The sequence below is a fragment of the Anoplophora glabripennis genome, unplaced genomic scaffold, assembly GCF_000390285.2.
Source record: "Anoplophora glabripennis isolate ALB-LARVAE unplaced genomic scaffold, Agla_2.0 scaffold665, whole genome shotgun sequence".
Taxonomy (NCBI): Eukaryota; Metazoa; Arthropoda; class Insecta; order Coleoptera; family Cerambycidae; genus Anoplophora; species Anoplophora glabripennis.
In genome coordinates, this window is record NW_019416757.1 from 141,543 (window position 1) to 266,620 (window position 125,078).

The 125,078-nt window shown below is 32.3% G+C and overlaps 7 protein-coding genes across 18 annotated transcripts; 5 read left to right on the plus strand and 2 right to left on the minus strand.

Annotated features, from left to right (window-relative positions):
- The first annotated feature begins 64,333 nt into the window (after positions 1-64,333).
- Positions 64,334-65,749, plus strand: LOC108913967 (gastrula zinc finger protein XlCGF46.1-like). Of its 2 annotated transcripts, none has more exons than XM_018719635.1 (2): positions 64,334-64,551; positions 64,613-65,749. In XM_018719635.1, exons 1-2 carry the CDS (start codon positions 64,411-64,413, stop codon positions 65,744-65,746), a joined length of 1,275 nt encoding a protein of 424 aa, XP_018575151.1. In that variant the 5' UTR covers positions 64,334-64,410; the 3' UTR covers positions 65,747-65,749. The 2 variants fall into 2 exon arrangements, with proteins under 2 accessions (XP_018575151.1, XP_023311185.1); XM_023455417.1 differs by having other exon boundaries at positions 64,334-64,522.
- Positions 65,750-65,985: 236 nt separating this feature from the next.
- On the plus strand, positions 65,986-67,069 carry LOC108913974 (ras-related protein Rab-18-B). Its single transcript, XM_018719649.2, has 3 exons — positions 65,986-66,587; positions 66,645-66,770; positions 66,821-67,069. The coding sequence occupies exons 1-3, from the start codon at positions 66,210-66,212 to the stop codon at positions 66,929-66,931; spliced, it is 615 nt and encodes a 204-aa protein (XP_018575165.1). The 5' UTR covers positions 65,986-66,209; the 3' UTR covers positions 66,932-67,069.
- Positions 67,070-67,534: 465 nt separating this feature from the next.
- LOC108913975 (RNA-binding protein 48) lies at positions 67,535-69,088 on the minus strand. Of its 2 annotated transcripts, none has more exons than XM_018719651.2 (3): positions 69,070-69,088; positions 68,148-68,284; positions 67,535-68,056 (listed from the first exon to the last, which is right to left on the minus strand). In XM_018719651.2, the coding sequence occupies exons 2-3, from the start codon at positions 68,247-68,249 to the stop codon at positions 67,700-67,702; spliced, it is 459 nt and encodes a 152-aa protein (XP_018575167.1). In that variant the 5' UTR covers positions 68,250-68,284; positions 69,070-69,088; the 3' UTR covers positions 67,535-67,699. The 2 variants fall into 2 exon arrangements, with proteins under 2 accessions (XP_018575167.1, XP_018575166.1); XM_018719650.1 differs by lacking the exon at positions 69,070-69,088 and adding an exon at positions 68,361-68,817 and having other exon boundaries at positions 67,536-68,056.
- A 478-nt stretch (positions 69,089-69,566) lies between these two features.
- LOC108913962 (glyoxylate/hydroxypyruvate reductase A) lies at positions 69,567-74,400 on the plus strand. 2 transcript variants are annotated; one of them, XM_018719628.1, is made up of 5 exons: positions 69,567-69,746; positions 69,798-70,166; positions 70,222-70,434; positions 70,485-70,642; positions 74,119-74,400. In XM_018719628.1, exons 1-5 carry the CDS (start codon positions 69,644-69,646, stop codon positions 74,176-74,178), a joined length of 903 nt encoding a protein of 300 aa, XP_018575144.1. In that variant the 5' UTR covers positions 69,567-69,643; the 3' UTR covers positions 74,179-74,400. The 2 variants fall into 2 exon arrangements, with proteins under 2 accessions (XP_018575144.1, XP_018575143.1); XM_018719627.1 differs by lacking the exon at positions 74,119-74,400 and adding an exon at positions 70,689-70,930.
- LOC108913963 (ATP synthase subunit delta, mitochondrial) lies at positions 72,630-73,738 on the plus strand. Its single transcript, XM_018719629.2, has 5 exons — positions 72,630-72,739; positions 72,916-73,031; positions 73,195-73,392; positions 73,447-73,551; positions 73,610-73,738. Exons 2-5 carry the CDS (start codon positions 72,921-72,923, stop codon positions 73,670-73,672), a joined length of 477 nt encoding a protein of 158 aa, XP_018575145.1. The 5' UTR covers positions 72,630-72,739; positions 72,916-72,920; the 3' UTR covers positions 73,673-73,738.
- Positions 74,401-76,042: 1,642 nt separating the features above from the next.
- LOC108913965 (probable phosphatase phospho2) lies at positions 76,043-77,689 on the plus strand. 2 transcript variants are annotated; one of them, XM_018719632.1, is made up of 2 exons: positions 76,043-76,369; positions 76,753-77,689. In XM_018719632.1, exons 1-2 carry the CDS (start codon positions 76,268-76,270, stop codon positions 77,518-77,520), a joined length of 870 nt encoding a protein of 289 aa, XP_018575148.1. In that variant the 5' UTR covers positions 76,043-76,267; the 3' UTR covers positions 77,521-77,689. The 2 variants fall into 2 exon arrangements, with proteins under 2 accessions (XP_018575148.1, XP_018575149.1); XM_018719633.1 differs by lacking the exon at positions 76,043-76,369 and adding an exon at positions 76,558-76,606.
- A 5,121-nt stretch (positions 77,690-82,810) lies between these two features.
- LOC108913977 (coiled-coil domain-containing protein AGAP005037) lies at positions 82,811-110,597 on the minus strand. Of its 8 annotated transcripts, XM_018719660.2 has the most exons (13): positions 110,470-110,597; positions 106,033-106,158; positions 102,289-102,397; positions 102,074-102,208; positions 101,839-101,954; positions 97,714-97,770; positions 96,920-97,009; positions 95,271-95,333; positions 94,329-94,604; positions 93,888-94,104; positions 93,659-93,814; positions 91,699-91,810; positions 82,811-85,179 (listed from the first exon to the last, which is right to left on the minus strand). In XM_018719660.2, exons 1-13 carry the CDS (start codon positions 110,570-110,572, stop codon positions 83,995-83,997), a joined length of 2,745 nt encoding a protein of 914 aa, XP_018575176.1. In that variant the 5' UTR covers positions 110,573-110,597; the 3' UTR covers positions 82,811-83,994. The 8 variants fall into 8 exon arrangements, with proteins under 8 accessions (XP_018575176.1, XP_018575170.1, XP_018575171.1 ...); XM_018719654.2 differs by lacking the exon at positions 106,033-106,158 and having other exon boundaries at positions 102,074-102,196; XM_018719655.2 differs by lacking the exons at positions 97,714-97,770; positions 106,033-106,158 and adding an exon at positions 99,348-99,395 and having other exon boundaries at positions 102,074-102,196.
- Between the last annotated feature and the right edge of the window lie 14,481 nt (positions 110,598-125,078).

Below are 125,078 nucleotides of genomic sequence, written 5' to 3' on the forward strand. Positions count from 1 at the left end.
AATATGAATAACATATATTGCTATTTTCATGGGCTCAGTAGTTCAATTTTTTCACATGTTTAACAATTTTAATCCTATTTCATACAATCACGGTACAATATTGACACTCAAGTAAAACTACCTTCTTAATAACAACACAAGCTATAATCAAGAAAGTGGTTTTAGGCACAGAATTCTTTGATGAAATATTAGTATTGTGAGTATTACTGCGAAAGACTGTATTGGTCTAAGTCTTGATGAAATAAAAATGTAAGACCATTAAAATTTAATTAATGGATTTTGGTTTCTTCGCAGCATAGAAACAGGTAATTCAATTTCGCTTAATTCTACCAAATTCTGTACTATTCATTAATGATTACCACGTGTATATAGTTCGAACATTGAAGATTAAGGTTAGAAATCTCTCGTTAGAGCTCCTTCACCATATCAGTAGTACCAAGAGAAAAAAGATTAACTTTTTATTTCTTGATTTCTTTCTCATAGGGTCCCGTATAAAGTCAACTTTATGTTTTATTCGTTCACTTAAATAACTGGGATCATTAAACCCGTTACTGAATATATTGCTAGAAATTATATGTTCATCATCATTCTTATTATTAACTATACCATTAAGATAATTATATAAATATTTGTAGCAAATTTCACATACAATCGTATTTTAATTAAATGTTCTTTTCATATCAAATTATAATTTTCCATTGTTTGAATGATGCTGCTATAAATCAATTATAGTTAACATTGATTTAAAGAAGCAGTTTTTTCCTATGAACAGTATATTTGTTTATTGTACACTCAATTTTGGCGATGTTATGAAAAACATCATCCAAATCACAAGAGTATATTATTAGTTCACTACACAAAAATTCGTAAATTTTTTTCAATATTTTGAAAAAAACACATTCAAATCACATTGCTTATGTAGATAATATTTTTCAGAGCGACAATTTCAAATAAAATATTAATTTCTTTAGGATCAAATAGAGGAAGGACTGACGAACAAAATCCACTTTTAATCTTGTGGATACGATGAATCGTCATCGAAATGACAGCTCAAAGTTGAAGTGAGTTTACGACAAAAAAACGTACTGTACAATAACAATCAAAAGTGATTTTATAACTATGAAAATTTGTTTAAATCGGAAATGCATTTTAACTATTCTGATGCAAAAAAGATAAATAGACGATTTTTTTTTAATCGATAGAGGAAAGTAAGATCTATTCGAATTTTATAATGTCGATTTAACATCTTTCAATTTAAATTCATATGCAAAATAAAGAATATTTTAATTTTCAAATTTAAAAAAAAAATACAAAGAAGCCTCTATTTTTCAAAAACTACCTTGAGATAAATTCTTAAATACGATTGTTCATTTCAAGATTAGCATTTATTTTGAATATAATATTTCTCGAATACAAAAAATGATCATTTTTAATCATAATTTTCATAAATTTTTATCATTGTTCAAAAGCTGTATTATTTTACGTTTGAAGATAAAGAGTTAGAGTTTGACGAGGCTTCTACAGAAATTTCTACAGACATAACTTCTCAGTTGAAGAAACGTAAATTAGAATAAAACATTTATTTATTAGAATAAAAATTTATTTTGTAATAAAACGTATTTTAATTAATGTCAATAAAAAAATTACGTTATATTTTAAAATAAAGGTTATCAATAAAACAGTCTTAACTTCCAATTTATTTTAAATAACAGTTTGTAACCACCCCCCTTCCCTCGGCCAGCCCCTAGCTACGACATTGCATATTATACACTCTCTGATATAAAATATCTAACGAAAGAATTTCATTGTCAAACTTTACTATAAAAGCAAATATTAATAATCTATAGAACACACATACCTGAATATTGAAATTATTAAATAAGGTTCAAGCTTTCAAATTGCCATTTTACGTAGACGATTTACTCATTAATAATTTCAGGAAGTTCCTCATTAATTTGTTCATAAAGGATTTGGTTTTACACTTTTCTAAGCTTCTTTGAAACAAAAGTAATTACTACTTAGCAACCAAGTTATAGGACTTAAATAAAAACACGTAGAAAATTAATAAATGCATGAAGTTATTTGACAGACAGATTTGGTGGATACACGTGTCTAACTTCATGAAGCGACTTAATAAATTCATGAAGAAATTCGCAATGCAAATCAGCCAAACGAAATTCCATATGTATATGTCCCATTATTCTTGCTTCTAATAGCTCTTACGCCGAGAAGAACGCTGAATTGTAAAAATAACATCTAACTGAAGTAAAAAAGCAAGTGCGTGCATAGAACAGCATCTGTGAAAAAAAATTACAGGGTGATTCACGCGAAGCAAGATGCAAGACTCTGACAATAATCGTCGTGCTGTATGTCAAGGTTCCGCAAATCTGTTTTTACGTGCATATTTATTTACCTCGCACACGTACATTTTTAACGAGCTGATTAGTTTAATTAGGTTTGCGTCAATAAAACTAGTTTTTCCGCTGGTCTTAGCTGGTGCGAGCTGCGAGAGATCCTTATCAATAAAAAATCGCAACGGCTTGATTCGTTCTGTAGAAAATGAATCATGCTTGGAAATAACCCTTTGTCTATTTAATATTCTGCAATAATCCAAGCAAATTATACTTGGAGAAAAAAAATTGTTAACTGGACTTTTATAAGTATATAAAATAAGTGCCTGAGCAGGGGCGGATATTTTGTGCTGTATTGACTTTTATACTGTTATGACTTCCTCCAATAGATATTTTGAAAGCGTTCAGAGCCGTACTCAGGAAAAATTTTAAACTATAGCTAAAAACCTTATTAAGAGATTACAATAGTAATATCGTCTAATTCAGAATTAAAAATGACTAGATTTTGTCATAAAAATAACAGCGACATATTTAAAAAAATTAATCGAAACGTCGGATTGCAAAAATATTGACGCCATTGGATAGAGCGAAAAAAGTGGCAATGTAAATATGCAATTTATTTTAAAATTCTTTCAAATAAAGGTAGAAAAAAAAATAAAACGATTTTGCAAAATTTCGGGTTTTCGGGTTTTGCGTCAACAGTAGACTTTGCAGTTAATACTTTGTATTGCTGAAATCTCAAATCATCTAGAGATAATTTATCATTTGTGCATTTGTAATTCGACTTAGATGTTTATAGCAATACTGTACAAAAATAAAGTTTTGGGTCAAACAATGACAGTTTTTTTTTCTGTAGAATTAAATGGTGTAATCAGTTTTTGAACGTTTTTTAATTAAAACAAATTATCAGCAATTACTGAAAAATTCATTGTTCAAGTCATTTTTTAATTTTTTTCATCTTTGAGCATGTTTTTGAACTGTGATTATAGATTTCTTTATTTCTCCAAAAAGTATATGTCAAAACGAAAAAAATTATTACCGGCAGAACTCTGTACGATGATTTTTCTAAGTAGAATTTTTCTTTGAAAAAAAAGTGTTTCAAACCGAAAAAAATTAATCTCGAAAACTTCTTGATATTTTTATCTAAAAAAATTTGTGATTATTTAAGACAGAAAGGTATACTTTCACCAAGTTTCCTTAAATTTATTTTTGCGAAATGAGAAATAAAAAACGAAAAATAAGAAAAAAAACGTTTTTCACAATTTTCTCGGAAATTTTAAGGTTATTTTAAAAAGTGACTTCTACAAAAGTTGTAGATTTTTGCATGATCTACAACTTTTGTAATGGATACTTTTTTGTTTGACGTCAACTTTGGCCAAAATCCAAATGAGACAATTTTTTACAACTTTTCAACCCCCCAAATCATCCCTCCGCCGCCCCTGCTCACGCATTTATTTATTTTTTTCGTTTATTATAAGCCCCTTTACCATTTCCAATTATAAAAGTCCAAGTGACAATTTTCTTTTTTTTCCTCTAAATGATCGGTCTAAAAGTACTTATAGCGTTAATAATAATTTTTGATCGAGAACAGAAACAAGGTGTTATGATTAGGCAGTTTTATTTGTAACTTAACGGCATAATCTCGAAAAGGTATGTTTTAGAGCCAGTATAAAATATAACCTGTTTAATATCCAAAAAATGAAGTGAAAAACTCTTTATTTATGCTTCCAAATCAATTTCGTCGGCTTCAAAGTAATCCCCAGCCGATACAATGCACTTATGCCAACGTTTTTCCAACAATCGAAACAGTCTAAAAAGTCCTTTCCCGGTATCGCCTTCAATGCTTTCGTCGATTCGGTTTTTATTTCCTCGATAGAGTCGAAACGGTGTCCATGGTGTGGTCTTTTGAGTTTAGGAAATAGCCAGAAGTCACTCGGTGCTAAATCAGGAGAATATGGTGGTCGCGAAACGATGAGTTGAATTTTTGGCGAAATGATCTCGAATTATCAATGTTGTGAGCCGATGTATTATGATGATGCAAAAAGAGTTGTCTGTCCATAATTCCAGCATTTTGCGGCGAACGACGCATAACACTCAGATAATATTCCTTGTTAATAGTTTAACCGGTTGGAAGATATTTATAGTGCATTACGCCACGATAATCAAAGAAAACTGTCAACATAAGTGACTTTGGCGTGTTTTTTTCGGTCTTGGTTCACCTTTCGCACGATATTCACTCGATTGATCGGCCGTTTCCGGGTCGTAAGCGTAGATCTAAGACTCGTCTCCAGTAATGATGCGTTTTATGACGTCTTGCTGGTCAGAAATAATTGTTTCACAGATGTCAAAGCGACGGTGTTTTTCCAAGTTGAGCGTTTTTGGAACCAAACAAGATTTGACACGTCTAAGGCACAACAAAATGGCATTTATTGAACCTTTTGAAATGCCAGCAATATCAACAAAGTCTCTTTATTGTTAATCGACCGTTTTCGAGCATATAAGATCTTTGATTTGATTAACATGTTGTTATTGTTGTTCATCAGTTGACATTGCTGGTCGCCCGGAACGTTGTTTGTCCTTAACGCTATCTCTGCCTTCTTTGAAGTTTTTGTATCACTTGTAAACATTTTTTTGCGACATAGCCTATAACTAAAGGCCTTTCGTAACATCCTCAACGTTTCCGCGGCAGAATAATCATTCCACAAACAGAATTTAATGCAAATTCTTTGTCCACTTTTGTATGTGCATAGATATCAAGGACAGTACTACAAACCTACAAAAAATAATTGCGTAATAAATACCTGCGAATTTTAAATAAGTAATTCACTTTATTTTTTGGACACAGTAGTAAGTACATATATCAAAGTAGGCTTTAAATTCAACGAGAAACTTAAAACTGCAATAATAAAAAATATTCAAGATGTTCCTTTTGAAAAAAGATACATCTTGTACAATTACAAAAAAATTTGAAGTATTAGACGTATTACAAATTTTTAAACAATTTACTTCTATACTAGTCTAGTAGGTGTTTTCAGAAACTGAATTAGGAAACAAATGAAAGTCTAGATGCAATATCTCACTCCCTACTCATTTAGTTAATAAATTTGGTACAACTAAACTTGTATAAAACAACTAATGTATTTTTATCGATTACAAGCGTAGTCGTTAAATCACCGACAACATTTTACATTTCTCCTATTAAAGATTTCGTTCGTTAAAGCTGATAGGAAAAATCTATCGCTAATAAGGCACCGGTTTCTAATCAGACAAATTAGGTAAGTACCAATTAATTTAGTTTTAATTTGGGCGCCATTAAATCACTGCTACTGTAAAGACCTGTCGCCGTTCGTATGTCTGCATGTCCTTTCTTGTGATGTAACGTTAGGTAGTAAAAATACAGGTCTTCATCAGGACTGGGTAACGTTTGGACGGGCTTTGAGGTCAAAGTTTATGTTGTCACAAAGCATGAGAATTCACCACAAGAATGTGTGTGCTTTAACTAGGTTTTGTCCTTGTAAAACTGGCTCTTCAGTCGAGGAGGCAAAATTTACATGTTCCACAAGTCTGTACTCTTCCTTAGTATATTACATTTGTTTCAAAGCGTGATTTGGGCGTCAGAGGACTTTAACTGTACTGCTGAATAGTCCATTTTAGTTTAGAAAGCGTATTTCAGTTTCAAAGTGTTTAAAAAATGTGTTTCAAAGTTCGTTAAAATATTTTATAAAAAAAAATGGAGGTAAATTAGGTTTTAAAATAAATTATACTAAACAATTGATAATTGTTGGACACCACTAATTATACTTAACAACTGCCTGAAATGCATTTAAGGTTTTCTGTAAAACAAAATGTGTCTGAAATTAACAATTTTTGAAATATAATTGTTTATAATTAGTTTTCCCAAATATTTTTATTTATTAAAAGTAAGTACTTTTGATTTTCTTTTATTTGGCAAAAAAAAACAGATATTAGAAAAATAAGTTTTTTAATAACTGGCTAGAATACTTCTGAGGATTACTGAAATACAAACGATATTTAAAAATTAATGAACTCTTTCTGAAATATAATTGAAGATTTTCGAAACCAAATTGACGGAATTTGAATTTTGATTAATATTTTCTGAAATTTGTATTTATATAATATATCTGGAGAAACTAAATACACTATTCATTTACTTCTGAATTTCTGTTGTTTGACAAAAAACAGATATTAAAAAAATTATTTCTTCTCTCTGAAATAAATTTGACGCTAACTGATGTACGAATGGTGTTTGAAAATTGATTCCAATTTTCTGAAATATAATTTCCGGAAATTAAATCGACAAAATTTGCGATATGATTAATATTTTCTGAAACAGAACTGATTAGTCTCAAATATAAGCCTGTAATGCCTACTGAAATTAAATTGTTATTTTTTGAATTACATATGAAATAATTATAGTATTCCAATTGGTAGGTATTGCCAAAAATTCTCCATTGCAATTCAACTAATTCTTAATTATTAGATATTTATTATTAAAATAAATTTACTAAATTGTAACATAAATATACTAGTTCATTTACTTTTGATTTTCTAACTCTTAGTTAACAAAAAGGAGATATTAAAAAAATGAGTTCCTTTAATACCCAAAAAAAAATAAGCAGATTATTTCTTCTATTTTAAAAAATTACAATGTGGCACCTCTTTCTAAATTTGAATGTTCATTATACATATTTTTAAAATCAATTTAGTTTACTAAACTGTAAAGTAAATATAAGCTCATTTACTTTTGATTTTCTAACTTAGTTAACAAAAAGGTAATATTAAAAAAAATTACGATGTGGCACCTCTTTCTAAATTTGAATATTCATTATTTTAACTACAAATATATATACATATCTAAAAACAAAGAAATACGTTATAAGTACTGAAAATTTTCCTTATAACGTTACATGCAAAATCAGTTGAAATTTTATGAGTTAGAAAAATGTTTTAGCTACATTGAAATGTAGTGATTATGTTATTTTTATCAAAATAAAATTTTGTGTGTTAAATTCTGTGAGCAAAATGTTAGTTAATAACTGAGATCTGCATTTACTTTTTCATTTAATGGGTTATTTCTAACACACTGAAAAGAAAATTTAAATAAACTATCTTTTGGGCCAACCGAAAGTGGTGATTTTATAAACCTAGTTTTGCCTAAATATAAATTGCTCCTCACACTATTGCACGTGGCAATAAATTAATGTTTCGAAAACTTTTATATGAAATCGTGGAAAATTATTATTTTTTTCTATGTAAGACCATGGTAGTCAAAACTAACTATATAAGATCGGTACCTTCACAAATTGTTGACACAAGGGGTTATTCATTTAAAATTTCGTCTCGTTTTCATGACGTGGAGCAATATCCAAATAATTACGGAAATAATAAAAACGCCACACAGATTGGAAGCAATACTATTTACATTTTTTATATACGAGTAGTGTTTAGCTGAAATATATAAAGTTTAATTTTTTTTTGGCTAATGTATATATGATTTAGAGACAACGCAGGTAATCATTTTTTTCTTAAAAAAATATGTACATCCGGATACGAAATAAGGAGTACAATGAGACGATAAACATTGACTTTCTTTTTACATTTACATAACTACTATTTTTCAGTAAATCAGAAATAATTGTAGATACTTAGTGTGGAGACTTTTAGAAAAATGCACCTTTCTCATAAATAAATATTATGAAAAGTTACACAACTCCAAAATAATTAATTTTACTTGTAATATATTGAAATTTTTATACAGTTATAACCATCATACTTACATTTACATGTACAAAATTTATCTGAAAACTTTGGTACCTGTTTGATGAATTTTGTGGCCTGGATTTTAAATTTGGTGCAATTATTACATGATTTCGTTTCGTTACAGCAACTGACGTAAATTCTGCATCAAATATGAAGCAAGGTGTGCTGAAAGGTGCAAAGGAAGAAGGAATGCGCCTGTTTGAAAACGTTTCCTTTCCTAATTCCTCTAATTAGTCCTCTCACGACTCAACCTCACGTACTTTTGCCCGACGTAGCCACTTACCGAGGGAATTTCGTTGCACAACAAAACGATGGGAGTTAAAATTTACCAACAATGGGCCTGAGGAACAGCTGGGAGACGCAAGGATCTCGTATAGGCCTTTTACGAGTATCTCCATAACGCCGATTACATACACGTCGTAAAAACTTACGTCGGAGCAACGGACGGCGGCATTCGTGAAGGCTCCTCGGGTGCCGTTAGGATCGTGAGCATCTCGAGGATAAAAGGATATCCACCTGACGCCCCGTCAGATAAAAACGGATTCCAAACAACTAGATCTTCGTTCTTCCAACTCGCACGCTCACTCACCACAAATTCCTAGAACGTACGGCATTCTGACGTCAACGGCAAATGCAAATCTACCATTACGTTACCGCACGACGACCAGCGGTTGCACGGGTAGAGCTCCGCCTGGGGGCCGCTGGGCTGGTGCCAGAGGCTCTGGGGATGGCACTGAAAGTCCACGGGGACCCAAAAACCCCGTGAATTCTTCTAGTGCCATTCGCAGGCCAATGTCAGGAAGGCGGGCGGAACGTGTGCTCGGTACCGCGGCTCGACTCACACTGTGTAGTACCGCCGGTGCCGGAGCGACAGGTAGGCAGCCCCTGCCCCTCGCCTAGGAGGACATTGCACCTGCAGATCCTCCGGCCGGTACCATGACACTGCTCTGATGGGTTATTAGTCATCGCGGGTCGCGACAACCCGCTCGGAACAGTACCAGAACACATCCTTGTGGAAGCCGGGGTTGGCAGCCGATTATCGTCCCGATCCGGGTCCTCAAATGATGGCCCAGTTAGGCGCACGCCGTCCGTCCCGGTCCCGTTACTTGCCCTCTAACACCGCACTTTTACTTTTGTTAAATAACTTTGCCTCAGCCAGCGGCTTTCGCTCCGAGAAGAGCGACGTAAACAAACTGGGGTAAGTTTAGCCCCGGGACACGCGGCTCGGCTAGAGTCGAATCTAATCAAATGAGCGCAACTTGTGCTTTTCATTCGAAATTGTAGCGAATTTAAGAACGCTATCCGAGTGTAATGTACCTACAGGGTGTCCCTGAAAAGGATGGACAACGCTTGACCACAGGTTCCTTCTAAATATAGAACAGATAACCTAGTTTTTTTCAAACAATTTGAAAACTATTTTTCTTAGAAACTTCGAATTTGGTACACATATTTTTTTATATTAGGGCACCGTAAATAAAAAATTTGGCGATAATACATATACAGGATGTTCTCTTTCTAGTGCCTGTGCGCCACTGGCTATCCCGTAACTTTTTTGTATGTACGCCAATGACGTCAGAATTTATATTTTTAAAAATAAGCAGTATTTTAGAAGATTTTTTGTCACTTACAAAATTTTGATATCGTTTATGGATTTCGAGTAAAATTGGCATTTTTTACACATTACATAATATAAAATTAGTTTAAGATAAATAACGAGCGTTCAAATAAAAACGTGGTCTAGTTGGTTCTGAAAATTTGGACGTAGGGAGTAGCGTATAGCAAATGAACTTAAACGTCATCTGTCAAAGCGCTATATCGCCGCTATCAATTTGAATATTTTCGTTTTAAAAAACGTTTAAAATGGTGTTTTCTCAAGAACAAAAAGTGTTTATCATAGAGTCCTACTTTAGAAATGGACGCAAGATTGATGGAATATGGAAGTATTCTATTGAGGAATGTTTCATAGAATTTCAAAATCAATTTCCCGGCGTTGTTGAGTACAAAATTTTTCAAAGTGCAGTTCAGCGTTGTGTTAATGTTTTTCGTGAAACGGGCAGTGTAACAAGAAAAGAAGGAAGCGGCCGACCTAAAAAGCGGACTGAAGAATTAAAAGAAAATGTCCAACAAATAATGGAAAATGCGCCAAGAACTTCTGTACGTGTTTTATCACAAATGGTGGGAGTATCAGTCGGTACCTGCCACACAGTGTTAAAAAAAGATTTGCGTTTGTTCTCCTATCGTTTAACTTGTCAGCAAGAACTTCATGAAGTTGATTTTCCGCGACGGGCTGTATTTTGTGAATGGTTTTTAAACAACTACGGTGAACTTCATAATATCACCTTTTTTTCTGATGAAGCCTGGTTTCATTTAAGTGGTTACGTAAACTCACAGAATATGAGAATGTGGTCTTCTGAAAAACCAGATAACTTTTTTGTCGAGGGCCCTCTACACGCTCAAAAAATTGGAGTTTGGTGTGCTCTCAATCGAAGGAGGATTTATGGACCTATTTTTTTTAATGGTACTCTTACTGCGCAAAGGTATAGAGAAGAAATTATCGCTCCTTTTGTTAACCAGCTGGAAGAAAACGAAATTACAAACTTTTACTTTCAACAAGATGGCGCAAGGGCACATACGGCAGGCGAGACGATGAATATGTTGAGGGAAGTTTTCCAAAATCGACTAATAAGTCTCAATGCTGAACATGAATTTCCACCGAGGTCATGTGATATTACGCCGTGTGATTTCTTTTTGTGGCCTTACCTTAAAAACACTATTTTTGAACTGCCTATTCCTGATTTAAACCATCTGCAGGCTCGACTTATAGACAAGATTCGTGAAATTAACAATACCCCGAGCATCTTAGAAAATGTCTTTAATTCTTTGAGGAACAGGTGTGAAAAGTGCTTGGAACAAGGAGGGGGACACTTTCAGCAGCTGCTTTAATTTATTGTTATAACAAGGAGGGGGACATTTTCGAGGAATTCCAAATCACAACTTTTAACTGTAATATTAAATTGTGGATAATGTACGGTCGGAACTATTCAGCTGGAAGAACAAATTTTGGAAAGGGTCGAAGAAATTCCTCAAGTAAATAAAAGGCGTTGTCTTTCAAAAAGTTCCTTAATAGAGTATTAAAAGACCAGTTATTACAGGTTACTATAGTAACAGGTGGATAGGTATAGGAAATAATGCCCCTTTAAAATGGCCACCTCGATCCCCGGACCTAAACCCATCTAATTATTTCCTTTGGGAAGCGTCGCAGACCACAGTTTATAACTTTTCAGTAAATACAGAAAACGAATAATGGGAAAGAATACATACAACTTGAAATTAGTGTTATGAGAGGTAATGCACAGTTATTGGATAAAATTCATTTTCATTTTCGAAGAACTAATGCTTGCGTTTAAGAACAAGGAAGTAACTTTGAACATTTACTGTAACATTATTTTAATGTGATTACAAATATCAATTTAGGTTCATTTAAAATATTAATGTTGACTTTCTTACATTATTAGTTGATAGGTAATGTTGATTTAAAATATTAGTGTTGATTTTTATTTTATTGATGGATAATACTAATACCTACTAAAAATGTGTACTTAGTTATTTTTTTTTAATGTGACGTTTTTTTATTATTATTCCCTGTTTTGAGGCTGCAGTTGTAAATTATTTTTTACAAATCGGAATTTTTGCCTATATTTAATGTATAAAAGATGCCAGTTTTACTCGAAATCCATAAACGATATGAAAATTTTGTAAGAGCAAAAAAAATCTTCTAAATTAATGTTTATTTTTAAAAATATATAATCTGTCGTCTATGGCGCACACACAAAAAAGTTACGGGATAGCCAGTGGCGTACAGGCACTAGAAAGAGAACATCCTGTATATGTATTGTCACCAAATTCTATATTTACCTTGCCCATACATAAAAAAATAAGTGTGTCAAATTTGAAGTTTCTAAGAAAAATAGTTTTCAAATTATTTGAAAAAAATAAGTTATCTATTCTATATTTAGAAGGCTATATCTCAGTAGGCGTGCACTTTTGTATATAGGTAAGTTAGGCTAAATAATCTTATTTTCATCCAAGGAACTTGTAGTCAAGCGCTGTCCATCCTTTTCAGGGACACCCTGTATAAAAAATTACATATAAGGTATTATTTTTTGAATTCTCATCCCCTTGACCACCCCATACATTTTTATTTGTCCGCTTATGGCCATCTAATTTACATTTTAATGTTACAAAATTCATTTTTTAAAGTGTTTCTTGCGACATTCTAAGTGACTGTGAATGTAATTTATTTAAAAATTATACCTCAGCCATCACAGTCATCACATAAATTATTTTAATTTTCCGCATAATTTTGAAAAAATTACTAAAACTACAAATTTACGGCAACTATCAAATACTTCCTCGACAAGAGATTTTATACACATAGAACACATTTAAATTAAAAGAGAAATAGGACCGTACAGCAACAAAATTGACAGTCGACCACGTGTTGAATTCAAGGAATTAGGTTAAGTGAATTTTTCTTAAATTTTTTGACAAATGATAACTTGATGAAAGTTGACAAATTTATATAAGGATCCCAAATTTAAAACAAAATAATTATTATACGAAAAAATATAAATTCTGCTTTTTGTTAATGATCCATTGGACATTTTGTTTAGTTTTATAATAACTTAGTAAATAGACTTTAAGAGAAAAATTTAAGCTTTGAACGTTTTAATTCAAATTATTGCTGCACTATCAGAAATACGACCTAGATAAGATAAAGATCTCAAAATAAAATTATTTATTTGAGAACTATAAACTAAATTTCTATTTTAATTCTACAAAATTTCATTCATCGTTTTTGTATAAACCATTATCAAAGAATAAGGTAAAATGGGGTAACATTGACATAGGTGAAACATTGGCATATTTTCAAATTTGCCGCCTACTTGCAGTTCTATGGAAATTTAAAATAATTTATGGTGTCTAAAATTTTGTTTATAGTCATAACAGATAGTTAAAACATTTTGAAAGCACTCAGTATACTTTATATTAGGTTGTTTATCTGTACTATACGAGTACCTGTTGCTTTACGTCTACAAAAACTTTGTTTATTTTGGATTGTTTTAAGGAATTCTCTCTGTTATCGATCAAGGTAAGTTATTTTTGTAATACTGGTTTTTGTATCTTAGTTTGTTTCAATTGTTATGTCTGTAATTTGCACATAATCATTTTTTCCAATCTGAGGTTAAGATTGGCTGGTTTCAATGTTACCCTCTCGAAAAGTGTCTTTGTTTAATAATAATAAAAAGTGTTGGATGTAAATGGTAGCGAAATACTCGTCAGCTTTTTGAGAAAGAAGGAAAAATGTTTTGTATATCCAGATGTGCCTGATCATAGTCTAATTTCTCAAGCTAATGTTACTATGGTTCTTCCCGAACCTAATATTAGAAGAGGACTACATAACTTTAACATAAAATCTATTCTTTTAAATTATAAAACGATTCCTAAGATTAACTAAGTTGTAATGTTACTAGCAATCCAAAATTATATATAAAACTGCTATTTACTATTTTATTTTTGTAGTTATCTATGTCAATGTTGCACTATATATCAAAGAAGTGTCAATGTTGCATAACCTATCACAAACATTGGCATACACGGTGCTTTCTAGGGGACTTTTCATTAGAGTCAATGTTTCCCTGGAGGTGGGTAACATAAACACTTTACACTTAAAAAAAAATAAAAATAATAATTTTGTAAGCAATAATTATTTTCATTATTCGCTATTCTGAAGCAAACGATTCAAATTATCGTGGTTTACACCACTGCAAAGAGAATTGAAATTGTCACTCTCTATTTTCGAAATAATGAAATGGCCCGGGTAGCTGCAAGAATTTGTGGAGATTCTTGAAAATGATCAGATCCCAGAGAATGATGAATTTTTTCAACAGGATGGCGCTCCGCCACATTCTGCAGCTGCAGTACGTGACTTTGAATAAATATTGCATAAGGGGTTTCATTGAATGACACTCAAGATCGCCTGATTTAACACCATTGGACTTTTTCTTATGGGGTCATTTAAAAAGTGTTATTTGTAAAGCGAAACCTATCTTTTTAGAAGATCTGACCCCTGAAATGCTACAAAATGTTCGGGAAAATGTTGAATAAAGAATTTATTACTGTATGGAGGTAAATGGGTCGCAATTTGAACACTTAATTAATTTACTAATTAACTTTTTTATTTTATTTAATTCACCGACACGTCCAACGGGTTTTTTTTACATTAATTTTAAGGCGGAACAAAAAAATTTCAGCAATTTAAAATGATCTGCCACTTAACCCCCCGTGCCATGTAAGATTCTTGAAGGGGTTGCCACCCCGTTTAGGGGGATGATCATGAATTTATGATCAAAAGATGTCCCCCTTGAAAGCAGATTCGAGGTTTTCTGGAAAAACCTGTTGCATTGAAAATATTTCAGGTGGAATGATTTCATTGGGCCACCCTGTATATTTCTTATTTATTAAGACTGATTAGATTAATTTCCTAATTTTGTTCAAGTGTAGAAGAAATGATTTTGTTTACCTCAGTATGCTATCAAATATCAAAAAAACTATAAGTTGTTGAATTTATTATTAGCTATGTACTAGACTTTGCAAGTTATTTGTAAGTATTTATATTATTTTCTGGTAGATATTTAAATTTGGCAGTGTTTGTAAAAAAATTAGACATTACCAATAGAAACAGTTGGCAAACCTCAACGTAATTCATCTTCTTTATACTTTGTGTTTCTATATCTCAAAAATATCATAATATTTTAATATTATTCTGTAGAATTCCAATTAATAATAAACACACTAATATTTTTTTATATATCTATAGTATACAGGGTATTATACAAGCTCCATGACAAACTTTGACATATAGTAGCTGAATTAATTTCAAACAGTTTTTCTTATATGAATAGAGGGCCGATTCGTTTTTGTTTAGAAGCTACAGGCTTTTTAAAAAATATAATTCCATATTTCAATCAAAGTAGCCTGATAAAAAAAATGATGGCTACTATAACAATAATTATTATTTGTATCATTTTATTTATTCATTTCAACTGAAGAGTATGCAGATATTGCCTTTTTTATGGGTATTCCGATGGGAATGAAAGACAAGCAGTCCGAGAATACGGAACCCAAAATAGACCCAAATAGACATCAACCTGCCCACACAGTCTTTAGTGCATCATTTCGTAGACTTCGAGAAGAAGGTAACCCCGCTCCAAAAAAGGCCTTTCCGTCGTACTGAAGTGAATGTACAAATGAAGAAGATATAATAGATGTCATTCACAATTCCTCAATAGTGTTCGGTGCATAGCACGTAATTATTTTAATTTATCACCGAATTTTGTATGGCGTGTATTGAACAGAGAAATGTTACATTGGTTTCATCGCCAAAATGTACAAGTTTTACGTGCTGGAGATGCTCGACAAGGATTAGAATTTGGGCTTTTCAAAATCAGCATGTAATTAGATCGAGATGATTTCAGCATAATTTACTGCCTTTACATTTTTTAAATGATCGTTTAATAGCAGATCTGAAGGTATACAACTTTCTTGGAAACAACCTTTTTGATTTCATTGATGACGTGGGGCTTGCCCAGATCTAAATTCTTTGGACTTTTATTTATGGGGACATATGAAGCAGCTGGTCTACCATGATGAACTCGCTACCCGTCAGCAGTTACTTGGAAGAATTCAGTATTTTTTTGAGCCGGCGAAGCAAGAAGAGCGCCAGAAGAAAGGGCCCTAGCCGGCGGGGCCCAGCCAGGACAAAAGGAGGTCCCACAAAGCGCCTACACCGGCCGCATTTGCGGTCGGGGTAGACGACGGATGGGGCCCACCTACGAAGGCTGTCCAGGCCTACACGAGATGAGGCAGGATAAAGAGGGATAATCCCCCTCGATTCCAAATCATTGAGGCCAATTTCTAGCCATGGGATAATGGCGCGAATTCAGTATTGCAGCTAACCAGGTAAGGAATGATCCAAAGCTCATCCATTGAGTGACGGAATCTTTAGTTCACCGATGTAAGGCTTGCATTCGAGCAGAGGGTAAACATTTTGAATAATTTTTATAGTATTAAGATTTGTTTATTAATCAGGCTACTTTGAAATATAAAATTATATTTTTTTAAATGCCTGTAATTCCTAAACAAAACCGAATCGGGCGTCTGTTCATATAAGAAAAAATGTCTGAAATTAACCCAGCTGTCAAAGTTTGTCGTAGAGCTTGTAGAACACCCTGTGTAAGCAAATACTGTATATCAAGAACCAGGACAAGTCAAAGCCTATTTCCTTAAGACCCTTAAATTACAATATAATGGAATTAACAGATAACCGATTACGACCGTTTGTAACTAATAACATCATTAAAAGATTTAAACATTTATATGGAGTTAGCAGCAGGATAGGATTATGTCTAAACTGCGATTCCGTTAGTGGTCTTAAAGAATGATTGTAAAATACCACGGCAGGCCGCAGGAGATCGAAACCTTGGCTATTGTAACACGTGCTGCTATATTGCAAAGAGTGTCCGTTTGATTGTTAGAGACTCACGGATTTCGAATGATTTGTATCAAAGTGACGTGATTTTGTAACTGTGCTAAATTCCAGGGTACAATAAAATTCAATTTGCGAGGTGGTTTTAACAGTATTACACGAAAACAATATAAATAGCTGGATTTTTTTAAAATTTAAATGAGATTTTTTGTAATGGGTAGCGTATTAGAAATTTTTTGGGAAAAAATGTGTCTACTTTAAATTTTTGCCTATTATAATCGCTTCCTAATTGGTACAAGTTAATGCAGAGTTATTTAGTGTTCGTTGTAAACACTTAAGCTGTTTAGATTCAAAGAAAATAAAGAAAATCTTATTTTAAAGAAAATATTTGAGTAAGGTCAAGTTAGTACAACTGCAAATTGCTATGAACAATTTTGAATATATTTTTTTAATACCACCCAGGGTGACAACGTACAATCGGTACTACATCAAGTGCACTCAAATCTGGTGATTTTATGGACCAATATATTTAACTGAAACTGGAAAGTTCCAAAAAGAGAGAGAGAAAAGCTTAAACAAAACCCTTAGCTATATAATAAAATAGGAATTGACATTGTAAGTAGGGGTATTTTTCCCATTTCTATTAATGCAATTACTTCGGTGATATGTAAAGAATAACATTGCAAACATGTACTACTATCCAAATTTCATTAAAAGAAAAAAGAGCCAATTGAAAAAATAATAACAAATTGTTTTGTCAACTTCGGGACCCTTTGAATAGAGGCAAGTTAGTTGAATCTCCTTATTTTTAATTTAAGATTCAGTGATATCGTTTTTGCTACTCGTAAGACACCCTGTAGATAATTTAGCAACCATTCTGAAGATAAAACAAAAATATTGTCGATTTCTAACACTCGTGACTGAAAATTGCGAATAAAAATTAACTTTATTGTGACTTATAAGTATATGTGAATAACGACTACGTGAGGCGATGACAGTAAACATCAAGGTACCTACCATAAAAAAAACGTCAAACAATTCCGCCCATGGGGACCCTTATACTTGTTTGTTTCTACGATTTTGCCCGTCAAGTAAAATTGTTCTGAACAAAATTGTTACAAAACTCATGTGTATGGGCAAAAAGCGACAGTTAATCATGTCGTCCTGAATCCCACTTCTGATCTTCCCAAAACTCAAGACTCGATTATCCCAGAAAGGTGTATCAATTACTTACTAAACAATTGGCCTCAAGCAAGTGACAGTGCGAAGAAAAATCATCAGTGAAAGTATTTTCAGATTTATATATTCACATTTTACACTTCTTTTATGCATACAGGGTGGTCCAGGTTTTAATAGACAAACTTCAGGTACTAAAGAACTAAACAGCAAAAATTAACATTACTTTGCTCTATGAACATAGGCGTAGAAAGCCACCATTTATGAGATACAGGGCGTTGAAATTAACAAAAGTAAAACATTTTTTTTTAAATATCTAGAAAACAGTTTCATCAAATTTATCCAAATTTGGTAAAGTTAAACGAAAACAAATAAATTAAATTAATTGTTCGAAATGTTCACCTTCAACCTCAATGAATTTTTGGCATCTTTTGGTTATAGAATTCACAGCAGTTCTGATTAAGACTGGATTTTGCTTCAAATTAGTGCAGGCCCCATTTAGCCTTTGCACTAGCTGGTCTCTATTTGCTATAGGAACGGCATAAACGCCATTTTTTAGTTTACCCCAAATAAAATTATCTAAAATATTTAGATCAGTGGATCTAGGTGGGCAATGTATGGGACCATTCCGACCAATCCGTCTGATTTGGTAGTGGTTTCTCAGCCATTCACGAACTACCTGGCCAAAATGTGCTGAGGCCCCGTCCATTTGAAACCAGCTCCCCATTCATTGGTCCAATGGTATGTCCTCCATTAACTGGAAGAGGCTATTTTGCTTTCAATAAGGAAATGATATCCTTGTTTCTCCGTCACTGGTTTCTGAATTTAGACTGAGTGCATACAGAACTAGGAGAAATATTTGAAAAAAAAAATGTATACCAAATTTGAATAAATTTGATGAAACGGTTTTCCAGTTATTTAAAAAAATTGTTTTATTTTTGTTAATTTCAACGCCCTGTATCTCACGAACGGCGGCTTTCTGCGCCTATCTTCAAGAGCAAAGTGATGTTAATTTTTGTTGTCCTTTCCCGAAGTTTATCTATTAGAATCTGGACCACCCTGTATAATGAGAAGTGCTAAATTCTCGGATTGAACCGCATCTGAGAAGACTCGAGACTCTCAGATGCGGTTAAACCGGGGAAACCTGGTATTTCTCACACAAGCAGTTGAGGATACTATTCCGATAATGGAATGTTTTCATCTGTACGAGTATATAAGGAAAACAACAGAAAATATATATAATGAAAACATTCTTTATGCCATTTATGCAATTACTTGTTATCTTCTACACATACAACTGTACTATACATGATAAAACTATACCTAAATTCTAAAATTGCAGAGAATCATACGACAAAACTATAAACACAAGTTTTACACAAAACTACAACAAAACAGTGAAGCAAATGACTCACCGAGCTAATGACGCTTATTTTTAGACTCTTGAGCAATGACTTGGGTTACCACAGATATTACAGTAACAGAAATTGTTGGTAATATCTCATACTGTATTACCCACAATTTGCAACTAGCGCTCTCGCTAGCGGTCCGACGAACTATCTTGGTTCGTTTAAATTTTAAAGGCTATTACGCATCCTATAACGGTGACGTCAGCAATATGACGGCTGTTGAAGCTCCCACAGACCATGATACAAGAATAAAACTTTATATTACAAGGTCTAACAATTGCACACAAGTTCATTCTGTTTTTAGGTAAGTTCATGTGATTATTGTGAATTACTATTGCAATAAATTTAGGTTTTATACATTAAATAATGTGTACCAAGAATTTATTTACTAACCTACCGAAATATAGTAGAAACATATGTAACAGCTGAAAAATAACAAATGCAAATTGAGCATCATATTTTAATATTTTTTGTGGTTTAAAACGAATTAAACACTCGTAAAACGTATGAACTGTACTTTATATTATTGGATTCGGCTATTTGCTTTTCCCTTTTGATATTTACGCTTGATCTGGTCAAAGAAAACCAGTACCTACCTAGTTAACTAGTTTTGTTTGTGAGCTTTCGTGGCTGTGGCTCAACCATATTTTCGTTTGAGTGAACTGTTATAAAATAACCCCAAAATAATATTAGTATTTATAAAATAAGCTGATATTACAATAATTGTAAAATTATGTTAATATTGAGGTCATCAGGGGCCACTAAACTGGTGCTCTTAGATTTGATCTTGTAAATTTCAAGGTTGTTCGAAAGTCAGCTTTAAATTTTCAAATAAAAACCCCCATCTTGACCACGGATTCTGTAAGAGCGAAACAATTTACATCTTGGTACGGTTTGACCCATGGCTCAAAGGAGTGTCCAGAGGTCACTTGAAGGTCGAACATATGTATGCTTTCAGGGTGGTATCTCGTCAGGATCGCGAGATATCAGGAAACAGAGCTCTACAAAAGTTGTTTAGGTCAACAGGGGTCACCACTTTCTGACCTTGAATTTGACGTTTTTCAAATGTCTTTCCAGAACTATTCCCAAAATGATTTCACCAAGTTTTGCAAGCATTTGACATTGAGTTTATAAAGCAAGTTTACGATGAAGGTCCTCGACATGACCTATGTTGGTCTAAAAGATCAAAATCCTTTATGACCTCTACAAGGTTCATATCAATTGATCTTCGAAGTACAATCTTCATAAATATTTTTACTTAAGAGAACTTTTGACAGAATCTACTGAAAGAAAATACTACAATTTTTCATAAAACTCAAGGATTTGTTTACGTTTTATCCGCATTATTTAAGTACAAACTAATCCCAGAAGGCTGGGCTTTTGACAGTCTCTCCTTACCTTGACCTTGATTGCAATCTAACTTTCAACCCCCAGCAGTCCCGATTCCATTGGCTTCTATCCATCTACATTTCCTACGGAGCGGCTTCGGGACAATTACACAACTCCGGCTACCGAACCGCTTTTTTCGCTGTAACTCGACCGAAAACGGTTTCCGTTCTAATAATAACATTCTTGAGAATACCAGTTGGGAATCGATTAAGAGCCATAAAAATAAAAATCAGTTAGGCGGTTTTTGTTGTATTTGAATTAAACAGTGTGGTTACAATACAGAACGGATATCAGGCCGGGTTTAATGAACACTTCTAGCGCTCCACGCGAATGAAATGTTCTCACTGAAACCTGAATCACATTGGACAAATCCGAATCTCCTAGATGATTTATAGAATATATAATTGTGGGTTGTGACCCCTCTCAGGGCTTTTAGAAGAGACAGCTGGGGACCACTAAAGGTTTTACAGAATATATTAATATACAGGGTGGCATAAAAGTATGGGAACCCCAAAAAATCTCGCGAAATATACATTTTCCAGAAGAACCAAATATAGGGAAAGTTATAATTTTTTCCTGACTATTCAATGGTGACCATGCCATGACCACTGACCACTGACCACGTGGTCATTATGGAGTTAAGACGATTTTTTAAAATTTGACCCCGGCAATGGAAAGAGCGGAAAATTTTACGTTCAGACATGACCTTGACCATTTCAAAAATTTCAAAATGGCGGCGAAATCAAGATGGCGGACGAAATTTTTGAAAGTTAACCGATTGTCACCAAATTTTGTATACGGAGGTTTTCAAGGTCGCTGATCACGAATCCGAGATTTGCAAAATTCAAGATGGCGGACGAATTTTTTAAAATTCAGTCTATTTGCATCAAAGATGGTATATGAACGTTTTTGGGGGTGCTGTTCACGTATATCAAATTTGGTCCCCATTGATTAAATTAAAAAAAAACCATTTACCATCTTGGATTCGCCATCTTGAATTTTGAATTATTATTATGTCCAAAAAAGTCTTTGCTTATTGTTTGTTAGTAATCTGTGTAGTTTTAATATTAATTATTTATTTTTTGAAATATTTTGTGCAGGACGTTCTTCTTAATTTGATCTTGTATTTCAAAAACAATTAATATGTTTGCATACAGTGTGAACATTTAGAATGGAATCCGTAAATAAACGTCCTTAAAAATAATTTACGCAAAAACGCTTGGACAAGTCAATTTTTAAATTCATTTGTGCTTCTCTTGACACCATTGTTTCGATTATGACGTCATTAGGTAATCTCTGTGACGTCATCGTGACATTTTTTTAAATGGGACATCCAATTTCATTCAAATCTAAGTAGAAAAAATGTTCCTGAAACTAGCAATAGCCAACACCATGATCGTAAAATTGATAGTTTTCGAGATAAAAGGCTACAAAGTTATTACAAAGGAAAAATTAAAAAACAAGCAAAAAAACTGGCCAAAAAATATATTTTTATTACGACAAAATGACACAATAAATATAACAGACTCTAATTAATTTAGGTACTCGAACTGTAATCTTTCTGCTATTCATTTATCATCTCGAATTCTCGTATTTAACTCATCAATATCCTGTGGTTTATTATTGTACACTTCCCACTTAAGATAATCCCACAAAAGGAAATCAAAGGATGTAAGATCAGGGGACCGAGCTGGCCATTCGAAAAAACCTCTTTGGCCTATTCAACGATTAAGAAATATTTCATTTAAGTATCGTCCAGTGAGGATTATTAGGGGTTCAGTAGCGACAGGTCTGTCTGTTAACAATGCCATTTAAACAAAATGTAGATTCATCGGAAAAAACAATAATGTTAATGAACCGTGGATTTCTAGCAAAATTCTATTCTGAGGTCAGGCTGATCAACATAATTCTTGAATTAGCTGAATCTTATAGAGATGCCAATTATTTATTTATTTTTTTTCATGTATTTTACTACAGAACTAACCACATGATTAGATGCCATTTGTCTCGTAGAAACATGTGGATTTTCTTGCGCATCAAGCCAACATACATGTCCAAAATGGATACACTTATTTACAATCTTATTCACTGTTGATTTTCTAACGCGTGATTCATTCGGATATCTAGCTCTAAAAATGTTGCATACTGCATGAAGTGATCATTTCGCCACAATCTCTCAGAATCAAGATCTCAATTTTTTGTGTTCCGTTAACTTTCGTACCGTTTTTAATATCACCAAAAAATGTTAAAACTACTTTAGAATAATTTACGGAACTGTCAATATGCATGGCTACCTAAAAAAAAATAAAAATGCCATCGGTAACGAACAACCTCAGGATGTACATATGGGGATGTTTCAGCTTGATGTATTCCATCTCTCACCAAACTGTATAAAGTTACTAGCAGAATACCCCATATAAATTATTTGACGTATGTTATCTGTTTATAATCGACCTCCCTGTTTCTGGATCCACGAGCCGCCTCTGCTCTTGAGCGAAGCGAATAAGTTTGGGCGAATTATTGACTACTTCTATTGGAGTTATTAATACCACAATATGAAACTTGTGGGAATAATTTACTCGGATCAAATGTTAAGTAATAGATTTCACCTCACTCGGCTGCCGTTTTTTTTTATATAAATCGGTGGAATTTGGTCGAAGCCGCGCAACAATAGTGTTTTCTAGGAAACGCATCAGTACGGGTTAGTCATCAGAAATTATCTCACAAAATTAGCCGCGCGAATGCAGAGTCTGCGAAAATATGTAGCTATTTAATATCATCCGAAGATGACGGATAAAAAGCAGACAATTTAAGAATGTCCGGGCAACGTCCTTTTTGGGCTAAAATACCTGTTGGTTTCATAGTCCAAGACGAAGAGCCACGTAATAGACGGAAACAAAAAATTAGTTCTGTTGTTTTGAACGTTTATAGGTGGTAATATCAACCATTTCGGTTTGTTTAATAGTCTACTTATAGGAAAGAATTTGAATGATACGTACGGAGCTTATTTTTTGGTTTGGGGAGTCAGTGAAGTGTGCACTAGATCGAATAGGCCTCACGTAATGGTTAAAAACATACCTTTGAATTATTTGGTAGCGTTTTATAAAATAATTAAGGTTTTAATCTACAGGGTGACTCGAAACATATGTTACGGCTTTTCAAAATAATGATTAAGTATCGGAATAACGTACTTTAACTCATACATTAAAAAAATATACGTACATATTAAAAAAAAGAGTTTTTCTTTTCGTCTCTTGGTTTCATTATGCGGCCTGCATAGTTATACAGGGTGTTAGTAGTTTGACTGCCTTAATTTTAACAGACGATAGAATACATTAAAATAAACAAATAAACCTTATATGACATGGGTCCTAAACTCAACCATTTCCGAGAAAAACATTGACACGAGGTACTAAGCTGTCCACCAATACACAATTCAGTGGGTATCTGGAATTCGACCGTATCGGAGTGTTTTTGCGTACCACTATTTCCTTTTTTTGAGGTGTTTTCCAGTGAATGCGCGAATATTGGATTCGAAGGTATCGTACGTGCATAGAAAATGGTGGTGGACATTTTGAGCATATGTTGTAGTTTGTTTTATATTTGTTCATTTAAAAATTACTGAATTTTGCTTTTTGGTGAGTACCTAAATTAGTTTTAATACAATATGATTAATTGGATGACGTGAATCTTTGGGTACTTTAATCACTTAGTTTTCAAATTCATAATTTGATTAAAAGTTAAGTTCCTGTTTTAAGAGATTCATAATTACTAAAATTTAAGCACAACACTATCTTCGTACTACAAAATCCATACTTTTTATTTTATTTATTTAAAAACTGGAAAACAATTGTCTTGAAATTTATTAAATGTTTCACAATAATAGTTAAACGGCGGTGACAGAATTTTTGGTAGTAGAGCGTTGTTTTCCAAATGCCCTGCCAAATTTTGGTTGATGTACATTTCTGAATTACGAAGATTCATGAGGTACATTAGCCAGCCACGAAATATATTTACAAGTCTTGAGATTAGGATTTTGAACTTCTCAGTACGATTTTCTTATGTATTTTTTAATTTTGACCATTCCATATTTGTTAAAATTCGCTAAACCATTTTCTTTAGTGAGAAAAAGTGCAAAAATTTAACATGGGTCCTAAATGTTTTGATTTGTAGATCTATAAGTTTTGTTTTTTATTCAAGCATACATGAGTTTAGTTTTTATAAACTGTAAAAAGATTTTATTTATATTAAAATTAATAAATCTAAGTGTCAAATTTTTATTATTCCTAATATTATAGAAATAAAAAAAATTAACGTTTCAACAGATGGTCAAATTGATTACGATTTTGGGGAATGCATAAATTGATTATATGTATTTTCTTAGATTTCTTCTGCAGATTACTTAGCTTTTGTAATTATTTCAGTAGGCGATATTATTTTATAATTTCACTCTGTGAATAGCTACAGTCAATTGTTTTGGTTCGTTATCCAAATTATTACTAAGACTTTCCTACTTTTAGAATTTAGCTATAAGAGCAAATACTGTTATTATCTTTATTTAGATGTTTCTTTTCTGTCATGGATATATTTTTTGTAAAGCAATTTGTAATAAAAAATTTAAAAAAACAATAGATCATAAAACAGGCATACAAACAAAACGAAAAGTGATTTTTCCTGGTCTGTAAATCAACCTTTGTTCTTATATTTTGACTCGCTGAAGTACCTGAAAGTCGCTGAAATTATACGTTATACGAACACAATAACCGTATGGTATCGAACTGAAAGGCCATATACCACCCTATTTCAGTGTATTTTAACCGGCCCAATACGAATCTGAAGTCAATTTTCGCGTGTAAATCGCTATTATTGAAATGTTACTGACCCTTTTTTTGGTCTACTGGATCAGGATTCAATGCCGTTTTTTACACTCAGACCACGCAAAAACGATCGTTTTCCTGTAATGAAAAATCATATGGGACATCGGTGTGTTGGAAGATGTTATTCTTCAACATTTTTAGACCCATTGTGTCCAAACTCAAAGTTTATTAGGTTAGAATTTGTAATTTGCAATTCAAACCTTTTTGTTTATTTGCATTCTCTTGGTACCCTTTTATTCGCAAAAAATCTTCAAATCCATTAAACATCCCATTGAGTCGAAGTTGGAACCAGATACTAGACCTTTACTCTTGAGATTACCTAAGAAGTTTTCAACAACTCTTTGAAAGCTAAGCTAAGCTACTTTTTCTTTGTTAGACATTGTTGGGATAAAGGTGGTGTCAATCATAATTACCATACATCAAAGACACCTCCCTATGACATTTGCTTTCTCAAGTAGAAAATCCGTCGAAATTTTCTACTTTTGGCATGGAAGAACAATCAGGTTTCAGTAACACATTTCTGCTATGGTTATAGGGCAGTAGAGATAGTCCAAAATTGTCAGAATGAACATCGTTTGAATTAGGTGAAAATAGCATTACTGCAAAACCACTAGTTGACCCTAAAAAGATTTTTATGACGATTTTTTGAGGTTAGGGAACAACAATGACGTAATCGGAGAAAACTGATTTGGGATTCGTGTTCAATAGGTCAAAATACATGCAGAAATGATGGTCAGTCTCCAGGACAAACCACAGCCTTTATTTTGTAAACCTTTGTATTTCCTAGGATGAAATCTTATTTTTTAATATTCTATTACCTCTACTACTTATGGTACGTTTTTATAAAGCATTGTTTAGACTATGCAACTTCAACTGACATCTTTTTGGTTTCACCCATTATATGAAATGAAGAGCATTAAACAAATTGTTTTTTATAATCTCTCAATACCACAATACTCTCAATCTTCGATGTGTCTAATAATTAGTCATTAAAAACATGATATTCAACATCCAGATAGCTTTCATATCACCTGTGTCTGTAATAACATAGTTCACACAAGATCTTCCTCCCAGTCATCAATCGGTCCAATAACGATAATAATTGCAATCAATTTACCACAAATTAATTAATTAACAGCGAACATCAGACTCGAAAACTCTCCATTATGGCTAATTAACGAGTTGGGTAACTGTTATCTTCATTTTATGGTGTACGGCCATCTAGCATCCGCTCATCACCTGCCATGCAGAACAGAAGCCCATTCTAGAGGTATTCTTGTTCGCTATTATTCAAACCGTGAAAAATCTAAACTAGTATTTTCAGTCAAACGTGAATTTACGACATAAAACATCTCTTTGTGGCCTGTCTCACACGCACGCCCAGGTGAACGATGTAATTGAATGTTAATAAAGATGATTTCAGAGCATATCATATTGTTCGAGAAAACATTGATGCAATTTTTGTTGTGTCACCAACAATTTTAAATTATGATAAATTCATTTGTTATTATAACGAGCGTTCAAATAAAAGCGTGGTCGAAGTTGGCTCTGACACATTGGACGTAGGAAGTAGCTTATAGCGACCAACTTAACCTCATTTCCTCATTTCTCAACGAGCTGTATAGCAGCTGTCAGTTTCAATAACGTTAATGACTATATAACTTTATTTTAAAGAATAATCGTGAATAACAAACAATTAAAGGAGCTGCGGAAAGTGTCCCCCTCCTTGTTAAACAATAAATTAAAGCAGCTGCTGAAAGTGTCCCCCTCCTTGTTATAACAATAAATTAAAGCAGCTGCTGAAAGTGTCCCCCTCCTTGTTCCAAGCACTTTTCACACCTGTTCCTCCAAGAATTAAAGACATTTTCTAAGATGCTCGGGGTATTGTTAATTTCACGAATCTTGTCTATAAGTCGAGCCTGCAGATGGTTTAAATCAGGAATAGGCAGTTCAAAAATAGTGTTTTTAAGGTAAGGCCACAAAAAGAAATCACACGGCGTAATATCACATGACCTCGGTGGAAATTCATGTTCAGCATTGAGACTTATTAGTCGATTTTGGAAAACTTCCCTCAACATATTCATCGTCTCGCCTGCCGTATGTGCCCTTGCGCCATCTTGTTGAAAGTAAAAGTTTGTAATTTCGTTTTCTTCCAGCTGGTTAACAAAAGAGCGATAATTTCTTCTCTATACCTTTGCGCAGTAAGAGTACCATTAAAAAAAATAGGTCCATAAATCCTCCTTCGATTGAGAGCACACCAAACTCCAATTTTTTGAGCGTGTAGAGGGCCCTCGACAAAAAAGTTATCTGGTTTTTCAGAATACCACATTCTCATATTCTGTGAGTTTACGTAACCACTTAAATGAAACCAGGCTTCATCAGAAAAAAAGGTGATATTATGAAGTTCACCGTAGTTGTTTAAAAACCATTCACAAAATACAGCCTGTCGCGGAAAATCAATTTCATGAAGCTCTTGCTAACAAGTTAAACGATAGGAGAACAAACGCAAATCTTTTTTTAACACTGTGTTGGCAGGTACCGACTGATACTCCCACCATTTGTGATAAAACACGTACAGAAGTTCTTGGCGCATTTTCCATTATTTGTTGGACATTTCCTTTTAATTCTTCAGTCCGCTTTTTAGGTCGGCCGCTTCCTTCTTTTCTTGTTACACTGTCCGTTTCACGAAAAACATTAACACAACGCTGAACTGCACTTTGAAAAATGTTGTACTCAACAACGCCGGGAAATTGATTTTGAAATTCTATGAAACATTCCTCAATAGAATACTTCCATATTCCATCAATCTTGCGTCCATTTCTAAAGTAGGACTCTATAGGTCTGTTCCAACATGAGTCAGGAATTGGTTCCGAACTGTTTGAAATGTGCATCCAACTAATTCTTGCGACTTATTCAGTGAAGACACATTTAGAACTTAGCTGGCCAAACATTTCAAACGGTTGGGAACCAATCCCTGACTCTTGTTGGAACAGACCTTATGATAAACACTTTGTTCTTGAGAAAACACCATTTTAAACGCTTTTTAAAACGAAAATATTCAAATTGATAGCGGCGATATAGCGCTTTGACAGATGACGTTTAAGTTCATTTGCTACACGCTACGCCCTACGTCCAAATTTTCAGAACCAACTTGACCACGTTTTTATTTGAACGCTCGTTAGTTTGATAAAATCATTCTACGGGGGTGATTATGTTTATTGTACCAATATTTGAACATCGATGATCACTATTTTATTGTTGAAATGTGCAGGGGAAAGCAGTAGAAAAGGTGTCTCATCTCGTGAGTCAATTTTTTTCATCGGCAACATTGTTTTTTTTTAAGAATTTGGGTCGTAAATCAGTTTTTCCAATATATTTGAAAAACTATTGATTTTAGAGAAGTGTTCAACAGACGAAATATGCGCAATAAAAAGACCTACAAAACGCTGCCGGCTAAATTAAAATCGGATAAATTGTTTAAAAGTTATTGCAAGAAAACAAAAAAAAAAACGTGGAAAAAGCATTTTTAATTATCTATAACTTGGTTATTTGTTGGAATTTTTTACCTAAATATGCCTAAAAGTTGTAAGTTTTACTGTTTGACTTTCTTTTTCAAACAGTCACAGCGCCTCTTTAAGAATAGTTGCGATATGGAAACATCAATTAAAAACAACAAATTGTTAACATTTGTAAATACATAATCGTATAACTGAGCAGATATTGTATTGAGCGCCCGAAAAGTTAAAGATAAAAGAAAATTTAAATTAAAAAGTTCATTTACATGAAAACTATTAGAAGTAACCCGACATTGTTGGAAAGGTAATTCTATCTGCTTTTCATATTAGCTAATAAAAAAATTTAAAGATTTTTAGTAATTTTTGAATTTGCAAACCTCGATCACAAAAGAATAATGACAACACCTCTGTGGTTTCTAAGGAATTACAAGACTATCAATGATTGTTTATGTCACAGATTCGTTAAAACTATGGTTTCTGGTCGAGACTTCTCGAAGCGAGAATTCCCGGGAAATCTGGCCTTACTCGAGACGAGAAAAAAGTGTCGAGAAATCGAGAAATCGAGAAATTAAAAAATCACGCGCGTCTTAAGTTCTTGACTGGAGTTCGTTTCGTTCATGCGTTCAATTCGTTTCTCGACAAATAACTAAGCAAATAAAGTGGTTTCTCTACCAGCTCATGATTTATTTATTTTAAGTTTTTAAGGCTTTAGTTTACTTTGATGATTCTTTTTTTTAATGTATGTACCTAGTTATAAGTCTGTGTAAAAGTTTTATTATAAGCAGATACCTAATGTTAAAGTGATAAATTAATAGGAAGAATGCTTCTGTATCTTTAAATTAAAGCTTGTTTTTTTTAAGATTTCTTCGGTTAAATTCCTTATTTACTATTTATTTAATTAAAAGACTGCATGATTAATGATTATTAATAATTATTATTGGAAGAAAACTACGATTCAAAAACATTGAAATAAACATAAGTATTTTGAAAGTATTTAATAAAAAAACAATAAGTTCAGTAATTAATTAATAAAAATACTGAATAAATAATAAATGTTAATGGTATAATAGCATGTTTATATTTCGCGTTGCAATACCAAAATTATGACTTTTTAAGTTTTAGAAATTTCTCGAGAATTCGAGAATTCCCGGGAATTCCTAGTCGAGAATTCTCGAGACCCGAGTAAAAAATAGTCCGAGAAATCAGAAACCCTAGTTAAAACTACATCATACTGAGTGTTTACAAATGGCTGCATCGGAGTCTGTTTTCGGATTTATGGGCCTCTACTAGGAAAACGGCCCATCGAAACGCCTATAAACCCTATATTATCTTGCTGCATTTTGATAGGATTATCCAAATATGCAAACATATACAGGGTGCTCTATTTAACAAAATTCAAGTTTGTGTCAACACTCTGTATACAATTAGTATAAAAGAATGAAAATGATTTTAAAATGTGCTCCTTACATATTCAGCTCAGGCTTAGGAGCTATCCTCCGCCCACACACTAATGGCCACTTAAAACGAGGAAGTAGCTGGCGACTTCCGGTTTAACCCGGAAGTGTTATTTATATTTAAAGAGAGCATCTCAAAGCTCAAATTTTCAAAATTCATTTTGAAGTAGTCTGTGAAATATTCTAATAGACAATTTTTAAATATAGCACGAAAACGAAGCAAAATTTCGGTATAGTTCATAGGAAAAATTTTATAGATAATTGAATTTCCCATCGAAAGGGCTTATTTAAAAAATTTAAAAGAAAAATTTTATGCAAAAAATCGTTAATAAATCATGTTAAATAAGCAAAAAATTATTTTTTTTTATTTTTTTACTTTTTTGACTCTAATTTATGTTAAAAACGACGAAAATCTACAAAAGTTTGACCGATTATAACTCAATATTAGTCAAAAAACTTTTGAAAACGCATCATTCTGAAGAAAATCTCATCTAGTTTTTTTTGTACAGCTATTTTCTTTGCCTACTTCTACTAAAAAAAAAATTAGTGTCAAAAAAGTAAAAAAAAATTAAAATATCTTATTTTTAACTTTTTTAAAATTGTTAACGATTTTTTGCATAAAATTTTTCTTTTAAATTTTTTATAATTCGATGGGAAATTCAATTCTCTACAAATTTTTCCTATGAACTATTCCGAAATTTTGCTTCGTGTTCGTTCTATATTTAAAAAAACTACAAAATAGCATTTTCACCCCTATCTTCAATTTCAACCCTCTAATTTAATAGCACCCCGCAGTTTTTTCAATTTCAATGACCCTTCGAACAAGTCATGTGATGAAAATCTTTGAACGAATCCTTCCTTTTGTTGCAAGAAATGAGAATTAAAACGTATAAGGGTAAACGCGACAAAAAATTGACTAAGTTTGGTCAATTCTCATCCAAAAATACTGCAGAACCTCTTTTTTTGAAGGAATACCTATACCTATCTTCACTCAAAAAAACCTAGAGGCAAAAAAGTAAATAAAATAAAAAAATCGAATTTTTTGCTTTTTCTCAAATTGTTTAATTTAATTGTTAACGATTTTTTGCATAATTTTTTTTTATTTTTTAAATAACCATTTCGATGGGAAATTCAATTCTCTATAATTTTTCCTATGAACTATAGTGAAATTTTACTTCGTTTTCGAGCTACAATTAAAAAACTGAAAGGGGTGCATTTTCACCACTATCACCAATTTCCACCCTGTAATTTAATAGCACTCCGCGCTTTTTTCATCTAAAATTACCCTTTGAACGATCCATGCAATAAAATGGCTTGAACGTCATAGTTCCTATTGGATATAATCAATAGCCTGTTTGTATTTGAAACAAAATAATTAATTCTTTAATCGAATATAAACATTAACTCACGCATACACACGACGTAAACGTTCATAACTGGTCTTACAACTCTAGTTTGTCATCCTTACTTCCAGAGGATCTCCTTAAAAGGATCCACGATTTATAATAGAATCAGATAAAGAAATTAAATGCTAAATTTTCACCTTCAAAGTGCAAGGTGAGACACTAATTCGTAACCAAACTTAGCGTTGAACTAGGGACCAGAAAAAAATTAAGTCTACGCCTTTCCAGGCAAGTTGGTCAATGTAGTCTACAATCTATATTGTTCGGATATCCGCCCACGTAGATTTTTTCTGCATCCTAGATTAATGACGAGATATCGTATTCGTAGTATAAAGACGTTGTGTTCGATTCGATGATATAATAAGTACCGTTTTGCACATGTAGAATCATTAATCAGGTTGAAGATATCGAATAATATTGTTAGAAATTAAAGGAATTCCTTAGAGAATGGGATGAATTTGCAACAAGATGGACATAATCCAATTTTATTAATGGAGGTACAAAAAATAAGATACCAGTTATCGAAGTAGATTCTGTATCAGTTTGAACAGCGTTGTTGACAATCTGGTGGGCGTTACACGTTGCAGGATTAAATAATAGAGGATGTAAATGATAAATTCAATATGAAAAATGCATATTTTAAATTTTCTACCGCTTTCTCTTGAAAAACATTTAGATTTTTTGAGGCTTAACTGTGAATTAGATTAATATTCTTTGAGGCAAACTCATTCACATTTATAAAAAATTCAAAGACATACAGAGAAGCTATCTCAAAAAATAACAGTCTCAAGTTATTTATTTGTGGCAAAGTTTAAGTTGTTTCCCTTATTGGTCGTATTGTTTAAGTTTTTCCCTGTTTATTGATTTTTTCTCACATGTGAAATAAAAAAATAAAGGGTCAATTGAAAATTTGGATTATCATTAGCCCATTATCTACAATCTTGAGAGGAAACCATACCATTAGTTGTGAATGTTGATTCTCAGTAAATAAAATATTATGATGGAAGAATCTGTTTTCAATCGATTTGTTGCTCATTGTTAAAAGTCCAAACGACGACCATCATCTCCATCAAGCAATTTATGATTAAACATAGTTTCAATGGATAGATTTTGTTGTATACTAAGATTCTTTGAGTATGAGATCTGCTAATATATATGTATCCTGATCTTTTCCTGAGTGCCATCTTTGGATTTGGTCTTGTACAGAGTCCATAACTACAACAGTAGCAGCATCGTTATCATTGTATACTTTTTTTACCTTTTTAATATTATTTACTAATCACCAGTATCACCAGAATCGAACTTTATAATTAGCTTGCGATCTGCTCTACGAGTTACTGTTACATTTGGATACTTTTCATTAAAAATTTGTATTTCAAGTTATTAAGATGTTATCTGACGAGTAGAAAACAGTTTGTTGGTACAAGATCTACGGACTTATATGCTGATATGGGTGTGCCCCAGGGTAGCGTTCTTGGACCCTTATTGTTTTTGTTATATATTAATAATATAAATAGTTGTATATCTACTTGTTTCTGCGCTTTTGCTGACGACATTACAATTGCGTCAACTGGTAAATCTGTCGAAATTAGAGAGTTAAATTTCAACTTAGAGTATTTGTGTCGATATTTTACAGATTCTAAGTTCGTCTTAAATTGTGAAAAGACTTACTGTATACAGTTTCATACTATTCCAGCCAACTATATATGTAGTACCCTTTTAAAATTAGATAAAAGATCAATGCAGCATGTATCAAATTTTAAGCTTTTGGGTATTAATATAGACTTTTCATTAAATTGGAAAGTGCACTTGCTGCATTGCTATAAATCGATTGTCTAAAATATGTATTATAAATGTAGTCAAAACTTTTTATTTTTCAAAATTTCAGTCTCGGTTTAGATATGGAGTAATTTTTTGGGCAGGTGATAATACTTCTGTGAACCGTATATTTATGCTACAAAAGGGCTATTCCTTCAATGTATCATATTAACTATCGTGAATCTTGTAGACAAATATTTAGGGAAAAACGTATCTTAACATTGTCTTGTAGTTACATTTTGGAATTGCTGTGTTTTATAAAAAAATATTTCAAGTTTTAGGAATCAAAATGCCGATCACGCTTATTTTACTCGATATGGTCTTGATTTGCAATATGATGCCCATCGTTTGGAATTGTATAGAGCTTATCCATATTATATTAGTGTTGTTGTTTATAATACATTAGAAACGTAGTATAAAATCACTAACAAGTTTTAGTAGGTACATATATGTGTGCTGTAAGGAATTTTCTTTTAGACAATAGCTTCTATTCCATTGGAATTTTAGTGTGTTGTTTTGTACATATCTTTATTTTGCTGTGTAGCGCATTTGAAGAAACAATATGTATTGGTAATTAAATGAGAAATAGTTACGTCATTAATAGAAAAATTATAATATTACTGTCATTAATCATTATTTGCAGTTCCTATATTTAAATTTTCTACTTAACAAAGCATTTCGATCGTCGAATTAAATACTTTTCTTGTTTTTGATTTCATGGATCCCAGATGTCTACCACAAAATTTTATTTTGCATTATTTGGGGGAACCCTGGGACGGTATTTTTTCAGAAAAATGCACAAAAAAAATCGTAAGGTCGCCGGCTTGTTAACAGGAAGTGCCAGACACACTGTATAAAATAATTTGCAATATAAAAGATGCAATGTATAAAAATTGAGTCTACAAATAGAACAGGAGCAAAATACTACTAGGATTTATTTGTGAAGTATTATTTTGGCGTTGTTCGTTGCGGTATATCGACTATTGTCATTAAGAATGACTTTCTGAATGAAATTTACATCCTTTTGTCTTAGGTATCTAATAGAATGGTACAAGATTTAAGGCTTTCAACTGTTTCAGTAAAACAATGAAGAATCGAACAAACACGCGATTTTCGTTTGTCTTCGTCCAGGTGCCACTAAATTTTGAAACCTAACGGGAAACACGGCGTCAGTTTCGTAAGTTCCCTGAACCTTTTTTGCGACACTCACGACACAGCAGGTTAGGCGTTAACGCAGGTGAAATTCATAAAAGTGTAAGGAAGTTTTCGAGCAAAAAGGCGAACCATGAAATCGCAGTTATGGGTGGCTGCTTCGCTGTGGTGAAGTGATTGCCTTTGTCATAGGAACGCGTTTAGAAAGTTGTTTGTACATTGTTTTATCCCCCGGATAGATTAATTATTGTCACTGTTAATTTTTTCAGTTTAATCATGTTAAGCCGGGAGAAATTTTTGTGTCACTCTCAACATTGTAGTATCAACATGGTCTTACAAAATATTTTATAAAAAAAAAAACTAGAAGGAAAGGGATACTGAATTGGGTTTTTTAATATTCTTGCTACTGATTGGGTGTTGCGGAACCAACAGCTATTGTTTTAACGGCGAATTTACGATGATGGGACTTTTTATATATTGTTTGCTTTGCACAAACCGTTAGTAAGGTGAAAATGTTCTAAAGATAATTGCCATGGAACGGGCAACACAAAATTATCATTAAGCACATTCAATTAAAATACATAACAGTAATTATTAATGTATTTATTTGTGATATTTTTTAATACTTATTTTGTCACAACGAAAAGAAATTAAATATAAAAGTGTGAAAAGTATTTTTTATGGCATGAACGTCTTGGTTAATAACAAGCTAAAAGAGCTAAAAAGGGGCAAGAGTAAAATATGGTTGCCTTACAATATCGTTTTATCGTCAAATTTTTAATGAATATTTACAGAACTATGTCGATATTTTTTTTGAAAAGGCACTTTGATTGCTAATATGTATTATTCGAAAATCGTTGCAAATTTTCCGTTATAATTAGAGATCGGAAATGTTAAGGCGGCTGAAATGTGGTACAGGGCAGTGGCGGCTCGTGACATTGTGAATAGTTGAGGCCCCTGGCTTTTTTACTAGGTGGACATAAAAAAATAATTTTCAAGGTCAATCGGCTAAATGCATCTGGAAATTTTTGGTTGCATTTACAACTTTATAGAAAAACTGATCACAAGCAGGATTTTCATTCAGATTTTATGAAAAATAATACGCAACTATTTGGAAATTTCTACGTCATTTTTTATTATGAAGATCTTCGCCAATAGCCCTACTATAACCGTAAATTAAAAAATTATATTATTAATAATAATAACATCAGGCTTTAAAAATTGTATTTACAATAAAATTAAGTAACAGAAAAAAAAACAAAGTGAGATATTTACCTTAATAGTAGAATAATAGGTATTAAAATATACGGTGTGGGAGCCAAATTTTACAGTAAGGCTCGGCTTCAGTTGCTTCATAGGATGAACCGCCACAAATACAGCGTTCTCTCTTTTATGTAATTATTTTTCCCATATCCGTTCTTCTATGATACATTGGTAGGTACCATTTATACATGACGCGCGCGCAGGTTTATAGAAAAAAGTATTTCGTAACAATCCGTTACTACTTATTGATAGCCAGCCAATTTCTATGTGTTTTTGTGTCTCCTTGTGTGAACTATACATTTCAGAAGATAAGAAGGTATATTTCATTGAAATCGTTTCTCTTAGCCGTCCTTGACTTGATTTTGCTACCTCGTATACGATGGTACATTCAGACCAGGGTTTTTAGACTGCAACGAATTATTATTTTCAAATATTCAGAATGCTATAAATACGATTTATTATTTTTTCCTACATTCTTCAAAATTAACTCGTTTGATTGCAAACTGTTTTCATCATCCTTATCTGCATGATTTCATATTTCAATGATATCGCTAACATTAAATGATATTACTGACTTGTCTATGTCCAAGAGTATGATTATTATAAAGAAATGTTTCTATTTCGAAATTTGATTTTATTACAATAGCATAACTGATAATTGGACTTAAAAAATGTAATTTAATTTGAGAATCATGAGCGGTATTAAACCAGTCGTGCTTTAATTTAATGGTTTTTTAACTTTTTCTACCAAATCATTACAATTTTTTAAAGTTATCGGTGGTTCAGGAATATTATATTTGTCCCTGCTTTCTTGAATTATTTATAATATTTGCTGTTAATTCTTTTTATCTTTTCATATCCACTTAGGCGATGATTGTGTTGAAAAATATTTTGATTACGAGAGAAGGTCCTTTATTTCTACAGGGTGTTTCTCAAATAGAGGTCAAAAATCCAGGGGCATATTCTGTGGCCAATAATAAGGGTTTTTTTGTTATATAAATGTGTGGTGTTTTAGGACAGCCATTGTCCAGTCACAGCGTCTCAAAAATTAAAAAAAAAATCAGTTTATAATTTTTAATTTCTAAACCGCTTGAAATAATTGAACCAAATTCGGTGTGCATATTCAGTATGATTGTAGGTATGAAATAAAAATTACCAACTTTAGAAACTTACCAGTGGCGGAGGTGTGGATATCATCGATCATTATTTGCCAAAAAAAAATATATCACCCTGTATAATATTACAAATAAAATAGGTCATTATATGCGCCATTGAATCATCTTCACTGTTTGTTTCTTTGCATTTTTTTGTATTCCAAACCGATTAACAACAAAATTGATTTATTGATACAAAAAAACCCTTATTTTACCTAGGGCACAGAATACGCCCTTGAATTTTTGGTCTGTACTTAAGAAACACCCTGTATATTTCTAAAATCTTCTTGAGGAATACCAGATAATATGTGCATTTGTAAAGTATAAATTATAAACTTTAGAATCTTTTGTTGACGTAAAATGTATTGCATATCATTTGGAAAATTAAACATGTGAGTCTTCGGTCTATTTTTCATTATAACTAACACATAATAGGGTAAAGATGCCTATTATGAGACACCTTTTTTAAAAAAATCATGTTTTTTTCAATTTGAACATTTTTTTGGAAAATTAACGTTTTTCTGTAGGGAATTTAATCAAGATCCTTCAAAAAAAAAACGCGACAACGCCTCAAATTTGTATTTTAGTTTTTAAGTTAGATTTTATCAGAAAAGTAATATTAGCCTAATCGAAAAAGGGGTTCCCAATTTGAGACGATATGGGTTCTCAATTTGAGTTTATATTAAATTAGGGAATAAAGCTGAAAATGACCTATTGTTTGCTCAAACATATTTTTATTGAATAAACAGAACATAAAACATGTTTAGGTATGGCTTTCTCAAAAACAAAAAACATTTTTTTCTTTAAACAAAGTAACATTTTCTCTTACAACAACGAATAGGTAATTCTGTGAACAAAATTAAAAAATAGTTTAGGTTTTCAACCTTAACAATAAACTTTTTTGATTTTATTTCTCCACATTCTATATGTGCCCATTTGAAACGGACCTGGCCTGGCATTTCTCCCACTTTTCACCTCGCGTATCTTCGGAATACAAACCGGCGCAATATAGACACTCTGCATCGTCTTCCTCGTTTTCTGAAGAAAAATCCGTGGTGTGCGAAACAGTGTCACCATCTTCACTGGACGTTGATGATTCAGTAAAAACTTACCTTTTCACAGGCCTTTTCCTAGTTCCTTTTCCTTTTGCAACACTTTTCCTTGGCTTTCTTTGTTTTTCCTTTTTTTTGCCTCCTTTTCTTTTTTTCTCTTCAAAGCTTCTTCTATTTGCAGTTTGTACGGAGAAGATTGCGAGTGTAGTATTGAAGGTCTAACGAAAAACCTTTGTTTCGCTCATCTATACTAGTTACCCAGTGGTGAAAATGCTTTACCTTCATATGCGACGCCTTGTCCCGTAATATTAGGTATGTACCTCATATTAGGAGCTCTCAGGTGTCTTAAGGAATTTTATTGTTTTAGGTTAGTAGGTAAAAGCATGAACAAAATTGACTCAACGGCTTGATAAATAGATACTACGTCATATTAGCTTTATGTTAGTGATAAACAACACTGTCTTGTTAATAATTTTATATTTTCTACATACCTTTACGACAAGCACTGCAAGTATTTTGGCGACCGGCACACAGAAACTTGCCGCACAACCAACATACGATAGAAAGTGAACTGCCGGTAATATAGAACAGTGGCGAGAAAGCCCGGTGTCTCATATTTGGAACTGTCTCATAATAGGCATCTTTACCCTACTCGTATATGATAATCCACTATATTAAAGTCATTGATGTAGTACCACTATTTATCAAAAAGTCAGTCGAAAAAACAAGTAAAAACCGATGAACCACAAAACATATAATACAAAATATGCAAATTAATAATGAGACAAAGGTACTACTGCCAGAAGTCTATTGAATGGTATCTTCCATAATAATTTCAGTCAGCTGGTGTTTATTTTATTAATATTAAGACAAACAGCGTCTGACATCGAGTTGGGAATTAACCTCCCTCGTAAAATCATTTATTTATATATGCACTGTTACCTGCTGTTGGAAAGGGTAATTAACCATATTAGCTCTATTCAGCTACGCTAAAAAAAACGGCATGCTGGCCATAGTAGCCGCTACTGTGTATTTATACCGATGTATCTTTATATTCGTACGTTTTACCTGCCAAAGGACAAAGCGGTAGCCCATAAATTCCTGTGGTGTAGACATTTACGACCGCCTTCAGTTGGATGAATATTACTTTTTTCGCTTTTATTCGAGAACGAGGAAGTTACAGGAGGGATAGCGTTATCTAGTTGTGTAAATAACGGAGACATTTAATATACAGAGTATTCGGAAATTCCGTCGCGGTATGGGTAAGAAGCTTGATTTAATCAGGAGTTAGAAAAAGACGAAAGTTTCGTAGTTTCTTCTGAGGCTGAAAGAGATATGTCTCCTGAAACGTCAAGAAGCCCAGATATTATTCAATCCTCAAACATATTTCTCGTCTTTCTCTGTCACTTTCAGATAACATTTTACCCTTTATCTTGTTTACTTTTCTATTTAGGAAAAAATGATAAAAAAACAAAGTTTTAGGAAGTTTCTTACGATTTCAATTAAATAATTTTAAAACAACAGTGATATATACATATTATATATTTTCTTTGATAGGTTGCACAATATTTTGGTTTTCCACTATTAAAATTACTAAAGCAAATCTTATTAAGAAAAAATAGCTTGTTAGAAAAGGTGTCATTTTTGTAATACTCCATTACCTACCTCATTGATAGTCTTTGTTTACTTTATCTTTCAGCTAAACGCCCATAGGAAAAATACAAGGAGCACAGAGCATCATCTTCGTAAGCTTGTTTCAAAAGTTGAAACGTTTCCGTGAAAGTTTTCACGCAAAATTTGACGTTGCATCGTTGTTCCACAAAATCGCACATTTCAAAATATAGAGACTAACACAATAACAACAATACACACAACATTACATTACATACAATATATACAACATACATACATAATACATACAATAACATTCCAAGAATATGACAGACAAGGTTATGTGTTATGTGCAACGCAATGCTGCCTTGGCGCAACAGTTCGGGTATTTTCTGAACAGACTTCGTATCGCTGTAATTAGAGAAAGGAGAGAATTCCAAAAAACTTGTTCTATAAAAGATAACAGTTTGGTTTATTTCTTACAAATGCAAGCGGTTGTTTTGTATATATTTTCCTTTGCAATCGCAGAAAATTTCCTGGAACGTTGATTTTTACCTTTTCATAGTTAGAAAGGTAAAAAAAAGTATCGGATGTGGTATTCAGACCCATGTATTTCCATGTATTTTTTCCGCTGAATCCGAATCAGACTTCAGATTTGGCCCAACGGGTCTGAGTTTTCGGGAAAATTAAAAAAAACAGGTCAAAATTCACAAAAAATCGTAATTTACGATAGACGTAAGTTATAAAAAATCAAATTATTCTACCAACTCACTAGACGTATGATTTTTCTCTCGTTTAATTCCAATTTATCATCATAGAGTCAGACAAGCTGAACCAATTTCATTCAAAAACAGAAAATAGATTAAAAACGCCATTTTCATGGCATAATTCGTGTTGCAGAGTTCTGGATCCATCTTTTTATCCACCCACCCATTTATGAATTCATATATCTTTCTATCCAGTCGTTCATGCATGAATACGCATATTTATTCATCCACCTGTACCACCTATAAAACCCACCCATCCATCCATCTATCCATCTACTTTTTGTACTGCCTAGAAGATTGAGAATGCAATAAAACTTGTAGAATACTCTACTTTATAAACAAAAGAAAACGATATCTATAAATCATTCTTATTTTTGTTGCTATAACGTGTTCTCTTTTCTTCAAAGGATCTATGCAAAGGCTTACGCTTTCGTTTGGTCCTTCTATTTTTCGTTTCTCTTTTTAACAACCAACAAAAATCGGCCATCATGTTTTCATCCCATCTTCCTTGATATCGCTGTTCTATAACCTTCATATCCTGGTTTTCATGTCCATAAAATAAAAAAACTTGGATTTAGGTCAATATTTCAAGCTAACATCCTCTTTAAAAAGCAAAATGTGGGATACCATTCGAAAAAGGTCAAAATTTTTGACAAAAGTCAAGTTTCCATAATTATGGAAGAAGCACCTGATTACCTTCTAACAAAAGTCACCACCATTTTTGGGTTAGCCGGTGCTTGCAGGCGCGATGAGTTTTGCAAGATTTTGATGGTTGACCACATAGAGGATAAAAGAAATACAATACTTCAAGAATCTTTGGAGTATCCAATTAAACAAATAAATGACATCATTTACAACCCTATCATAAGTATAGAAATTTGCGAAAACCATACACTCCGCACAGGCGTTTTTTGCCTTCGGAAATAGCTGCATATCTACAATTGAGAAATCCACAGCAGTACACAGGACATAGATTGGCCGTTTCTGGAGCAGGAGTCACTAGTGTCAAGGACTCAGAGGCTGGAAATCGACGATTGCCGCCGAGAGCTACATTGATGATTCGACAAATCAAAGAAAAGATATGTCGAATAAAATGTTGGCAACGAACAACTGCTCTTCTGCATTAAGTCAACCTTCATCAAGCTATATGAACAGCTGTTCTTCTGAGTCAAGTCAACCTTCATCAAACCATATCAACAACTACTGCATTTCTGTGTTAAAAAGCAACCTTCGTCAAGCCACATAAACAACTGCATTTTTGAGTTAAGTCAATCTTCATCAACCCATTTGAACAAGTGTCCTGAGTTAAATCAATCAAATCAAGCCATAATATTAATTGCCCTTCCGCGCTAACTCAGTGTTCATCAAGCCGTACCATAAGCATTAAATGAACTGACCGGATCCTCAATTAATTTGCAAAATGTCAACAATTTAGAAACAACATTTTTCCTACGAGCTTCATGTCAGATAACAATAAAAATAAAAAAATGATAATTTATTCAATAATTTTTAATTAAACTTGAAAGGAAGAACTGCAACAAAAACTAACATAACAATAAAAATAATAGAAAATTAAATTTTTTGTTCATATTGATAATAAAAGAACAATTTAATTAAAAATTTAATTTTCTATTATTTTTTATTGTTATGTTAGTTTTTGTTGCAGTTCTTCCTTTCAAGTTTAATTAAAAATTATTGAATAAATTATCATTTTTTATTTTTATTGTCATCTGACATGAAGCTCGTAGGAAAATTTTGTTTCTAACACGTGCGCAAAGTGCCTTTTCCGCACGCAAAAACTTAACCGAATTCCGCTATAACTATAACAATGTTAATAAAAATTATGAAGCATTGCTTTAATAGAAATCTTGAAATTGAACAAGTCACCTTAAACAAGGTATTTAATTCCGTGGAATTTTTAAACATTCTAATTACCGAGACTAAAACTTACTACGATGTAGTTGTTCGAGAGGATGTGAGTGGCTATCAAATTGGAACGATCTAAGTCGTAAGAGTGTAGAAATTATAAATATATTAAGGACGTGAAAGATTCCATTGTTATACGAAATAGTTTCTTTCTTTAAAGAAAGAAGTTACAGAGGAATAAAAAGTATCTTCCATTGTTGCCTTTTAATATGAATAAAACTGGAAAAAAAATGTTTAAATCGAAACAGTTGTTAAAACTCTTCGACAACAGATTTAAACCAGTAAAGAATGTACAGGTATGTGTTTGGAAAACAAAAGTTTTAAACACAAGCATTTGCCTGTTGTTCACAAACACGAGCAAACTCAAATGCAATTCTAAATTTTGTATTTTGTATGATATTTGATATTTTCAATTAATGTTTAGAAATGAGTGATTGCGGTTCTAAAAAAATTTCGGAACCTAGCATCTCTATTTATATTCAACTCTCTCAAAAGATATTTAAGGATATTTTGTTTCTCCCTAAATTCAGAAACATGTAGCTTGCAAAAATTCGTATACCTACTGCAGTTCTAATTTTTGTTTAGGCTTGTACTTTCAATTCCTCAACACTAGACTTTCAAAATCGTAGTAGGCAAGTGTCAAATTATATGTCAAACTGAAACAGTTGGAGTATCAATTATTTTTTGAATATTTCAGTTTGATATTCATTTTGACATGTGTTTCTTTGCCAGTGTTACCAAAGTTGAACAAATTAAATTTAAAATATTTTTTGCTTTTGCTCCATTTTTAATTCCGCTAAATTAAAAATTAAAATGTATTCTTTGCCGATAGTAGTTTTATTTATTGTAAACACTTATAATGAAATTAGAACAACCTGTAAGATTGTCATGTTTGTTTTGAAACACTTGCTTCGTCTATGTAGGTTGAAGTGTTTCTATTGGTATGTGGTTTATGAACTATTAAATCTTCCAAAGTAGTTGAATTATTTAAAGGCTATTTATAGGATTTTAAAAGGAACTGTGAAGATATTTTATAAAATGAATCGTTCAAATGGTCATTTTAGATGAAAAAACTGCGGAGTGCTATTAAATTAGAGGGTGGAAATTGGAGATAGGGGTGAAAATGCACCCCTTTCAGTTTTTTAATTGCAACTCGAAAACGAAGCAAAATTTCGCTACAGTTTGTAGGAAAAATTATTTAGAGAATTGAATTTCCCATCGAAACGGCTTATTTAAAAAATTGAAAAGGAAAATTTTAAGCAAAAAATCGTTAATAAACAATTTGAAAAAAAAGCAAAATATTAGATTTTTTTACTTTTTTGACTAATTTATGTTAAAAACGACGAAAATCTAAAAATATTCAAGTTTGACCAGTTATAACTCTGTCAGTATTAGTCCAAAAACTTTTGAAAACGCATCATTTTGAAGGGAATCTCATCTAGTTTTTGCCTACTCCTACTAAAAAAACAAAAATTCTAAATAGTAAAAAAAAACTTATTTTTTACTTTTTTAAAATTGTTTATTAACGATTTTTTGCATAAAATTTTTATTTTCAATTTTTTAAATAAGCCATTTCGATGGGAAATTCAATTATCTACAAAATTTTTCCATATGAACTATACCGAAATTTTGCTTCGTTTTCGTGCTATATTTAAAAAACTACAAAAGTGCATTTTCACCCCTATCTTCAATTTCAACCTTCTAATTTAATAGCACCCCGCGGTGGCTGGCTTAGTAGACTCGGCTGCGCCTCGTCTATTAAATACCTGTCGCGGCATTAAATCTTGTACTTTACTGCCTAGTTAAAAACAAATAACTGTTTTGTGATTTTTTCAACTGTGAAAAATTTAGTCACATCGACTGCAAGTTGCCCGTTCCAAAAATAAAACAGAAAATAATTAAAATATTTCTAACTTTATTGTAATTCACTTCTTTTTACCGCAGAATAAAACAATTTATGCTTTCTAGTGAGCAGCGGCTCCAGGATTTCAAGCCATCAGAGACTATCGTTTTTACAGTCTATCACAAAAGGAGCAATATAATATCCATTATTTATATAATCGCGATCGTAGAGTTATAAACCCGTCGCGGCCTTACACAAAACCAGAAAAAACAATCCAATATTCTCGATGAATTGATGGGAATCGTAGGAAACCGTGTGAATGGAATGAATCGACAAATCGGAGCTTCTCCGAACTTCAGCGTCAGCTTTATCCGCGTCAAAAAACTTCGCCGCATATTTACTCCTAGATCCTCGGATGGTGGTATACATTATACACGTATAACATCCATAAAATCGAACGCCGATGATCCGTAGTTTGGGACAGGTGCACCCATGGGCGATACTACAGAGAGGATCAGGGTTAAACGGGGATTAAATTCTATTCTCGCTGAAATCGAGCGAAAAAGTCGCGATTTATACGAATTGTTCCGAATTTACCGTGAGTGTATCTACATGTCAACAGGATTAAGTTTGCGACTGAGAAATGGGACTAAACATGCAACGTAAGGGGTCTCACTCCGATGTTCAGTTCACCCGCAAACTTATTCCTGTTGATCGGTACGATTTATTTGGGGTGAACTGTGACAGATGGTAGCTGGGTTAAATTCAAACATTTTTCCCTATATGAACATAAATCCAATTCGTTTTTGTTTAGAAGCTTTTAAAAAAAATATAATTTCATATTTCAATCAAAGTGCCTGGTTGCCATAATAGTTATTTATTGTATAAATGTTTTAAGTAGAATTTTATCCACTCAAGAATTATAATTCTTAAGTGGATAAATGACAATTAAAACACGAATGCAATACAACGTTTTATCCATAATCATGTCACAATCATATTTATGAGGTCAGAATTATTGGAAATATTGGAATTTAATAAAATTCGCACAACTTGATATTTCTTTTCAATGAAACATGGTAGGTTTCAAAATCTATATACAACAAGGAACTGAAGGAATTTCAAGATTGAAAAATCAAAGAAGGGGTGAAAGGCGTAAATGAATATGTCTTATTTTTTCAATTTAATTGAGAAATTAGCTCCATCCACATTGTGGACTAAATATTCCATGTTGAAGTCAACTTTGAGAGTTTACAAGAACATTGAAATTTCTAAATTCGGAAGACTAGTGGTATTTCTATGTCTAAGCACAAACATTTTCAACTAAAAAATCCAAGGTCTTAGAAAGACAACAAATTGAACAACTTTTGCGTGAAGCCCTAGACGAAAATCATCTTATGAATAAGGCAGGTTCTTCTGAATAATTTAACTGAGTTATATTTATAAAATTTGTTGTTTTTAGGTGGCGTTGATATTAGGAGTTTTTGGCGCTTGCCGTTGCGAGGAATTGACCCATCTAAGCATAGAGAATATATGTAGAGGACAAAGGGCAGTGTATCCACATCATGATTTCAAATACTAGAACGAACAAACCAAGTAGCTTCGCTGTGTTAAATGAAGTAAATTGTGTTAATCCAATTGAATTAATTAGAAAATATTCTAAGCTAAGGCCTCAAAATGTGCAGCATAAAAGGTTCTTTTGCAATTTTTAAAAGAGAAAATGCACACGTCAATGTGTTGTATTAATAAGCTATCAAAAATCCCTAATAATGTTGCGCGAGTTTTGGGCTTGACAGATTCTAATTTATATACAGGGCATGGCTTGCGTAGCCCATCTACAACTCTCTTGGCTAATGCTGGAGGGGATATTACAGCACTCAAACGCCACGGTGGGTGGAAGTCATCTACCGTGGCAGAAGGTTATATAGAAGAGTCAATTTCCAGCAAAATTGATATTGCTAAAAATATACAAGGGGTACAGACACCTGAAGCAAGCACAAGCAAAAGAGCAACCTGTTCTATAAATTTACCACAATCTCAAAATGATTCCAATAATCTTTTGACATCAAAATACGGCTTTACCGTAAATGTTAATGTTAATATTAATAAGTAGGTAGATTGTAAGTTTGCAGCATTTTGGGTTATTTGCTGACTTATTACTGTTTCAAATTGGTTTTCTAATAAAAACTAGAAAAGTAAACCAAACATTTGTCTTTTAATGATTTCTATGTCACTAGTGGGTTATACCTAAGTCATAACTTACCAGTGACTTATGACTTATAACTCACTAGTGACTTATAGGCCAAATTATTCCTTTAAAACCAAAGAAATTATAGTATCATTATGTACAGGGTGTTTCTAAAATAGGGTTCCAAACTTCTGCTGAGTTTATAACTCATTAAAATAACCCAAAAAGTTCCTATTAACATGTGCTCTAAAACGCACCCTTAGGAAGTTATATGTCCTTAAAAGGGCTCAAACAAAACTGTTTTTTTTTCTGTTATTGACAAAACGGTCGCAATTAAATAGAAAAAAATTGATGGATCTTACATAACTTTTTACGTTAAATAACATGGGCTACTCCGTTTTTCGACATGCAAATCATATGCGTCCCATTTAGGTTGATGAAGGGGGTTTTCGGCCCGTAATTTTTTTATTTCAATTTTTTTTTACAATTTTCTCTACAGATTTATAAAATCTTAACAATTTTAGGTAAAATATATTATCTTTGTCCAAATCGATATTTCCAATGGTTTTCGAGTAAATTGAGTTTGAAAATTACTCTGCTCTTTAAGTTATTAGGCCAAAAATTACAAAAATCTGTTTACCATGGCAAATAAAAGACTGACGTTGCCACAACGCTTAACAATTTAAGTTATTGATAAACTGTCAATTGAGCTTTGCAGTGTTTAATTAGTAAAAGTGGTGAGTGGAAAATTTAAGTATACAACATTATTGCAACTCATAAAATGGAGTCATATTCAAACACGGAAATGGCAGATATGCACTTTATGTACGGCCGTGCGGCTGGAAATGCATCAGAAGCGAGCGTATGTATGCGGCAGCATATCCGAACAGAAGACTTCCTTCTCGACAGGTATTTCAGAGGATCCATCAACGTTTAAGAGAAAATGTATTGAGAGCTGTGCAGGACAATCCAAGGGTTAGTGTAAGAAGTGTCGCACGTATGCATAACATAAGTTTTCCGTAGTTTGGCGAATTCTTTGCGAACAACTACTTCATCCTTTTCATATCCAGCGTGTTCAAGCTTTAAATCCGAATGCCAATGGTTTTTGCGAAAATCGAGGCGGATTCCGAATTTTGCATCTCTTATTTTGTTTACGGATGAGGCAAGCTTCAGTAAAGATGGTTATGTCAATTTTCATAACGCTCATGAATGGGCTGATTGGGCAGGTATTTTAGGCGATCGGCCAATCGGACCGTTTGTGTTGCCTAATCGATTGAATGGTGAGGATTATTACAATTTTTTAGTTAACGACTTGCCAGGACTTTTGGAAGATGTCCCTTTAATTGAACGCCAAAGCATATGGTTTATGCAGGACGGGGTGCCACCTCATTACCTACATAATGTAAGACAACACTTAAATGAGTTGTATGGAGAAAAATGGATAGGCCGAGGAGGTCCTGTTCCTTGGCCTCCACGTTCCCCTGACCTTAACCCCTGGACTATTTTTTGTGGGGTCAACTTAAGGCAAAGGTTTATAAAATTCCAATTGAGACTATGGGAGGAAATTGAAACCACGTGCATGGAAATAACGCAAACACCTACAATTTTCCAAAGAGTTCGCAAATCATTGAAGCGTCGAGCTAGATTATGCATCGAAAAGGTCACTTCGAGCAGTTCTTGTAATTTAACTTATTATTAGTAAATTTAATTCCATTATTTTCTATTTCATATTTAGCTATTGTCTGCAGTAGTAATTAGTTCTTTAATTAGTAAGTGTAACTCTAAATTTAAATACTCTTAGTTTATGTCCTAAATTATTTATTAAATGATCGGATCCTTCATAACTGTAATTTATTTAAAAAAAAAAACCGTTTTGTTTGAGCCCTTTTAAGGGCATATAACTTCCTAAGGGTGCGTTTTAGGGCACATGTTAATAGGAACTTTTTGGCTTATTTTAATGAGTTATAAACGCAGCAGAAGTTTGGAACCCTATTTTAGAAATACCCTGTATATGTGTTGGATAAAAATTTAATGATATCGAATAAGTTTTTAGGTACTACATGTACAGGTATGTTGACAAATTTTAACCTGACGTATGGAACTAACAGACTTAGGTCTTATTCTGTATAAAAATTCCCCATGCATTAATTCTCAACCTCATAATTTTTTGGCGCGTTGCGTAGGTGTAAATGATTAGCTTTCAAATGTTACGAATTTGATATTATTTAAAAAACAATTAAAATGTTTTCTTTTAGAAAAAAGTTTCTACAATTTCGATTTAAAATTTAAAAAGTATAACCTTATTTACCTTTACTTTCTAATGTGTCTGAGTAATAACCTAATAAATGCAAATGTAATTTGTCAAAGGGAAAATTAATTTGTTTTATTTTACTTTATTTTAAGAAAGTTTTAGCCTTATTACAATAACTAGTTACCGAAGAATATTATATTTACCACTCTATTTTCTTATCTTGCGGTCTTTCAACCTAGAGCAAGCTCTTTAGTTACTTTTATTAATAATGGTTCTTCTCTCACCGGACAAAATGGCATTTTCATTAATAATTTCCATGCAACAAACTTTGTGGCCGAACAATGCGGAGTTCACGAAGAATTCCCATTGGTAACAGCTATTTAATTGCTGGCGGAGAGGAAGTATTCTTTTCCCAGGAGAATAATGCCCTTTCATCTCCACATAATACAGCGTAATGTCATAATAAAGAACCTGTTTTAAATTAAAGTCGCCGTGTTTGTGACTTTTTGGTGTTCATAGTACTCCGTCACATGAGTAATCACGTATACGCCGGAATATTTGCATGTGCAAATATTTTTGGTGCTTGAACTGAGAACATAACAATGTTTTCTAAGATTTGATGACCCGGGAACTGGGAACATTGAAAAAAAAGACTGATTTTTCTTGGTTTGACGTCGGCAAAGGTGTTTAAAACTCCTGTTTCTAGTCAATTAAATTTTAATCGAAACTTAAGTTAAACGGGAAGTCTATTTCTCAATAATTAAAAGCCACTGTTTATTGCAGTCATTAGATGTAGTTTTATAGCTCATTGCAAATACACTTCTTCGACAAATTTGTGGTTTTCGTTTAACTTGAATCCACCTGATGAATATTTTAGCTGATATTTAGGTTTTAAGGATGGTTTTTGGCTATTAAAAATCAACTAGAGGATGATGGACTATTTCGAATGGCAGATTCTATTTCTGGGAATCTGATAGGTTGACAAGGACCTTATCATTATTGTGTTTATTTGTGTTTGTGTTATTTTTTTATGTTTAAATACATATTCCCATTATTTGTAGGTACCTATTTATATTATATTCCGGTAGATATTTAAATTTGGCGGTTTTCGTCAGAAAAGTTAGTCATCACCAATAGAAATAGTTAGCAACCTTCAGCGAAATTCTTCTTTTATACACACTTTGTATTTCTATGTCTCAAAAATGTCATCATATTTTAATATTATTCTGAAGAATTTCAATGAACAACAAACAAAAAACTATTTTTTTTTATATACCTATAGTATATAGGGTATTCTACAAGGTCCATGACAAATTTTGACAGATGGTAGCTGAGTTAATTTCAAACATTTTTTCTTATATAAACATAGGTCCGATTTGTTTCTGTTTAGAAATTACAAGCTTTTAAAAAAATATAATTTCACGTTTCAGTCACTGATAAATAAAAATGAAGTATCTCTAAAAAATTGTGTGCCTTTTTTAAATCTTAATTTAAACCCACGGTATGCGATAAACTTTTTAAAATTTTCTTAATTAACAATTCTGTCAATGGGAAACCACGCTATCAATCGTTGCAAAATTTTTAGGGTAGAATTGACATATGTTTTACTATTTGTTCACAAAGTTTCATCAATATTTATAAATATTTAATTATTTTAAAAATTGCTCCAAATATACATATGATTTTCTACTATTTTTTGTCCATTGTTAATGTAAAATTCAACTTATTTCATTCGCAGTTGTTGTTACTTTATGGAAAATCGTCAAATAAACAAAAACTAAACAATGACTTTTATTTAGGGTTACTTTCAATGTCATGTCGAAAAACGGGTAATTTTTCGTTCTTTTTGTATGTAGCTGTATTTAGCAATGTTTTTTTTTTTGAATAGGCAAACTCGGATTCATATTCTACATAATATTTGGGATTTTCTGTACAACAAAATAGATTACTTCAAACACAAACGTCAAAGCCTACTTTTACTACTTTACCGCCTGGTCTATACAGGGTGCTAATGATAAGTTTTGCCAAACTTTAATGGCGTATTCTACCGATGAAAATAATTAACCTTTGCCCTATAAAAATTTTTGATAAAACGCTTCCGTACGGAGATACAGGGTGTTAAAAGTTTCAATTATTTATATAATTTTTCCTTTAACTTCACTGACAAAAAATATTTAGTGATAAATTTTTTTAGTAGGAACTATTTTTTCATGGTTAACTTATTCCAAAATACACTACAGTGGCGTAGTTATTGGGGGAGTAGAACACCTTTTTTGAAAAAAAATCGTACGCCATTGGTTTTTTAAATAATTTTAAATGCTTTTAAAATGTAAAATCAATTTGTGGCAATAAAGTATTCGTAAAATATTCTGGTCTTTAGATAATTGGGAAATCAAATCAATGTGTAACAATAAATTCAATACCTAATATTTTTGAGAGATTTCAAAACAGGTATAAAATACCTTTACCAATAAATGTCGTACTGTATCCAGCAAATACATGTTCAATTAGTTTTGGTAACCAACCACATTGCCTATCGAATGGCATTTACAGTACTCCTACGCGTATTTATAAAAACTCACAAAAAAAGTACCTAAGGTTACAATAACATGCCTATCAAAAATAATCTCTAGCTGGTTGCATGTCAGACGAAGAGATGCCCAGCACGGCTAACTGTAATTTAATTTGGAAAACCGTTAGGCGTTTTCGCCGGATCCGGCAAATGATTTTTACGCGGGAGAGGATGAAAAAAACGATCTCACACGTAAAAATATCTAATAATAAATAGTGTTATTGTGGTCCCTCGAAAAACCAGAAGCCGTTTTGCGTCACCGCCACTTTCTGCCGAGGAATCAGTCACCTGTGACACCGCTCAGTTTTAGATTTCCAATCAGCATTTTGTCGTGTCGGATGACAAAAAATTGATTAACATCCAGCAGCGACCTAGATGTTTGCCTTTGGCTTCGACTTACCCACCGAGGTTGTTTTGTTTCGTCAGTGATAATGGGTCTAGTTCCTCCTTTTTCCTTGATCGAGCACATTTGAAAACCCGGAAACTCCTTAAACTAAGTTTTTCGCGGTTGAATTCAAGCATAATGTGTTTATTTTAGTTTCAGTTACGCTTGAGAGAAAACGTGCAGAATAAGATTGTATACAGGCAGAACTGGATATTACTAGAATATAGTGTATTAATGAGTAGTATTCCAGTATTCAAGTACAGAATACTTTTATTTAATATTATACAGTATTTGTATTTATCACAAAGCCTCAGATTTTAATGGCGAAGTGTAAAGTTAATAAAAAAACTTGTTTTTCAAATATGTAAGTATCTCAAAACCTGCTTGGCCGATTTCGATAAAACGTGGCATGTTTTTAGTAATAAGTAATGGGCTTAATTTGATATAATTATATTTAATTTAGTTATTCCAGAGGCGGCGCGGGGGCATCCTAACTAGATATTTTATAGAAAAATGTTAGCACGCCATTGCTTTTTTGTAATTTTGTTATTATTGTTAGACTAATTATTTAAAAATACATATTCTTTTACCTCTTGCATGGTTTGTCTATACAGGGTGTTAAAAAAAGAGTGTAAAATATTTAAGGAGGTAATAGTATGAACCAAAATAAGCAGAAAAGTCTCAATAAACATGGGTCCGCAAAGTAACGGTTGCGGAGATATGGACAACTATTCGTTTTTCAAACATTTTATTTTATTAGGAATAAACCGACAAAGAAAGCTTTTAACAAACAAAAAACAAAGTTACAGACGTTTTCCGTTAATTTCCACGAAAAAACAGTAAGGTACTTTTTTTCATCTTCAAAAGACCTACAAAACTAGCCCTTGTCAAAAAATAATGATTAGATCAAAAGATACAGAAGAAGTTTATTTATGACTTTTGAATTAAACATTTATAAACTGCGTTATTATTATCAGAACGTTTTGGCATCGCATCCTCTCATTCTTTATCACTGTCTAATAACTCACACGAAATCTGGATTCGGTAAGTTGAATAGTTTACAGGTTATGGCTTTATAAACAAATTATAACTAATTATTAGTCTGGTCGATCCCGAGCATCTTCCACAATCGCACTAATTTTTTTCATGGTAGATTTCATACATTGAAATCTATCATTTTTTCTAAATTTCAAATTTGAACCTGGAAATTTTTTTAATTTTTTAGCCTTAGTTGCAAAATGAAATATACGACGCACGCGTGTGATTACATATTCGGAAAGCTTATGAAAACAGCTTTAAGTTAAAAAAAAATTATTGTTAAAAGTCAGAGAGTCTCGCTTGATTTTTCGGCAAGCCGTGGCGCGGCGGAAGGGTGGGGGAAGCAAACTACAGCGAGTCCGAAGAAAATGACGATAATATTCATACTCCTGTATATATTATTATATATATATCCTGTAATATTCATAATATATTTCACGACAAAAATATAATTAAAATACTCAAGAACCAAGCCGTTGTGGACCTATGTTCATATGAACCTTTTATCTTAATAGTCAGAAATTCACCCTTTAAAGTTTGTACAAGTACTTCATAAACACCCTGTATATCTGCAATACCCAGTCTAGTAAATTTTGTCATAATCAGTTACGTTTAACGGTACGATATGTAAAAAGTTGAAGTCAATACTCTTGGTAGAGATTAATACAAGTAAACTGCTATGTATGTAGCATATATTTTTCTCCTTATTCTAAGGGAATTCTAAATATAGAGCAATAACAATACTTTTTGTCATGAGAAAAAAATATAGCGTTATTTAATATTATTTCCAAATAAAACCCAACATTATTTCCGACGCGAGAAAAAAAAAACAGGAAAAAGTGAAAACCGAATTCAATTTCCTCTGAAAGTTGATATGGTGCAGTCTTTAAAAAGTTTTATGAAAATAGAAAGAACGTGCGGAAGATTTCACCACAAAGAATGATCCTCCTTACGATTCAGTTTTATCACTAATAAAAGATAAAACTGTTTACAAACTACACTGACAGAAATATGATTTAACCATAAGTTGATATTGATTAACCTTAACAAAATATCTGCTTTAAATAAGCTCCAGAAAGGCTCCAATGCTTTCATAAAAAAATATATTTTGCAGCTTCTTAGTTGTCAGGTTGTCACTACGCCATTATTTTAAAAACCACGATTAGACCTACTTAACTACCAACAATCATTTAAGTAAAGGTATTGATGGATACATGTTTTTAAAAAAGTAAACATTAGTTAATTGTTTAATCGTATTTCAAGATTACATATTGGTTTTATGCATAAAGTAACATTTTATGCATGCTGCGGCGACTTGCCGAACTTTAAGCCAGAAACAATTAGATGACGATAAAATCGCGAGGAAAAATGATAAAGAGTTTGTTGACGAGCATACAAATGAACGGAATCAGATGTTATTGCACATATTTATCTGGTGACTGGACTTTAGGCACATGCGCTCATATTGCCTGCATTTTTGGGTTTTAGACTACGAGCGGCTTCGAAATAATATCAAGTACACCGATGAATCCCATTATGTGCTAAGTCCGATCTATAGCAACCTCGTGATCTGATTATCTTAATATCGTTTTTAACCCTTTCAGTCAGATATCTCGATATATCGGCGATAGTTTATTGGGCATTCAGCAAAAATGTAGTATTTTTTTACTATACTATGCAGGTAGTGAAGTCTAAAGTATTGTAACTTCAGCGAGCTGCAACTTTGAACCATGAATTTTTAGGGCTTGACGCCCATTGACACTTAATCTACCACCCAAAAGCTACAAAAACCACCTTGTTTTTTGACCGAAAACCAATTTATATAAGGATTCCGGCGGAGTCTTTTAGATTAATTTTCCTCATAAAAGCCCGTGAGGGAAATCCCTACAGAAAAGTTTAAAAATTTTTTTCCATTTTGAATAATTTTTATAGGGCCTAGGCGTTTTTCGGACTACTAACTACAAAAAGCCCCAATGCGCGCCGGTTAGTCGGCTGGCACCTTGTTCCACCTGTAAGAGGCAGAAGCTCCGCGTTGTTTTGATGGTTATAAGACGCTCCACCGACAGTGCGTGCACTAGATACAATCTGAACCCAAGCCATTGCTCCTCACCATCCACCGGAGCGTATCTCCTCCGACAAGCTCATTACACGCGAAAATTGCACCCAGCTCATTTCCTAGGGTTTACCTGGGCCGAATAAGAATCCCCGGCCGCTCCGCGCCGTGCGCTACTTGCGATTCCAATCCGAGCGTTTCTTTTTAATTGTGTCTCATGGACGCTAAACACGGTACATCACGTGCACGTAAGTGTACCCCGGTTCCGCGGCTTGCCCGCCGATGAATAAGTATAACCCCATCACTCTAATTTAGAGAGTATTAGTTTATGGAAGGAAAGGCCTGCATTATTCATGGATCTCGGGCGGACGTGGTGGATATCAGCGGCGGGCCTACGTGGCAGGCGCGGAGGCAACCGTGGGATCCACCCGTCGTACGCCTAAAATGGTGATGTGTAAAATTCTTTCCAGTATCTTGAGGGAAATCAGAGAGTTTTACATGTAACCCTTTTGGCCCATTGTAATACACGCATATTTATTTATTATCTACTTATTATTAATATTATAGAAACATTTGGACTGTATTGCAATTGGTTGCTTTGGTAACACATACATGTGTGTCTAAAGCACAAACAGAAAACTGTAGATGGGTATCTCACTCAGCGCTAACAACAATTCATAGCACCGCTCCAAGCGGTTGCGCCGAGAACTATTTCTTAAAAACGGGAACTTGAATGGGCAGTACCCAGACATTTTATTGGAACCTAACGGCATTCTCAGCCTAGATAAATGATACTATAGATAGGAAACTTGAACTGATTTCGTGGTCTTCAACAGCGCTAACTGTTGACACTTTCTCCTACTTCTATTGCTTTCCTTTTCTAGGAATTATCGGTAATACAGTGAGTTAAATTACCTGTAGCCGGTAAAAGATGCAAGCGCCATCTAGTTGTACGCTCTACAACTATATATCTACCTACTCAATATTTGTTTTAGGTATTCTGACGCCGCTAAATTTAAAATTACATAACAAATCTCACCCTACACAGATCACTCAGAAATTGATTTTGTAAAATAATTTTCACGTAGATAATTTTTTTCGTCACCATGAGAAAATAAGTACTTTTGATAAAAAGCATTAAAATCACTCAAGCATTAACGACACTTTTAAATGCTCTAATAATAGTCTTCTTACTTAAAATAAGAAATAATTTTGATAGTGTAACTTTTTAAAATGTTTGTTGAAAAAATTTCAAATTTCAGTACATATTTTGAAAAAAAAGAGTGGAAATGATTATAGAGTTTCAGTGCTTTCTATATTGTATTAGCTTTCACGGTGAATAAAAAAATATTACAAGTAAATAATTTTACTAACCAATCTTTGATTAATTCTTGTAATAGAGATTTATTATGCAACTTTAAATCTTTCGTTGTGTTGATATCCATAAAAAAAACTACTTACCTCTGATCACATTTTTCATTAAAAAAAAAAACAAAAAAGCAAAACATTTTATTACTACTAAAAAAATGTGATTATATGATGATCAGACATTATTATGTTATATAAATAAATGTGAATGAAATACACACTAAAAACACGAATAAAACACACACCAACACTCACCAAACCTAACCAACAATAAACATGGACAACATGAATGACATGAAATGATTCATAATTGGAATTGTCAAAATGTATTCTACAAAATCTTTGTGGCGACATCTATAGACTCTTTCCCCAACTTGTATATCCATCTCAAGTCACGTGGTTCCCAGTTTCCCCATATTTTCAAGTATAAGTTCTCTAATATTTTGAGGAAATTTCGTACATGTGGGTTTTTCGGGATGAGGATTATAAATTTGCCCACCGTTTTTTCGCATTTTGTAGAGGGCACCACATACTAGCCTTTATTTTGATTTGAATGGTTCCAACTTTTTTGTGCTACACTTTATGCGACTTTTGACTGAATATTTTTGTTCTCCTAACCTTTTGACATAAAAAAGGTATACTTTATTTGTGTCGATAAATCTAACCGTTTTCGAGAAAAACGCTAAAATAACATTGCTTGCATGTGATGAATACGAAATCATTTTAATTTATTTACTACATTAAACATAGCATGCTTTGGAAACAAGCGCTAAGTTGCCTTGGAAACAAGTTTGTGGAGAATTAGTTTTGACAGATAGTAATTTTTGTGAAAATTTGTTGTTACGCTGATGGTGATTAATGATAAATAATAAAAAAATAACGTCCTTAACAAATAAAGAATGGTTTACTAACAGAATCATAAGGTTAAAATACATAAGTTACTAGAACAATACAAATACAAATTAAACATTCAAATCGAAGGTTCAAAGTGACGTCCTTCTTCTTTAATGCATAAATTAATTCTTCTTAAAAAATTCCGACGAACTCTATGGAATATTCCTTCCTTTTGCTTAATTACCTCACATTTAGCAACAATTCTTTCTCTCAGTTCATCGACGCTATTCACAGGTGTCCTGTATACAAGCGTCTTCAGATAGCCCCAAAAAAGAAATCGATTGGGTTTAAGTCAGGGGATCTAGCGGCCCACTGTACAAAACCACCGCATCCTATCCACCTTTCAGGAAAAGTTTCATTTAAGAATTCTCTGGCCGCTAAACTAAAATGCGGTGGCGCGCCATCTTGAAGCAGCCACATTGCATTTCTTAATCCGAGTGAAAACTTATTTTGATAACCACGCTCTATTGATAAATTAGGATTATCATTAGACTAAAAATGCTCATTGTGGAAGTTTATTAAGCCATTATGACCAAATCCAGCTTCGTCCGTGAAAAGGATATTACGAACAAAATTTTGGTCACCATTATGAAGTATTCTAATTATTGTATTGCAGAAATTCACACGAGCAGCAGGATCTACGGCAGATAAGGCTTGCACCTTTTGGTAGTGGTACGGATGAAGGTTTTGTTCGCGTATTGTTTCATGTACGGAGCTCTTTGGAATGCCCTCCTGAATAGCAATTTTTCTTATACTTACATTGGGATTATTCTCTATCGAATTCAAAATACGAGCTTCTGCTTCTGCTGTTCTAGTATTCCGTTGTCGACCTACATCAAAAATTCTAGTTTTGAACGATCCAAATTCTCCCAGTCTTCGATGAATAGTACTGAACATTCGCGATTGGGGTAGGTTTCTATTTGGAAATGCTTCGCGATACAAACGTCGTGCTGCAAGAGCATTGCCAGCAGCTAAACCGTAATAATAATGCATGTCCCGCAACTCCACGTTAGAGTAATTGTTGTTCATTTTTATTATTATTTTTATAATAACAATTACTACAAAAGAACTTGTACAAAATTACAATCTGTCAAAACTAATTCTTCACAAACTTGTTTCCAAGGCAACTAAGCGCTTGTTTCCAAAGCATGCTATGTTTAATGTAGACAATAAATTAAAATGATTTCGTATTCATCACATGCAAGCAATGTTATTTTAGCGTTTTTCTCGAAAACGGTTAGATTTAACGAAACAAATGTATACCTTTTTTATGTCAAACGGTGGGCAAATTTATAATCCTCATCCCGAAAAACCCTCATATACGAAATTTCGTCAAAATATTACGAGTGTGACAAAAGGTATTGGAAAAAAAAACTGCAAATAAAATTTAACTTTAACACCCTGTAACACCGTTAATAATCAATTTTGGAAAAAATGTTAAAGAAAGAGGTAGGATTTATTTTCGGTCTAGAATTATCCCCTGAATTTTTTGCTCATCATTTCCAGACATCCTGTATAATAACAATAAATGACAGTAATTTTTATTCTCAACCCCCGGCCAGGGGTGAAAAAAGATAAAATGAAGGTGTTTTTCAAGATAACTCAAAAGGGGTAAGAGCTAGAAAAAAATGTCTTATAAAAGTTGTAGATCATAAAATTGTACATAAAAATTGCCTATTGACTTTTTATTGTACTATTAAATTTAACAGAGTTAGGGAGACTAGAAGTGAAGGGATCATTTCAGAAATTTAAAAAATCATAACAAGCAGAAAAATGAATGAATTTTATATATATTTCTTTCAATCTACTCTAAAAAGTGTATAAGGACTATCTTTTCAGAGAAATAGATTTATTTCTTTATATTTAATAAAAAAGTTGTTACAATTTTACAAAGCGAACATGATTTTTTATTTTTGTCTTAAAATAAAATTTCGAAAGCAACTTTTTATTATTTTAATTAGTCAATCGATTGGCAGAAAAAAACGTTTTAGTGTTAAATCATAAAAATTAACGATTAAAAAGTTGACACACCAAGACAAAGCAAAAATTTGTTTAGAGGGCCCGATGTTGTTAATATAGCGATTGCGAAAATAAAAATAAAATAGAATGTCTTCTCTGACAATTATTAAAATTTATATAGACCAGGGCATTCTTGGATGTAAGAGGGGGCAAGCTAATTTTTGCTGGAATACCTTAGTACAAACGTAATAAAAGTGTAGATCCCTAGATCCGGGCGAGGTCCGGAACATTTTCAATAATGCAAAAATGTTTAAAACATTTTAAAAATACCTATTTTATCTGAGTTTTTTAACTTATATATTGGAACCTATGCATTTTGGAAGAATATTGAAAAGGAAAAAAGTTTTACAATTGAATTTTGCACAATATACTGCAAGTTAAAAATGTTTAAATTTATTACCGATGTTGCAAAATAGCAATAATTGATGAAAAAAGGCAAAATAATTTTTTTTTTGGTTAATTATTTTAATTGCTCCGAGGGCATTCTAATTTTGGTAAAAAAAATTATAATTTTAAAAAAACTAAATTGCAAATTGATAAATGTAATCTAATTGTTAAAAAAAAGAGTGTTAACTTTAAAAATTTACTGTGACCGTCCTAATCAACCGATTTCAATTTTTCAAAAACCATTTGAAAGGTTGAGTGGTAATTTCTATGTGAAAAAAATTTGATGTATCTAGATGCTTTATTTGAGGCTGTGCAACAATTTGAAAATTCGAAAATTTTTTCAAAAAATTATTTTGCGAAAACTATCGAACCGATTTTAATGAAATTTGGTGTGTTATTTTATTATACTCTAAAGTTTTTTTTCCAAAATTAGAATACCCTCGGAGCAATTAAAATATTTTTTAAAAATTATCCAAAAAACCGATTATTTTGCCTATTTTTCATCAATTATTGTTATTTTGCAACATCGGTAATAAATTTAAATATTTTTAACTTGCAGTATATTGTGCAAAATTCAATTCTAAAACTTTTTTCCATTTCAATATTCTTCCAAAATGCATAGGTTCCAAGATATAAGTAAAAAACTCAGATAAAATAGGTATTTTTTAAATTTTTTTAAACATTTTTGCAATTTTGATAATGTTCCGGACTTCACCCAAATCTAGGGATCTATTCTTTTATTATGCGAGTTGTACTGAAGGTAATCCAGAAAAAAATTGCTTGCCTCCTCTCACATCCACCTCAAAACAGATCCGCCCTCGTCTAATAATATTTTTAATATTTTTCAAGAAATCTGATCTGAAAATTTTCCATGCCAGAACCACTGCATTACATTTTTTTTCGAAACCATTATCTTCATCTAAGATTTCCATTTGAACTTTTCTGTTTTTTAAATCAAGAAAGAATAATTAGTTGAAAATAAAGCTGGCGAGTAGTATTTTATTATTGAAATATTTCTGAGAGGACTGCTCATTTTTTTAAATCATTTTTTTACAATAGTGTCCTATCTAATTGTTATCTAATGCATATTTCAATTGAATTAAATTTATTTTACACAATCTATACTCTACATTGTAAGTATTCTTTACCAAATAAAAGTATACCTATTACTTCAAAATAATCGCTATTTTCTGTTTATCGAGTAACAGCAACTGAAATTTGGCTCCGAACTGTCACTGGAAGAAACGAAATAAACGAAAAAAATTGATCACTTCTCTTAATACCAATATACAGGGTGTACCAATAAAGTTGCCTCTCCATAAAATAAATGAAAAACAAGGCTAACAATTTTTCCTAGAACGACTCCTTCAAAGAATTGATACAAAACACAATGTTTGACCATTTACTGAAAAATCATTAAAGACAATGATTTTTAAGTTTTAGTTCCCGTTATAAATAAACATACTTCATACAGAGCCTTCATAAATGTTTACAAGCCACGTAACCTCAGAGCTTAGGCAACCCAACATTGCACGATTGGTACTAGTAACGAAAATTCCCTAGATCTTAGAGCGTACCAATTATTAATGACTTGTTTACAATGTATAAATCTATAATAAATTAAGAAAGTTAAAAATAAGCATTTTAAATAATAATAATATAAAACAGGGACTGCTTTTTATTAATCAATTAAAAAATAGGGCATAAAATATCCTGGACCGCAAAGAAAATTAAATGTTTATTCAACCTACTAATACGTAAATCAGATAATGTGGTGGGATTTTAAGGAAGTGATTTGTCAAGCGGATTGTAGGTACATAGCTATGTAACAAGTAACATTAGGTTGAGTGAAGTAGCGCACCATATCCGTAACAACACCGAATGGAATTCAATTATCCACATCACCCCTTTCTTATAAAAATGTGAGGGTGATCCGCTTGGCAAGTCAAGGATGGCAAATAAAGTCCAATGCACCTGCTTATTGTATGGAGTATAAAGAAAATTAACAACATGTATGACGTGAGACATGTATAGGTATTATGAGGAGGATCAGACTTAATTGTTACTATTACTTTTTGAATTGCCATGGCCTTAAATATAAATCAATTAACTTCTAATCAAGGATTTCTTGTAGTAAACTGAAAGGCAATTTCTAACAACTTTTTTTATCCACTTCATCCAGGATGCCGCCATAATTCGTTATAATTCTATTGGTTAGTTCTTGTCGAATAATATGAGCGTATTTTATGTCGGGGAATTTTTAAAAAAATTATGTTTTTCATATGCTTGTAAAATAACAAATCAAATATTATGTATGGTTTACATGTTTCACTTTAATAATATACATAACAAAATATTATTTTTTTGTATGTCAACCACAAAATAAAATAACTTCTAATTAGTAATGGTCACAAAGAACAATCGTTCAACGTTTATCAGAAAAAATTTATACTGCCTTTGGCGCCAACAATATATATGTGATAGTGTTCTTCTTTCTTTTAGTAGACAGACTGTACTGAAAGTTGGAATGTGGAAATAACATTAATTAGAAGCACCTATAGTTTTATACTTTATTGTGATTAGAGGAGAGCTATCAACAGAGTGTGTAGAACATTTTCAATTATCTTACGACTTTTCCATTAAGTTTACTTGGGCGTATGTGTTGACGATAGTTAAGCGTAAAACTGACTGACGTATATTATGGAAATGCAACTTTTTGTCGGTTTATTAATTAATTAATTAATTAACAAAGCTGTTGCAACCCAAATATCTTTACAACACAAATTTATTATGCAAAATATGTTCTTCAAAAGTCAAAGTTGACATTTTGGTTTATATTACGTTAATATTTAGATTCTGCATCGTAAACTCTGACATTTTAAGCACTATACATGCCGTATGTAAATATGGAAATTACAGGTTTCAACTTAAATTGTCTGTTTATATACAATATATAGCCATTATAACTACTGGTGTTGTAAATATAGTGAAAATTTGATATTTGGACTGGTCTCAGGTGACGTCATGCGCAAAGAGGACGAAATTGTGTCGGCTAACGACCATGTGATAGTCGCAAACTACTGCAGAATTGCAGAAACAAATCCGAAGTTAATACCACATAAAATATGTGTTAATACGTTATCATTTTTTTTTATGTTGGATATATACTTGCATTGACAGAAATGCAGAAATAAAGAATTGAATATACCCATGTGGGTCTCTTTCTAAAGCATCTACTAGAAAGAGATATATATGCCTCGATACCGTGTGGCATTTTATCATCCCGAATCGAGTCAGTGTTCAAAATCGTACGATAATTATCGTACATATGCGATAATTTCATGGTATGTGTACCATAGTACATTATTATTGTACGCAGATTGTACGATAATTTCTAATATGATGCAAATTTTGAGAATTCATTTTATTCCTACTCTGTCAGCCAATAACAGGCGCTATCTATTGGCTCATTCCTTCCTTAGGTAACGTAACGACAAAATCCTATGTTCCATGGAGACTTCTCTTTGTTCCTTAATTACCAGATCTTTTGTTCACGATTTCAGAATCATAATAACCCCCCCCCCACATACCCCCCATACCCTCCTTACTCCTCCCCTCCCGCGCTACCCTAAGGGCCACCTTAGCAAAGCGCATCCCAGGCTGCATAGCCGCACTACCCTACCCAAACATACCATACATAAACATGACATCACCCCCGGGGTTTACACAGACGAGGCGGCGAAGCAAGAAGAGCGCCAGAAGAAAGGGCCCTAGCCGGCGGGGCCCAGCCAGGACAAAAGGAGGTCCCACAAAGCGCCTACACCGGCCGCATTTGCGGTCGGGGTAGACGACGGATGGGGCCCACNAGAAGAAAGGGCCCTAGCCGGCGGGGCCCAGCCAGGACAAAAGGAGGTCCCACAAAGCGCCTACACCGGCCGCATTTGCGGTCGGGGTAGACGACGGCTGGGGCCCACCTACGAAGGCTGTCCAGGCCTACACGAGATGAGGCAGGGTAAAGAGGAATAATCCCCCTCGATCCCAAATCATTGAGGCCAATTTCTAGCCATGGAATAATGGCGCGCGCGAGAATCATAACGCGTTACGATCCGAAATCTAACAACCCCGATTGGTTTCCATCGGATCATGGATAAAAGAAAAGAGCTTATATGTAAACTAGTTTTACATGGATATTATATTTTTTGTTCCCGAGAATATATTGACATAAAATTATATTGAAAAAGTTTATGCTTTTATTTGTCACTAATAACCTACTATCGTTCCATATTTATTTTTTCCTCATAAATTCGAAATGCACTATGGGTCTTGGGTTGGGACCAGTGCAATTTTTTTGAACTAATTTAAAATGTTGCCGCCGCTATTAATTTCAAAGTGTAATTGGTTCAGAGTATGTGCCATACGTAAAACATAAGGTAAAAAGGTTATTTTAATTTCAAACGATAGTTGACAAGTGGTTGCAAAAATATCATTACTTTTAATATGATTTTTTTTTATTCATTATAGACATTATTTTGATAATTAGGTACGATAATTCTGGTCCAATTAGGATAATTCTACGCTGCGGGTACAATAGCTACCTCACTTCAGGTTGTGAACACTGCCCTTCGTTTTGAATTTAAACCTGAACTGAACGTACTCCAATCTCCAAAAAGATGTTTTCGGAATGTGAAAACTAACCCAACTTCCTAAATTTATATTCATATTTATTTTTTTATTGCTTTTAAAAAATTTGAATACTAGTTACTAGTATGAGCTTCGAAAATACTTCTGTAGAAAACATATGTAGAGTGTGTTTGGAAAAATCTGATAAATTATATCCTCTACTAGGAAGAATACCAAATGTTGATGAAGATATTTCAAGTATGATTAATTACTGCACCCTAGTTGAGGTGATACATTTTATTTGTATCAAGTTAGATGTCTGTATATATAGGATATTTAATTTTTTAGGTTATATTAGAAAACGATTTACCAACAGCAGTTTGTATACCGTGTTTTAGGACTATAAGAATAGCTTATAATTTCATTCGACAGTTCAAGGAATCAAACAGAAGATTGCTCGAAAATAGGCACAAACATGTTAAAAACGAAGATAGCAAGAAAAATGATTCTCTATGTGAAATAGAATATAATGAAGAAGTACAAGATTATAACAGTGATAATATTGAAGAAATAATTATTGAATATAAGGATTTTGATAATGATGTAAATGATAGAACTAATGTAAGGATAATTGAGGAAGATGTCGAAGAAGGTGAAGAAATACAAATTTTTAATGAAGATTTGTCTGTTGAAGAAGGAAGTTGTATTAAATATAGCGGTGATTTTGAAAATAATGCCTTAGAATCTAATGTAAGCGAAGGGGAGTCTGCAGACATTCTAGTAAATGAAGAATTGCAAAACAAATTATCAGAAGACTTAGTAGAATCAAGTTTTTGTTTGCAGAAAAAGGACACACAAAATTTTGTATGTCCTATTTGCGGGCAGTCGTTCTTAAAGTTCGAAGTGGGTTTTGTAAAACATTTATTAACTCATGAAGACATTAAATTAAAGTGTAATAAATGTTCCTTAGGATCCATATTAACTGTAGATCTCTATGTCCAACATTTTAGAAAAGCACATCGATTTCAGTGTGATATTTGCAGCAAAAGCTATGGCCGGCGAAGTGGGCTATACTATCATATGAAAACTCATAATGATAGAAAAATTTTCAAATGTTCTTATAAAAATTGTACGAAATCATTTTTAACCGCATGGTGCCTGAGGAAGCACCTTCATACTCATTCCGAATCTCCAAAATATATTTGTAGCAAGTGTGGCAGCGAGTTTAAAACTTACGGTACATATAAATATCATCAGAAAACCCATGACGGGAAGCGAAACTACCTTTGCACTGAATGCGGTCAAACGTTTTTGCAGTCGATTCACCTCAAATATCATATGTGGAAGCACACCGGCATTAAAATGTTCCAATGTGAAAAGTGTTGTAAAAGTTACACTTCTCAAACACAATTGAAGAAACATAAAAAGAAAAAGATTTGTGAGATTGTGCCCGTAATAATGAAAAAAAATAGTAAATGTTGATAAATATAGTTTTGAAAATATGTATATTATCTTTTATTTGTTGTTAAAAGCCTCATTTTGAATTAATAAAAGCAGAAAATATGTGCTAGAAGAAAATTGGTGACACTGCTGCAGCTTTTCAGAAATATTTCAAAATCAAAGTGAACTTATTGTCGAATCACTAAATCAGATGGAGAACACGATCCACCTAAGAATTGTGAGGCACGTGAACCCATTGTTTTAAGTTACTAGAACCAGAAGAAGAAGAAGAAAATTTTTGAGTGACGACGTTTTATTGTTGACAAATTGGTTATTACGTCAATTTTTAGATTTGTGCGTATAAAGTTTAAAAACATTAACATTTCATTGTGTTATTTCACGAAAATTGGGATCCATTTAGCTATACTAAAAATTTTTGTAAAGGCATTTAATGTAGAAACATCGGCTGAATAAGTATTCTCGTTAACACACAAAACATTCAATAATGGATGAAGATATTTTAACTACCTTAAAAATCCTTATAATAGGAGAGAGTGGTGTGGGAAAATCGAGCTTACTATTAAGGTTTACGGAAGACAATTTTGATCCAGAACAAACTTTAACGATAGGCGTAGATTTTAAAACGAAAAGGTTAACGGTGGATGGAAATACCGTAAAATTAGCTATATGGGATACGGCTGGCCAAGAAAGGTTTCGCACATTGACCCCTTCCTATTATCGAGATGCCCAAGGTGCTATATTAGTATTCGATGTTAGTAATTACGCCTCCTTTGCTAAGTTGGAAACATGGATAAACGAACTAGAAACATATTCTACAAAAAGTAATATAGTAAAAATGATAGTTGGGAATAAAATAGATATTGTAAGTATTCTAGACTTCAATATAATTTTATGTAAACGTAATTGATCTTTGCTCCAGGAAAAACGTGAGGTACCTAGGGAAGAAGCTAAAAACTTTGCAAGGAGACATCAAACCCTGTATATCGAAGCTAGTGCTAAAACAAGAGACGGTGTTGCATCTGCTTTTGAGGAATTAGTGCATAAGGTAGATATTTTTGAAGTTAGAATATCATGTTTATGAACTTTTTTTTTCAGATAATTCAAACTCCTGGGTTGTGGGAATCTTATGCAGGTGATAGTATTCATATTGGTGAAAAGGAACATCCATCTCATTCGGGTTGTACATCGTATTGCAGTCTAATCTAGAGCTTTCATAAAAACTATTTAAATAATAATATAGCTAAAATTTAAACCACATGCTTCTGCATGAACTTGAAATCGGTAAATGGTAAATACCTCGGAGTATGATCTGTGTAATATATTTAAATGTCACCATATTGGAAAGTAAGTAGATGGAAATTAAGCAATTCTTCTATGGTTGTATTTTCCGTTAATATATTAACATCCGTACAAGGTGGTCACTAGCTGAATGTGTATTTTATTATTTCAATGCTTCTTTTTAACAACTCGTTATTGTTATAGTATTTTTGATAAATACATTTTTTCATAAATTTGAACCTATTATCAACTAATCTTTTAATTTTTATAAATATGGGACATTGTAGCAATTATTTTCATTTCAGAAACACTGGCTGATCGTTTTTAAACTTTGTATTTCATTAATCTCATTTTGTAAATGACAAAACTTGATTTTATAGATACAATGTACAAAATTATATATTGCGTTAATGTTATGTACTAACTGTAATCACATTATAGCTGTTTTATAATTTATTTACTTAATATATAGGGAATATATTAAATTTGTATGCAAATATATTTTATTTGAAATAAGGTCTATAAATGAAAAATAAAAGTACTAAAAGGTGTTATTTTCGTTTATTTATAAATCCTTTTCAATAGTACACTTACATTTTTCATGCCCTTCATGATTTCGGAATATTTGGACCACAAAAATTAATTTGTTCAAGATCGCTTGTATTTCAAACTTCCAAATCTAAATAGTTATAACATTTAAGTGTTGCCTGGATGTGCTCTTTTCGGTAGCCTGTTTAATACGTCACGTTTTCTTTGTAACAATTTTGCCTTTGTTTCCTGTACAGATTCACATTCGGGAGCGTAACATATGTGCAAAACACCTCCGTAAAAAGATTTCGTGTCTAGTAATCTCTTGGCGATGCGGGCAGATTGTATCCTACGATACTGAACATGATAACACTCTGTGAACATTTCCGTTGGGACATTAGGAACGACATGAATGTTTACTAGTTCTCCATATTTTGTGCACAATCTCTTCAGCTCATTTCGCAGGTTTATTGAAGGTACTCCGTAGATGAAAAGATGTTGGGATTCTGAACTAATCGTGTACACCTAGAAAATAAGTTAACTGTTGGTATTAGGTTGTTTGAAATGTTTTAACTACGAAAAACAGAGATGTTACACAGGAGTACAGTAAATTTACCTTTACTGCTGTTAAATTTCTGCCTTGTCTGTATGCTGGTCTTGTTTGGCAAAGTTCTAGCTGCTTATGATGGTTTTTCAACTTTTCTGTTTTACTCATCATTAGGTTTATTATTTCTAATCAACAAAATGATCCCCCTACGAGGAAAGTGTACAATAAATATAACGGTATTACAGTGATAAAACCCATTGCTTAAAAGTTTTAACTACTTACACTTTGTATTCCACTCAAAAATAAATAAAACTAAAATTGATTTCAATATTTTCAATCAGCTGATAACTGTCATAATATTCTAACTCTTCACAATAAGTGCGTTTTGTTGGATCAATCCCGGATTTATTGGATTCTTTAGAATGACATTTATCAATAAAACGATTCGAATCAAATCTGATATTAGACAGATGCCGAATCTCAACAACGGACCAATCAGGGAGACTAGAGTAGTCTCCATGGGACCAATGCTACACCAGCTACCTAAGTAACCTCCACAGTAACCTCACAAATTTGATCTCCCCACCACTTAATTCCATATATATCTTAATTCTAATAATTCCATCTCAAACCACAGAAGCAAAAGTTATAACCGGATTCAGATTATCCTTGCAATAAAACGCCCATTCTGCATAATTCAATTCCGGAATCAATCCAACAAAACGCACCTATAGGTGTGCTTTGAGGTATAAAAAATGTTACCGTGAAAGATTGATAAAAATGTATAAGATATACAATTCTATTCTGGAGTTTCAAAAAAAACATAAAAAAATGTGGGTGAGATATTTTCTTGGCTGATAATTAATTATAGAGACGAAATAGATAAAAAACAAACTAATCAAACACGTTTTCAGAATATAAACAAATACAAATGGCCGATAAATGTCACACGAGCACAAAAGTAAACACCGGAATACGGAAAAAGTTTAACCTAGTTAACTTTTATCCGGAACGCATGCGGATCTGTCACTTTTTCAAAATGGCTGCTGTGCGTCCAATATTTTTTCGATATTGTGATCACGTGATTCCGCATCTCCGCAGTTCCGCACCACATACTTCTATAGGATAGAAGTATGTGTTCCGCACTAAATTATTGTACATGAGGACCGGCCATTACCCTGCCTAGATACAAATATATCTAGAATAGAAGTAAGTCTAGTATAGTCTAGACTTAAGTGATCTGATCTTGAATCTCTTGTCTAGACTAGAAGAATGTCTCGTCTTTTTTCGTAAATCCCTATGATCACAGATTTTGAATATCACTAATTATTATTATTATGTATTATCATTGTATAATTATTTACTTATACGGTATTATGTAACATATCCACATATCTCTAATCTTTGTCTTATCAATAGGTATATCAATGGTACATACATCGAATATATAATATATATATATATATTTACAAATACAATAAAAAAAAACTTAATTTTTTTCAAGTTTTTAATAGGATACTAATGAAAATTTGTATTTGTTAGTAAATAAATAAGGCTTTAAAGTAATGTCCAGTGCTGTGGTATCCGTGTTTAGTAAAACAACTAATATCTATAAGGAACTACAAAGAGTTCTTCCTAATATTACATTTCATTGTGTGCAAGAAATAGGTTTATAAGTTTATATAAATTTACTTATAGATACTGAGGCATATTTTTTAGAAAATGATGAACAGTTTCGAAAATCTCACATTATCGTAGGAGATTATGATCTAATTGGGCCTCACATATATAATTTGCCACATGTGAAATTGGTACAAGGTACTTGGGCAGGTATCGATGCACTTATTCCGCATATCAGAAGCAACACGCCTCCCACATTTCCTATTGTTAGGTTCACGGGAAACCATTTTGGACGTCTCATTGGAGAATATGTAGTTGCATGTATTGTTAATGTTGAGAGAGGTATATTTGAAATGAAGGAAAATCAAAACAAGCAGCAATGGGTCAGAAAAGGGAAAATAACCGAGTATAGGTCTATATTTGATTTAACAATTGGAATATTAGGTGTAGGAAATATTGGTGATAAAAGTAATAGGTAAGTAAAATGTAATCGATATTACCTCATTAAAGTGAATACTTTTAGTTGGGAGGCTTTTAAACTACATGGGTGCAACAGTTTTTGGGTATGGAAGACGAGACTCGATTGATCTAGTGGAAAATAATCATATCAGCCAGTATTTTAATGGTAACGATTTAACTCGATTTTTACATAATTGTGACTATGTTGTCAATGTATTGCCAAGCACTGATCAAACTAAGGGATTGTTGCATGGAACTGTTTTGGAGAATTGTAAAGGTACTTATTATATATTTTTCCAAGAACAACTAAGGATTATGTTATTTTAGAAAGAGGCACAGTATTTGTAAATGTTGGGAGAGGAAGTGTAATCTCCGAGGAGAGTCTTGTCAGGGCTCTTCAAGAGAAGTGGATATCTGGAGCAATTCTGGATGTGTTTGACAATGAACCATTGAGGGAAGAAAGTTTATTATGGAAAATGGAAAATGTAAGTATAACATGTATAATGAATCGGTGTCTATATATTTTTTAAGGTATTCATATCTCCCCATGTGTCCGGAATGAGTCGAGCAAAAGATATAGCAGAACAATTTAAAGAAAATTTGGAATTTTATGAGAAAAACTTGCCTATACCTGGTACTGTAGACTTTTCTAAGGGATATTAAGCATGTGTATGGAGATCTCGAGCTATTGACTATGATGTTACTATGAATTTTTAAATATATTAAGCGCATTGTAAATAGACGTTATTTTTTGACATTCCAGTTATTGAAAAATTCACAGTAATTGTTTAAAATAATTTGAATCTGAAATCCAGAACATGAAATTAACAAAATCATTATAATTTAACACTATTTTAAATTTTAAGAAAACGTTCAACATAACCACAATTGAATTTTAATTTTTAATTTCTTTCACTAAAGTTTAAGTAGAAGAAGAAAAATATCAAAGCTTAGAGAGAAGAGAGATCGGAAACGCTCCGTCTACTTATAACGTGGCGCCATCTTTGCACATGTTTCTGCCGATAAAAATGAGGTTTTATAATTTTTTTTCTGTTATTTCCATATTTGTAAATCTTTATTTATCCATAAATATGCGAATACTGTAAGTACTTTGGTTTTCATGTATGTATGCGGGCATAAAAGCTACCCTCTTTATTTGTCAGTCCGCTTCAGACTGTCTAGTCTCCCTGCTTCAGTGCATGGAGACTTCACATTTCAGTTCGTGGAGACTACACATACACAAGGAGCCCGAACTCCATGTAAACAAATATTTTACCAAATTAAGAGGGCGTTAGTGTCCCATATGCACCGTTTAGAGAGGGGAGATCAAAATAGCGGCAGTTTTTATTTACTACTATAAAAACAAATTGCAATAATCATTGACTTGACTTCTACTTTTTAGGTTAGTATCTATACCTTCCTGATATATATACTCGACTCATTATAAAATAAAATTGGTTATTTGCTTACTTCACTCGTATTTATTAAGCTACATTCACTTCGGTACACATGGAACACTAGCGACACCCCAACTTCTGCCATTTCTTGGACAAATTGTAGGCTTTTTTTCGCGAGTGAATATTGGTGAATACATCTGACTTGTAGTTACTGTTTCTATCTCTTTTTAATCTTATTTGTAACCTTGTCTAACCTGAACAGATCGCGAAAATGTAAATATTCACTATTCAGTGGTGCGCCTGTCATATGTACTTTGACGACTTTGACATATGGCTTCAAGGCTCCCCATATATGTTTTTAAATTTTTTATATAAAAAAATTAAACTAGAAAGAGGTTAGGTCGGTTTTTTATGTAATTCATACGAAAAAGACCTGAATTACAAATGATTCCACCAATATTATCTTTGGCCTAGGTCACAAAAAAAAGAGGATAATCCTGAAGCAAAGTGGATCGCAAATATGTCCCATATAAAAAATTAATCTTACGACCATTACTTAAGTAAAATATTTGCTGTTTCAACGTCTACGTTTACTAAAACATCTGTATCAGAATCCGTCATTTTGCTGAACGATTTTTATCCTCATTCAAATAAAATGTCAAAAAGAAAAAGGTTAAGTTACCGGCTGACAATACTAGTTGAATAATACTAACAGAATATTCAGCTGAAGGGTGAAGACATGGAGACTAGATAAGGAGCACGAACTCATACGGGAAAATTGACAAAATTTGTCCAAGAAATGGCAGAAGTTGGGGTGGCGCTAGTGTTCCATANTATCCTCTCGGCCGTCTTATCTCGAGATGTTGTAGCTCGTTAGAGCGTTGGAACAATCGAAACATCTGCGCACTCGCTCGAGTAGTGCAGGTATTAGTAACGCTGTGGCCACTGTCATTCGTATCCGAATAATCGAATGATTCTATATGACCACTCGAGATATCTCGAGAGATTTTCATAATCGATATAATCGATAATTTTCATTCGAGTAGTCCCATCACTAATTTTCTTATATCAGTGATGTAATATCACCATTTATTAGGGTTCAGTGTCAGTGGTATTCGATTGTGTTGCTGGTGGGGTGGGCGAGTTTGTACTGGTATTCCCTTTTTTTAATACAAAAAATCAAATGTAAGTACTGTAATACAATTTAATAGCATTTTCCCTCATAAACTTATAGAGCATGTAATGATTTTAAACATTTTTTTTTTCAGTTTTTCGTATGTTATGTAATAAGTGAGGTTATACAAATTTTTCCTATATCTGGCTATTGAAAAACTAATAAAGATCTTTTTGACAATTTTTAGTTAAAATGGCTGCAATTCGTTCCATGTCTCGTTTACTCACTCGCAGAACTATTAATACTGCCATTAAACGAGGGTATGCAGATGAAATGAGCTTCACATTTGCTGCTGGCAATCAGGTACATTAAGTGAACTCTTTAATTTCAGTAGACAGGTTGGTTGTTAAGTATCTTCATTTTAAAGTCGAGCGATATTTAGTATTATGCAATATTATTGTAGGACGACTGTATTTTAATATGTTAAATAGAATTTATATGTAACATAAAATAATTTATGATTTAGGTGTATTACGATAACAAGTCTGTGAGGCAAGTAGATGTTCCTTCTTTCTCTGGCAGTTTTGGTATTCTGCCAGCTCATGTACCTACGTTAGCTGTCCTTAAACCTGGAGTTGTATCAGTATTCGAAAATGACGGCAAAGTTAACCAAATTTTTGTATCAAGTGGAACTGTAACCATCAATGATGATTCGTCAGTGCAGGTATTACAGATATTTGTTAATTTTTACTGTTATTAAGTGTATTTTTTGTCTCAGATACTGGCGGAAGAGGCTCATCCTGTAGAAAATCTAGACGTATCAGCAGCAAGGGATATCCTCAGCAAAGCTCAAAGCCAGTTGTCATCTGCTAGTACTGATGAGGTATAGACAATTTTACGGTTTACTGTACATGTATAATTTAAATATTAATATTTTTTAGGCGAGAGCCGAGGCGCAAATTGCCGTTGAAGTGGGTGAAGCTTTAGTTAAAGCTGCCGAGTAAACAAGTAAATATATTGTATAGCTGTTAACATTTTTTTTTGTGGTATAAATATAATATTCAAACACTTCTGTTATTTTATTTGTGTAGAATTTTTTTCAATAAAAATCGTTAATTTTGTTTGTTGATATATTGTCATTTTAAATTTTTGAATAAATGAATGTCTTGTAACAATACTTAATCTAAAAAAATTTTCAAACAGAGCCTTAATAAATGTTTCCAAGCCACGTGATCGCCGAGCTTAGGCAACCAACAATGCACGATTGGTACTGCCAACTGAAAATCCCTAAATGTTAATGTCGTCAATATTAATGATTCATTCACAATAAACAATGACAAACTGTTACGTCCACGCTCGAGATAATGCGATTGCTTCGACATTCTACTCTTATTGTGTTTTTAAGGTCGTCAATATCATTTAAAGGCGAAGAGTAAACTTTTTATTTTAGGTATGGCCAAAGGTAAAAATCTATAGCAGTGATATCCGGAGATCTAGAAGGCCCTTCTAGGTTTACAAACTCTTCTTTTCTTTTGAAAACTTCCAGCTGCCGCCAAATTCCTTGCTAACTTTCCGAAAATTTTAGCTGATGGAAGTTGTCTCTGGGGAAACCGATGTTGGTATAAATACCTGGCAGCTTTAGTGTTCTTTCGGCACTCCATAAATTAAAATCATATCTAGATTTTCTTAGTTATAGTAAGCATTCATGTTATAATTAGTTATAGATAGAATAGGTAGGTACAAAATGTCAATTATTTTGACAAACCGTTATTTAGAAATGTCATAATTCAGTTGTTTCTGCAGCTGGCTATCATTTTTCAGAATAAAGCTACTGAAAGTAAGGTTCATCTTTTTTGCTGTTTTTCTAGCAATATTTCTAATGAAACTATGGATTTACTTATATATCTGAACGCGGGAAAAAATATCTTCCAGAATTGATAAAATAATATATAGTACTTACACCATTTGAACAAAAACAGTTGACTATTGCAATTTCGACATATTACCATGGATACTATCTAATAATACCATTGATAGAGTTTGGCCCGTTGAGCGGCGATTTAAAAATATATAGGGTTTGTTACAGCTACTTGTTAAAATAAAAGAGATATGAGGCCATTAATAACAAAATGAATCACCCGGTATATATTAAAGTGTTATTATACAATAAATGTTTATAGAAATTACGTATAAAATGGTATCATTGAAAAATTAATAAAAAAGTAATAAACACTGTTTAACTTTTCATGGACTATCGCTGTATATCTCGAGTATTTTAAATTGGAATATATCTTTTCATATTTTTGTATGAAATGGTTACTTGCAAAGCGATTATTTTAATATGATCAAATTTGATTTTAGTCATGCTTGTCCAATCCTATAATGAAAAAAAGTGGATTTTTTAAATTAATTAGTGATTTTTTTTTTCTAAAAGTTATAGTAATGCATTCTAATTCATCACTAAAAACCTTGCTACCAAAATTGAATAAAATGTTTTGTGTATACAAACTTAATTTTTTTATTTTAGTGTAACTGTTAATCAAAGTACATACCATTAAAATTAACTTATTAATATCTTTTACTGTTTGTATCATATTAAGCTGGCAAGTTCTTATTTTTTTTTTTGTGTAAACCATTAAAAAATAGTGTAAGAGCTTAAGAAAAAAGTTTATAAGGAAAATTACTAAACAAGAAAGAACAAAAGTAATAAAAAGGTTGAAAATGCATAGGTAAGGAAGTTGGTTAATTGAAATAGCAAGAATTACTTAACCTTATATTATCACTGTCTTCGCTATTTTGCCACGTATTTTTTGTTGTGAATATTTTCAATAAATGTAAAAATGTAATTTTTTATTAGCAATTACATAAAAAAATACTTGAAAATTGAATAACTTAAAAAGAAAATCCCACCTATCTTAATAGTTTTGAAGTTTACGATAATCAGAATACTTACATTGCATATAATTATTTTGAGCTGAAAATGTGAAAAACAATAAAAAATAAAAACATAGGTAGTCCCATGTAAAGTGAAACACAGTATACAAGATATAACAAATTTTTAACAGTAGTATTTGAATGTGTTGCAAGAATATGTACATACTTATTTGGTACTCAAATTGGTATTCTTGGTATTGGTATTGGTACACTTGGTATTCAAATTACTATTAAATTGAATGTAGCTAATACTTTTCTCCTAACAAAAATATTTAAAAGTTTGTAGAAAAAATGTAATTATATACCTTTAAAAAATCATTAATTTGTTTTGCCAACTCTGGAAAATGAAGTATTCGTATGTAGTAAAGTAATCAATGAAATTATTGTACAACCCTCGTACACTTTTGTTTACGTTTTGAGCGCTAGTTGGTGGAGAAAAGTGAAACTACCGTGCAAAAGGTACATAAACATGGTTTTTAAAACAAGTTTCTATTGTTCTTTCAATAAAAAGTAGGTATTAATGTATATAGTTAATGTACCTAATTAACAGTTAATCAGCTTAAAACAGCAATTTCGAGATTAGCTAATTGGTCGCCACATAACCTCGAAATGTTTTCTGCATTCAAACGTTAAAGGTCAATGAAACATCAAACAAAATTTTTCGTATGGTGTTGAAAGATTTATTTGATAAATGCTTAAATAGCCGCATTTTAAATTTAGGTGTATCGTTACTTAAACAATTAGTGAACAGCATCGGACGTGACAAGGTAAGTGAGTCTGTGTTATATGTATATTATTCTCAATTTTTATTTCTATTTTTTTTTTAAATGAACCACTGGCAGTTATCCACTATTATTATACGAAGCGCGCTTTTTGTATTTAATGATCACATTTGGAAAAGGTCCACTGTGTAGATATATTAATAAATAATATAAATAGTTCTAGTTTTGTAAGACCCGGGACAATTTCTGTTTTAGTTGTGACTTGAGTAATTACTAGTAGAAGTAAGTTTTGGTACTTTTAATATAGAAAATACTTTTGAAAAAAAGTGATCAAATAAATTTTTTTTCGAGATTACTGCCAAATATTTATTTCAGTTTTTGTAGAATTAAATATGTACCTACGTCGTATAAAATATTTTGTGTTTTAGATGACACGAAACTTGGCAGTATTTGATTTTGATCATACAATTGTAAACGATAATTCTGACACTGCTGTTATGAAATTAGTGGATAATAAAATTCCGAAAGAAATCAAAATGTTGCACAGGTCCGATGGCTGGACGGCTTATATGCAGGGTGTCTTCAAAACCTTACATGAAAATAACGTACAGGAGGATGCTATAAATAATCTAATAAGAAATTTACCTGCAGTGCAGGGAATGCCAGAGTTGATCAAAGAGATAAATGAAAACTTAAATTTTGACGTAATTATTATTAGCGACTCAAATCATCACTTTATCGATTTATGGTTGGAGGAAAATAATTTAAAGAGCAACATATTGAAAGTGTTTTCAAATCCGGCAAAATTTGAGGATGGATTGTTAAAAATCAGGATGTACCATTTGCAGGACCACTGCAAACTTAGCACAAAAAATTTGTGTAAGGGTCAAATAATGGAAGATTTTGTAGCTGACCAAAGACTAAATGACTTAATTTATGACATGATTGTTTATATCGGTGACGGAATTAACGATTTTTGCCCTATTTTAAGGCTAAGAGGCAACGATTTGGCCTGTGTAAGGGATAAGTATAAATGTGTGGATTTAGTGAAGAAATCTAAAGATGGCAGGTATGTCGATGATGATGGAATATCTAGGACCGTGAAATCTAACGTGTGTATATGGCAAAATGGGTACGATATCATAGATTTCATAAAGCAGCAAAATGGTCAGTGCAAGAAAGTTCAAGTCCTGTAAACACTTATTTACGTGCAGTTTTTTGTATTTAGCAGTCATGTACACAACGGTAAAGGAGAATTATGTGATAACAGTATTTTATAATGTAAATAAATATTTTAAATGCTTTTATACTTACAAATATTTAATGTGATAATCAAATTAATTGTTCTTAATCCACAACTAAATATGTAACACATATTATACAGTTTTTAAAGTATTGTGATTTACCTTATTACCTTTCTTTTAAAGACTATTGATTAAAGGATTTTTATAGGGAACTACTATGACTTTCAAAATATTTTATATATGAATCGTTCAAATGGTCATTTTAGTTGAAAAAACCGCGGAGTACTATTAAATTAGAGGGTGGAAATTGGAGATGGGGGGAAAATGCACGCCTTTCAGTTTTTTAATTGTAGCTCGAAAACAAAGCAAAATTTCTTTATAGTTCATAGGAAAAATTATTTAGAGAATTAAATTTTCCATCGAAATGGCTTATTTAAAAAATTTAAAAGGAAAATTTTATGCAAAAAATCGTTAATAAACAATTTGAAAAAAAAAAACAAAAGTTCGATTTTTTGATTTTTTTTACTTTTTTGCCTCTAGTTTTTTTTTTATTAAAGATAGGTATAGGCATTGCATCATAAAAAAAAGTAAATAAAATTTCCTTCAAAATAAGAGGCTTTTTAGATGAAAATTGACTAATATATGGCCGCTCAAACTTACAATTAGCCAATTTTCATCGCGTTTACCCTTATACATTTTAATTCTCATTTTTTTGCAAAAAAGGAAAGAAATAAGACGTTCAAGGATTTTCATCACAGGACTTGTTCGAAGGGTCATTAAAAATTAACAAAACCGCGGGGTACTATTAAATTAGAGAGTTGAAACTGAAGATAGGGGTGAAAATGTACTTTTGCAGTTTTTTAAATATAGCACGAAAACGAAGCAAAAGTTCATAGGAAAAATTTTGTAGAGAATTGAATTTCCTATCGAAATGGCTTATTTAAAAAATTTAAAGGAATAATTTTATACAAAAAAACGGTAATAAACAATTAAAAAAAAACAATTTTAAGATTTTTTGATTTTATTTACTTTTTTGACTATAAGTTGTAAAAATCTTTATTCATTTTTAACAAATAAAACTTGAAATAATTTTTTATTACGTAAACAACCAATTTATTGTAAAAATAATAAGAATTATAATCATCATTATGTTAAAAACGACGAAAATCTAAAAAGTATTAAGTTTGACTGGTTATAACTCAGTCAGTATTACTCCAAAAACTTTTGAAAACACATCATTTTGAAGGGAATCTCATCAAGTTTTTTGGTACAGCAATTTTCTTTGCCTTCTAAAAAAATTAGAGTTAACAAAGTAAAAAAAAATTAAAAAATCTTATATTTTGCTTTTTTTTTTGTTTATTAACGATTTTTTGCATAAAATTTTTCTTTTAAATTTTTTAAATACGCCATATCAATGGGAAATTCAATTCTCTACAAAATTTTCCCTATGAACTATACCGAAATTTTGCTTCGTTTTTATGCTATATTTAAAAAACTGCAAAAGTGCATTTTCACCCCTATCTTCAATTTCAACCTTCTAATTTAATAGCACCCCGCGGTGGCTGGCTTAGTAGACTCGGCTGCGCCTCGTCTATTAAATACCAGTCGCGGCATTAAATCTTGTACTTTACTGCCTAGTTAAAACAAATAACTGTTTTGTGATTTTTTCAACTGTTTCAAACCTCTAATTTAATAGTTGCCCGTGGGTTTTTCATTTTTAATGACCCATTGAACAAGTCATGTGATGAAAATCCTTGAACGCCTTATTTCTTTCCTTTTTTGCGAAAAATGAGAATTAAAACGTATAAGGGTAAACACGATGAAATTCGAAAAATTGGCTAATTGTAAGTGTGCGGCCATATATCAGTCAATTTTCATCCAAAAATACTTTACAGCTTCTTATTTTGAAGGACATTTTATCTATTTTTTCTATCTATGAAGCAATGCCTGTACCTACATTTATTCAAAAAAAAACTAGAGGTAAAAAAGTAAAAAAAATAAAAAAATCGAATTTCTTACTTTTTTTTCAAATTTTTTGCATAAAATTTTCCTTTAAAATTTTTTTAAATAAGCCATTTCGATAGGAAATTCAATTCTCTAAATAATATTTTCTATGAACTATAGTGAAATTCTGCTTTGTTTTCGAGCTACAATTAATAAACTGAAAGCACTCCGCGGTTTTTTCATCTAAAATAACCCGTTGAACAATTCATGCAATAAAATTGCTTGAACGTCATAGTTCCTTTTAACCCTGTTTTTTTGGATATAATCAATAGCCTATTAATAGTACCTACTGGGTTAACTTTTGGAAAATTTTGTATATTTTCTAGGAAAAAATACTTAAAATAATGTCCTTGGTTTCAAAAAGGAACTTTTAAAGTGTTCTCCACTTTTTTAGAGTGAGTATTTATTCTAAAAATAATTAACAATATTTTATTAAAGGTTTAGTATTTAGAGAAGGGTGTCTGTGTGTAGAAGTGGCGAATAAAGCTACCACAAAAGATCATACTATTTTTGATGAGATTTTGTCTCATAGCATGAAAACTGCTTGTTCCGAGGTCAAATTCGAATTTTTTATACCCAATTTGCTAAGATTGGTGTTTCCAGAGAGCAATTATTTATTTATTTTATATTCTGTGCAATGAAAGAAAACTGAACGGTCTTATGCAGCTTATCATAACGACTAATTGAATTGAACTGTATATTTGCTGCTTCAATAATCGGTTTAAGACTGCTGCATGTTGTCGAGACCTATTTTGGTCTGCTGGAATCTTCTGCCCAAGTATCTGTAAAATGCCGCTCATATAATTTTCTACCAAACTGTTTCTTAGATCTAAATATGTGTCTAGATGTTTTTATCTAGATTTTGGGCATATCCTACTATACGACCCTTTAACATGAGAAAGTTGGATATAACAGAAACAAAAGTAGTTTATAATCATTTATTATTCAATTACAGTTTTTAATTACATTGGCACCTATTTTAGTAGCCACCATTTCATTCACTGAAACAAAAATATATACATGGATTCGTTTTGAAGTACTTTTCCAAACACATTCATATAAATCTCAAAACAAAAGTAAGGTGTTACATGTAGATATATTCCTTTGTATTATGTCGACAACATAAAAGTATCTAACTATGGTATCATATTCATATATTTTTGAACATTTATAATACTGTTCAGTGCAGCTTCCCTCATCTTTAAAAAATATTAAGTCTTCAGGTCTTTGGCATGTCATTTAATTTTAAATTTTATATAAAGGTTACTTACTGTCTATTTGTGTATGTAACAGTACAAGCGGTAGATGTAATAGGGAACAAATTATAACGTCTGTAAGTACGGAGACTAGTTCTAATCATTGATGCATGTTGCACTACAAATTCATATAAAAATGCAAAACTGATGTGTTATCGATGATTATTTCTCTAAACAGTAAGTTTTCTCTTGTTCAAGTGCTATGTTTTTCTGGAACACTTGGTCGGTTGCTAGTGAAATTCCCAAATTCATAAGAAAAATCTAATGAACTTATTGCTTGCACATTTAAATAAAGTGTGTATTTATTTAGACTTGCTTTATATTATTTAAAAAAATGTGCTAACTTTGGAAGAATTGTAAATTAATATTTCACATTGAAATACTCCTTTTATATAGAAGTACCTATTCTTTTTATTTTGATTTTATAGCAATTGTTTTTCCTTTTTTGATTATTTTATATTTTTTAAATCACTATTTAATATTAAATAATTGATAATTTCACTTATATCTTTTATCAAGGTACTGCAAAAATTCACAAAAATTATCTACTTTGTATTGTAAGATACCAAAAGAAATAAATACGAAAATTACCTCAAACAAAAACTTACCTTAAATTAGTAATTAGTGCTATTATTTATTTTAAATATCATTTTTTAAATATAATCGAACATTTCTTCCAAGAATTTTATAAAAATTGAAGATTGTCAACTATTTTTTTTGTAAATTATTGAACCATTTAAATATTTCTTTAGAAATAGTGTCAAAAAAAAATGGAAGTTACATTATTCAGTTGCATTTAACATATAAACAGCAATAGGAATTTGATATTCTGCCAATGTAACATTTAAAATGTTTGCAAAATCTATGAATGTACACATTCAAACAATCGTTAGTAAAACACCTGAAAACACCATAATAAAGTAATTCTAAAACAGCAACAATTAATTTTACATTTATATTTTTGAGCAATATTTTGAATATAGACTTTATAAGTTGCGGAAACGAAGGTTTAATTATTTCCCAAAAAATAAACGTTGTTTATTTTTACTGGTATCTCCTAAATATTTCCTCCAACTGGTACCTCCTAAATATTTACATACATTAATTAGTTGTTGACTGTAATACGTTTGAAATAGTGTTCTTAAAAGTGCATGTGTTGCAATCGTTTTGAATTTGTATTTATTATTTACATATCGTGATAATAAAAAGTGTGCATAATTCAGAAATATTTTATTAAATCATTGGATTTATCTTAATAATATTTAACAAATCATAAATTAAGTAAAAGCCTAGCTTTTACCCCCGTTACCAAGTCAAACGTATATTTTATTTTTACCCTCAATGTTCGTTTTCTGTTAAAATAGATCAATGCTAGATTAAGTTTGGCACAAGGATTCGTTGCAAGGCATTTTTAAGGTTTAAGGTATAACTTGTTATCTAATCACGAGTACATAGGATTGAAAAATTGATAGGTACACAAGGTGTAATGCTACCCTGAACAAACTTTCTGATTTCTCGTCAAAACAAATCCAAAGAAGAACAAGGTTAAGAAGTGGTCGTGTCGTGTGCCTCTTCTTAGCCTGGCTATTCTTCTGCAATCTGCGGTGGTATTCTGTAACATGGTATGGCAACTACAAGCGATAACCTTCAACTTTTACAATTTTTTTAGTAACTGTCGTTAAATTAATCAGATTTACTTAAAATGTCACAAAAAATTAGAGATGTGCCGTGGACATGTCAGCTGGACATGTCGTGAAAAGTGGACATGTCTCCAGGACACTTCTTTTCAAGATTGAAAAGTTGTATACGCATGCGCGAAATTATTTGTTGCATTAATAATTCCCGCAAAAAATTTTCGAGGTTGGTACATGTAAAATTAAATTTTCTTGTAATTTTATTGGTAATTGTTTAACTGAAACTGATATTTTAAAAATATAACCTCTTATATGCCCACATTTTATTGTTTTTGGCAAAGTTAACGATTAGTAAATAGTAATTAGTTGTTTCTTAATTTAATATTTAATACACATAGTTTACACACAATAGTTTATAAATGAAGTGTGACGCCAAAATCAACAGTTTGGTTATATTTTTCTGAATTGAGTAAAATCATTATAAATGTAAGTTCTGCTTAAAAACATTTATAGGAATTCCGGTTGGATGGAAAAACATTTAAATAAGTGTATTAGCTGCCAGGGGAAAATTGGAAACCAGTTTATAAAAAAGTCTAAAGGTAGGTAATAAATAAAATATATCGACACATTCTTTAGAATAACAGTAATATTTATTTTTACTTTGTGTAATTGTGTACCCTCAAGCAGTTACCTGTGAAAACATGACGTCACTCATAGGTGCCTTATTAGATTCAAGGTTAAAAGTATTTTTCCCGACATGTCTGAACATTTCATCAACATGTCTAACGGACATGTCCGTAACACTTTTCTGAAGTGCCCATCTCTACAAAAAATCAAACAAATATTTTTGTAAAAGTTACGCTTTATCTTCTGATATTATTATATGAATTTATAGCACTGTAAGAAAATTACAGAATAGACTTATAACCCCTCATGCACGTAATATGAATCAGAAAAGACAAGATAAAAAATTGTGACCTTGAGCAAGTCAACCATATTGAACACTACATTCTTTAGTGTTCTGTGGATCTATGAGTGTAGCGGAATTTATGATTATTTTAGGGAAGCTGCCATGATTTAAGGAAGTAGATTGTCGACATATGCAAAAAAATTGTTATCGTATTTATCTAATCAATTATTCAAGATAATTGATCAAAAACTGTGCCTCACGTCCATTCTCTGAAAGATCAGGGATCCTTTAATTTTAGGATCACTTTTTTTGTTTGTTTTGACGAGGAAACTTGCAAGTTTATTGCATGGTCACTGTTATACTCTTTAGAAATGTTTAAAGTTCTATTGAAATTGCATTTGAAGAAAATTGTTAAACTTTTTCTAATTGTATAGATAACAGTACAAGTATGAGATGTGCTGATTTGGTAACAAGGGCAACCGAAACAAAAATCGATAAACAAAGAAGTAGCCTAATCTTATCAACACCTAACATTCAACAAGAAAAAAATAACAATCCAATTGTGATATGAATATCATGTGTGCATATTTTAACATACAGATTGCAGTCATGTCTTAGTTGGTCACAGTATGTCGGTTTCGTAGACTTTGTTAGTTTGAGTATTAGTCGTATTCGAGTTGTTGGAGATTTTGCTTTGGTCGTCAATGTTATTGTGTGTTGCTGGGTTCGATGAGTTGGTGGGGTTGGAGTTGGTGCTGGTGGGTGTACTCTTGCTGACGGCGTTTGCAGAAGTATTTGGTAGGTTTGTTAGGGAGCCGGTGATCTGTGAGGTAGACAATTGTAAGCCCATCTTTTGTAGTAGGTTGGATTCGCTTCCTGTCTTCTTTAGCAGTTGGTCGGGGGCTGGGGGGATAACGGTTAAAGTGTTGTTGCCTCTTTGGAGTTGCTGCAAGCGGGCGTACTGTTCTTGAAGGGCTTTTTGCTTCTTTAAAAGTTCTTGGTGTCTTTGTTCTAGTTCCTCTTTCCGCGTCTTCTTGGATCCGTCCTGCGAGTTGACGCTTTCGCAACTGCTGCTGTTGCTTGCCGATATAGCTTCGGACTCTACTGGTATCTGCAGGTTCGACCCTATATTCCTAGGCAGCGTCTGAGACTTATCTTTAATACTAGATCTATTAGGAACGTTCCTCCGCAAAGTCTGTAAGCCGAGGTTCTGCGTGGCCTGCTCGAACTGGGACATCGGCTTGTCGACCATGTTCTGGACATTCTGGATATGTTGGAGGGCCGTGGCAGGCGACCTTGGTGGCAAACTTGGGGAAGTCGGTGACGCCAACGGGGACTTAGAGCTCGTCCTCGGCGGCGGTGGAGGGGGTACTCTCTTTCCAGTCACTACATGCTGAAGAAGCTCAGTGTTTCTCTCTGGAATAGGAGGTTTGGCGGTTGTTTTATTATCTCTTTGCAGGGGTTGGATAGGGGGGCTATTGTCGGTGTCTGACCCACTGGGATACGAATGCAAACGCCTCAGACTGCCCGTGGCAGTGCTGACGGAGAGGTTTTGCGAGGGAAGAAACGAGGCCGAGTCCATACTGCCCTTTCTTCCGATCTCCGACATTTGGGGAGGGCGGTTGCCCTTGACGGGGATTGCGGGTGGGTCGGAGGTGTCTTGGGGTTGAGCGTTGGAGTGGGGTTTGGAAAATGTTTGCAACTCGTCTAGCAGAGCGTCGAGTGCGTTCTCCGGACGCTGGCCACTGTCGGAGGGGCTGCTGTCTCCCCCGACGAGGAGCGACCCCACACGTGGAGCGGTAGGGGGCTGTGGAATAAATTAAAGCACAAATAAAACATATGAAAAACTTTACCGTACATAATTCTGGCTGTTATTTACTTTGCCACAAATTATTAATGGCTGCACATACTAACTGGACTGATTTATTAAAAAGGTATAATGGGCATGACCCACCTATTTCTTTTTCTCTCTTCGGTAGTATTGGAAAAACAGCCTACATTTTAGTAATTTTTAACTGCCTGAATGGCCTTGAAAAACATTTGTAATGTACAAAAATTGAAGGCATATGACATCATTCGCCCTGATTCGCAAACTTTCATTTTAAATTGGATTTTAAACTCGTGAGAAATTAAGCCTATATTCTATTTGCTTTTTAGGTGGCATTCTATAAATTCAATGATTTTTTATTCGATAATTGAGGGAAAAGGGAGAAAACCTGCCAAACGAATTACCAGTAAAATAAAAGTATGCGGTTTAACGTTTGTTGTCTCTGTATTATTTGTATGCTTTTGGGTAGTAATACACAAAACTATGTGTTTTATATTGGTTAAGTGGCAGCAATTTTGAATTTCACAACTATTCGGGCGTTTTACGAAAAAGACAAATTCAGAATAGGAAATAATAGCGGATTTGATTCTTGGTGGGGCATCTCCATTTCTTTGCAGTGACAGCAGATACATTTTAGCACAGTAAATAATAACCTCTAAGTTTAAGTCTGTGTACCACCAAATATTAATTACTAAATAAGTATATTATTAAAAAAAGAGTTATAACAAACAGTAAAATATTCATTGAACATTTAGCAGTCTTACAAGCAGATAAATTCTCATAAATCTAATCATATATGACGTAATAATAATATTTTTAGTGAAAAATATAAAGCGTCGTAAAACGACTTGGGAAAGCAACAAAAAATTATTGCTGCATTGTCCAAAAGGAATTCAATGGGATTTATGATATAGTTCGCCCACAATTTCATGATAATTTCAAAACTGGTAAGGTTTTATGTACACTTAACTATACATAATTCAAACAAACAACCAAAATAATGTAGACCAGATTTCGTCATTGTGTTATCTTGCCGATTATTCTGACATAAATTGTGTTAACTAAAACAAATGCAAATTTTTTTTTAGTAAAGCAATGGTTTTAAAGACATTTTAACATTTTTATCGGTATATTCTGTAATATGAGGAAGAGCTTTCTTATTGACTATCCCGTACATTCATTACAAATTACGTGAACTATATATATATTATAATATTGTAGACGTGTATATATGCAGTGTACGAAAATAAGGAAACAGCAAACTGAATTTTAAAAATTTCGAAAATCAAAAAGAAAAATAAAAAATAAAATAAAAATAAAAGTATGAATTTGGGCTGATATTTGCCTACATGTTGAGACAAAATCAAAGAAAATATTAGCAAGTCAGTAACCTCTTATTATTATGTAATCAGACTATTTTTTCTCTAAATGTGACATTTGATGTTTTTGCTATTTCTTTATTTTTTGTCTGTAGATGTATATTGCTTCTATAGTGTTTTTTTATATTTATTTTTGTGTTTTAAGGTGTTTTCATACCTATTAGTTGTATTTCATTTGATGCAGATATAGAGCTTTCATAAAAGATTACAGGCCAAGTAACCAGTAATTTTGTTTGAAACAGTAGTTTTATTCTCCGCGTTGGCAATTAAAGTTCGGTAAAATTAAAAATTAATTAAAATAATAAAATTTAGATCACATTAAAACACAATATTTCACTGGCTGTGACTGTTAGTCACTGTATATTGTAAACGAATCATTAATATAGGTAATGTTAAGATTTCGGAAATTTTAGTTAACAGTAGGTATCAACCGTAGTCTGTCCGCAGAAGAGTTCTTTCCCACAATGTCGTTAGTTAAAAAGAGTAGCACTTTGAATTAAATTTATGTTTATTAAATCATATACACATACACTTATAACACTTTTAAGAGTATTTTCGTAGGTATTTTATGTTTAAAGCGTTTTGTACTTTTTTAATATAGAAATATTTATTTTGAATTTTGTGCATTTTTTTTAAATAAAATTATTAAAAAGTTTGATCAATGACTGAGTGAAGAAACAAACGAAATAATATTTTGGTTAGATATTTTTCTACACTTGCTTTAATTGTCTAGTTAAGTAGCACTTTCGACAATGATTTTTCTAAATTTGAAATTGTGGGGAACGAAACGTACTTAACATAAAGATTACCTTAAAGAAAATGTTAATGTGCAAAAAAACATCAACTACTGATTACTGGGTGAATCCAACTGAAACAACAACTAAAAAATTAACAAATTAAACCAATAAAATAAGAAGTTTGATGCAGGAACACTACATACACATACAGTTCAAGCCGTACGAAAGAGGAGGAACAAAATAAAGCCTTAAGCAGAACGTGCAGAACAAAATATGTTGTAAGTAAATACGAATTACAGGGATATGTTAAATCTTACCAATAATAATATGCCAGTAGGCAAAAATTCATACATTCTGTTAAAAAACAAATGAAAAACGATCGTGCATCGTGCAAGGAGGACAACAAAACAATGGAAACGGAAACTAACGAATAAGTAAAAAGCAGAACGCATGCAAATATAAAAAATCTTTCCCTTATAGTAAGGTTAGAGTTTGCGAACCGAAAATTTCGTAACTACTCAGGAAACCTTTTCTTACAAGGTTAATATAAGCAAAAAGCTACATTCTAAGCTACCAACTTTACAAGTACATTCATAAAATGAAACAAAGGATAACCTATGGAAATAATGCTGGCATGTCTACCTGTTACTTTTCTACTTATAAGATACAAAATGTACTAGTAAAGTGTCCCAGGTGGTAAATCTAAAAATCAAGCGTTAGTCAACTACAAAATAAAAATATAACGGTACAATTTATCAATAATAAAAAATAAGCGTCATGTGTTATCAATTAATTTAAATAAGTCTAAGTAATTATTTGGGAAGGCAAAAACGAATATGCTAGATGTTTCTGATTTTTCTTAACAAATAAAATAAATGGTGGATGAGATTTAATGGTGCAAAAAGGCCCTTGTGACCAGACTTAAGACATTTCCAATGAGACCTTACTATAAGGAAAAGGTAATTTTCTTTTCTTTTTATGCATCATCCAAATTTATGTACAATTTATTGGTCTTCTAGGCACAACATTTATTAGATGTTAATTTTGAAAAGAAAGACAAGGGCCAATTGGAATTATACCAAAATTTCTCTTAAAAAAAGACATTTCTGAAATGAAAATGCTCCAAAATCAACTTTTTGAGATTAATTACTTTAGAAATTGATTAAAATTGGTCTTTCTATTTTGTAGTCAGTATAAAATTCCTTCTCGTCTGACAATATTTAAATTACATGTATGTATTAATCTTTAAATTATTAAGGTAAAAAAAAATACTTTGAATTGGAAATATGTTTATGTACGTATGAGCACTATCTTATAATCTAGAACCAAATAAAATGTTTTTCATTAGAAATTTTCTTAACTTCAAATTACAAGTGTAAAAATTTTAAATATAAATTTATCTCTTCAAAAACAACTTTTGTCTTATACATTTTCTCAAAAACCTCTTACATATATTTTTTTAAATTGTGAAAATGTTAGGCGACTGTCTAAGTTAAAGAACGAAATCTTAAAGTATAGTAGGGTATGCAGTCAAAGCCAATTTGAATGTGTCTTCTTTTTTATTACTCGAGCTTTCAGAATAATTTAGTTTCTCCCGAAGCAGGAATAAATTATTCCGAAAGCTCAAATAATAAAAAAGAGTACATTTAAATTGGCTTTGACTGCATTCCTGACTATACTTTAAGTTTTTGTTTTACATTTTTAAATACACATTTTTTATTTTAACTTTTTTTTACCCACCATTGTTGCATAAGTCCAAATATGAGTTGTTGTGATAATAATAAATCAAAAGAAGCACGAGAATGAGAATTAAATAATGCTAGTGTTTTGTATTTAGCAGCAAAAAACCTAAAAATATAATTTAAATGCAGGTCAACATTATTTTAGTGGATATAAAATACCGGTAAAAAATGTCAGTTTTTGAAAAAATGTATTAGGCAAAAGGTTGTTTAAAAGCTCCAGTGTTATTATAATGTAAATATATCCCTGATTGAAGAAAATATAAAACAAATTTATAACAAGTACTATTTTGAAAAGGTATTTCAAAGTAAAAAAAGTAAAGAGTATTGACTACAGTTAATGTAGCGAAGTTACTATTTGAATAGACTGAAAAAAATGCTGATTACAAATTAGAATACCCCTGATCACAGGCATTTTCAAGTTTATATTAATAAGTAATAGTAGTAATAGTAATATTTTTGTTTTATTCCGAATATTAAACCTTTTTTATTTGGAATTTCCTCATTTCAAATGGATATACCAGGCCGTTTAAAAAGTTTCCAGAAATTGTTTAATTATTGTTATTAAGTTAACTAATTATAAAATATAGGTACCATTTTATTCACGAGTAATAACTATCTATTTTATGAGAAAATCGTGAACGACTCTCTTATATTTTCCTAGCAGTTAGATAAATAAATATACATGAGAGAGGGTTTTGCTTTTAAAAGTGCTATAATCCTTTTTTGCTTTTGTTAGGATATATTGTTAGTGTGACTGTTTTCTTTCAATAATGTGGTATTAAATTAATGAAGATAATAATATTTTTATATGATCATCCAAAAGAAGGTAGGCATTCTATTCCTTGTTACATTTGACATTGAACGTTTTGTTAAATACAGTTACGAATTTATTTATATATATTTTTTTCAACAAAATAGATTAAAGGAAATACGAGTGTTCATATAAAAAATTAAAAACAGTTTTTGAAAATTAACTGATGATTAAACTCTGAAATTTTGATGGTTTTGGTACAGCTATGTAAAAATTTGTGTAAAAACTGTCACTTTGGGACATTCAAATATAAAACATAAAGAAACGAGAGAAGAGGGTAATAAAGAGAACTGTGACGAGAGACAACAGCAAAAAACGACGAAAATTTCAAAGCCAATTGTATGTACACAGGAATAAATGTTGTGCATCAGAAAATACAAGGTAAATTTTATGCAAAATAGTGCTTTTCGGTGCAAAAATAGATAGACCAATAAATTATAAGAAAAATACCGATCCAAGCCAAAATCATGATCAAGTAACATGTCACGTACGATTCAATTAATAAATATGCAAGCATTATTGTAAACGGAGAGTTTTTTTTACTCGTGAGTGGTTATAGCTTCCTTGAAGTTTGAGCTCCACTTCCAGTCGTACTACATGGAAATACAATAAAACATTTGGTCAATGTTCTGTGATATCAAAGTTATTGCAGGTGTCGAAATGTGGGGGGTTTTTGGGGTTGTTAGGCTCGTGAATTTCTGCGTGGTTTTTGTTTTTGTCAGCTCTAAACTATCTGAAAGCCATTTCCAACAATTTCAGTTTTTAATCTAACGGATTCTTTGATTCTGTAGATTTTTCCTGACTTGGAAGCAGTAAAAAGCATAAAGTAAGTAAAAATTGTGGAAAACAGCCTTCGAAGCAAGTTGAATTTATAAAGGCAAAAAGGCGTGGATATAAAAATGTATGTAGTATTGCCTTTGAATCATGTAACTGTTCTAAAATCTAACACTCACATATGTACATTATCATCGTTATAAAAGCGCTTACAAATTAACACTCACTTAATGTTAAAGGCGATTTGAAAATCAATGTGCAAAATGGTTAATAAATTCGTGAACTCAAAAAGGGGGTAGAGGGCATGAAACAAGATGCTTTTCTACAGCAAGGAGAGGCCTAAACTATTGACTCTATCATATTTGCAAAAACCTTAGAGTGACATTGAGAGAAATTGCTACACTTTTTACAAATATGATTCGACTGATTCAAGGAGGGCAAATAGCTAAGGTAACATTGGAAATGCGTGTACATCTTTTGAAAAATCACCTTTTTAATCCATTAAATTTTAGGCATTCTTCTGTAAGAAAAATGCTAAGACTGGAATCAATTTATATTTGAGATTATTCACATATCAATTTTTCTGCAGCACAGGAAGCTAACTAAGGGCTAGCCCTAGAAATCAAAACCACAACTGGAAAGGTTTAAACCTTCATCTTTATCTCTTGTGAGATATACCTAAAAATAAGTTAAAGGGTTTGATTTCTAGTGCTTACAAAATTTGTTAAGCAAGTTGGTACAAAAAATATTAAAATTTTCAATACTGTTCAATTTTTATCCTCAATATTAATCGAAATATTTTATGACATTTTTTAGTACACATTATAATCTGGTTAGGGCCAATTGTTTCCAAAGAAATAATGCAATTTACAGCTTAAGGAATATGCACAAAACTGAGCTTCGGCCAGCATTTGTCCATATCGACAACTATTTCAATAATTTAGATGGTACCTGTATAATCTCACTACTGCATCATGAAGGATTATATAAATTGATTCATCACAACAAACACATGCGGGTTAGACAGCCATTATGTTCCCTTTAAGAAAGCCTACCTTGCTGTGCGTTGACGATGGCGTCACTGGTGGCGTCTCGGTAGAGGTGGGCGACAGGCGTCCGTCATTTGAATTCGAGCATGGAAGCCTTTGCTCCTGAACACTAGCAAGTCTATAATTGTACACACAAGTTTAATTTGTAATGATCTTTGACAAATTCCCGAAATACGGGGTGGTTACGAACTTGGAGATATATTTTTAATGGGAGAAGTCGATTTTTCTGGTTTTTCGGTTCAACGATGCATCTATTGCTCTTAGCTGTCACCGATTGCACATCCAAAAGTTTTTTATTTCACTATTACTTTATACTTCAATCCAAAAATACTATAAAGTAGCTTCATACATTCTTAATCTGATATAATCCCTACTTAAAAGGGACTACAAGAGATTACCAAGAGCATATAGAAAGTGAAGTATTTGAAAAATAGTTCTATTTTGCCTCACATCAAACCTGATACAGAGAATGTCACAGATAATGTGCCTTACCATAATCGACGAATTAGAAAAATTGACATCTGCATGGAGAAAAGGATATTTTATGGGAAAATTGAATGGAGAACATTGAATATAAAGACACTATATTAATTATTAGTAGTTGAACAAAAAGAAAAGGTCAAATATATGAAATATATAGTGCACAAGATGGCTAAAGCTCACACTGTTACACTTCTTCGATTGTCGCAATATCTTCGTGAGCTGCTGAACCCCACTGAATTAATCTGACATACTGTAGTATGAATAATGAATCACTCACTACTAATTTGGCACTTGAGTACAATATGGATAATATAATAGCGCATAGTTAGAGTAATTACGAATTTGTGGATTTGCTATTGATATATTGCAAATATAATAAAATATGTGCAAATTGTTTTCCAAGTTTTATGCACCAAGTGCTGCAACATTTAACACTCATTCAAACAGTATATGACACTGGCCTGTACATCAGACTGTATGGCGTAAATTGGAGAAGAAGAGCTGCATCCGTTTCTCGTTACAACAAGATTGTCTTTTAAATCGCGGGAAACAATTACTATGTGGAATAATGTCGCGACTAGCACTGAATTATACTTGCAATATCTAGTAAACAGCTACAATAATTCGTCAGCCAGACCACCAGACATATAACGGTTTTGAACTTTTTACCGATTTCGATTCGAAGATTAGTTCTGTTAGTATGCGATGGGTGTTACAATCGATGGATTGGAGGCATGGAGTGAATATAGAGGTGAGATATAAATAACAATGCTACATCTAGAAATATATGCTGCTACTCAGTCGTGAATTATTTTTTAGAGACCTTTCTTTGTTGCCAAATCACTTGACTTCGATGATATTATCTGAAATTTTTAGGAAATGATTTATCAGTTCTTATATGATGACCTTCTCGTTATCCGGACATACATTCTTTAGAAATTTATTTCTATGGATATTTAAAAATAAATTATGTATGACAGACAAGTCAGTGATGTAGAAGAACTATCACCACTTTGGATTGAAACGGCACGACATATTATCATATGATGGCAAGACGTTTTATAGGAATAGCAGGAATTTTATACAGCAACCTTGAATACTTACTGCGATGTTATCATAATAGAATGACATGTTATTTCCTTTCGACGACAGTAGTTCCCAACAAGTTCACATCTTTTTTCACTATTCATTTATTTCCTCTTATTATTAAAAAATAATTTCCCAGTTCGTAAGCACCCTGTATAATAACTAAACGATAATCAAAACGAAAGATAAGGTCCCGGATGTGCAAAATTTTTTATTTTGGCGTTTAAAAGAATTTATTTTCTTGTAAAATTTGCATAAAAGTTGAATCGTGAACTGTAATAAATAGTTGGTGCCTTGACATTTCTCTGGATCCAGTTCCCATGGCAAACCGAGAGTCTCTATTGTTATCTAGGCCTGCTTGTTTTATTTGTTGCGTGGCAACTGAGTTTGGACTTACCTCTTAAGAGTGACAAGGGTTCCTGTCAGTTTTTTGCAACGCCTGAGGGCGCTTTCGAGACGCTCGGGTTCCTCTTTGAGGAATTTCTCTTCTCGCATCACCTTTTCCATTTCTGTACTCAAGAAGGCTTTCATCCCATCTTGTAGGCCGGGAAATCTACAATGAAATAATTTCATTTTCGGGTATTCCTTTTACAAAATGTTATTGGTATTTTATTAAAATGTTTTACCTTAGTTTTAAGTCAGCAACCGTTTTAGAGCTTTTACTCAGCACCAGCGCCATGTTCTCGACATCAGACATGTTCACCCTTGTTTTTCTATTAATGACGTTGCCCCGAAGTTCCTCTACCGTCGCCTCTAGATCGCTTAGGTCCTTTTCTAGCCTTAGCATTTCTTGTTTGTATAAATCTTCCTCACGAGTCAGTCGCACACGTTCTTGATCCATGCCTAATAATGACACATCTGGATTAGAAGTACATGTTTTTGGTAGTTTTGAAGTTTACATGTTTATAAAATTTAGCGAAATGCAAGGAAAACTTGAATAACCTTTTTGTTCGTAACTTTCGAACAGATAAACTGATTGGGACGATTTACATCTCTGTGATCAGAAATCGTAGAGAAGTGAATAAGTAACAGAACTAATTACGAGTTTTTTTCTGCTGCTTCCTCACCTGCTTGCCAAACCTGCTCCCCGCCGGCCAACAGCATCGCTCTGATCTTGATGAAGGTGTCCCTTATAGTTTCCTTTACAGAATGCGCCTGTGCCTGTGACATCCTTCTTAAGTTCCTCACTTCCGCCCTGAGGTCCTTGGCCTTTTTCTGCAAGCCTCTCAGTTGGTTGTACATCTCGGGGGTGAGTTGCAGATCCCTGTATATCCGACTGTCGTACTGGCCAGGAGACAGAGACGCTGGTTTTGGTGGGGGAGCTGGCTTCAGACGGTCTCTTTCTGAGGAAGAATATTTTTGTGAAATGTGTACATACATACAGGGTGATTCACATAATGTGTTAGATCATAAAAAATGTTGTAAGTTAACCTTATAAACTGGTGTTCAATTACTAATGTTCAGAAGTTATTACGTGGGGATAAGTTGAAGAAAATAATTTTATTTCTGGTGAGAATTCAAAAACAAACAGATATTTTTAGACACCAAGAAAAAGTGTAGGGACCTTATTACAAAACTGAAAAATAAATAAAAAATGTCTACTGTTTCTGAATTGTCTAAATAGTTTATCTTTTATTTTCAATTCTAAACCATTAATAAATGAACACATATGCATTTAGGTAAACTTGCAGCATTTTTAATGCTCTAATATCCTCTGAATTTTTTTTATTTACTGTAGATCATCCTGTGTAAAAGAAATGGATATAGTGTTTCGCATAATTTGAGAAAATATGTACCTAATACGGAGGACTTAAAGTGAGTCCTACCAAAATTCTTCAAGTATATATTTAATAATAACTAAAATATATTAAATGTTTATGGACAATTATTATTCATATGTAATATAAACATCGACAAGGATATGAAGTCGTCATTCGATACATAAAAATAATGTGTGGCTTCAGCAGGGTGACAATAGCGAAATATGTAACAAAATAGGAACAACTTACCCTGGGAAGAAGTTCTAGGGAGAGTGGAAGATTTTATTGCAGGCTTTGCTGGTTTAGTGTCCGCTGCGGGAAGCAGAAATTCCAAAAAACAAAAGTTAGTCTAAAATCACACACATGCAGAACAACTTTTTTTTTCCTTTTTTAAATGGATTAGTCGGTAACGCCAACTTTATATTTTTCATATACGCAGGTCTTTAATATCATATTTTTTCTTATAAATAGGTGATTTAATACCATCATTCTGATTTATAAATTCAACAAATTTTGAAAAAAATTGGACGGAGAAAAGGGTTGGTGTTAATCGACAAATAGGTAAAATTTCTTACCTTTCCTGAGCAAAAAAGTTTATTTAAAATTAGTTTAAAGTCATGCCACAGGAAAACCGTAATACTTACAATTTATTTTACAGGGTGTAACGCAACGGCATGTCAAAAATGAATCATGTAAATAATTGTATTTAAATGTATCAAAACATATTTTTAAAAATTGCTAAAATGCTATTTAATATAATATTGGAATTTTAAAAATATGTTTTTATTAGTGTTACAATTTTTGAAGAATCTACCCCACTGACTTGCATCAAGACTTTATGTTTTCATGTAGAATGTCATTTTATTCACATACTGTACACATAAAATTTGTTTTCAATATATTCACTTAGGAGATAATTAGAGAATGGATAAAAGAAGGGCTCCAAGGGAAAATATAAGAAAATATTATTAAATATAGACAAGGAAAATGTTCTCCAATTTTTGCACGTTTTGCTACACCCTGTACATCGAATGCTACTACGAGTGTATTTATTTAGGGTCTTAAGCTAATGTTCTGCTTACTCTAGAAAAGTAAAAAAAAAATAGAAGTGCTTCTTAAAATAAAATATGATTTTGACATAAATTTAGTTATGAGTAAAATTCAGCAAAAAATTATCGTGTAGTTAAGCAAAAAGCAACCGAAGGACTTCATTTCACAATTAACATTAACTTAATCTCCTTATACGAACTTTTCAAGAGTCATTTTCAAAACATTATTAAAAACAAAAACTTTTATTAAAAAGATGGGAATTGACATTATTTATTTTGCTCGTTTAGTTGCAATATCTTTTATTTTGAAAATATAGAGCGTTTGTAATACTCCTTACATCCTGCAAACAATGTGACATCTCTGCAGTCTGCATAAGGCTAATGCCACAGAATATCCTTGTAGTTAGGATATTCTGTGCTAATGCGCTAATGTACAAAGGTTTGCCTTGTCGGATTCCTCTGTGACGTCAGCTGAAGTCGTTTCTTTGGCGAATACACCACAACCATAAACAAAATTCGTATCGCACCGCCAGGTAACATTATTTAGTTTCTTCCGTTGGTTTACCGGCTTATGCGTGGTTTTTACATTGATTTTAGATGTTAAAAAAAAGCAAAAATTTCGTCTGTGTAATACGGTAAACCACTAGCTGATGTCACGAATTGCAGTTATGACCTGGTCACAGAGGTGGTGTTGGTATAACTCAAATAAGAAGAAACATAATTATTCTGATTCAGTATTTATTTCATGACAATCTATTATATTTACTGGTTTTTATTTTTCCAACGAATAATGTCAATTCCTGGAGTAGCTTTCATACAAAATACAAAAAACAAATTAAAAACGCTTACCTGCGTGCTGGGGGCTGTGTTGCTTGGGCGAGTTCATGTCTGGGGGCTCGTCACTGAACGATACCGATTTCTCAAAAGATACGGACTTATCTAAAAATCATACACAAACAAATCGTTAAAAAATGATGGCTGAAATGGAGGGTTATATGATCATATTGAAAATAATCCTCTTGGGTAATGAAGAGCTACAATCAGGAAAGTGAAGAGCGCAGTAAACGATATGAAATGGAGCTAGGCACTAGTCGCAGTTAGTTTTCACAGTTATGAGTACCATGGTAGTCAACAGGTCATGATATCACATGCACTTTTTGTCTTGCGTGTAAACATATTTGGTAGTGGTCTCACAGACATTTTCGTCTGCTAAAATATGTTCTATTTATTTAAAATATATATCATATTTTAAAGCAGCGCTACTATTAAACCGAAAATGGTTTCTAGAGAAGTGATCCAATACTATGTAAATCAGCAAAACGAAAGCTCCTACTAATTTTAACCTCAAAATGTATGTACGTTTTTATAAACTATTTCTGTTCTGTCAAACAATTGATATTGTATGTTCTATTTATAATGTAACAGTCTATTGCTTTTTATATATTCAAAATTGTGTAGCAAACACCAATAAAGAAAAAGGATATCGTATATTTATGCTTGTGAGCACAATGAATTCATGTACTACCAAATATCCTTCCTCAGACAAACGTGTAATGTACTGTAAAGTTAGCTGAACAAGTAGAGACATGTATTTGACAAGTTCAAGTATACACGACATGCTTAATAAGTAATATTAGACTTACGACAGCCACTTTTACCCAATTTGGGTGCTTTGCTGTCAGATCGGAGGTACGAATCATCTGCCAACATAGACAAATAGTGTGTGTTATACAAGGTAGTACCTCAACTGACGCGAAATCAATAACATGGCTAAACTTTTAAAATAAATGGAAAAGTTTACAAGTCATATGCCAATTATCTAAGGCTTTACAGAGAAAATTACAACAATACATTAAGTGCGGATATATTACTAAAAATTTGTAAAATTTGTATTTAAAAAAATATACACAATTTTTTTGCTATTTGATTTTAGAAGAAACTATACAGGGTGTAACTTTGAATGAGGGTCATATTTATACGGAGGTTACATTTGATCTGTAGAAACACTTATGTCACATAAAAACTTGAAAACACAAAATACCGCCTCGAAATACTGAAATAATTAACTTTATAAGGTTACACCTACACTACATAAAGACGCTTTATGATTTAAAAAAAAAACGTAATGGGCCATTCCTGTTTCGTCCAATTAACGTGGCAGTTTGTTTTCTATCTATCTACCATCCCGTCATATCATACCAGGTGTGAAGTCAACTGGTAGTAGTGGTTTTTCAATGGAATTTTAACTGAACAAGGGAGGCTCCGTTGAGCTTCGTAAGTGTTCGGAACAGGATCGGATTCTGCTGGAAATTTAAACTATTCGCGATTTAATTTTGCTGCTGATTTGTTTATTTTCGATTAATTTAATATGTCTAGCAGTGATTAGCTATTGAAGGGGCTAAATAAGAAAAGAAAGAGTAGAAACATACCGTATATTGTCTAGAATTATATCACTTTTAATACCTATTACCTGATTTAACTTTCTTAAATGCGTCCTTATCTAATTTACATAACAACAGTAAGTTGACACTGAGATGCAAGAAAAAATAATAACACAATTGTTTTGTTTGTTAAAATATGAAACAATGTTAAAGAAATATTTCGTATATTCGTATTATTATTCTTATTAATTTTTTTATTATGTATGTTTTTTAATATGGCAACAAATAATTATTTTAAAATTTAAATTAGTTTTATTTACAATTAGAAACGTATCTAAATTTTGTTGTTTTTAAACAATATAATGTTTTTTTATGTTCAACGTTTCCTCCACATTGACGTCAAAAAAAATATGGTGACTTTAAAATAACACGTTCCTAAGCCGTAAAAATCAACCTGTTTTTACTAAATTATTTTCCAGTTGTTTTGAAAAGATTATAATTGGCAACGTTGATAATTCATTGATACAACTTATCACGCTAATTCTGGATGGACCGGTGTACGCTGCCTAGTGACAGCGTATACAAGAATTAAATAATACAATAATAAAAAACTGACCCCCACTTAAGGTTATACCCTGTGCATTGGCTTTCAAAATGCATCAACTGTTGGATACTTCACAGTTCTATTTGTATTTTCTCTGTAAATAATGCAGAAGAATACAAATATTAGCAAGCCTAAAAGGGTAACTAAAAACATTTCGCCAACTATTGGCTTCGTTTGCTAATATTTGTGCACCATCTATACCACAATCCCTAAAATTTCATTTTGTGAAGGCATGCAGGAGAACTTAGTAGTGTTAGTAGAAGAAGCGGAGGAGAAGCAAGTGGATACAAACCTGGCAGCGAGGCGGAACTCGAACTGGAGTTCTTATCGAACTCGTCTCCTGTAGTAGAAATGAAGGTGATGTTAGCAACAAACATAATATTTACAAGCTTGCAACATTAGTTACACCGTTGGGCAGGCTTAAATGCTACGGGAATGAGTTTTTATCGATGTACGAGTACGAACATATAACGACAGTATGGGTCCCTACGCCTTGAAAATTTTGTACAATTAAGGTAGTGAGAGCTGTACAAAAATGTGCAGTGAATTACAATATACGCAAAAGTTGAAAAATTAACCTAGTTACATTTATTAACTATCTGTTATACGTGGAAAATTCTGAGGCTGGGGACATTTTTAACAATTGATCTCTACTGTTGCGGGGCGAATATACAAATGTCAAAATTAGAAATTTGGCATACGCTTACTCGTTCAATGATACAAATATTCCATGCACACAGTTTCCTGCGTTCAACATAAACAGATTTATCTAAATTAGCTAACTCATATCCTAAATTGCTTCGTTTAGTCGCTAAAGGATATCAAGACTGACAAAATTATGAGCGGTTAAGTCCAAAGGAGGGGGTAGTTTTCACAATTCTATTAATCCGATTACTTCGTTCACTATGTCGTAAAGTGACATATATATGGCAGTATTAGTGTATCAAATTTCAATAAAAACTTACACGGTATTTCAGTTAATTGAAAAAAAAAATTGTCAACTTTGATCTCTTTATCGGCTAAACGAAGCAACTTAGTACAGCTAACCCTGTTTATTTTGATCGCAGGAAATTGTGGTAGCTCCCTGTGCACAGAATATTGGGACACTCTGTACATAAAAATATATAACAAATATATAAATATATTATTTAATAAACAGGTCTCTTTCTGTATCAATGTCAGTCATGTGTCAGTTAACTGTCAAATGAAAGAAAGGTTACGATTTATGTGATCAGGATCACTTCCGCATGAGCAAAATGGGAACCTCTCGTTAGTTTTAACCTCAACACGTAGTCGAATCATAACCAAGTCTATGAATAATAAAATCGCCATGCCTTACACAAAATCCTACCATTTTAGAACATAGAACAAGTGAATAAGCGAATATTAAACACAGGAGCAGCATCAATTACACACAACGTTGTCGTGTCGAGGTTATAAATTAACTTCTGCGTTCACCGGGGGAGACTGTAGGGTAAATTTCGGGCTCGGGCCTCGAAACCACCCACTTATACGCAACTAATATCTGTGATTAATTGTTCTCCAAGATCCGACCCAACATCCCACCCTTAAATAGCGAGGGGGTGGTTACTATTTATGCACGAATGAAGCCTTTTCAAGGGAATGTACCATAGCGAGGATAGTTCATTTTCACGCTGCTCGTTTGTTTTTGGAGCAGGCTACTAGATTTACCTTGACGTAACTGAATTTGCTCTGGTATAATTTGATTCTAAACAGCGTAGTGTACTGGTTGACATTTTAGAAACGTTTTAGATCAATAATACAGTGCATTCATGATGAAAACAACTAATTCGTTCAAAATTCTTTCGTTTAGTTGCGGATTTTTTGACAGAAAATTGTATACAGGGTGTCTCAAGAAGAACATATGCAGTCATCATTGATATGTTTTTTAATGGAACACCCTGTATATTATGCCATTTTTGAAGTTTACTGTACATTCTGAACACTTTTTGTGTGTAATCTCTAATATTAGCGGTTTTCGTAATAATGACTAAATAATGATTTAAAATACTTATAAATAAACAAGTACAAAAAATTACGGTGGTAATTTGTTGTAGAAAATTAGGGAGTTTTTCATGTAAAAAAATTATATTATAATGTAAACTGCAAAAATCTAGTGTATTTATAGTAGTTTTTATTAATATACAGGGTGTTTTAAATTTTTTTTGTAAAAACTAAAAACCTGTTGTCTTTTATTTTGAGATACAGAGCACCAAATATGATTTTTTAAATAAATCAATTATTGCCCATTATTTTCAACAATGTATTGCGTTGAAATTTGATAGAAATACATTTTTAAAAATAACATAAATTTTATTTGTTTACGACTGTCTTGTAGAAGTCGTTATTTATCATTTTTCTTAGTGACATTTATTTTGCGATATTCTCTGAGCCCCTGAATTTATTGCATCTCTTTCAAAACACCCTGTATAGCCACATATTTTATATAATTATGATTCTCATCTCTGAAACTAAGAAGTTTACATTTTGCAACAAAAGAATAAAAAAATATTTAAAATAAATTTCACTCAAAACAATTTGAAGCGACAATATCTTTTTACTGCCTGTTTGATTTGAATAACTGCGATACGATCCTGTATGGTGGTTTTGGTGCTTCCTCCACATAACTGTGTATTAAAGCTATGAATATTTGCTAAAACGTCTCTTTTCTATGACTAAATAATTATGCTATATGTATGCTAGTGCAAAGGACAACCACAGGCACGCTAAAGAAGGCTATTAGAAAAAAATTAGATAAATACCTCGATAGCTCTCTCTTCCTGGTACCTGAAGATGGGTCGCAGCTGGTTGGGTAAGGGCCTTCTGCACCAAACCAGTTAAGTTTGCCAGCTGCCTTTCCATATTTTCTACTCGCAATCTGTAAATATTTACATAATTATGTTTATTTGCTTTTATCGACGAAAATCACTTACGAGATTCTTTAAAAGCTGTTTTTTTCATATCATTATTATTTTATACTACTAATTTTTTACTTGCCTTGTGGCGTCATAAGGAACCGAAGCCTGGGGAAAAGGAGACCTGGGGGCCACTCTGGGACCGCTTCCTGGTGGCAATTTCACTCCATACAAAGAATACGAATCATCCAGTAACTCCGTATCGCTGAAAACGATTCTATTTTGAAATTTATAAGCTAGAAGTATATTTGAAATGTCATACCGGCAGGTCTTTCAACTTGTCTACAAAAGACTTACCTAATCTCTTCATCTATAACTGGGGTGATGGACCCAGATCTGGTAGCGTACTGACTGTAATATGGATCTTCGTATCTTGAACCCCTCTCTGGCGAAGACATGTATCCATCTACAGAATAAAACCAAGTATTTTCTGGAAGTTTATTATAGGAGATGTTAAGAAACGCAGTAAGTTAGTCGGAAAATGCCTTGTTCTAGCTGCTTTAGTTAAGAAAAAGTGTTAATTTCAAGTAGAAAATGTTAGTTGTACAGATGTGATAAAAATGTATTTTTTTTTAAATGTAGAAGATATGCCATGACTTTTTTATGGGTAAAATAATTAAAATTTGTCAATTTTTTTGTATTTAGTTATTCCTCTACTTTCAACAAGCCCAAGTTGTTAAAAATATATTCCTTCTTCAAATAAACTAGTCACAAAAATTAAGGTATAAAAAATCCTAAACTTGGTGGTTTTCAGAAGGCTGCAACTTGGCAAAAAATAGTTGTAGAGCAATAATAAAATGATATTGAAGCATGGAGGATTTTAGTTTTTATCGTTGATCACCTTTAAGCAATCTTAAGAAATCTAGAGGAAAAAATCAAAATTTTTGCTTCCTTTTTAAAAGATTCACGGGCTTCAATATTTTTTTGGCAATCCCAGCTGTCAAGTCTTAATTTGACTGATGCTCTTCAATTTGAGCTGTTCAAGAGCTTTCTACGATGATTTTTCGTTGAGTTATCGCCGTTCAAAGCGATAATCACCTGCTTGGCTTTGATAACGGCTCCAAAAAAAAGCCTTGTACAAATGACCAGAATATATTATTCATATGTATTTTGAACTGCTGAATTCGAATCCAATGTCAGAATTGGCCCAGCAAATCACCAGAATATTCTAACATGACAAAATGGCTTAAAATCGGTAATATTCTTGAATTTTAGGATGATAAGGATTACACAGACCCACAAAAAAGAAAAATGGTCTATTCCAAAAACTAGACCTATGATTCCTTATGTATTTAGATGCGCTGAATCAGAATCCAGAATTGCTCCATCATTGCCATGCTGCTCTTTCACCATCATTCATTTTTGCGATACATTTTTCGTCGGTACGGATTTAATTTATTTAAAAAAAATGGTGAGTGATCGAGTCATTTTGGTCTTAGAATATACCACTTTTCTTTTTTTGTGTCTGTGTAATTAATCCTTATCATTTTAATTCGAGAATATTAGAGATTTTAAAAGCTATTTTTTCAGGTTAGAAAATTCAGGTGATTTGCTGGGGAAGTTCTCACATCGGATTCGGATTCAGTGAGTCAAAATATACGGGAATACATAGGTTAGACCATGATTTTCAGTCGCTGTTAAATCATACCTGGATCATAGAAACCGATTTATTAATTTTGTGGATTTTAAAGCTTTTTTAAGGTTAGGAAGGATTTGTGACATTTTGGGCCAAATCTGACATCGGATTCGTATTTAGTGAATCTAGATATATGGGAATACAAAGCACTGAGCACTAGTTTTAGCCGCTGATAAATCATGCCTGATGCTGATTAGTTGATTTTGTGTTTTTTTTTGATGTTAGAAAATTCTGGTGATTTGCTGGGTCAATTCTTAAATCGGATTCAGTGGCTCAAAATACATGGGAATAATATATTGCGGACATTTGCACAAGCCTTTTTTTTTTGTGGAGCTGTGTAATTAGTTACTTCGGAACTAATGATCGTCCAGAAAATCTTAGAAGGGTTTTGAAAACTTGATTGAAGAAAAGATAAACAATTGCGTATTTAAGGATTTTCGCTAAACTTGGAGATAACTTTACAGATAAATGAATAAGCTAAGGGTGCTTTCGTTTTTTTAACCTCAAAGCATGATTTTTTCGCTAAATTCTAAATTTGGAAATGTTGTATACCGAAAAACAAACAATTTAAAACCATTCAATAATTTTGTTTTAACCAAGTAGCTTTCATCAAAAAACGATAATAACGATAATAAAGTTCTCTAGTAATTAATTATCATAATTTTTTATTTTACGACCACTTTTCGTCAAGTTACAGCCTTTTGAAAATCACCTAAAAATTTTGAATTTTTATTACCTACCCTTTAATTTTTGTGACTAGTGTATTTTACATAAAATTTGGTTAAATATTGATCATTTATTTAGCGAGACCCCAATTGCTAGTTAAAAGTAATTTATTAACGGTTTTTTGAACAAACTCCTGTTAACGTAATGGATTTCAAATTTACTATAAAATATATTTAGTTTGGGCTATAAAACACACAGAGCTCTATTTTAAATAATAAATTAAATTTTAATTGATGATTAATCAATCTAACGGTAAAATATTGTTACATAAATTAGGTGTTTCTCATATAAAAATTAAAAAATTAGTTAAATTTTTATAGTTAATCATTAGAATTTATTTAAATTGTTAAAACTGAAAATATTCTCGAAATAATCATGACTAAAGCTAAAGAAAATGTCATGGACAGTGGACAGAAACCTAAGGGTGGGTTTACACTACACACTACAAAAAATATTAGGACGACTACAAAACCTAGGTATGCCACATCAAGCAGCCACTTACGACTAGTGCAAAAATGTTGTTCGAATGGATTCTTCTGGTAGCAAAAAGGTATCTGTTGCTCGGTAGGTAAGTGTAACATTTAACGCTTTATTTTAGAGGTTATACATGAAGTCAATGGGTCAGTTCTCGATTTATGCATAGTTTATAGTGAGCAGATTTTCTATTTTCTCGGTCGTCGGAAAACAAATATGACGTAGCTTGTAGAAGTTTGGAAGTGTAAGGGCAAATACATTATCTATACCAAGCATGGACGCTGTTATGGAATCCAAGGGGGAGGTAGGGGGGGAATTTGGGAATATCATATTTATAAAATAAGAACTTACTAAACGCAACAAGTTTGTATTCACTATTGCACGGCATAATAACTCTTGTACTTACTGTTGTTCTTTTAGATAGCTATTATTGAAGTGCCCCCCTTCTCCCTTAAGTGGCGCCCATGTTTCCATGACACTGACAGACGTAAACAATCACAGATTGGTCGACAGAATGAGACATTTGGGTTGGCATTTTATTGCACATAAATCTAGTGTCCCGTAAATTTACATTTCAGTAATTCTAATATTGTCTTAACAATGGGCAAATATATTTAATACATATTTTAGTTCTAGAACTTAATAAACATATGCACAAACCATCGAACTGATATGTATTTTAATGGTTTACAGTTTATAGGTTTTATTTGCAATTTATTTTCGTTATTTATCTATATTTTTGTTAACAAACTGAATAGCGTTCAATCAAACTTTGTTGCTGCAAAAATAAAAGTTTTTGCATTTATTGACAGAATAGTAGGTACAATGTATGTCGAATTATTTCAGCCAGAATATTTTGTAAGTATACATAAATGGAAATAGTAGTGAAATACTACTCTTATCTCGTACATTGTTACTTACAACTTCCAACAAAAGGCGTTTTCAATTTGCTGGATAACTTGAGCATAGATGGATCAGTTAAAAGAAAAACTACTCCTAGCTTTAACCTTAATACGGATGCAACAAATACTGAGACGCTCATTTGTTTGTTTAAAATAATTATTTTTTGAAAATTGACAACTCCTGATCAAAGAACGGTATTAATTAATGTTTATTTTAGTTTTGTCGTGTATTAAAAAGGCTCAGATTCCTTTCTGCTAGGAGAAGAGTCCACGGAACGCAGAAGTTAGGTGGTGTTGACCCACCTGGTATGTTATATAAGGGGTTGGCGGGCCTTTGGAATGGGACGAATCGATCTGGAGGTCTAGGTGGGCCATCACTCGACCGCGGCGCCCCAGTGCTGTACGCTCGCTGCGGTTTGGGGGGCGCACCTTAACACGTTACACCGTCTTACCATTAGATCATTGACACTAGGGTTTTATTTTTTTTTGTTGTTTTGGGTGGTGGTGGTATTAAAGCATGAGTTGCTGTGAGCATCCTCGTGGTTTGGGGTGACAACTTTGTTCATGGTTCATGGTGGTTTGTTCAATACAAGTTCAACAGGTTACTTAAAACTATTTGCTTTCTATTATTATTGTAAATTGAAGAGACAAGAAAGATTGCTTAAGGTACCTGTACCAAGCCGTCCGATTTGCATAAGAATTGTCACTTTATGTAAATTCATAAATATCTCTGAAATAACCCCATGTACGAAAAAGTCAATAGAAATCTTTTTTGTAGAGAATTTTATGCTCTACAACTTTGATTCTATGAATGTTTGTGAAATTCTCAACACTTCAAATTAATCACGAAATAAGTTTTTTTTATGTTTTCCGGCCATTTCCCCAATTTCCCCGGTCCGCTCCTGTGCAGGACATTTTTTTCCTCATCTATTGTCAAAAAACTATCCACATGCAAAAATTGTGCACTTCGCAATTAATGCTATCTTTAAATACAATTTTTTATTATTTTAAAACGTATTACCAAAAGAGAATTTTAATTTTGAATTCTTGTACCCGAAATATTAAATATTGTTCACACTAAAATTGCGTAATATTTGTTGAATATATCTGTACCATAAAGGTTCAAAGTTCAATGGTGCAGATACCTCAGACGTCTATTTATTTTGTCCACCTGTTCGCCATGAAGAAAGCTTTGATGTATGTGAAATATTTAAACTAGAGACGACCATACTATTCCATAAATATGTACAGATTATTCGAAGCCAAGACACCGTTTAGGAGTTAAATCGTAATACATCGTAATTTAATATTAAAAAAAATATATAAAATTGTTTGTAAGAGAGAAGAGTATTAGTTTAATACTGTGGAAAATTATTGTCACTGTTCCAAAAAATATTTAATAAACAATATTGGTTTATTTAACTTTGTCCTGGTGATGAGTATTCTGAGATTGTAATTAAAATTCAAACGAATTTATATGATACATTAATTAAATGTGGAGATTAAATACAAAGAGATCTTTTTTGCAAGGTAATTAACAAGTTAATTACCGTATAAATCCTAAACTGGTGCCACTGACTTCCGGCTTAAAATATGTGAATTAATGCTACAGTCGGGAAACATACACATGCTTACATTTCAATGAATGCGTGGAAATATTACAAAGCAAGTCATTAATTATATATTTAAGCTTCAGTGTTATTTAGTGAAGTGGTTAAATCTTTTGAAGAAATGGTGTTTCCATTATTTATTTTCTCACATTTTATTTTTAACTATGAATAATTTAGTAACCACTTTATATAGGTACCTACATTATATATGTTACGTTTAGTTTATTTATATTATAATACCTTTCAACAAACAGATATATCACCAATTGACTTCTTTTTTGCTCAATATAGGTACATACAAGCTGATCTGCACCATAAATATCACAATCGCCACGAAAGTTTGCAAATTCAGACTTTCTTTGGCATAACAGATTAACGACATACCCTTTTGGCTTGCAATTAATTAGATACGGACCCACCAAACCTAACTCAATGTAATCGCAAGAAAGTATCCAAATATGGTCGAAGTGCATACTTCTTAATAATGTGATAGGCAATTAATTTTTCTGCTTATACAGGGTGTCCCATGGTGACGAGACATTAGACATATTTCAGCGACTACTTCAATTTTAATTTTGAAAATTTGGGCAATGCCCTTCTCAACTAAAATATAAAATAACGCTTCTGGTTATAACGGAAGTTGACGTCATCTTCGTTATTTTAAATGGAACACCCTGTATAGTATTGCAATTTTGGATTCTACGTCAATTTTTTAAGTGAACTTTCATAAAGGTTCCCTATTCTTAAAGTTAACCGTTTTTGATATAATTAATTTATTTCAAAAAAAATTAAAAAAGCACTGCCTAATTCAAAAAGATGTGTATTTTACAGTAATAAAGTTAGAGCGATAAAATTTATAGGGGACATAACTAAAGCTCTAAGCTTCCCAGCCATAATTTCAAAATGACTTAATTTCATACAGGGTGGTAGAAATTTAATGCCGAATTTAGTCAACTTTAAGCCATCTTAACTTATTTTTTTAAATGGAACACCCTGTATATTTTTGCGCAACCCGATGAACAATTTTGTTCTCTTTCGAATCGTATAATGGTTCCCTCTTCTGGTTTTTAAGGTATTTACTGTTGTTCGTGCAGTCAACGGATATCGCATAATTTCTTTCGAGGATTGCTGTGAAATTTTTAGTGGAACTTCAAAACAAGCACGTAATCTGTCACCAGTTTATTGTTGTCAATTTATTCAAATGCTGACACAAGATAATAAGTAGGACCGAAAACGCTACATATTGACCAAATTTTCAAAATTAAAATCGAAGTAGTCACTGAAATATGTTTATTGTTTCGTGGGACACCCTGTATTGGTCTACCCTCTATTTGTACATACAGCGTGTGCCCAGATGGGGAACCGCACTCTTTTTATTGTTGATAAAAGTTATTCCTGATAAAGTTTTGCTTATCTTGGGAAGTCATGGGCAGTACCTAATCAAATATGTAATAAAACATACAAGGCGTCCAAAAAATTTCAAAATGTGAAATTTCCCTAAGCAAAGAAATTCTGTGTACCTCAAGAAAAAAATAGTGTCAAAATATTAGGAGTCGAGTGTTAAATTGAAGGAAAGTGAAATTGATTTTACAAGTGTCGAAGAATATTAATCCATTATAATGGAAATTCCTAATTGCAGTTTTCGAACAAAGAAAATAGTGCGAGTTCATTAATTTCAGATATAAAATTTGTTCAATTGAAATAAATTTAAAAAAATATTTTTTCCCTTGAACAAAAAAGTTTGTTTAGTTCGAATCAGTGTCTTTTTAACACTTAAGAAATTTATTAACATTTTATGACAGTTATCGAAAATAGTTATTTATTGTATAAGTGTTTTTAAGTAGCATTTTATTCACGCACGGATGTTTAAACGCGAAACCGTAGTTGGAGCGTTTAATATTCTTAATTGGATAAAAGACAATTAAAACACGAATGCAATACAACGTTTTATCCATAATCACATCACAATCATCACTAGTTGCTATGGTACGTTGTTTATTATCAATTATTTAATAAACAGTTCTATCTGAATTTGGTAAAAATGCAAGAAAGTAATTGTATTCCTGTGGCTGTTTTTCAAGAAACTCAATAAGCAATTTTCCATTTATTGCCAGCGAAATCCAGGGAACATTACGAAGAAGTGTCATGCTTTCGTATTTTTTAAATTTGTAGAAAAAATATGCAATTTCATCTATGTGGTCGAAGTATTCGATGTTGAAGGCTATAAAGGTCTACAAAAATATAGATATTGGAAAATATAACAAGCTTACTGCTTATTTGAAGAGTGAATCGAGAGGTGTATTAGAAAGAGCACATATTGAAGAATTTTTGACTGGGGCTTCCAATAAAGAATATTTAATGACTAAGGTAATATCTCTTTACCTTTTACATGTTGTTAGGTATATAGTGAACTTTGAATTATTTTAGGTTGCACTAATAATGGGAATTTTTGGTGCCTGTTGATGCTGCGAATTGACAAATTTGAAAATTAGTGACGTAGAGGACGTTGGCAGGTACTTACTTGTTTCAATACCTAACATCAAGGCGGGCATTTCAAGAAAATTATAATTATAGAAGAAGGATTTTGCGTGAATGCTGGTGAAATATTCAGAAAATATATTTCTATTACTATAAATGTAAATGTTGATGGTAATAAGTAAATAAATTAATTTTGATTTACTTATGGGTTTATTATTTTTTTCATTACTCTACTGAGAAATAAAGTTACTTTATTCCACCAGTGGATAAAGTATCACTTTAGTTAGAGGGTTCATAAGTGCGGATAAAAGTCAGATTTAAAAAGTGATTGTGAATAAAAATAATTATTGTAGTTTATGTTAATATAATTTTATATTGGCAGTTTTTATCACTGGTACCTATACAATACATTAATTTGTCTCAAATAATCGTTTAGTGATTATGAGATTATCGGGATATTAATGGGACTGATTGTATGATCACGTTCTACCACAACACAACTCCATTTTACAATACAAATCCCCTACAAGCCACCTATGCACACGTTTTTCCTACAACTCATGCTGTGGTGTGAAATCAAATTTGTGTGGACACTAGGAGTCGTCATTCTCCATTCACAGAACCACAAGCTGTGAAGACCAGGTCTACGTACCCGTAGGAAGAGTTTTGATGCGTTCCGCGGGGATGGCAGCCACCGCCGGAGAGTAGGTTCTCAGGAGGGTGGCTCCTCTTGGTAGACTAGCAGTCGATCCCATGTAGTATGGCGCGCTCTTTCCGGCACTACCCTGCAATAAAAAAAATATATTAATAAATAAGTATAGAATGTAGTGTAAATATCCAAAAAACAGCGAAGAATAGTTTATAAAGAGATACGTAATGGTAGGATCATATTCGATGCAAAGTAATAAATCATTACCTGTCAAGGGATCCAGTGCAGTACGGTTTTAAGGGGTTTAGAAATTGAATATCTTTTTAATGCATTATGGATTAACAATTATGTACTTATGAAGGACAAAATGAAAAACAAATGCATTATGTAAAGGCATTTATCATAAGTCCAATTTGTTTTTTAAATTCCATGTACTACATTTCACCTCAGTACACGTCACTGTTGTTTACTTGTTTTTTAGAGGTGGTCTCTGATTTACGACCAAGCTCGCCAGGTTAGTATTTGACGTATAACCGACCACTTCGTACACTCGATGCACCTGGGCGACTACAGCAGAACACAGGGCGTTTGAAGCGGTATTTCAGATTTTACATTCAATTTCATTTTAAATTTGAAATGGTTCATCTTACGCTTCCTAAAAATGATAACACGATTTTCCGTTGATAAAAGACCGACAATTGTTTGCTCTAGTTTACATCGAATACGATCCTACTATAGTGTTTGGTTGAGAACAAACTTTTTAAAATAACCGTAAAAAAATATCTGCGTTTTTATTTATTTATTTATTTCAAAAAAACATTGTTCTGTGGAGTTCTCCAAATTAAAAAGAGGAGTACTATGCTTTAAAAAAACAATAATGCAGCAAAAAAATCTAACAGAAATTAATGAAACTGATGTTCAGTGGCGACTAATGGTAATACAACAAGGAAATTACTGTCCACGTGGCTTGTTATTATTTATCAAGGCTATATATATTTTCTACGCCACCTACAACTTTACCAGAATAAAAGCCGCAGTTGTGCCATTTCTTTCGCAGTAGGTTATCCATATATCAGCTTGACACGGAAGATGTAAATAATTAACCAAGAAACATAGTTCGTACACGGTTTTTACAACGGACAACAGGTGGTAAATGGCAATAAGGCGCTAACGGTACCAATAATGTGTACTACATATTTCATGGCTTGCTAGAGCAGCAAGTTTGTGTTTACTATTTCATTAAGGGCCCCATATTCTTTAAATAGTGTTTTCCGCAAAGACAAATAATTTCAAACATTTAATAACTGAATAATCTAAACCTTATCAAATAATAGGAATGTTATGTCATGCCACCTGAGTATTTTCAAAGACGCTGCAGTAAAACGAATAAACAGGTGCAAAAAACGATCAAACAATCAAGGTTTTAGGTACTGAAATCTACGAAAATACTAACTTTTTTATATATAACTCCACATGTAAATATTCTTATAACATTTACTTGCTTAGTCCTACATATAAAATTGTTTACTTTTATTTATAAGTACATGAAAATAATTCTTAAAATGTGGGGTTAGGATAACAGAAAACGCATGTTTTACAAACGCTTTTTTTAGTTCTTATTTTATTTGGGTAAGTTTAAATGAATAAACAAAACATCAAGGATTTTATTTTTGTGCTTACTTTTATTCTACACGTTTTACATTTAAAGATTTCAGTACCTAAAAACGCCAGAAATTTCACTATTTCTCGGCCAGGAATATGGCCACCTTTGGCGCGATTCTATTCAACAAATTGTTTTTACGCTGTGTTTATAGAATTCTTTGAATCGAATTTGAAAATAAAAGTGAGTTTCTTAGTTTGTTTTATATCACTTTCAAATTGGCACTTATAAAGCGAACAATTCATCAAAAATGTCTGATTTAAAAACAGTTAGTTTCGATTAAACGGTTACTAATGCCAACACCGAAGTAGGTGGATGGTAGATGTTAAAACAAAACTCGATTTAAACGTCATTGACATTTTAACTCCTTATTACTGATTCCAGCCACCTGATGGCGAATTCTTGGAATAATAAATGAGTAATGTTTTGTTTATATCATTGGATAAATTATTTTGTTTTATTTTTTGTGTTACTTTTGCTACATTCCCGCAAATCAGTCAAATTTTACAATTGTGAAGAAAATGTCATTCCGAAAATGTCGATGATTTCATTATTTTCCAAAAAAAGAGGTAAATTATTTCTAAAATGTCTTTAAGGTGGCCATATCCCTGGCCGAGAAATAGTCAAATTTCTGGCGTTTTTAGGTACTGAAATCTTGAAAAGTAAAACGTGTAGAACAAAAGTAAGCACAAAAATAAAAACCTTGATGTTCCGTTTATTCATTGTTACTATTTAAATTTACTCAAATAAAATAATAACTAAAAAAGCGCTTGTAAAACATGCGTTTGCTATTATCCTAACCCCAGATTTTAAGAATTATTTTCACGTACTTATAAATAAAAATAAACAATTATTCAGTTATTAAATGTTTGAAATTATTTGTCTTTGTGGAAACACTAATTAAAAAATATGGCGCCCTTAAAATAAATGTAATATCTACAAGGCATCTAAGTTTTATAAAGTACATACACTAGACAAAATACAAATATTATTTTATTTTTACTTTAAACCCTGTAAAACGAAAATTAAGTTTGATTACTCGTTTCAGACGAGACGATTGAGGCGGGCACCTCAAGATCATGACAATTCGATTTTCCAATAACTTCAAAATATTTCTGACAAAGACAGTAAAAGCAATTCCATTACCGCACCACGCGTATGCTGATATCGATCGACGATCCTCGATAAACAGTCTTTGATTAGGGAAGCGCATATGGTGCAGTTCGAATGCATTTACCCGCAGTGTGTTGTTTATTAGATGACCCGACAACAATTATTACTGTCGTATTGCCTGATTATCAACCGTATCTACCTAATAGGAATTGTAAACATCGATATTTGATGCGACGCAGCACGCTCGATGATTAATTCGGATTGTGACGGCGTTAGACGTAATTTGCCGGGTACCGAACAAGGGAGGTGGCGAAACTGAAGGGTATTGAGTGGTAAGTCTGGGTGAAATAGCATCTTAGAAAGCTGATAAGATTTTTGATTATTCTTACGGTGTTTTAGATTGATTTGCCCATTTGCAAAAGTGCCAATAGGTCAAAAAGTGATAGTTAAAGAAAATTAAAGATAATTTTATAGTGGCAAGTAAAATATATTAATAATAAGTATTTCCAATAACCAAAACAGTTGAAACTGCAAAACAGTGCTTAAAATGATGATATGATCAAAATATTTAAAAATTGTTGAGAACGTCTGGAATCGTCTCTTAGATAAAATGAGGTGAATAGCTGCATCCATGTTTTTTGTATTAAACTAATTGCTAGTTCAGTGACACAATAAGATCCACTTCTTATTTGTGGTAGGGCGAAATGGGCGGTGACTATTAGACGCCTTCATTATAGCCATCTTTTTCTATCGCACGGATTTCTATGACTTACTTTATCGCTCTCACGTAACGGCCGATGAACCATGGGGACTTTCCGACCCTGTATTATGGTGGAGTTTCATTGCGATGTCCATTCAATAACTGACAATAATAACGAATCGTAATTGGTAGTATTATTTTTAAACCTGAAATTATTTTGGCGCGACGGTCTTTACATTTGTTTTTAAATAAGGCTTTTAAATAAGAAGGGAAATATTGGTAGAACTATGACCTGTGGTTTTATAATTTCGAATTTGTTCGAACAGGTATTTTTTGGCATATTAAATACAAAACTATATCGTCCTTTTTCCTTCATGAAATTCATTGGCTGACTTAGTTCCGCATATTAACAAATTATTTATTTATTTATATAAGTATCAACAACCATTATTTATTTGTAAACATTATAAAAGCAGTTGAGACTAATTAGCGAACTTGTAAATATGCAAATCGAAATAAAATTTGAAAGGAAAACAGTTGAGAAAATATGTAGATGTATGCTTGCATACTGCATTAAAAAAGAATGACTGGAGAATGTTACCAATAACGGAAAATTATAAACCGAAATGTAGAAAAGTTACAGTGAAAGCAGGTTCATGCATATAACATACTTGAAATAATTTAAATATTGGGGATCGGTGCATTCTTGACAATTTAAATAGTTACATAAATAGTAAGTGTTAAGTACCTTTCATACACTCATTTTCATATTTGATTTGGTCTAGAATCAGAACATTACAAAAACACAAAAGTTTTTTTTTTTGTTAATACTGAAAAATGTTCTGCAACAAATATAATTCTTAAGTCGTGAGCATCAAACTATTTGATACATTACTAGAATTGTGGTCAATAAATAATCTATAGCACATATTAATTAACTTTTTATTAGCACATTCAATATTGTGTTTTCATTTCACTTTGCAAGCAATTTACGTGGACTTATACCTATGATATATCACATAATATATCTAAAAAGGTTTTACGGCAAATAGAGCGGTTAATTTATGAAATTATGGGTGAAATGGTAATTACTTAGTGTAATATTAAATGGCGGATATGTAGAAATAATTACAGATTGCCTGTAGAAACTGATGGTAGTCTTCTTACTTAATAACTATTAAGTCTTCATAATGTATCTGATTTGCAATAAAGACGTTATAATAAGTACTTTAACTGCTTTAATAAATCTTTAACAAAAGTAAAAAACAGGTTATCTACACCTCTACACTATTCAATAAGCGACTGGAAAAAGTATTTTGACTTTTGACTTCGTTGATGACTAAGTACATTTTACTAATGTTTCGATGAATCTTGTGTTGTTACGTGATTCAAATTATTTTTATTCTGAGAATGTTGGCTAAAATTTTAACAAATTTAGTGGATTTGTAAGACAATTATTTGATTATCTACGTACGATGCTTTCAATCCTGCCAAGTTTTCTTTTATATTATATTTACTTATATCCCCTTATCTTTTAGTCATTCTCTCAACATCTAACCACAGATTAACTTGCTTAATCGCAAATTAAATCTTGAACATTAGTACCCATCTCAATGATCTCCTTTCTTTCACCTCGTGTCACTTTTTTTGTAAATAGAAGTTGATCGTTCAGCATTTCCAGTCTCTCTTGTCGTTAATTAGTAATAGCAAGTGCAAAGGAACCGAGCATTGTCTGATTTCGAATTTTTATGGGCATTAAAAGCAACAACTAGACCGTGAAAATATTCAAACTCGTTCTTCAACTTTCCTAGATCCTATTTTTGGCAAAAATGGAAAGCAAGAAGAACCAGAAAAAGGGATTAATTAGTAAAATCCTTAGTTTACACTTTTATACATTTTTTTACTGTTCATTGTAAGTGATCTTAGAGTTTAATTAGTTTTTAATCAAGCATTATCGTTTCCTGGAGAAAGCATTGTGGTATATCGAGGTTGGCTGTGGACAACAATTTATTTTCGTCGCCAAGTGTCTAGGTGAAATTGGGAAACAAAATGTTTTGGCTTCGGTTATCTGCTCATATTTAGCTAATATACAAATTTGTAGGTCTAAAAAGTATTTTTTTTTACAAACGTCAACACCACTTGTCTTTATTTATTAATAGTCCAGGCGATAAAGCAGTAAAAGTAGGCTTTGGCGATTGTGTTCGAAGTCATCTATTTTGTTGTACAGGAAAATCCCAAATATTATGTAGAATAAGAATCCAAGTTTGCCTATTCCAAAAAACCATTGCTAAATTCAGGGGAACAACAAACATACAGAAAGAACGAAAAATGGCCCGTTTTTCGGCATATTTTTCCCGTAACATTGAAAGTAAGCCCTAAATAAAAAAATCATTCTTTATGTTTTGTTTACTTGACGATTTTCTATAAAGTTACAACAACTGCGAATCAAAAAAGTTGAATTTTGCATTAACAATGGGCGAAAAATAGTAGAAAGTCATATGTACAATTGGAGCAGTTTTTAAAATAAGTAAATATTTATAAATATTGATGCAACTTTGTGAAAAAATAGTAAAACATATGTCAAAAATTTTGCAACGATCGATAGCGTGGTTTTCGATAGAAGGATTGTTAATTAAGAAAATTTCAAAAAGTTTATCGCGTCCGTGGGTTTAAATTAAGGTTTAGAAAGGGCACACAATTTTTTAGAGATACTTGTTGTCATAATAAACAATGATCAATACTAAAAATATCTTTTATAACAATTTAAAATTTTTTAAAAATTTTTCAACATATTACTCTATAAACAATTATTTATTGCCCAGGGAATTTTCTATGCAATCGACAAAACACACATAAAAACTACGTCGTAACCCCTTGCTTTTTAGCCAAATACGACAGCATTCTACTGTGTAGATTCTGAGATATAGAAACGTAAAGTTAATAATAAATTATAGATTACTTCAAATGCAAACGCCCCGAATGATCTATCGCCTGGACTATAAATAAATTTAAAAATGACATGTCCAATTACTTATAATTCTAATCCATGTCAAGTGATCAGATTAACAAGAAACATTTTTATTATTCAGCTTACTTTGTTACCATGATATGTGCTATTGAACATGAGGTTTGTTTTGCTTTTTTATATAGTCTAATTAAGAAAAGTTCTTTATAATGACACAGACAAAATCGCCACAGACCGCTACTGGAATAGGCCAGCAGTTTTAAATTTCCGAAGTGCCGGTAGAGTACACCACCAGCAGAATTTTAGGAAGAATCAAATGCAGCGGCCCGCATACCTACGCGTATCCTAGCAACGTATAAACAAGACTTTGGTAATGTTGCCAGGCGTACTTAAGGATTTCTTTTGTACACTTTTTTATCAAAATTTGTTTTTTGCGTTACTGTATTTACTTAAATGTATGATGTAGGTATTGACAAAAATGTTTTTAAAGAATCAACGAATATCTATGTAGTTTCATTATGATATTCTGCAGCGGTGTTACAATTAAGTTATTTAATCATAATTTCGTTAATTAGCTACCTACTATTTTCATTTTTTGGTATTGAAATACTGCAGAAAATATATTTCCAAATAAACAAAATTCGTAATGATATTTTAAACAGCTTGTAATATAATTTTTTTAATATTTGATGATGACGATAAATGTTTTTAATATACAAGGTGGGTTATTAGTATGTCGCGGAATGTAGGTACAGTTTTTTTTGTATTTTGACATCCACTTATAGGTTTAATAATTAAAGATAGAAAGAAACTTTAAATACAAATGTACGACTTTTCCTTTATTTCATTTGACAACAAAATTTGCTGGCATAAGATATATATGTTTAAAATAAAAAAAAATCATTAAAAAAATTAAAATTCATCCTTATGAAATACCTAAAAACGAAATAACATTAAAATGCCTACAATTTTTACAAATCAACATGCAAGTAATTGTGATGATACAGTTGAAAATATGTTTTAATTTACTATTAATTGCTTCAAAAACAAATTCAAAATTATCAAGCATTTCGACCTGTATTTTTCTTTCAATACTTGTAACTTTTCAGGTCTTTAAAAATATGTCTAAAGGACTGATACTGAGATCGGGGCTGTTTTCTGGCCACCTAAGGTTTCTAATAATATTTTTTAGTGTTCGTTGACGGGACTCTTCCTCCAAAATAAATTTGCCAATATTCCTGAAGAACTTTTGCACATTATTGTTATTTGAATAATACAGTTAATTATGTTTTATTTTTCGTCATCAGAATAACCCATTGTAATTTAAATTTTTTAAATTAAAATGGGTTATTCCAATAATGATAAATCCCATGTATTTTTAAAAGAAGGTTCGTTTCTGTCGATTTTGTCTGATTGTGTGCGAGAGAGATAGTTATAGTGTGCGATAGAGATAGAATGACTTTGTCCTCATAGATGGCTTCTCTCTCTCTGCTGGCTTCAGGAGTCTCACCAGCAATTTCATGACACCTAGGGAGGGAGCGTGGGGTAGAGCGCGTGGCCTTTTTAGCCTTCGGTATCGATCTATGATGTCACACAGTATGAGAAAAAGAAAACGGTGTTTGCTCGTAACTCGGAAATGGCTGGAAATATAAACAAATTTCCCCTTGGTTCTGAGTAGAGCACTCGGTGGGTGACGCAGAGCGGGGTGTCACAATATATGAAAGAAAAAAAAACAGTATTTGCTTGGACTCTAAGTATAAAAAAATCTTCCATGGTGAACGAGTGAAAAACGTCAAAACCCGCATCCTTAACTTCGCAAAACCCGCAAAAAAAATCGGGACCAACGGTGTGTGACATCATAGGATAAAAAAATGTTTATAATTCGCAAAACGGTGTGTTGAATCGAAAAAATAATTGAAAAATCTCCCTCCCCCCCTCCGGGTTCTGTACATTGTGTTAATTTTTTTGAACACCTTGTGTCACAAATATGAGCATTACCAATGGTATCCATGATATGCAACACTTGTGTCAATAATTATTTTACCTATCTAAAGAAATCAACAATAAGAGAGCAGTACCCATCTAAGGATATACAACCTGTATAATGCAATTTTTTAAAACATATGTGTTAATATCGTACCATATTGGAAGTCGACGCACAAATCTAAAAGCATTAATTTCGAGTGTTTGAATTTTCCCATTCCAACGTGATATAAATTAATTAGGTAAATTCATAGTTTTAATTCTAACTTGATTTATTTTATTTAGCATTTAAGGCAAATGTGGTTTCCAAACAGAAGATAAGTTCCATATCTCTTTAATTACATAATTGAAAGCATTAAATTTATTTAGCAGTTATTATTTGGCAACAAAACCACCGGTGGAACTACCGTCTATTACCAAGTAGAAGAGTTACCACGCTAAATTTCATTGATGGAAGCCAGCTAACAAAAGCCTGCATCCATTTCGGGTTGCCAATTTCCAGCATTTAAGAAGCAGTCTGTGGCGATACGCTATATTGTCTGTGATAATGATGTAGAGAAACAAAATATTTAGCATCACATTAGCACACCTATGACCATTTAACTCGGTATTGGCACAAAATAATTATTAATTGTGCAATGAAAACGAAAGCCTTGCTTAGACTTATTAAACTAATTTTCGACCGCTTTCATTCCAATTTATGAAAATCTGGTACACCCAATCTAACAGCAATAGAAGAAATTGTATATTCAAATTCATCAATTTGTTACCGTGGGTAATAAGTCTTGGAACTCGTGACTGTTGCGAAAACAGGCCAAGTGATACGATTTTGTGTTAAAATATGTGAATGTGTTTCAAACAGTTACATAATTATCGCTAATTATGTATTATGCATTGGTATTTTGAAAGGAATAATTAACTGTGAGTAATAAAAAAATACCTACGCCTAAACGTAGGACGTCTATTATTACTAATTGAAAAAATCCTTTAGTTTGGATGTTGTGGTGCTTTTAGTAAACATTTCAGTCTACTATACAGGGTGTTATAATTTGTCGGTGAAAAATATAAGACTAATTAATTTTATATAGTGTAAACATCGAATATTAAATGTAATGTTGCGTAATTCGCGACATTCTCAAACTTCAAACGATCCAGATAAGCACCTGCTCGCATGTCAAAGCAAACTTTCACGTATGCGGTATGCGTCTCAGAATGCAAAGGTGATATTGTCAAAATACGGATCACATAAAAAAGTGAAATTTAAACGATACTCTAGACCAGTAGAAATAAAAGTATGTATCTACCTACTTACTCTTTCCTAAACTGGTCATTGAATACAAACAAGACGTCGAAAAAAAAAGGATATCGTCTTCATCGAGACTGTAAGGTTCTAAAATGGCCATATGGTAAGTAGTTCAAAATATGTGGATTATACTTATTAGGAAAATGGCGGAAATTACATAACTAGAAGAGTTTTCTATATATTTTCTATTTCATAAAAATAGAAACATTGTTGAAATAACTACAGTGTAGTAGTTCATTTATTTACATTTATGAAAATAAAATAACAATAACCATTATTATCTCATCACGTGCTTACTATATACGAACAAAGTATGCGGAAAAGTAATTAAATCTTAATGGTACGTTTGGGAAAGGATTTTCTTCCTGAAAATTAAATGATTCTGGAAATTTATTGCTACCTTCTTACGTTTAATGGTTTAGAATAATTCATGTTGTTTAGTAGGCAGTGCGATAGAACGATAATATTTAAATGTAACCTTAATACACTGTATTATAAACAGTAACAAAACAATTAACTAGCGCACAAAAATGATGTATTTTATAGATTCGTGTGACGTTAATAATAGAAAGTGAACAGTATTGGCAGGTGATGTTTTAAAAACGACAAATTAAAGCAAAACTGCTATAAATTTCAACACATCGTAATGTCTATTAAATTATGTTCGTTGAACTAGCTGTTCTTTACTGCAATTTTTTCTCTAAAAAACGAAATTTTTCATTAAATTTACTAAAAATATCTTTTCTCGGAAATCTGTCTAATATCAGATTTTACAGAAATAAAGCTAATATTCTTTTATCTTTTCTTTATTTTCTTGGTATATCTATTCACGAAGTAGTGAATAACTACAGATACAAATAAAACCTGATTTTTTTTTAATATCCCTAAAGTAAGTAATTTGATGTATAAACTTTTTAGATATGATATAGAGAAACATACAGAGTGATTCACAACTTATCCAAAAAAATTTGGGAATAGATGCGGCATGAAAAATGAAGTCAATATCATAAAAAAATAATGAAATCCAATTTTACAGTAGTCGTTGCCATAGTGTTTATAATAGTTTTTTCGTAGTTCGTGTCAAAAATGGCTTGCGTGTATAGCAACTCGGAGTTGATGGATATTGTAATTTATGGGGAAGCAAGAAAACATTTGTATTATGGTGAAGCATTTGCGTTATGGTGAAACAAGACACCATTTGTGTTAGTTCGTTCATCGTCTACTGATCTTAAAGTTTTAAATCCGTGACACTGCTACGCAAACGAAACGCATAGACCTGCAAATAATGCCATTTTTCTCAAGAATGGGCTTTCTCTAGGCGATTTTCTCAAGAGCCAATTTTTTTTTAAATGAAACGACTTTTTCAATGTTGCTGCCGGTTTTAAAATAATTCGACCACTATAAAAGTTTTGACCGCTAAAAGGGAAGAGGTAACTGGAGAAAACTATCACTCAGTATATCGATTTGACTAAAGCTTTAAGAAATAATACGCCATAATAGTCCAAATAAATGTGCCAAATTTTAACGCGATTGTTAAAATTTAATTAAATTAATTTTATTTTTGTCAACTTTAAAGGCTTGTAACTCAATAACCAAAAATGTTTTATTTATCTTTTTTTCATATATCGTATTTATTTATCGCCGTGAATATGCAAACAAACGTTGTCTGTGAAATTTTCGGAATTTATTTGTTGGACGATGATATTAGCTAAGTTAACATATTATTTAATAACTAAGCATTAAGAAGCATCTGTTTCAGGAAAAAGTTATAAATTTTATCAAAAAACATTGAGCGTCTTATTTAATTTATTTTTATTACAATGTCACGCCAAGACCTGTCGTGATGTTGATTTTGGTTCTTGTTGCTGATCTGAAGGTCTCTCCATTGAAGATGCCGAAAGATGGCGAAACGTTTTGAAGCATTGGATGTGACCAGTTACAGAGGCCACCCTAGAACGTCTGAGAGGACCATCGACAGCTGAGGATTGGTTTAGTTTGTAACGGCCATAGAACCAGTAGCAAGGACATCAAGGCGGCCCCCATGGAGCTTAGCCCGGGAACAACAAGGGCAGGTCAAAGATTCCCAGCTAAGGTTAAGGAAGTGACAGTGTTCATCGGTCACGGCGTAATAATAGGAAAAAACATGACGCTCTAAAATTGTGTCAATTTTTACTGTTACAAATTTGACAATATTAAACAACAGAAATATGTAATGCAAAAGACAAGTAATGCAATATTTGACTAATCAATTGCGAAGTGTGTAGAATGTTTAGTTTAGTATGAGGGTTGCTTTCGTTGTACAGCAAGAATAAAACGCTCTCTCAACGGTAATAATAAAGTATTTTATTGAAAACTAAGTTATATAGAAAAAGACCTGTTGATGAGGTGAGTGTTCGTTGGAGAGTCCCCCTGTGTGTGGAGTCGGTCGTAGGTATATGGGTACACATCTGGTCGTCGGCGCCAACCCGCCGTAGACCCTTCCTGGAAGGTTGGTGCGTCCTACGGTGCTCTTGACGTAATGCTTAAAAATGGGTCACTTGCGAACATGTGTATCCACAAGTATAATTTTCCTTGGTTACTGTTATGTGTCTGTATTATGAAATTTTATAAAATTACCGTATTTTTTTTTTGGAAATTTAGATATAGGTATTTAAACTTTCACTGTAATTTTCCGATATGTACCACTTTTAGTAGAAATATATAAAATTATTTTACCATTTTTTTTCTGCTGTGTACATTTATATTTTTATTATAAAAGAAAGCTATTTTTTTATGATCTTGATTGTTTAATTCTCAACATTGATCGAAACGTCGGTATTTCGTAATTATTAATTTTCACTTTCATCCATTCCCGTACTATCAGATTAAATATCTATATTTATTTTACACAGTAACATTAATTTATTTAGTTTTGACTCTTCCTCGGTCCACAAGAACACAAAAAACTGTTTTCGCTTTGCCTATGCATAAAACAAATGACACCCGACGAATCCGCGTCATTCGAAGCAGCTATCCATCGCTAGTGGAAATGAGGCCTGCTTCACGCCTGCTGCGTGCCGAGCAGGACTGAAAGAGACGTCTTTCGCACAGTGATTAAGCGAGGTCGGAGACTTCAACAGGCGATCAGACGGGCAACCCCAGTTATCTTCACCTGTCGGACGATATGTGACTCCAATCCAAGGAGAAGTGACCTAGTGCAGTAGTTGAGTGTGTATCGTGGAAATTATGATATCAAAGAAAAGAATCGGCGGGTGAGTACGAATTAATATAGTTACTATATTTTTTTATAATTTTATTTTAAAATTTACACAATGGTATTTTAGAATGTGGATCATTTTTATTGTTAATTTAATTTTTATTGAGGGTCGTTTCTTTCATCTGTCATGTAAGTTTAATTGTCAGTCAGTGTTATGTCTGTCACTTTTATATGCAAATCAGGTGGAAACAAAAAAAAATAAGCCCAAGAGGTACAAGAGAAATTTTCATACATTTTTGGCATTTTCAACAATACGTCAAAGAGAAATTTTCAATTTTCGTTTATGCCTGGATGTTACTATTAAATACAATCCTCATCTCATTTATAGAATTAATTTTTGACACGTGATTTTTGTAAAATCTATCTCAAAACATAAAAGTATTTTACCATGTGCGGTTATTATCCAATTTTTATAACACTTTATCTAGTTATGAAAAACAACAGTTGACAATTTAATTGTAAATATATTTCATAAATTAATAAATTATATGATATGTAATATTGATGTATGTATTTTAATACTCCTTTCATACAGAAAACGAAAATTACAAACACTTTGTTCCCATTATATTGAAATACATAACAGTGTTCATTTAGTAAAGCTAATTCTAGATAAATATATTTTTAAACAAACATACTGAGATGTTGTGAAACACTTTTATAAAAGAAAATACAATGTTTCGAACATAGACAGTCAAGCAGATAATATCTGCATGTTATTTCCAGGTTATCTACATTGTTTGTCTTGAGAAATAACTGTTTTTTAAAGAAGACATAACTTAACTTTATTTACATGCTTAGGTAGTACCTACAACTTTCTTCGCGAAAAATTTATACTAGGTACATTCCAAAATAAAACAGAATTTGAAATTATTACAACAAGGGAAAGAAATTCCAGTAGTAAATCTCCTTTGTATTTTGCAATATGGGTTATTATCAAACAAATATTTATGTAATTCAATTTGAAATACGTTGCAATATATTTACATCACCACATGAAATATTTAATTACACTAAATTCAAATTATGGGATTAATTGAAAGGAATAAGCATCGAAATAAAATTTTTACTCGTTTTATGAAACCGGAAAGCTGGAAATATCCCAGGCGTTGAGTTTTCATATGTAATATTTTGTTTATACATTTTTACCTGCTAAAATATATAAACTAAATAATTATAGTTTCCTTATGTAATAAAATGACTTGTTGGTGACCGCGACATTGTAGGTTACCCTTGACTGAATCAATTTTGAAATCATTGAGTCGGTTAAAACTACTAGTTAATTCATAAATTCTACTTTGATAAAATACAGGGTGGCCAAATGAAAACGAAACAGAGCCATTTTCAGGAACTGCGTCAAGATTGTAGAAAAACGCTCAGACCCGTCGATTTTAGATTACTGGTATTTTTTACTTCGCCAGTTTCACCCCCAAGCAAGGGTAAGCATCATCCCAAAATATTTAAATGGCATTGGGAGTTGAGTAATACTTCTTTTGAAAGCTCTTACAATTCTCTTTACAACAGACTTTAAATTTTATAATTCCGCCCAATACTTTGAAAAAAATTTACATTTTAAAATTTAAATTATGTTTAGTTGCTTACTTACTACTTAGTTGATTAAATGTTCAAACT

Bases quoted from the DNA above. Each gene is read 5' to 3' on its own strand.
- LOC108913977 (XM_018719660.2), bottom strand. From the start codon at position 110,572: ATGGGATCGACTGCTAGTCTACCAAGAGGAGCCACCCTCCTGAGAACC. The intron at 106,159-110,469 runs GTACGTAGACCT...TAACGTGTTAAG, and splicing joins CATCAAAACTCTTCCTACGG to GTGCGCCCCCCAAACCGCAG. The intron at 93,815-93,887 runs GTAAAACATTTT...ATTTCATTGTAG, and splicing joins GTTGCTGACTTAAAACTAAG to ATTTCCCGGCCTACAAGATG.
- LOC108913967 (XM_018719635.1), top strand. From the start codon at position 64,411: ATGAGCTTCGAAAATACTTCTGTAGAAAACATATGTAGAGTGTGTTTG. The intron at 64,552-64,612 runs GTGATACATTTT...TTAATTTTTTAG, and splicing joins ATTACTGCACCCTAGTTGAG to GTTATATTAGAAAACGATTT.
- LOC108913974 (XM_018719649.2), top strand. From the start codon at position 66,210: ATGGATGAAGATATTTTAACTACCTTAAAAATCCTTATAATAGGAGAG. The intron at 66,588-66,644 runs GTAAGTATTCTA...TCTTTGCTCCAG, and splicing joins TTGGGAATAAAATAGATATT to GAAAAACGTGAGGTACCTAG. The intron at 66,771-66,820 runs GTAGATATTTTT...TTTTTTTTTCAG, and splicing joins TTGAGGAATTAGTGCATAAG to ATAATTCAAACTCCTGGGTT.
- LOC108913962 (XM_018719627.1), top strand. From the start codon at position 69,644: ATGTCCAGTGCTGTGGTATCCGTGTTTAGTAAAACAACTAATATCTAT. The intron at 69,747-69,797 runs GTTTATAAGTTT...CATATTTTTTAG, and splicing joins TCATTGTGTGCAAGAAATAG to AAAATGATGAACAGTTTCGA. The intron at 70,643-70,688 runs GTAAGTATAACA...ATATTTTTTAAG, and splicing joins TATTATGGAAAATGGAAAAT to GTATTCATATCTCCCCATGT.
- LOC108913963 (XM_018719629.2), top strand. From the start codon at position 72,921: ATGGCTGCAATTCGTTCCATGTCTCGTTTACTCACTCGCAGAACTATT. The intron at 73,393-73,446 runs GTATTACAGATA...TTTTTGTCTCAG, and splicing joins ATGATGATTCGTCAGTGCAG to ATACTGGCGGAAGAGGCTCA. The intron at 73,552-73,609 runs GTATAGACAATT...AATATTTTTTAG, and splicing joins CATCTGCTAGTACTGATGAG to GCGAGAGCCGAGGCGCAAAT.
- LOC108913975 (XM_018719651.2), bottom strand. From the start codon at position 68,249: ATGATGAGTAAAACAGAAAAGTTGAAAAACCATCATAAGCAGCTAGAA. The intron at 68,057-68,147 runs GTAAATTTACTG...CTTATTTTCTAG, and splicing joins GAAATTTAACAGCAGTAAAG to GTGTACACGATTAGTTCAGA.
- LOC108913965 (XM_018719632.1), top strand. From the start codon at position 76,268: ATGGTGTTGAAAGATTTATTTGATAAATGCTTAAATAGCCGCATTTTA. The intron at 76,370-76,752 runs GTAAGTGAGTCT...TTTGTGTTTTAG, and splicing joins ACAGCATCGGACGTGACAAG to ATGACACGAAACTTGGCAGT.